General features: G+C 42.4%; 2 protein-coding genes and 1 long non-coding RNA gene across 5 annotated transcripts; 2 read left to right on the plus strand and 1 right to left on the minus strand.

Moving 5' to 3' along the window:
• The first annotated feature begins 28,106 nt into the window (after positions 1-28,106).
• Positions 28,107-65,986, plus strand: PIGG (phosphatidylinositol glycan anchor biosynthesis class G (EMM blood group)). Of its 2 annotated transcripts, XM_072112049.1 has the most exons (13): positions 28,107-28,359; positions 36,554-36,759; positions 37,919-38,128; positions 38,692-38,880; positions 39,077-39,218; positions 45,552-45,764; positions 51,742-51,959; positions 54,315-54,596; positions 57,362-57,810; positions 59,748-59,939; positions 64,012-64,321; positions 65,243-65,406; positions 65,693-65,986. In XM_072112049.1, the coding sequence occupies exons 1-13, from the start codon at positions 28,209-28,211 to the stop codon at positions 65,916-65,918; spliced, it is 2,952 nt and encodes a 983-aa protein (XP_071968150.1). In that variant the 5' UTR covers positions 28,107-28,208; the 3' UTR covers positions 65,919-65,986. The 2 variants fall into 2 exon arrangements, with proteins under 2 accessions (XP_071968150.1, XP_071968156.1); XM_072112055.1 differs by lacking the exons at positions 28,107-28,359; positions 36,554-36,759; positions 37,919-38,128 and adding an exon at positions 38,429-38,592.
• On the minus strand, positions 65,249-65,746 carry LOC140064831 (uncharacterized). The gene is made up of 3 exons (XR_011847819.1): positions 65,669-65,746; positions 65,530-65,571; positions 65,249-65,386 (listed from the first exon to the last, which is right to left on the minus strand). It is a non-coding gene; the product is annotated as an uncharacterized lncRNA (long non-coding RNA).
• A 13,628-nt stretch (positions 65,987-79,614) lies between the features above and the next one.
• On the plus strand, positions 79,615-98,595 carry PGPEP1 (pyroglutamyl-peptidase I). 2 transcript variants are annotated; one of them, XM_072112102.1, is made up of 5 exons: positions 79,615-79,687; positions 83,956-84,008; positions 86,938-87,054; positions 90,494-90,729; positions 97,971-98,595. In XM_072112102.1, the coding sequence occupies exons 4-5, from the start codon at positions 90,521-90,523 to the stop codon at positions 98,158-98,160; spliced, it is 399 nt and encodes a 132-aa protein (XP_071968203.1). In that variant the 5' UTR covers positions 79,615-79,687; positions 83,956-84,008; positions 86,938-87,054; positions 90,494-90,520; the 3' UTR covers positions 98,161-98,595. The 2 variants fall into 2 exon arrangements, with proteins under 2 accessions (XP_071968203.1, XP_071968193.1); XM_072112092.1 differs by lacking the exon at positions 79,615-79,687 and adding an exon at positions 80,078-80,297.
• Positions 98,596-142,020: the final 43,425 nt, after the last annotated feature.

Here is a 142,020-nt window from a genome sequence, read left to right on the forward strand (position 1 = left end):
TTCATGATACCTCTAGTGCTATGAGATGCTGACAATGTGCTTAGATTATCAGGGTACAGGTTTATCTACACTTTTATTTAGCTTCTGATCATGCACTAGTATGACTCATGGAAAAAGAGTGATAAGACAGAACAGAGATGATGAGATCCATGATATGTATATAAAACACATGACATTCTCAGCTCAGCAACATCTTATAATATACACTGTCAACTTTGCTGTGCCCCCCCCCCTCTTCTGCATAAAGACTTTATCTGCCTGTAGCTTGTAGATATTCTCTCCTCATGTTGCTTACCAGCAGGAAGTCTGTGTGTGTGTGAGCTTCTCCTGAAATGCAGAGAGGAGCTCAGTGCAGCGCCAGACAGGAGAACGAAATGTCCTGCCCATCTTAGACTCCTGATTAAGGGTTGGATCCTAGGGCAACCAAAATTGTGTACACCAGGACCGATAGAGACAGGTTGGAATATTATCTGTGAAATGCTGTATATTTTGTTAGAGAATGTGTTATTTTGTTAACCTGAGTATATTTAAGAACCTTGTCTTTGTGGGAACGTCCTTAATTAATTTTTTTCGGTCGGTTTAAATGGTAGTATAAATTTAGCCTTACTTAGTTGGGAAATGTAGTCACTAGCTTGTGCTGTATCGAAGGGCTTGTTCCCATCTGCGTTTGGACAGAGACATTTATAGAGAAGTATCAGCTGCAGTTTCCGATTTTTTCTTTTTATAACAGATTGTAATTTAACCCCTTAAGGACGCAGGATATTTTTGCTCTCCATCTTCAAAAATCCATAATGTTTTCATTTTTCCGTGTACAGAGCTGTGTGAGGGCTTATTTTGTGCGTAACAAATTTTACTTTCCCGTGATGGTATTTATTTTTCCCTGCCATGTATTGGGAAGCCGGAAAAAAATTCCAAATGTGGAAAAATAAAAAAAAAAACCTGCATGTGCGTCATTTCTTGTGGGCTCAGTTTTTATGACTTTCACTCTTCGCTCCAAATAACACCTCTACTTTATTCTTTGGTTCGGTACGATCGCAGTGATACCAAATGTATACAGGTTTTATTGCGTTTTAATACATTTTCAAAAATAAACCGCGGGTATTAGCGATGGGTCTTTGCTGCGATATGCAGCAACGCCCATCTCTGTATGATGAGGGTTCAGCCCATGAGCCCTCTTCACACACCCTTCACAGCTCCGTGACGGATATATCCGCCACGGAGCATAAAGGGGTTAAAGAACAGTTTTTTGTCTAGCTATCTGCTCAAATAATGGAAAGCGAAAGATGTAAAAATGGATACCATTGCAAGTCCATTCAAATCAAAAGGAAAAAAATTGATCCATTACTCACCAGTTTTTAAATGGAAACTGCAAAGCAGAAGGCAGTTGGAAACTGACCCTAATATGTTATATACAGTGGGGACAGAAAGTAGTCAGACCCATTTAAATTTTTCACTTTTTGTTTGATTCCAGCCAATTGGTAAGATCAAAAAATGACAGCGCGGCTGACACCATAGTTTGTGCGCCGGCAAGGCAGTGCACATGGTCTTGTCGCTGACCTGGAGCTGGCGCACATGCAGTAAGAAAAGGATCTGCCTGTGGCCATTGGAAAGGAGAGTACTCAGTTTATTTTTTTCTTATATACCAAAGTATAAGCTGAGTGGGGAATTTTCATCAGAAAATTTTAGCTCAAAATCGAGTATATACGGTAATTCTATATCATAATTTTTTACATTTTCCCCATAATTGACCAACAGAGGGAGCTCAACAAAAAAGAAAAACAGTGCAGGCATTTCACCTATAACAAGATTTCTGTAAGGGCTAGATATTTCAAACTCTTTTGATGTCACAACCGCCTTGTCCTATTCATCTGTGTGCACATGGGAAGGGGGGGGGGGATTGTTACTGTATACAAATTAGCAGCAGCCATCTCGGGATGAATCTTAAAGTAGTTTACCCATGAAAGAGGGTTCTTACATTCTAACCCCTAACCTTTACAATAAACATAATTTTTACCCCGTTACTTTACAATTTTACCCAGAGTGTGGGCAGGGACTCTCTAAGCAGACACATTATGATCCCTGTTTGCTGACAATGTGGTACATTGTCAGGGTCCAGGTTTACATACAATTTCATTTAGCTTCTGAATATTCACTAGTATCTGACACAGATAAAAAGAGAGATGAGATCCATAAGATGCATGTTACAACAAATGACACTTTCCAGCTCTGCTACATCTGAACTATAACAAACACTCTCAGCTCTGCTAACGCAGCTCTACTATACCCCCTTCCCCTGATATAAAGATCTTATCTTGCCTGTAGCTTGTAGATTTGGTCTCCTCATACTGCTGTTTGCTGGCAGGAAGTGTGTGCGAGCTCGCCTTGGAATGCAGGGGGAGAGGCGATGCAGACACTACAGAATTTATTCATGGGAAGAATCTGCCCTGCCCAACCATAATCAAAAGATTAATGCGCAGATCCGGAGGCAATCTAAATTGTGTACACCATTGCTGATAGACCGGTTGGAATTATATCTGTGAAATGCTTTATTTTTGTTATAGGGAACCTGTCATCAGAAATTGCCACCCAGCAGTATCAGTTAACCAGGGGTTGGGGTGCTTGAAGGCTCTATCTCTTGTCTTTCTTTAGTCATGGATAGACAGGATAGAGAGCAGGTGGCATAAACCAAAGTTGGTTATCATAAGGATTTGGCCACGTCCGGTCTGGCGCCTCATCTTTACTAAAAAGGTTTATTTATTATTATGTATTTATAACAAACCTTTGTCCAGGAGGCGTGCATAGACTCTTGGACTCCCCCTGTAATTGCCGCATCTCCGCAATAACTCGGGACGGGAGCCATCAGTATGGACCCACAGCGTACATGCCAGGAGTGTATGGTGAGAGAAAATAGCGGAGGAGATGTGTCCCATCAAGCAAAGTGTTTAGGGGATGATAGTTGACTTGAGAAGATTGAGGGATATATATGTATTTTTTTAAAGTGGTCCACCTTTGCAGACCTCCCTATCTGCACCCACACTCCCCTACTCAATGGTATTAGCCATATGCCATTGAATCCCTATGAATTTTGCGCTTTAATAGCCCATCTGAGGTTCCCTTCCAGGGACAGGAAACAACTTGGGAGAAGCTCATTTTTATATGCTATGGTTTCCTGTCCCTGGGGGAAAATCCTTCTCTCTGGTTGGTGACAGAGAAAAATTCCAAAAGACCAAATCATTTTTTTTTTTTTTAATTATGAAAAAAACAATCAAAATTATTTCATACTGGTATTAGTGAAAACGTATATAAACATAATGAAAACTCTTCAAATATGTTAAAGTTAAAACAAAGCCTTGAGAAAATGCCAAATGTTTTTTCGCCAATTTACAGCATTTTTTTTCCAGCTTCCCAGGACATTGCATAGTTTATTTAACCCCTTAACACTGAAGCCACTTTTCACCTTCCTGACACGGCCCATTTTTTAAAATCTGACATGTGTCTATTTAAGTGGTTATAACTTTGGAACGCTTTAACATATCCAGTTGATTTTGAGATTGTTTTTTCGTGACACATTGTACTTCATGCTGGTTGAGAAATTTAATCAATATATTTAGTATTTATTTATGAAATAAATGGAAATTTTCAAAAATTTTGAAAAAAACAATGTTTTCCAAATTCAAAATTTTCTACTTTTAGGAAAGTTGGTCATATCACTAAAATAACTTTATAACTAACATTTTCCATATGTCTGCTTTAACTTGGCATCATTTCTCAAACATCTTTTCCTTTATTTTGGATGTTAGGAGGCTTATAACTTTAGGTGCAATTTTTCAGATTTTCACGAAAATCATCAAAACCTACTTTTGGAGGGTCAATTTAGTTAGAAGTGACTTTATAAAGCCTACATGACAGAAAACCCCCACAAATGACACCATTTTAGAAACTACACCCCTCAAAATATTCAAAACAACCTTTGGGAATTTTGTTAACCCTTTGAGCGTTTCATGAGCGTGAAAGATAAATGAAAGTGAAATTAGAGAAATGTAATTTTATCTTACTATAGATTCATTGAACACTAAAATTTGCACCTTCACAATGGGTTAAAAAGGAAAATGAATTTTACAATGTTGAGGGCAATTCCTCTTGAGTATGCCAATACCCATTTTGTCACTGTACCCTGCTGTACGGGCACAGGGGGACACTTGGAATGGAAAGAGCGTTGTTTCGTTTTTGCAGGGCAAATATGCCTGAAAAAGTTTTCATGTGTCAGGATGCATTTGGAGAGCCATAGTGGTACCAAAACAGAGGAAAGCCCCAACATGAGACACCATTTTGGAAAGTACACCCCTTGGAGAGTTTAGCAACGTGTAATTTGTGTATTTTCCCCAACAGGTGTTTGATTCAATTAGGCCCCAAAAGGGAAAAAAGGTGAAAATTTTCTCAAAAAAGTCACTTTTACCCCAAATTTTTGTAAGCCACAAGGGATAAAAGATGAAACAACCCCATAAATGTGTAAAACTATTTCTCCTAAGCACAGAACTGCACCACTTTTGCATATAAAGTGTTCTATGGGTGCACAGTAGGGCTCAGAAGGGAAAGAGGGGCTTTGGCCTTTTAGAAGCCAGATTTGACAATCATCCTTTACATGTGTCAGGATGCATTTGGAGAGCCCTAGTGGTACCAAAACAGAGGGGAACCCCAACAAGTGTCACCATTTTGGAAAGTGCACCCTTTGGAGAATTCAGCAAGGTGTAATATGTGTATTTTCCCCTACAGGTGTTTGCTTCAATTAGGTCCCTAAAAGGAAAAAGATGGACATTTTCCCAAAAAAGTCACTTTTACGGCTAATTTTTGTATCCCATAAGGCATTAAAGATGAAACAACCCCAAAAAATGTGTACTAGCATTTCTCCCGAGTATAAAATTGCCCCACACATGCAAATAAAATGTTGTATGGGTACGCAGTGAAGCTCAGAAGGGAAAGAGGGGCGTTGGCCTTTTAGAAGCCAAATTTGACAGACATCCTTTACATGTGTCAGGATGCATTTAGAGAGCCGTAGTGGTACCAAAACAGAGCGGAACCCCAACAAGTGTCACCATTTTGGAAAGCACACCCCTTAGAGAATTTAGCAAGGTGTAATATGTGTATTTGTCCGTAAAGGTGTTTGATTTAATTAGGACTTAAATAGATAAAAGGTGAACATTTTCTTATAAAGGTCATTTTACTCCTAATTTTATATAGCCACAAGGGATAAAAAAAATGTAATAACCCCTCAAAATGTGTAAACCTATTTCTCTCGAGTGTAGAAGTACCCCACATGTGTATATAAAATGTTGTATGGGCGCACAGTAAAAGGAAAGGTTTGCCTTTTAGAAGCCAAATTTGGCAGAAATGTTTGACGTGCATTTGGAGAACACTAGTGGTATAAAACAGATAAGAATCCGAAAAGTGACCCTAATTTTTGAACCCACACCCCGTAGAGAATTTTGCAATGTGTAATATATGTATTTGCCCCTACAGGTGAATGATCCAATTAGGCCCGAATCATTAAAAAGGTGAAAATTTTCCTATAAATGTCACTTTACCCCTAATTTATGTAAGCCACAAGGGATAATATATTAAATAACCCCAAAAAAGGTGTAAAACTATTTCTCCCGAGTGTAGAAGTACCCCACATGTGCATATAAAATGCTTTATGGGCGCACAGTAGAGGAAAAGAGGGATGTTTGTCTTTTAGAGGCCAAATTTGTAAGAAATACTTCACGTGTCAGGATACATTTGGAGAGCCGTAGTGGTACCAAAACAGAGGAAAACCCGAAAAGTGACCCTAATTGTTGAATGTACACCCCTTGGGGAATATAGCAAGGTGTAGTGTAATACACGTGGTGAAATGAGCATTTTGAACATATAGGTGGTTTCCAAATATGATGTGCAATGGAGTCCAAGATGGAAATTTCAATTATTTCTGGAAAGTTCAGTGCCCATTATGTGGCACCCCTTATGAAATAATGGAGGGGTATAGGGAGCAACGGGACATAACAGTTGTTACAATTATTCATTTTACCGAAATTAATTCACAACATGTTCGGCGTGAATTGTGAATGTCTAGTGTATAAGGAGGTAGAATATACCAGTGGACCAACTAAACTTTTGTCACTCTGGAGTTGTCGCAGGTCTCTTAGTAGTATGTAGTGTCCATCCTAACTTCTCTTTTGGAACAGACTCTTTATTGAGTCCTACTTTTAGAAGCAGCAGAATTCACCGGGAAAATGCTGTCCTGGCAAAACACAGGAACATCTAAACCAGAGGTACTGGGGCCCCGTCCTTCTTGTCCCAATATTAGTTTCCTAATATCTTCCTCTTGAAAACGGAGAAATGATACGGCAGGACGTGCACATTGGAACAGCTCGTAAGAGTTGTACAGAATCATCTGAACAATGTACACGGCCAGCACTTTTGTACCATATCTTCGTTTTAGTAGGGAAATTATCACCAAGTGTTGCTCTTATTCACCTTAGCGATGCCCATTGTGACGAATATTGCTGCTTTTGGCTGGACCAAATTCGACCAGCAAATTGCGGCAAACATGGACAGAGGGGGGCAACAAAACCCCTCTGGACCACAAGGCAAAATTGGTGGCTGTCAGGAACAGCCACCACCCTGCCCCGATCACCGTGTCTACAGACATGGTGACTGGTATAACTGACGTCATAAGTAAATTCGCTGCTATCGGCTCGTCTGAATTGATGAGCCAGTAGCAGCGATAATAAACTGGGGGTGTGTGGGGGGGACGTAACCCTTCTGGTCCATGGGGCAGAATGGATGGCTGTGAGGAACAGCCGCCGTCTTACCCTGACCGGTGTTGGAAAGTCACTACCCGCCGCACCGTTCTATAACAACGCTCGTTGGGAATAGGCTATACAATCTTTATTTATTTTTTAAGCAATTTAGACAAATAAGGGCTTATTTTTGAGAGACGAGATGCACTGTAAAAAAACCCTTAATTTTAGTGGGTTTTTGGCTTATTGAAGAAATTTTATTAACTTTTTACGTGTGGAGGAAAATAAAATCATCAATTCTTGTTTTGGATTTTTAGCATTTTTTTTTGGGGGGGGGGTGTTCACTGTAGTATAACAATAATATATTATCTTTATTCTACGGATCACTACGATTACGGTGATACCTCATTTATATAGTTTTATTTTTATTTGTCCAATTTTATTGAAGGAAAACTAGAATAGAAAAAAATTGCATTTGTTTTAGTATTGCCATTTTTATAGCGGCATAATTATAGTATTTTTTGGTTTACGGAGCTGGTTGTAAGCTTATTTTTTGCGTGACAAGTTGCTCTTTTTATTGGTATCATTTTGGTGCTTGTAACTTTTTCGGATCACTTTTTAGAACATTTTTTGTAAAGCAATTTGATAAACAGTTTTAATTTTTGGCAAGTTTTTTTTTTTTTTACTATGTTCACCGAGCGGGTCCAATTATGATTAGGATTTATTGTACAGATTGTTACGGACGCGGCGATATCAAATAAGTGGGGTTTTTTCCTGATTTAGTGTTTTTTATACTTTATTACTTGTGTAAAGGGAAATGTGGTGTTTGGGGGGACTTTAACTTTCTTTTATTAATTATTTTTATTGTAAAAAACCTTTATTTATTTTTCCTTTTTTTACAGTTACTGACATCTAAGCTTGAACAAGTGATCTTCTGATCACTTGTTCAAGCTTTTTTACAGGTTACACAGTGCAATACAGATGTATTGCACTGTGTAATGTAAGACACTGAGCATGCTGCGCATGCCCAGTGTCTTACAGCCGGGTCCTGCCAGGAGGCACGGACCCAGCACCGGGAGGAGGATCGCGCAGCCCCGGGCACCGGCAGTCCCGGGGCTGCGATCGGAGGAGCGGACCCCCCCGGTAAGCGCCGCGGGGGGTCCGATTCAGCTTTAAGTAACTTTAAATGCCTCTAACACACCGCGGTCAGCACGACCGCGGCGTGTTAGGGGTTAACACCCGCGATTGGAGAAATCTCCGATCGCGGGTGTTAGAGGCGGGTGTCAGCTATAACATATAGCCGACACCCGCAGCTTCTGGCGCCGGCTCCGTTCAGGAGCTGGCGCCAGAAGCTTGACGTAATAGTACTGCATTTTGCGGGAACGCACCTCCCGCGTTGCAGTACTATTACGTCAAATGTCGGGAAGGGGTTAAAAGAAGCATTTCCACAAAGACAAGTTTCTTACATGTATTAAGGATAGCAAAATAACATTCTCTACTGTTATTAACAAAAATGCAGCATTTCAGATACAAGTCCAACCTGTCTATCAGTCCTGGTGTACACAATTTCAGGTGGCCCTAGTAGACACGACCCTGTAACTTCTGATTTAGGCTCAACCAACATCTTGAATTCCTGTGTGAAAGCCGTGCAGCCGAGTTTGTCTCTTGTTCGGTGCCTGTAGCCACGCCCCCTGCAGTCCTAGGACGGAGCTCACAGACACTCACCGATTCCCTTCCTGCCAGCTAACAGCACATGGTGAGGAAAGAGAAGCTGCTGTGAGGAACTACAAGCAGATAAGTGATCCGGGGGAAGGCAGGCACATATCTGGGAGAACAGAGATGTAGCAGAGCTGACAATGTAAAAGTCTGTCAGCCTCTGTGTAATAGGCATCTCATGCATCTCTCCTCTCTCTTTCTATGTGTCAGATACTAGTACAATATCAGAGGCCAGATGAAAGTGTACATAAACCTGGACCCTGATAATGTCCGCGTATTGTCAGCACACAGAAATAGATGGATCATAAAACCTCCCGTATAAATAAAAAGATTTTTATTTTGCCATCTTCTGGCGCTGATAACTTTTTTATACTTTGGTCTATGGAGCTGTGGGTGGTGTCAATTTTTGCAACTTTTGATGACGTTTTCAATGCTACCATTTTAAGGACTGTACAACCTTTTCATCACTTGTTACATTTTTCAAAATCCAATTTTCGACTTTTGGTGCTATTTTCTGTTACGGGGTTATAGATAGATCGATTGATAGATAGGGCAATTTTGGACGCCGCAATACCTAATGTGTTTATGATTTTTATTTGTAAGTAAATGTGCCCAAATCTGTCTGCTTAGAGAGTCCCCGTCCACACCCTGGGATTTGCACTGAGCAGCCCAGAGTGATAGAAGCTACAACAGCAATAAAACCAAGTAAAATTGTAAATTAAGGGGTTAAAATGTATTGTGTATTGAGATTTGAGAATTTTCTTTTGTGGGAAAACACCTTTAATGGTGCCCAAAAATGTAAAAGGGTTATGGTGGCAAAGGGTTAAACATGATCCATGCACACAGGTAAAACGTCTCTTTCCTTTCTTTTTAGGTTTCCAAGTTATTACACACACAAAAAAAGCAGGATTTTATTAAAACTATTTTAATATTGTATTTACAGTAAAATGGGCATCAACTCCAGCAGGTAGATACATAACATAACAGTACACAGTATATTGGATCAAAAAAATTGTCATGTAAACGTATCAGGGCATCAAGGAAATTTAACAACAATTAAAGGTTACTAATTGCTAGATTCAACTCTTAAACCCTGGTCATGCAGAATACATGAAAAAAGAGATGCTATGAGACAATTATAGCAGGTATACACATGTTCTGGAGTGAAGTTTTCCACTTCAAAAGCCTTCCAAAACCCATGCACTATACAAAAATACATATGATGTAGATTTATCAATCTTCCATTAGTGCCGAAACAGCTGTGCGGAATCTTCATAAGATCCGGTATATAGCCAGCCAGCCCATGACTCCATAACATAGCCTACCAGCCTCCTGCATGCCCAATACATAATAAACTCATTAACCACCTGACGCCCACTGCAAGTCCTCCTCTTGATTCCTGTTGGCCGGCAGCGACATGTCCTTGTGTGTCGGCTGTGTACACACCACATGTCAACCAGTTGCTGACATAGTGTGTGTGTGTACAGCAAATGCGCACAGGAATCAAGAAGAGGACCTGCGGGAGGTGTCAGAAAGATGTGTACAGAGTTTTTTTTATATACCCAAGTATAAGCTGAGTGGGTCTTTTTCAGCACAAAAATAGTGCAGAAAAACTCAGCTTATACTCAAGTTAATACGGTACTTTAATGTGAACAAATGTGCACCGAACCATTGTCTAGTAACATCAGATTGTATGATCAGGTGGTATTTTATGCTTAAATAAGATTTATTGATGGAAATTTTATAGGAATAGGAATGCACAACTGACAAGCATTGAGGTAAAAAAATGATTAAAATTTTTTTTTTTATGGGGAAATGAAATGGGGAAGAATGGATAGATGCAACCCCAGGAATATACTTATATATAGTCGAGTATAAAAGCATTCACAATTGAACATATCAAATAGGGCATCTAAAAGGATTTCAATAGCAAATACCTTTGCTGGAATGTACAGTATACCCTGGCTAATGTCTGTTCAAAAACACTAGTTCCTCCGTTATAATTTTATAAGCATTGTCAGCTTTTGATTGTAATACATGCTTAACTGTAACGTGGTACAAAAAACAATGCATCATTTACAAAAGGTAAATTACCATTGTATAATTTAAAATACCAGAATGTATAAAACAAAGCAGATGATCAGATTAGAAAAACTAAAGTTTGATATCCCCTGTACATAATTTTAGTACTAACAAATTTACTAATTCTACCCAATATATACACAATACAAACTCCAAATTTATCACAATGTCTCTCTGTATCGCTATGTGATACAGTTATCACATCTTTTAAGTTTTGATATTCATGGGGGCATATGTACCTTTCTATTGGACTGGCTTTTTCCTTCCTCTTTTGCAACTATTTGTAGTGCACTTTTGTGCTGAAGACAGCCTCCCTTCAAGGATTAGCATTGTCTAATTTTCTGCAAGTTTTCTCCAAGTTATCGCCTGATTCCAGATGTTAAGAGGTAAAAAAGGTTGCAAAGACCTTATTAAGATGTATTAAGATACATTTGCCCCAACATACCCATCTTTTTGCCCTCTAATCTACTACCTTTGTCAGGATAGGCAAATAAAAGAAAAAGGCTTAAACCGAATAAATTTGGAGTAATGCATGTACACTAGTATGTGGTGAAAGCCAAATGAGAGTTTGGTGTAATTTAGCTTTGTCGTATTTACCTTGTTTTATTTTTTTGGAAATGTGAACTTCATGTATATTGAAGCTCTATTGTTGCAGTTACAAAAGCTTAGAAAGAACAACAATTTGTGACATTGTGAGTTGAAGTGGGATGAACCTTATGGACCACCAGCAATTTTAAATTTTTCAGGTTTAAACAGCTTCTTCAAACTCAGCTTAGCTGGCCAACAATATCATGAAATGTCTAAAAGACAAAAATAAATAAATAAATAAAACAAATGATTAAGGCAAATATAAAAAATAAAACAAACAACCAACTGTTATATAAACGTGTTACTTACAAAAACATTTGTGAACAAATAAGAAATTGCTATAAAAAGAGTCTTCTCTTTGTCATCAAATCGCCAGCAGTGAATTACATGACCTGATAAAGGCAAAAAATTAATATATAATTAGAATGTGCCGACAGCAAGAAATTGTGATAAACTAATCAAAAAACATATCATCCCACATTGGCGCTCTGGATCTACCCACCAGGCGGTTTACTTTCTGCAGTCAAACTATGTATACCATTGAGGCAAGTGATGGGCTGAAGCACTGATGTGAGTATGGCCGCCTCTAAAAGCTTGGCAAATATTTATTTTTGATATGTTATTAATGTATTGAGAGGTAAAAATGCTATATATTTTAGGGTGATTGTTACCCCCTAATGAACAGCCTTAAAGGACACTACCACCAGGATCAAAGATTGTATGCAAATAAGCCTGAAGGGCACTCCATTAACACCTATGGAGACTGGAGCCCCTGAGGCTCATTTGCATACAATCCCTCATCCTGGTGGTAGGTACCCTTTAAGAACCAAGCATTTAAAAAAAAAAAAAGAAAAAACAGCTTTCATGAGTGGTTGATTTAACTTTTAATTTTTTTTTTAATTTTTAGAATTTACTTTTTTTTGTTGATCAATCAATTTAGACAGAGTAAGGAGTTTTTATTTGTACCATTTTTTAACTACTTGGACTTATTAGGGCACATTTACTTACCTGTCCACATCACGTTCCCCAATCCGGAATGTCCGACGAACATGGATTGTGCCTCGATTCACTACGAGCGTGCGCCGGATATCCTGCATGTGTCGCTCTGTGCTCAGGTCTGTCTAACCTTCTTCCTGGTGCATGTAAGTGCTTGGCTTGTGACACAATTTTAAAATTTAAATCCTGCGTTTTGTCCGAATCCGTCGGATCGTCCAATAGTCTGCCCCCCCGGTTTGTGTTGCATGAAAGCCGGCACAATTGTGCAAAAATCCAATCACGTGCGTCACAATGCCCCAAATCCCTGTTCCAGCGACACGATCCCCGAAAAGTAGGAAAACCCGAAGGAAATGCAGCTGCAGGACCCTTAGTAAATAAACACCATTGTCTTTTATTAATATATTTAAACCCTTAACGAATAGGACCTTTTTCATTTGAGTTTATATTTTTCAATCCCCACCTTCAAAACTCTATATCTTTATTTTTTCATGTAAAGAGCATTGTGATCGCTTGTTTTCAGCGTAACAATTTGTACTCCATAGTGACAGCATTTAATATTCCATGTCGTGTACTGGGAAGAAAACATTCCAAATGCAGTGAAATTGTTGAAAAATGCATTTGCACCATATTCTTGTTGGCAAGGGCATTTCTACTTTATTCTTTGGGTACATTTAGGTTCATATATAAGGCGCACTGGAGTATAAGGTGCAGGATCAAATGCAGTACCTAAAAATGACCAGCAGGGGGCTGACCTGTGCACAGTTCAAGCCAGCTACACTTCCCGGGAAACTTGTCTTCAGCGTGTCAGAGAGCTCCGATCTCAGAGGGATGGCTGCTGGGGGTTAATGCAGGGTGATGCAGCAGGGTTTAAGCGGTCTCCCTCTGCCCCTTCTCCTTCCCTCCTCAGGCAGGGTGTTATTCCTGTGGGGTTCCCTGTGGCTCCTTGTCTTTCCCCTGTTACAGGGCTGTCAGATATGGGGGATTGTTTACTGATGATGATTGCCTCGTGGTCGGCACTATGGCGGCTCCGGTCTCTCCGTGCTAGGGGAGGGCAGGATGGGCACAATGTTAGTTGTGGTGCCAGGACACTTCAGTAGCTAGGGACCCTGTGTACTGTGTGGGAAGGTGCAGGAAATTCCTGGGGATGGAGCTATTAAACACTTGTAAATGTACAGTACATCTTGTCTGTAGTACATTTCTGTATAAGTTCATATATAAGGCGCACTGGCCTATAAGGCGCACCTTTGATTTCTGAGAAAATTAAAGGACTTTTGGTGCGCCTATAGGCCGAAAAATATGGTAGGTTTTATAATGGTTTCATACATTTGCCAAAATTAAAACCTCCTGTACAAAAAAAAAAATTCTTCATTTTGCCATCAACTAAATACCTTTTTCATACTTCAGTGTATAGAGTTTTTGTGGTGTAATTTTTTTTGAGAGACAAGATGATGTTTTCAATGCTACCATTTTGAGGACTATACAGCCTTTTGATTACTTTAAAAAAAAATGTTTTAGATTTTGAAAAGTGGCTATTTTCCATTACGGGGTTAAACTCCAGGAATAACCATCATTATATTTTGTTAGATCGGACATTTTGGGATGGGGCGATACCCAACATGTTTATGATTTTTACTAATATATATATATATAAATATATATAATTTTTCAGACCTCCTAGGGTATGTTAACTGGCAGTATATGGGGATTTTCCTCCTCATTCATTACAATGTCTTCGGAAGACCCAAGGCTGTCATGGCAGCCGATTGATCTAATCCAAGATGGCAGCCTCTGGCAGCTTTGCTGAATGCATTTAAAGGGTTAACACCCACAATCGGTGCCCGCACTCCTCCTGTAGTCCTGACAGCCAAGTAGGTGTCACTTTAAAATGGCACTGAGCGTGGTGTGTCCTGGGCTGTATTGGACTGCAGGAGGAAGCCTTGAGTCCTATATGGTAAATTCCTTGCTGGGTGCCCACAGAAAGGGCTCCGAGTGCCACCTCTGGCAGCTGTGCCATAGGTTTGCCACCACTGCCCTATAGTCTAAAACTCCAAAACAAAATGGGAAAATCACAACACAAACAACACATATTAGGTATCTCCACATCTGTAACAACCTGTACAATAAAATAAAATAATTTCTCAACCCGTATGGTAAATACCTTATAGTAATGATTTTTACGCATACAACTAAACAAAAACCACCATAATAAGTGACAAAAAGATCACATTTGGTGGACAGAAATGCTAAATCAATGGATTTTTGTCTCCAAATGAGTTTTTATTCTGTAGAACATGTCAAACATAAAAAAGTTATATAAATGGGATATCATGGTAACTGTACTGACCCATAGAACATAAGTAACGTGTTATCTATGCTATTTGGTGTGTATAATATTAAAAAAGTAAAAATCTATTACAAAATAAGTTTTTTTATTTTGCACGTCCAAAAAAAAGGCTAATATAAAAGGTTAAACAATGAGGTATTGCACCTTCAAAGATAGTGTTACTGCAATCCTTGAGGGGTATAGTTGTTAAAAGGAGTCCACTCTTTGGAGGTTGCCCTACTATATTAGGGGCTCAGCAAATGGGACATGGCACTTGAAATCTATTGCACCAAAATCTGCACTCCCAAATTTATAGATGCCTTCCCTTCCGCACTGTGCACCACTACAGCAGTTTGTGACCTTGTGGGACATTACTGCAGACTAGAGAAACTGGGTAACAAACTATGGGGTGAGTTTATTTCTTTAACCCCTTAAAAATTAAGGAGCAAAAGCAAGGTTTTTTGGAAAAAGATTTTTACTGACACGAGCCATATAAATACTTTCTATAAAACATCTGTTGCGTTAAAACGCTCAATATAAACCTTGATAAATTCTCTGGGTGGTGTAGTTCCAAAATAGGATCATTTATAGGGGGTTCATTGTTCTGGTACCTCGGGAACTTTTCAAATGTGTAATAGCACCTGAAAACAATATCAAAATCTGCCCTACAAAAACTCAATGCCACCTTCCGTTCTGCTGCGCGCCCCTGAAGTAGTTTACATTCATGTCGGGTATTGCCATACTTGAAAGAATTGTGCGGATAATTTGCAGAACTGTTTCAGTAAAGTGCCCAAAATGAGGTGTCCTGCTTCACATCAGGTGTTCTGCATTAGTATTTGCTTTGTTTTTAGGGCGTTTTCATTTAACTTCTTACAAGACAATACTGGTCAAAATAAGAACACCAAAACTCATATTATGAATTTATGGAAAGTGCATGCATTTCTTTATGAATATGCCTTTATAATGAATGCAAGTCTATGGATTATTTCAGGGAGATGTATTAAATTGCCTGGCTTCTTGTACTAATCTTTGAGACTTGCTTTTAGTCTCAACTGAGGCAAAAAAAAAGTCTTAGAGACAAAAACTCTCAAAAAGTAGCATAAGAAACCAGAAAATGTGGTGATAAATACCAAACCCTCAATGAGCATCACCCCACAGTATACCTTGTTCTTTCTGTAAACATCCTCCAGAGTCATCACCTATAAAAAATAGCCCTTCATCAAAACTGATCTGATCATATTTTTCGAAATTTACTAAGAGATGTGATGTAACTGGAAAGTACAAGGTGCTCCCATTGGGTTTCCACTTCTCTGACTGGAAGATTCCTTTGTTGGGAAGCATGCGGACAAAGCAGGTAACTGAAGAGAGAATAAAGAAAGGTTGTAAGTATCCTTAACACAAAGCTGTATTAGTCATACATGTAAAAGAGGTTGTGTAGCCCTAACACACAGGAAATTCCCACTCACCTAATCAATGACTGAGGATCGTTACCAATGTGGCCAGAGATTGGTGGAGTGGCCATTGCCTTGCGTTGTCACAGATCAAGAAAGTGGAGACTAGCAGAAGCAGCACAGGGATCAGCAATGTGAATAGATCTCAATGCTATCCTGAGAGTTCAAAGGGGTTTTCTAGCGCCAAACCAGGCAGGCAGCTCGGTCTATAGCGCAGCAGCTGTCTCTGCTAACTGCATTTACAGCAGTGAGATGTGTCGCCAGAAAAAGACTCTGCACTACAACAGAGCTGTCAGCATTCAGGTCCACCTTTAGTGATCACCAGAGGTGCTAGGTCTTGCTCCCCACTAATAACCTCAATTAGGTGACACTGCCATGCGCACACTCATTTCCTGTTTTCCTTAATATTGCAGTCCAGCCCCATTCACAGGAATATGCAATATAATAATCAGCTGCAAACAGGCCACATAGACTTGTTTCACTGTTCTGCTATATGGAATCAGTGTTCACTTCATCGTTTCCCCCGCCAAGCTAAAATTGATCGCCTATTTTCATTTACTAAAACTGGAAAACCCCTTTTACAGTAACCTTGAAAAATAGTCTGGTATTGAACTGGTTAAGGAGAGGAAGATTCAGTACTTCTTCATGTCCTAACCAGTGAGTGCACATTACAACACACTAAACATTGTACAATTTTGCAATGTACTTACTTGAACAATACTTTCCCAAAGCAACAATTTTGTGGAACTAAACTCCAGCATTTGTGAAGTGTTTTAAAAGCATTGCAAGCTGGGAAAATTTTGTATCATTCTTTATTAGGCATAACAAAGAATAGAAATACATTACAGTAAAAGCTTTTGTGTAAGAGGGAGGACATGTAGGTCCAAACAATATATAGTAACATATAAAGCATTAAAGCAATGTCAAAGAGAGCATACATCCAAATGTCAATATATTTCTATAATAACCAACGCAACACACACATATATATATTTAATATACATATACACACACACACACATACACATACACACTCACCGGCCACTTTATTAGGTACACCATGCTAGTAACGGGTTGGACCCCCTTTTTGCCTTCAGACCTGCCTCCATTCTTCGTGGCATAGATTCAACAAGGTGCTGGAAGCATTCCTCAGAGATTTTGGTCCATATTGACATGATGGCATCACACAGTTGCCGCAGATTTGTCGGCTGCACATCCATGATGCGAATCTCCCGTTCCACCACATCCCAAAGATGCTCTATTGGATTGAGATCTGGTGACTGCGGAGGCCATTTGAGTACAGTGAACTCATTGTCATGTTCAAGAAACCAGTCTGAGATGATTCCAGCTTTATGACATGGCGCATTATCCTGCTGAAAGTAGCCATCAGATGTTGGGTACATTGTGGTCATAAAGGGATGGACATGGTCAGCAACAATACTCAGGTAGGCTGTGGCGTTGCAACGATGCTCAAATGGTACCAAAGGGCCCAAAGAGTGCCAAGAAAACATTCCCCACACCATGACACCACCACCAACAGCCTGAACCGTTGATACAAGGCAGGATGGATCCATGCTTTCATGTTGTTGACGCCAAATTCTGACCCTACCATCCGAATGTTGCAGCAGAAATCGAGACTCATCAGACCAGGCAACGTTTTTCCAATCTTCTACTGTCCAATTTCGATGAGCTTGTGCAAATTGTAGCCTCAGTTTCCTGTTCTTAGCTGAAAGGAGTGGCACCCGGTGTGGTCTTCTGCTGCTGTAGCCCATATGCCTCAAAGTTCGACGTACTGAGCGTTCAGAGATGCTCTTCTGCCTACCTTGGTTGTAACGGGTGGCGATTTGAGTCACTGTTGCCTTTCTATCAGCTCGAACCAGTCGGCCCATTCTCCTCTGACCTCTGGCATCAACAAGGCATTTCCACCCACAGAACTGCCGCTCACTGGATGTTTTTTCTTTTTCGGACCATTCTCTGTAAACCCTAGAGATGGTTGTGCGTGAAAATCCCAGTAGATCAGCAGTTTCTTAAATACTCAGACCAGCCCTTCTGGCACCAACAACCATGCCACGTTCAAAGGCACTCAAATCACCTTTCTTCCCCATACTGATGCTCGGTTTGAACTGCAGGAGATTGTCTTGACCATGTCTACATGCCTAAATGCACTGAGTTGCCGTCATGTGACTGGCTGATTAGAAATTAAGTGTTAACGAGCAGTTAGACAGGTGTACCTAATAAAGTGGCCGGTGAGTGTATATATATATATATATATTCACACACAGGCTACGTTAAGCCCTCACAGGTTTGAGTGTTATTAGTGGGGCGTAACATGGGAAAGAAAAGGAAAAAAAAAAAAAAAAAGGGAAGTTGGGAGGGGGGGTGGGATAAAGGGTTCAGTTGTCGGTCTACAAGAGCAGGCTGATTGTAGACGGGGCATATTAACAATATTAAATTCAGTTGACTGTCTAAACGTGAGCCACGGGCTCCATAAGGTTGTGTTGGCTTCCCGAGTGTTGTATGTGCGGTTGGGAAGATTTTAACAAAGCTGCTTACGCTTCCAGCAAGGAGGAAAAACTCTTTCAAGCCAGCCAAATGTATAGTAATATGTAAAAAACGCAAACTCCACGTGGGACTGCACCCCAAGTGTTTTCCTTTACTCCCCAATATAGTTTATTGTGTGGGAAAGTCATAAATAAAACTCATAGGGACAGATTTATCATTAGGCAGAATCTTACTACAGTTAGTGTCTATGAACTCTTTAGATGTCTTTTGCATTGGGGCTTAAATGAGGTGCTAAGGAAATTTACCATCAAAATCAAGTACGATGAACAAGGGACACTTACTCTTAGACCCATGGTTGTAGGCACTGTGACTGTGGTAATCTTCTTATATTGTTACCCATGGCCTTCTTCCTTCTAAAATAAACATTTTTCAATTATACAAAAAGGACTCTGGGGGAGGTGGGCATTAAAAGAGCCCCTCCATACTGCAGCTTCACTGACTTTTACAATGTCTGCCCCACTGATCCCTCCTGTAACAGCCTGTGAAGATTCAGCAAGGCGGGTCTCTGGCAATGCCCTCCCATATCACTTCTGGCTCATTTGCATAATTTAATTAATTATTAAGATTACAACAGTTACGGTGCCTGGATCTATGAGCAAGTGCTCTGGTTTATCATGCTTGATTTTGATAGTAGATTTCCTTTAATGACTGCAGAGAATATGCAACTTTTTCATTTACATAGGAAAACTGATATGCATCTACATTTGCAACTGCAATAATACATCCCTCCCCAGATTTTTTTCTACTGTTTGTTGCCAGCTAAAGCATCCTGCTCAATGGCTCATCTATACAGTAGGTAGCAGAGACTTGTCACAGCAGTACATTAAACAGGGTGGGCCATTTATATGGATACACCTCTATAAAATGGAAATGGTTGGTGATATCAACTTCCTGTTGCGGCACATTAGGATGTGGAAGTGGGAAAAGTTTTCAAGATGGGTGTTGACCATGACAGCCATTTTGGATCCAACTTAATTTTTAAAATGGCAACAGGATCATGTAACACATTAGATTTATTGGGCAGCACTTTGAACACATTTTATAAGTGGTCATAAAAATAACTCATGAAACAATAAAGTTACATTAAAAACATGTACACCATAGGTTTTCTTGTGAAATTCTCAATAAGTTTGATGTGCTACATGACCCTCTTCCCATTTTATTAACGTGTATCCATATAAATGGTCCACAATGTAGTTCACCTTTCCCCATTGTAGTCTGCAGTAAACGGTGCCATCTCACTGTTCCCAGTGTAGTCATTGCTCAGTGTTTCCCCAGAGGTTATCTTAACTGGAAGGAAGCATATAGGCTTCAGTTCCAGTATTCATAGTTTAGGAGATTGATGCTTTAGGAGCATCAAGAGCTGACACCATCTAGCAGCTGCTATTTGCAATATCGTAAATTTGACATGTTATAGGTGTACTGTATAAGGGCACATCCCAAAATGTCAAATCCACAGAATGATGCTGTTGATGTACAACTCAATGTACATATTTTTTCATATCTCATCCACTTTAGTGCAACTATATTGCACTGTGGATTTTCCATCACAAAATCTGCGGCATTTCCAACCTGTGTTCACATACCACTCTCATTGTTAAACATTAAAAACATAATCTAAAAATTTTGATAATATAATTTATGCCTTTAAGTGTAAGTGAAAAGGGACTTGCCTCTTGGCTTAGGTCCTTTAAGATCTTTGCAGCCATTGGAGTCATTTCCATTTGCGTTCTCATATCTTTTCCTTTTATGAGCTATCCCGTTAGACTGGAGTTCGTTACTCCATTCAGACATGCTTGGGTTGTATGTGCCAAAGCTGAATGAATTTTCATAATCCATCCCAATAAAGTTTAGATTACATAGGAATCCTAAAAAAAGGAAACATGAAGCAGTTTTTTATTGACAATCAGTACAGGTCACTAGAAGATTTATGTTGAGACTATGAACACAGTAATCCTGAACACAGTAATCCTGCATATTCCAACCTCCTATTAGGCCAAGTACAGGAACCTAAAGGACACACGATGTTCTGAGAACCTCTTATTTATTCTCCCTTTTGTATTCAGCATTCAGTGTTATCCTCCCACTCATGAAAATAAGATTTCAGAGTATTCTAAAGCATTAAAAAGAACAAATTTGGGACACTAAACTATCCAGAGGTCCTTATACGTTGGTGCTTTCGCATTCCAAATATCCCTATACGACTACTGTTCATCTAGGTCTATGTGATTTTGTGCAGGCGGTCCCCTACTTAAGGACACCCGACTTACAGACAACCCATAGTTACAGACAGACCCCTCTGACCTCTGGTGAAGCTTTCTGAATGCTTTACTATAGTCCCAGACTGCAATAACCAGCTGTAAGGCGTCTGTATTGAAGCTTTATTGATAATCCTTGGTCCCATTACAACAAAAAAATGTTTAAACTCCAGTTGTCACTGGGGCCAAAATTATAAAATATACAGTTTCGACTTACATCCAAATTCAACTTAAGAACAAGCCTCCGGACCCTATCTTGTACGTAACCTGGGGTACTTGTAATCACTTGTATTATTGCGTTTTTTAAATTCTTTGGGTAGGTGCGATCACGGGGAAACCAAATTTGTATTTGCTTTCATACATTTACAAAAATTAAAAACTCATGTAGAATTTTTTTTTTTTTTTTGCCATCTTCTGGCGCTAATAACCTTTTTTTTTTAACCTTTGGTGTACAAAGCTGTGGGTGGTATCTTTTTTTGCTACTTCTGATGAAGTTTTTATTGCTATAATTTATAGGACTTACGACCATTTTCGGATGCGGTGATACCCAATGAGTTTGTGATTTTTACTGTTTATTTACTGTTATTTTACTGTATATTTATATCAGTTCTAGGGAAAAGGGGGCGATTAGAATTTTTAGGTTTTTTTATTATAATTTTTTTTTTAACTTTTACTATTTTTCAGAACACCTAGGGTTCTTTAATCCTAGGTTGACCGATTGCTCCTACCATATACTGCCATGCCGTAGAATGACAGTATATGGTAGGATCAATCGGTCAACCTAGGATTAAAGAACCCTAGGTGTTCTGAAAAATAGTAAAAGTTAAAAAAAAAATTAAAAGTATATGGAGATTTTCCTCCTCATTCATTACAATGTGCAGAAAGCACATTGTAATAAAAAGGGTTAAAACAAGACAGGCTCAGTCATCCACTGCAGGTAACGAGGGTGCGCTATAGGACAGTTTACTAACTAAAAAATGGTTGTACATTTCCTCTAACATAGGGCATGCAACACACTTGCAACATCCCCAACCGGAGACTAGCCTTCTCTTGGGGCCTGGAGGCAGCCGGGGCCCAGAATACCCTAGTGGCTGGCGGTTGCGGCCTAGGGCACGCTGATATCACAGTGCTTGGTATGGGGACCGGAGGGCTGTCCTACAGCCTGGCAGGTCTCCAGCAAGTGGTGTGTGCAAGAAAATGTAGAAGGAGAGGCTGATGTACTGAATCTCCCTGGGGCAACCCCTTTAATGTCTGTAGTATGAGTAATGGATTGGGCGCCCTTGGTGTTACAGCAGTATCCAGGGAGCAGACGGAGGCAACGTTGTGCAAAATAACTTACGGTTCTTTATTCGAACAACTGCAGGCAACGAGCCAAACGATCTTGTTACAGATGCCGGATCGTTGGAGATTCCGAATTACTGGAGTGGTCATGGAGAGTGATCCTCAGGATTAGATTCACCGGCCTAGTAGTGGGTGCGGGCTGGGTGGTAGCTGTGTCCAGGTATGGAAGCTGTATATTTGTCCTGAGTGTTCTGTGTGTGGCACTGAAGGTGTGCGTCACACCATCTCTCTGTATGCTCTGATGGATGCTGTGCTCTCCAAGAGAGCTGGGTTTCAAGAGGACTTGCCCCTTCCTGTCCAGGGGTTTTGTTAAACCCTGGTCAGGTGGTGCTCACTCTCCAATCACACTCCAGTTCACATGAAGGAATACAATTGGGCAATAACTTTAGATAGCTTTCCCCTTGCCTGACAGTATCTACAGCTGCTAATTACCTTACAGTAACTGTATTACCCTAAAAGTGAGTTGATCAGATTCCTTTAGAGGGCCTTATTCGCAAGCACTCCCTTAACTTTACGTCAGCAGGGATGTTGCACACTTATGTCTGACTTTGCATAATAAATGAGTTCTGGCACCACTGCCCCCACCCCTCTAGGAAGGCTTGTGGAGTTTCCATAGCTTTCCACAAGTCGTTTCATCCGTCCATATTGGCCACTGAGATAGACACGGAAGGTCGCTACATATTTCTTAAAATTGACTTACTGGGAAATGTTTTCACACTTGCTAATGTTTATTTTCCTAAACAGGGCCAGGTTTCCTTTGGCTTGGGTGTTCTGAAAAAATTGGCTGTCTTTGCTGAAGGAGCCGCATTGATTCTAGGAGGCGATTTCAACGTCCCTCTTGAACCTGCACTGGACTCATCCACAGGTAGGTACTCACTCTCTCACCTGGCACTACGTAGGCTGAGACGCTCATTATTAAACCTTAAATTGGTAGATATGTGGAGGGTGCTTCACCCGGGAGTCAGAGATTATAGCCATCATTCTCAAGCACATAACAGCTACGGCCGCCTAGATTATCTCTTCGTGACACACCAACTGTTAGATCGGGGTCCTAAGAGTTCTATCGATTCCACCCTTTGGTCAGATCATGCCCCTGTGTACGGGTGGCTAGGCCACCTGGGCAAACGCACAAAGGAATTCTCCTGGAGATTAAATGACAACCTGCTAAATGATGCCCTATGTGAAGCTGAAGTCCGGAGTGTAATCACGGACTTTATTTCCACAAGTCAGGCTCAACATCTTACAATGCCAGTTAGATGGGAGATTTTAAAGGGATCTATCCGAGGGGTGTTTATGGCACATGGGGCGCGACTTAAAAAGGAAAATTCCGCAAAACTGAGCTCCTTATTCTCAGAACTGGGTTCTAAAGAAACCGCTAATAAATCTTCCCCAACTGATCTTTTGAAGGCGGAAATCTCAACTATTAGACACAAGATCCTCCAACTATTAGATCAAAAGAGCCTATGTTTTAGAGATAAGGTGAGAAAAGATTACTTCGAATATGGGGATAAATGCGGGAAATTGCTAGCTAAAACCCTACATCCTAGGACCCCTCAGGCACCAGTAATGTCCATATACTCACCTCAGGGCATATTAGTTAACTCACCGAATGAGATTCTTCAGGAATTTAGTAACTTCTACTCCGCTCTATATAATCTAGATGTTCCTGCTGCTGACCCTGTTCAATTCGTAGAGGAGATCTCAGGTTATCTGGAATCCCATTTCCCAAACTCTATTTCCTCAGAGGAAGCCTCTACAATTGATAACGACTTCACCTCAGAAGAAATTCTGCAGGTAATAAAGGAACTGAAAGTGGGCAAGAGCCCTGGGCCAGATGGCTTCACACCTAGATTTTAGTCTTCGGGGAAGCCCTAGCTACACCTCTGACGGATTTCTTCAACTCTATAGACATAGACAGTCCCTTTGACCCACAATCTCTTAGAGCCCACATCTCGGTTATCCCTAAACCGGGTAAGGACCCCCAACCAACTATAGGCCCATCTCCTTGATTAATATTGATCTCAAAATATACTCCAAGATTTTAGCTCTACGCATCTCCCCATTTATTCCAAACTTAATTCACCCTGAACAGGTGGGCTTTGTTCCGAGTCGTGAGGCAAGGGACAATACCCTAAAAACGCTCACCCTGATCTCGTGGGCTCGGCGCTCGGGGACCCCTTTGTGTCTGCTTACGGTGGACGCTGAAAAAGCTTTTGATAGGGTACATTGGGGGTTCCTGGGGGCCACTCTCACGAGGTTAGGTTTGGGAGCAAAGACGAGGAACAGAATTATGGCCCTCTATACAAATCCGTCGGCGTGTGTCAGGGTTAATGGGTCGGTATCCTCCCCCTTTCCCATTTGTAATGGCACGAGACAGGGGTGCCCATTGTCCCCACTTCTTTATATCCTGGTGATGGAATCTTTGGCTTGTGCACTTCGTGATAACCCATCCATTAGAGGTCTAGAGGTCAAAGGAAAACCTTATAAACTCTCACTGTTCGCTGATGACTTACTCATTTATGTCTCGGACCCGGTGGTAAGTTTACCTAATATTATGAGGGAGTTTAAGGCGTACAGTAGAGTAAGCAATTTTAAGGTTAATGTCCAAAAATCTGAGATCTTGAACATTAATATTCCGAATCATCTGGTCTCCTCCCTGTCCTCCTCCCTTCCCTTTAAATGGGCAAATGGGCATATTAAATATCTTGGAGTGCACATTCCATCAGATCCTAACCAAATCTACGCTTTGAACTACGCTCCCCTGCTTAGGAACATAGAAACCGATCTCAAATGGTGGAGTTCTCTCTCCCTTTCCTGGTTTGGTAGGATGAACACGCTTAAGATGGACTCCCTGCCTAAGATCCTATACATTTTTCAGACGGTTCCCTTAGATCTAAGTGCCGCTTTCCTAGATCTCCTCAGGAAACTAGCTACTAAATTTGTTTGGAAAAACTCCCCCCCCCACGGATAAAACATAGTATTTTAACAAGACATAAAGAATTGGGGGGGGGGGGGGCAGGTCTCCCAGATTTCTCACGCTACCATAGAGCGGTCATAAGTAAAGTGGTACTAGATTTGACAAGTCGAAACAGCGGGAAGCTATGGGTGGACCTGGAATGTTCCCTACTGAATAATGGTCATCTCCCAGATTTGTTCTGGCTCCCCCCTAGGAGTGATTGGGATTCCTACAATATTTCACCACTAATGTTGCACATCTTGAAAGTCTGGGGCAAATTCGCCATCAGGGTCAAACTTATTAATGTCCCCGGTCCTCTGTCCCCGGCCATGGGTCTTCCCGGAATGCCGGAAACCTTAAAAAGATGCCCTATGTTACTAAATGACAATGGTCGTCATAAGACTCTGGGAGAGATATTATCCACAACAGGGATACGCTCTCTAAATGACATTTTGGGAGATAGGAGACCTTATCCTGGGGTATGGCTACATTATCTTCAACTACGTAGTGCTATTCAAGCTCTGACTCCCGGGGAACCTTGACCTCCACTCTTACGGCATTTGAGTCCATCTGCAGATCGGCCAAACTGACGCCTCATGGAGTGTCTCTAGTCTATGGGATGTTGTCGGGATGCGGGGGGGAGGACTTACCATTGCCATATATGAGGGCATGGAAAACGGAGCTGGGTAAAACCTTCACCAAAGAACAATGGGAAAAGTCCCTCCTTCTAACCCATAAGATGTCGGTGTCCAACAAAATCCAGGAGACTAATTTTAAAATCCTTACCAGATGGTATAGAACCCCCACTCGCCTACACAGCATGTTTCCTTCAGTTTCTCCTATTTGTTGGCGATGTCACAAGGACAGGGGCACCATGCTTCACGTATGGTGGGACTGTGGAGTGGTGGCAGCAGTGTGGAACGCCATCTGGGATCTTTACAAGCAGCTATACGGCTCCATAGGGAGCATTTCTCCTGATATTGCTCTGTTATCAATGCTCCCAGGGCGGCTTAGAGACATCAAAAAAGGCCTCCTGCGACACTGTATAGTGGCATTGAGACTGGTAATCCCTAGATTGTGGAAATCCACTTCTCCACCTACCAGATTACTGTGGGTGGAAGAGATGGACAGGCTAAGGCCCCTTCCACACTCGCGTTGCATTTCACGTCAGAGTTTGATCAGGGTGCGATCAGTTTTTGGTCAGTGAAAAACGTGCATTTTGCATCAGAGTGCAATCAGTTTTCAGTCAGAGTTTGTTCAGTGTCTCAGTTTTTCACGCACGTTTTTGATGCAATTTCAATGCAATTTCAATGCGTTTTTCACGCGCAGAAAACGCGCGTGAAATGGACTCAGGACTGAGCTCTATCTTTTCTATGGCAATTGATGCGTGAAAAACGCATTGCACTTGCATTGCACTTGCAAGTGTCTCAGAGTGCAATGCGTTTTTGATGCATCTCCATAGACTTGTATGGTGTGTTTTTCACGCGCGTGACTTGCAAAAGTAGAGCATGTCGAGATTTAAACGCGCGTTAAAAAAAATGCGCGTGTGTGCGTGAAAAAAAATGCAAGTCTGAAAAGACCCATTGATTACAATGGGTCAGAGTGCAATGCAAGTTCTGCGCGTCAAAAGCACGCGCAGAAAACGCGCGTGAAAAACGCAAGTGTGAAAGGGGCCTGTGACGAATGGAGGAACTGAGGGCATTAGATAACAATCAATACGATGTTTTTCATAAAACCTGGTACAGATGGGACACGTTCAGGAACTCACCCGCTCTAATCTCTTGGATATAGATGCCGTAACTGTGGGCACCGCTGTTCCAGCAACATGGGGTACCCCCCAACCTTGATGTGTAGTGATTGATTTCTTGTCTCCCCCCTCCCCTTTTTCCTCCCCCCCCCCTTCTTTCCCTACCCCCCCTATTTTTCCACTTCTAGATGTTTAGTTAATGTTAGATACGTTCATATTGCTTGTTTGAGCTTGAGTCCTACTTGATTATGATTCTTTGTCATAGCTAAATATGGGGCTGCGACCCGAACATGTGCCTGACTTGTAGGCTTCTCGTTTGCTTGCAATAAAGTTTATTGAACCATAAATGAGCTCTGGATCGCCCCCTAATTTGTGTTGCATGATGCCGAGTGCAGTGTGCTCCACTAAGTATTGTGTGTGTTCGCTGGCACTTCTTAAATACCTGTGCAAAGTTTGCTCTGAAAAGAACGTGCAAACTCTGACAGAAAACGGGTGCACGGCCCTTCGTAAATGTGGGCCATTGTCTCCTGTTTTGATTCTCCGAGCTGCAGGTCTTGACACTCTTCAATGTGGAGCCAACCGCACATCAGAAATACGCACGTACTGCAGAATCCTGAGGCTCAGTGGTAGAATGTGTAGAGTTCACATATAATATTGGCTGTATTATTCTCTAACCCTGTGCAGGAAGCAGGGCTTGTGGAACAGGTCAACTTTGCTGCCATATATATACAGGACACCTGACTGCACCGTAGGACAGTAGCCCCACAGAGGGATCTTACAATCCTGTTACCTCTGCACTGGTAGATAGGTGGCCACCCCCAGGGAACCTGTACTGACTTTTATAGAGACCCCGGCTCTCCCTTTACAGGTTTAGGATTTAATAAAAAAATTCATTCTTTACCAAATCCACTAACATTACACCCAGAAACCTGGCGGAGTAGGTATTGCCTGCAGCAGGCAAGTATTTTATCTAAGGTAATTCTGGTGAATTCATCTTGAGACTGGAAGTCTCAGCCTCGTCTGCCAATGTGCCTACATCGTGATTATGCCGCATAGCATATGGTGCCGAGTTTCCCGCTTCTGCCCTCTCTCTTACTTACACAGCAGTTCGTACGCGGCGGCCGATCCCTCCTCAGCACAGCAGCCTTCCTTTTGTGTAACACAAAAACTATTAAACTTCCCCAACCTAAACACAAGGGAGCGGGCTCTCTTTTCATTGGCCTCAACCCAGCTGGAAAGTAGTCACATGACCTCTCTCACACACAGTCCTGTGCAGGGTGGCGTTACTATGCTAACCCTAAGCGCACGAAGTTTGTCCCATCTGTTACGCCGTACTCCGGAAGTGTTCCTAGAAACTGTCGCCGCTCCGTTGTCGCCAGCTGATTACTACCATCACTCACTGACAGCAGACCATGAAGGTCGGCGCTTCAGTCCTAGCTTGCTGCTGCCTTCTCATTCAGGTCCTTGGGCTTGCTCTTTTTCTGCGGGGCTTCTTCCCGCTCCCTGTGCGGTCCCAGGCTAGGAAAAGCAGTATCTCTGAAATCCCAGCAGAACCAACGGCAGGTAAGCACAACCTACACTAATGCTTTATTAATGTGGGACCTGATAGTCCTCCCGGCCCATAAATCTCTTCCTGATCTCTCCTCTGATCGCAGTGAACGTGCTGTCCCGGTAGCGGTGCTGAAATGATTTGTGGCAGATTACTGCATCATGAACTGGCTGCAGCAGTGTTATAAAGGGCCTATAAATAGACGGCCTCATTCTTCTGGTTCCTTCTGACATTATTATATGCAGGGTGTAAGGTGACAGGTGAGATCAGCATCCACAGCGCAAGGATCTATTTTATACAGATATGTTATCATACTAATTCCCCTAATATTGCATTGAGGGCAGTGAAGAATTACACTTTATATGATCACAATTGCAGTTTTTTAAAGTCCAAGTGCATCTAAAAAAGGTTACTATTCTCTTTAGCATCTATGACATATGCATAGATGACTAATATGAGAATGGGGTTCTCATTGGTGATTTAATGTGGAAGATGGCCGATCATATGTAGACTTCTACAACCAATCATTTCCGAGAATAGTCAAGCCAGCTTGTTATTCTCCTACATCAACAATCTTGTCAATCACTGTCAGCACAGTATTTTCCGAAATACCTGAATGTAAAAGTTATGGAAGAGAAGCATGGATGCACAGCCGCCTTGCTAAATATAGCAAGGTGTTGGTTCGATAACCCCCTATGCCCAAATCTATCATGAAAATCAAGCATGATAAACTTGCTCACCATAAATGTGATCATCTTAAAAACACGCAAACAAAACAAAAGACTGCCACTCAAGACTCCTACATATAACATATATGCATTGATAGGGATTTTTTATGCAGGGCCCCAACAGCCCTCTTGACTTTTGTAAGGTGAGTCCTAATTAACCCTTTCATGATTGAACATAAAGACCAAGACACACGTCAATCTCTTAGTCAAGATCTTCTCCCGTTTAATAATCAAAATGCATAATATATAACAGACAGAAGAGTCATCAAAGGGGCGTGAATAGTATACTCCAAAACTATTGGTCATCAGCACATTCTGGGAAAAAAGTTAATTAATTGTGCTCAGTTCTCAGAGACCTTGTACACAGATATTGTTTATACTTAATATATGCAATTTATGAAAAAAAGTGATAAAAATGTATCAACAAGGTGACAACGCACCCATATTTGTACAAAAGATACACCAGGAATGTGTACTCTATCCCCACATATAACATTTATAGATCAAACAACTGGAGAAGAAGGGGGAAATGAATGAAGACTAAAATACCATTGATAATAATGAAAAAAGTGCACACGTTTATTAGTTACATTGTGTTTGATAAAAACATATATATAAAAACAAAGAGAAAACTGGCTGCAGGAGACAGAAGTTCATATAAACCAGGGACTAGAGATACAGACAATGAATGCTACAAAGTATAGAGCATGCCAATAACAAAATTCAATAAATGCACTATAGCAGTATATATGCCCAAAAAATTAGCAGCAGTGAAGTACTATTAGCATACATCAACCAAAAAACAAAAAAGCTCTGTAGCGTGTGACTCCTAGTGTGTACACCGGTCTACAAATGAGGGCTCTCATAACCCATTAACCAAGCATTTAGAGACATATGACCGGAGTCAGCAATATAAATCAATTTTTCTTTATATCCAAATGTGAAAAGACATAAAACACCAGTACATCACCATATCTTCGGCAAACAGTTTCAATTGTCCATAAAATTGTAGCACGCTAGGAGATCATGGCTTTTCACTGAGCAACCGACGCCCGTATGGTCTAGTGTGACGTTTCGGAGGTGTGTCCTCCTTCCTCATACATGCGTGATACTAGGTAGGTGGAGATTTAAATGCTTTCTTAATACTCATAGTTACACATAACTTATTATATAGCAAAATCTACATTAAATACCACTAACCTAGAAACGAAATACAACAGACATACATACTTACAAAAATACATTAAAATTACATTGTTCGTTCAGACCCCGAGGCTGGACGGTGTCCAACGCTGTAATCCAGTAAACTTCACGCTGAAGTAACTTTTTCTTAAGAGCGGTCTCTTCTTTTATTTCCACACTCTCTAGCACTAGCCATCTAAGATCACTGACATTATGTCTATACTCACGAAAGTGTCTGGCAACACCAGTCTCATGTTTAACCCTTTCACTGACGCTTTTAAGCTCCTCCTCCGTTTTACTAAGGAACTGTCTAATAACAGATCTATGTTCATTAAGTCTAGTTTTGATGGATCTTGTTGTTTGCCCTACATATGCCAAGCCGCACGGGCATTTTAACATATACACGACTGACTGAGTATTACAGGTAAAAAATCCTTTAATCTGTATTGGTGTCCCTTTCCTAGGGTGGTTAAAAGTGTCTCCTTTAATAATACCTGTACAATTTTGACAAGATAGGCAAGCAAATGTACCCTTTTTATTTGTAGCTAAGAACGTTTGTCGTGTTTTTTTCTTTACTGCGATGTCAGATCTAATTAACTCATTGGCGATCGAGCGCCCTTTCTTATAAATGAATTTTGGACAGCTTTTGAATAGTGATCCAAACTTCGGATCGTGGGTAAGTATAGGCCAGTGTTTGGTTATGGTCTTTTTAACCAAATGGGCATGTTTATCGAATTGGGATATATACGATATCCTCTCTTGGTTATTCTTAGGTTTAAATGACCTGACTTGGTCTCTGGGTAGACGGGAAACTTCCATGCCAACTCTTTCTACTTCTTTTCTCGGATAGCCTCTCTGTACAAATTTTTTAACTAATTTTTCCATCTGAATCAGATATTCACTATCATTACTACAAATCCTGCGAGCTCTTATAAATTGCTCTTTCGGGATCCCTTTAAACGTCTGAGGGGCATGGTAGCTATCGTGTTTAAGCAGGTTATTTCGATCTGTTTCTTTAGTATATAGAGTAGTGATGAATTGGTCTTGAAATTTCCTCACTTCAACATCTAGGTAATGAATTACTTGCTTACCTTTCTCTGCAGAAAATTTAATAAGGGGATGACATTGGTTCAGATATGTGATAAATTCTTCTAGACTTTGTTCAGACCCCTTCCACAACAGGCAGACATCGTCCACATATCTGGTCCACAAACCAATAGATTCAGACCACTGGCTCTCATGTACAAATTCGTTCTCAAAAAAAGACATATAAATATTAGCATAACTCGGAGCCACAGGGGCCCCCATGGAGGATCCCTGTAGCTGCAAGTAAAATTCTTCTCCAAATCTGAAATAATTCTTCTTAAGAATAACCTCCAATAACATCATAATAAATTTAATGTCTCTGGGCGCTCGATCGCCAATGAGTTAATTAGATCTGACATCGCAGTAAAGAAAAAAACACGACAAACGTTCTTAGCTACAAATAAAAAGGGTACATTTGCTTGCCTATCTTGTCAAAATTGTACAGGTATTATTAAAGGAGACACTTTTAACCACCCTAGGAAAGGGACACCAATACAGATTAAAGGATTTTTTACCTGTAATACTCAGTCAGTCGTGTATATGTTAAAATGCCCGTGCGGCTTGGCATATGTAGGGCAAACAACAAGATCCATCAAAACTAGACTTAATGAACATAGATCTGTTATTAGACAGTTCCTTAGTAAAACGGAGGAGGAGCTTAAAAGCGTCAGTGAAAGGGTTAAACATGAGACTGGTGTTGCCAGACACTTTCGTGAGTATAGACATAATGTCAGTGATCTTAGATGGCTAGTGCTAGAGAGTGTGGAAATAAAAGAAGAGACCGCTCTTAAGAAAAAGTTACTTCAGCGTGAAGTTTACTGGATTACAGCGTTGGACACCGTCCAGCCTCGGGGTCTGAACGAACAATGTAATTTTAATGTATTTTTGTAAGTATGTATGTCTGTTGTATTTCGTTTCTAGGTTAGTGGTATTTAATGTAGATTTTGCTATATAATAAGTTATGTGTAACTATGAGTATTAAGAAAGCATTTAAATCTCCACCTACCTAGTATCACGCATGTATGAGGAAGGAGGACACACCTCCGAAACGTCACACTAGACCATACGGGCGTCGGTTGCTCAGTGAAAAGCCATGATCTCCTAGCGTGCTACAATTTTATGGACAATTGAAACTGTTTGCCGAAGATATGGTGATGTACTGGTGTTTTATGTCTTTTCACATTTGGATATAAAGAAAAATTGATTTATATTGCTGACTCCGGTCATATGTCTCTAAGTACTATTAGCATATGCATCATCAGGTGACTAAGCTAGTCATTATCCCTATGCATTAAACATCGCTGAAAAATACCAAGTCTGTACTCATAGTTACCTGGTCACTAGAAGTACCCCAACGCGCGTTTCAACCCGCCGGTCTTTCTCAAGGGGTGATGTTACACAAGACCAGCCCAGTATTTAAGTGCTGACTGACCAATAATGTTTCCATGATGGTGAGTATCACCTGTGGTTACGGCGCATGATTGTCGGCATGTGTCCGCGTCACCGGCCGGATCGGGAGCTGACGTCACAGAGGCGGATCATGTGACCGCGTCATGTGACTTCAGCAACACGCCTCCTGGCACGGAAGATACGGACCAGGGGCCGGCTGACATGCGCACTAGGTGAGTAACGAAGCCAGAATGCAAAGATGCAAGAAAAATCCTCGCTTTGGCACTGAACGCTTTTTGGATATGTAGCATCACTAAAATAAATACGTAGTTATATTGTCATTGATTGCTAAGACTTATGTTTTAGAAAAAATATATGTTTTAAAACAATTTGGGATTTTGTGCATGCTCGTAGAAGTGGATGGTATAAATTGTATCGGTGAGCATGTCATGAACCGAAAATAAGAGGCATAATTAATATGCAATATTGTGGTGTAAAAAAGTTTAGTGTGGACGAAGAATAACTGGGTGCTGCTTAAATGTATATCAAAATTATGGAGTGGTGTGAAGGAATGTTAGATTGTAGTTTGGGTGACTAGGTGTATGAGAGGTGATGAATGGTGTAGTGTGTGGGGTGATGTGTGCCAATGGGTGGTAAGCTGAAGAATAAGGGACAATGCTGATAGTGTCGGGCTGCCTGAACTTGGTGGCCTGAGAGAACATTGTGTGGTGGGTATGCAAGGTTAGTGCTGAGGTGAGAAAGGTGTGTGTGTGTGGCAGCAGAACAGGGTGTGTTGGAAATGCAGGGCCAAAAGGAATGGGATGATAGAAAGGCGTGTGAATGTGGATGGGGAAAGGGATGTGGAGTGGGTGCTGAGGTGGGTGAGTGAATGAAAGGCATAAATGCATGTGCATGCTGTGATGTGGGGACATAACCTAGGGGATGTGATGGATGAGTGCATGGGTATGAGGCAAGGAGCTGTGTAGCGAGGTGGTGTGCACGGGGCATTATGGGGACCAAGGGGAGGAGTGATGGTGGATGAAACCGTGAAGAGTGGAGTGTGGGTGTGAAAACACGACTAGGGAAACAGTGCAAAAGTCTCAACCACGGATCTTTGGGGCCGCTACACCCAAATGGGGCAGCAAACCATGTGGGCGCTGCATAGCTTGCCCTAACATGGAAACAACAACGGTCTTCTCCGATTTGAAAGGCGGACGTGAGTACAAGATCAGGTGTAAAATCACATGCGATACAAGAGGTGTGATACTAGTTTCCTCTGCCAGAAGGTGATAAGTGGGCTCCAGAATCCTAATATCATGCAGCATCAATGACAGACTGGCTTCTTATTAAATGTGAAAGGGTATTAGCTGACAGGCCAGCAAACAGGTTACATAAAATGAAGTTTGAATGATGACATTAACTTGACAATGGTCAGGGAACATGGCCGCTGTATCTAAGATGGCGGACAGTAGTCAAGATGGCGTCCGAAACCAGTGCGATCTCCTTAACATGCATAATATTTAGTTTCAATGTATTAATGGTTTTAGTCCCTATATACGCCAGGTGTTTCAAAATTCTAACTTTAAACCTACAAGTGGTAGCTCCTATAATATATGTTTTCGAATGCATTATATGTAATAAGAAATAATAGGAGCTACCACTTGAATTTTGGAACACCTTGTGTTTGGTCAGAGGCTTGAGGAAGAGCTGTTTAGCGTGAAACGGCCCGTCGCCTTGCCGCATGTCGGCGTCCTGTATCGTCTGTGTTTCTACTTAATAAATTTTGAAGAGTTCCTGGGTAAGTGCCGCTTCATCTCTTAACTGGGTTTGGGCAAAAGGCTTGGTTTATTATACAAAGAAAATGCATTTTACATTATACAGTATATTAAAATCGCTAATTGGTCAAAGTCTCATCCCACAGTTTCAGTATGACTTTTTGTGTGAGTTCTTTATTAAAGGAAATTTACCATTTGCTTTTATGCATTATGTACCAAACATACCTTGAGAATGCTCTAGCAACACTGATGCAGAAACATATCTTGTTTAATACCAGATTTTAGTGGTTTCGCTGAAAAAAACTATTTAAAAAATAATGTTAATGAGGCTCTGTCGCTCCTGTGGCTTCTCCTCTTAGGCCCCTTCCACACTTGCGTTGCAGATCACGTCAGAGTTTGATCAGGGTGCGATCAGGGTTTGGTCAGTGAAAAACGCGCATTTTGCATCAGAGTGCAATCAGTTTTCAGTCAGAGTTTGTTCAGTGTCTCAGTTTTTCACGCGCGTTTTCAATGCAATTTCAATTGTTTTTCACGCACGTTTTCTGCGTGTGAAAGGACTCAGGACTGAGCTCTATCTTTTCTATGGCTATTGCTGCGTGAAAAACGCATTGGGGCAGATTTATCAAGCAGTCTGAAAGTCAGAATATTTCTAGTTGCCCATGGAAACCAATCACAGCTCCCCTTTAAAATATTCATGAGCACTGGTAAAATGAAAGCTGAGCTGTGATTGGTTGCCATGGGCAACTGGAAATATTCTGACTTTCAGACTGATTGATAAATCTGCCCCATTGTACTTGCATTGCACTTGCAAGTGTCTCAGAGTGCAATGCGTTTTTGATGCGTCTCCGTAGACTTGTATGGTGCATTTTTTCGCGTGACTTGCAAAAGTAGAGCATGTCGAGATTTAAACGCGCGTTAAAAAAAAACGCGCGTGTGTGCGTGAAAAAAAATGCAAGTCTGAAAAGGCCCATTGATTACAATGGGTCAGAGTGCAATGCAAGTTCTGCGTGTCAAAAGCACGCGCAGAAAACGCGCGTGAAAAACGCAAGTGTGAAAGGGGCCTTACCCTTATTACGCAGTGCTTCATAGAATGCTGTATTCACTGTGTTGTGCCTGACAGGCAGAAAGTAATCATTCGCTGCACCATCCTTCAGCTGCTGTGTGTAAGTCATCCAGCTTAGGTTAATTAGTTTAAAAAGTTCGAGTTTTAGCAGCTCTTTTATGTACAGTACCCAGCTATCCTGAGGTCCTAAAGAGGCCATCTTGGATTTTTGTGTGACGCCGTGCTGTGGAGTTTCTGTGTCTCTCTTTCTGCTCTGACCCTGTAACCATGTATAGAGCTCACACTGATCACTTCCTGTCAGTACATTGTGAGCAGAGAGAGAGGCTACAAACTACAGGGAGATAAGTGATCCAGGGAAGAGGGAGGCAGGCACATATCTGTGAGATGTGGCAGTGCTGAGAGAGTAACAGTCTGTCAGCCTCTGTGTAATAGGCATCATGCATCTCATCATCTCTTATCTGTCTCCTCTCGTCAGACACCACATGAAATTGTAAATACACCTGTACCCTGATAACGTAACCACATTGTCATCCCACAAAACTAGATGGATCATAATGTGTCTGCTTAGTGATTCCCCACCCACACCCTGAGATTTAACACTGACCAGCCTAGAGAGTGATAGGAGCTAAAACAGCAATAACACTCAATTAAATTGAAAAGTAAGGGGTTAAAATGATCTTTGAGTAAACATCACTAGGGGGTGTGAGAATTTTCTTTTGTGTGAAAACCCCTTTAAGTCCTAACATACGGGCACATGTTGGTTCGGCGCAAGGTAAACCCTAATCGTGTGAACAGCCCGGGGCCCAAGGGACACTTAATACTCTGCTGCCTGGATCTATAAGTAAGTGACCCTGGTTTATCATGCTGGATTTTAATGGCAGATTTCCTTTAAAATCTGATCCAAAATCTGACGTGTATATTACAATATACTGGGAGGAGATTTAAAAATGTTGACAGTGGTTTTATTAATATTTTTTTTTATCAGGCAAAACATCAAACTGGACACAACTTCCCCATCCTCTGTTCAAGAAAGTTGTCATTGTCCTCATAGATGCATTGAGACAAGATTTTGTATTTGGTGTAAAAGGCAAGGAACACATGCGCTATGTAACACAACTTATAGAAAAGGGCTCCACTCTGAGCTATATAGCAATGGCCACAGCTCCGACTGTTACAATGCCTCGCATTAAGGTTAGTGTCTAACTCTTATTACAAGATTTCTGTTTTCAATTGTCCATTTATAGTACTTTTAAAACATGTATTATGATATTCATAACAGCAATAAGTTTTACCTGTCAAAGCCAATGCAACAACCTGTATGATCACACTGTAATGGCTTTGAAGAAGGTAAAAACAAGTGGGGATACAATTTGGCATAAGTGTGTATTATAGGCACAGTAACACAATTCTTGTCCAACAGAAGCAATGTTATCTTAGTTCTTTTACTGCCACAAATAAAGTGTGTGATAGTATTTGGTGTCACACAAGCAGGATATACCTCTGCAGGGCGTCATAGGAGCCAGGCTACCGTAATTCCTAGCTGTGGTGTGTTACAGTTGTCTGCAGTAGAAGGGGCTTTTCAACACCTTTTGACATCCACACTTGACAGCACCCAAGTTATTACATTGGACCCCTCAACTAGTAAGATATAGAGCATGGATTGGAGTGAAGGAATGTCAATCCTCTACATTTTCCTTTAGCTCGCCAAATTATTGACCCTAGAATTAATCTAAACAGTATGATTAGCAGCTTGAAAAAGATGCCATGTTCCACCAGTGGTATTTCAGTTCAGCTCATTGACTTCATTTTTGATCTATAATAACCAGCACAATCCATTACAGTTGTGGGGCTGTTTCTGCAGGAAAGCATTCATGTTTTCTTTTTTTCTTTTTTTTCTACATTCTTGCTCAATGACAAGCTCTTCCAAAATTTACAAAAATGAAATCAGCTGCCTTAGTGGCATATTCCCACTATCCACCCATATTCCTCTAGGCTGTTTTATAACCCATGTCTACTAACTGGCATAGAAAGACTACATCTAAAAAGCTTATTACCTTCACTAAAAGTGATTTCAGACATCTATGTATTTTTTACGGTAGACCATAAATGTACATACCCGTACTTCATTTACAATTCAGCACTGATGCTAAGAAAATAGTTGGAAATAGCTTTCATAATCAACTGTTAAGATATGTAATACGCCTTACAAAAATGTACTAGTTAGATGATGCTATTAATATGCACTTTCAAAAGCATGTATTCTCAAGAATGGCATCCAATCCTTTACTATGTGCTTTTGGTGTATGGTGTAACCTACAAATGAATGAATAAATACCTATTCTGTCTCCAGGCACTGATGACTGGCACTATACCTGGCTTTATTGACATAGTAGTGAATCTCAACTCGCCTGAACTCTTGGAAGACAACGTAATATGGCAGGCAAAGCAAGCTGGAAAAAGAATAGTGTTTTATGGTGACGACACATGGATAAAACTTTTTCCAAAGCATTTTGTGGAGTCTGATGGGACCACTTCCTTCTTTGTCTCTGACTTTACAGAGGTATGAAATAGTACTGCTAGAGCTACATATTTTTCATATAAGCAATTGTTTCAAAGCCTATATGTGATTTCTTAAATGCAATCTACCATGAATATCAAGCATGATAAACCAGGAGCACTTGCTAATATTATTATATTAGCATATTATTATTATACATCGCCTCCTTTGTTCTATAACCAACTTTTAAAATTATGCTAATTAGCCAAAAGGGGCTATAGCTGTGGCATCACATGCTGTTACAGCAGCACGTCTCAGTCTCACCCTTCCCCCTGAACTTCCTGTAATCTCACTAGCAGTGAGGACACAGTGGGAGGGGAGAAGTTCTCCTACAGAATGCAACTGCCTGTAAATCTGCAGCACGGAGGGGCTTTTCAGGCTCATTAGCATAATTATAAAAGCTAATTTTAGAAGGAAGGAGGCAATGGATAACAAATATAAGAATACCACAGTACCTGGATATATGAGTAAGTGTCCCTGGTTTATCATTCTTGATTTTGATGGTAGATTTTCTTTAATAATAAAATTGTATTACATATTATTTCTATTTATCATTTACTTTTCAGGTAGATGATAATGTTACTAGGCACTTAGATGATGTTTTAAAGAGAGATGACTGGGATGTGTTGGTACTTCACTATCTTGGATTAGATCACATAGGGCATTTAACTGGACCACACAGCCATTTGATTGGCCCAAAGCTTTACGAAATGGACTTTGTCTTGAAAAAAATTCACTCTGCTCTATCGTCAAAGGTAAGAAGCTTCACACGCTTTCATGTACATAACTATTTTGTAAGGGTGACAATTTAAATTGCTTCTGAGAGGCAGTCTCTATGCCTCCTGTAACTACATGATGTCTTTTTATCTGTGTGTTTTTGTTGTACTGAATGTGTATATGTAGCACATCAAAGCATCATTGTTGTTTTTATCGATTTCTCTTTTCATACAGGATGAAGATCCATCATTCCCAAGTTTGATTGTTGTTTGCGGTGATCATGGAATGTCAGAAGCCGGAAGTCATGGAGGATCTTCTGATGAGGAGGTGCAGACCCCGCTTGTTTTAATAAGTTCAGCATTTCAAAACAAAGCAGGTATAAAAGGGATGGGTTCAGTACTCCTTTTTAGTCATTATTTGTTGTTGCCAAAGAGAAAATCCCACCATTAGATGTTTACATATCAAATTAGAAGCCAGGTATGTTTTGTATAACCTCCATATATTGAGTACCGTATATACTCGAGTATAAGCCAACCCGAGTATAAGCCGAGGCCCCTAATTTTACCACAAAAAATTGGGAAAACCTATTGACTCGAGTATAAGCCGAGGGTGGGAAATGCATTGGTCACAGCCTCTCCAGTATGTAGCCAGCCCCTGCCACAGTGTATATAGCCAGCCAGCCAGCCCCTGCCCCAGTGTATATAGCCTGCCAGCCCCTGCCCCAGTGTATATAGCCTGCCAGCCCCTGCCCCAGTGTATATAGCCTGCCAGCCCCTGCCCCAGTGTATATAGCCTGCCAGCCCCTGCCCCAGTGTATATAGCTTGCCAGCCCCTGCCCCAGTGTATATAGCCTGCCAGCCCCTGCCCCAGTGTATATAGCCCCCCCCTTCCCCGTCGTGCAGCACAACAATACCGGATGGATCGCACAGAAGATCTACGGGTGCCGCCAGAAAGGCGAGTTTTGATTTATTTATTTTTTTGACTCGAGTATAAGCCGAGTTTGGGGTTTTCAGCACATTTTTTGTGCTGAAAAACTAGGCTTATACTCGAGTATATAAGGTGGATTAATCTTTATGCTTCCTCATGAAAACTGTGCTGTGTGAACAATGTCTCTTTCTGAGGCTATGTCTCTGAGCATGCAGGCTGAAGCAGTGAGCGCATAACCTGGACCTCACATCACCCTTGATTTCCTATCTAGTGTTACCTGTTTTACACTAGTCAGTTAGGAGATTTTCTCTGCTCTTCTTTATATATCCAAAAATATGCAACTTATATGTTACCACAACATAGTATTTAACCCCATAAGGACCAAGCCCAATTTTTTTTTTTTTTTAAATCTTACCTGTGTCACTATAAGCGGTTATAGTTAGAATATCAATACACGTCACTCCACCATGCAGAACAAAAATGTTAGTAGGTGCACAAGTAGGATACCAATCCTTGTTTCAATAAATAAACACAGCACTTAGTAGAAGTTCAATTGCAAATGTTCTTTATTAAAGCATCACTGGTTGGCAATCCACATCTATTTTTTAACGTTTCACTCTATTTTAGACCTTCTTCAGAGACAGGATTGCTGGTGGGTAGAGATGAAGAAAAGAAAGTCAGTCGAAAGTCAGCCCTATGCAGTCCATGTGCGGCAATACATAAGATGCGTACCTATCCCAGTTGGAACTTTCTTTTCTTCATCTCTACCCACCTGCAATCCTATCTCTGAAGAAGGTCTAACATAGAACGAAACGTTTGATTTCCAATCGGTAATACTCTAAAGGACATCTGTTATGAGGTTTCTGTAACTATTTCTCCACCATCTGTTGGAGCATCTCACAGGTGTGCCATCCCAGTCTTTATCAAGTCAATTCATACAGTAATAATTGCAAAATAATCTTTTTCATATTTTGATGAAAATCGCAAAACCTATATTTACAGGCACCTGCTTGGTTTTAAAGTGACTTTGAGAGGGTAAAACCCCATAAATTATACCAATGTAGAAACTACACCCATCAATGTATGAGAAACCATCTTTCAAGTTTAATACCCAATTTCAACTTAGTATGCTGATGCCCCATATGCGGTGGTAATCTGCTGTAGGGTAAAACCACAAGGCATAGAAGGGAAGGAGCGCCATTCACAGCAGATTTGCATTGTCATATTTTACAGGTTATAAAATGTTACGATTTTTTATAATGGGAGCTTATTTTTTTCCGGTATGAGAGCCACTTTTCTGGTACATCATTTAAATATCTATTTGGTGAGATTTTATCAATTCTTTCTGGGTGAGTAAAAGAAAATCATTAAATGGGGTTAAGGGTTTTTAGCTTTTATCTGTTGGCTGAACACCAAACCATAAAAATAATGTATTATCTTTATTTTATGGGTCATCATAATTATGGCGATACCCCATTTTTATATAGCTTTTTTTATGGTTGACTTGTCTTCACTGTACGGGTTCAGTAACAATTTCATTCTATTCTACTTGTTGTTATGGACATGGCGATACCCAATGTGGTGTTTTTTGTGGCGATTTTCACTTTTTCAAAAAACAAGGCACAGTAGAGGGGCAGGGCTTATATACACTTTGGGAGAGATTTATTAATCTTTACTGAGGAAGGAGCAAGCAGCTCTGAAACACGTATAGCAGAATTATACTTTGGTGCTTCGTGTGGAGACTTAACCCCTTCACGCTCCGTGGCGGATATATCCGCCACGGAGCGCAGTGACTTAGCGCTCAGTGGCGGATATATCCGCCACGGCGCTTATGCCGGCTCGGCTCTGGATCAGAGCCGAACCGGCATCGGGAAACACGGGGTGCCGGCTGTAACTAATAGCCGGCACCCCAGTGTAACACCCGCGATCGGAGTTGTCTCCGATCGTGGGTGCTTAACCCGTTAAATGCCGCGGTCACCGCGACCGCGGCATCTAACATGTCTCTGGGGTGTCTTTCCCCCACGATCGGCCCCCCCGAACCGTTTTCGGGGGGCGCCGATCGTTGCTATGGAAGTGCTGGGGTCCGATCTGGTCCCCAGCACTGCCTGCAGGCACTGCCAGTAAGATGGCGTCTGTGACGTCATCTTACTGGCATAGTGCCAGCCTATGCAAGTGCATAGGCTGACACTGATAATACCCTGCAATACATGATTATTGCAGAGTATTATCATGAACAAGCAATCAGATGATTGCTTGGTCATTTCCCATGGTGGAAAAAGTGAAAAAGTAAAAAAAAAAATGTTATTCAATAAAAAATAAAGTAATAAATCAATAAAAATGCCCATAAGCCCCATAACATATAAAGAGACATATAACCCCAAAAAAGTCTAAATCATAACAAAAACCCCACATATATAGTATCACCGCGTCTGTAACAACCCGTAGAATACAAGTAAATCATTATTGAACCCCCACGATAAACGCCGTAAAAAAAAACTGCTATAAACCTTCCAAAAATTATGATTTTTAGCTATTCAATCCCACAAAAAATGCTATAAAATGTGATCAAAAAACCATGTGTACTCCGACATGATACTGGTGCAAAGTACAACATGTCCCGCAAAAAATAAGCCATCAACCAGCTCCGTAGCCAAAAAAGTAACAATGTTATGCCACTTGGAAGACGGCAATACATAAATGATAGATTTTTCCCCACATTAGGGTTTTGTTTGACAAATTTAGTAAAACGTAAGAAAATATATTGAAGTCTGGTATCCCCGTAATCGTATCGACCCATAGAATAAAGATAACAGGATTATTAGTCTATACGGTGAACACCACAAAAAAAAAAAGAGTAAAAAATCCAGTACAGAATTGATGCTTTTCTACTCCTGCCCTCAAAAAAAGTTCCTAAATTTTCAACAATAGGTGATACCAACCCCAAAATGGTAACAATGGAAAAAGCATCTCATCGCGCAAAAAAAATGCCATCACATGGCCCCAATAACGAAAAAGCGAAAATTTTATAGCCTTCAAAAGGGGCCAATGTGGAAACTAAAATCCTGGCAGCTGCAGGGTGCTCCTTCCCTTCTGCGTCTCGCTGTGCACCCATAACACAAGTAATGTCCACGTGTGGGGGGTCTCTGCACTCAGGAGAAATTGCAGAACAAATTGTATGGTGGGTTTTCTCTTTTTATATTTTGGAAATGTGTAAATTTTAGGGCTAAATGAACGTATAAGGGAACATTTTGACCATTCTAAATTTCACCTCCATTTTGATTCAATTACTATGAAGATCTCAAGGGGTTAACAATCTTCGTAAAAGCGGTTTCTGATAGCTTGAGGGGTGCAGATTTGAAAATGGGTTGGTTATATAGGGGGTTTTGATGCTAAATATGTAAAATTTCATTCAAAACTGTATTTATCCCCAAAATAGTCAATTCTGAAAATCCGGAAAAGCGATATTCTTTTTGTAAGCCGCGTGACATCAAAATAAATTATCCAGACATTTCAGAAATTATGAAAATGTAAAGTAGACAAATGGGAAATGTTATTCAGCAACTTATTTAGGTGGTAAATCTATCTGCCTGAAAACGCAATGATTTTGAATTTCGAAAATGGCAAATTTCTAAAAAAATGTATCATATTTCCTTTTTTTTTTGTAAGTAAACGCAAAACTTATCTGCCAAAATTTACCACTAAAATGGAGTACAACATGTGGGGAAAAAACAATCTCGGAATCGCTTTGATAATTAACAGTGTTCAAAAGTTATAACCATATAAAGCGACGCAGGTCAGAATCCAAAAAATCGGGCTGAGCCTTAAGCTACAAAATGGCTGCGTCCTTAAAGGACACCTGTCATCAGGTCTGTGTCACTTGTCCTGTCACTACTACCTGTTGGAGCACCTCACAAGGATCCCATCCCAGCCTTTATCTAGTTATTTCATACATTATTCATTGTAAAATCATCTATTTTTTATCATGTAAATGAGGCTGGTCACATGGTCAGAGGCAGTGATGTCACTCCTGTTACCCCTCCCCTCTCCTCCCCCTGCTCATGTCTGTGTGTAATGTATAGTAAAGCATGGCTAGTGTGTGTATGTCATCTGCTGACATGCTGCTTCCTCCTAATATACAGGTGAGAGACACAGACATCTGCTACACATGAATCTGACATGTTCTGCTATAACATGGCTGCATGGAGCTGCTGTATCTCTCCTAAACACACACACATGCACACACAGGCTGCAGGGGGCGTGGCCACCAGCACCAGTGAGCACATCATTATACAGCCTCACATCATTATACAGGCTGTCAGTCAAGCACTGGGGGTGTGGCTGTGCCTCCCACTCATGAATAGAGTGGACAGCTTGAATATGCTAATGCTTCATTGGACATTTCACAGGTCATTTGCATACAGCTTTAGGACCTCATTGCTTAGGTTTACAGGCATGTAGAGGGACAATGAAGGGATAGAGGCAATGCTCTCTAATGGCAGTTTATGAAAATATATTTAGTTTAGGGGGGTTATTTTGCATGACGGGTTCTCTTTAAGGGGTTAAACAAAGGAAGATAAGTATTTGTACTCACAGAAGGGTACCTCGCCGCTGTATACTACCTCCCCATTGCTGGTCAGCTGACCAGGACGCCGATACCAGGTCACCTGAGACGTCGACATCAGCTGATTTGAAACACCGAGATCCACAGGTGTGAAAGGCACATACACAGCGAATGTCTGAAGAAACTTGGTGGCCGATTCCACTTGCCAAACACTCATTAATTCGTATTCCAACAGTCTGTGAGTAAATAAAAACTGTATTTTTTTCTAACCACACATACAGAGAGACTTCTATCTATCCAGACATTTTATTTATGGAAAACCTATTGACTCGCGTATTAGCCTATAGTGGGAAATGCAATGGTCACAGCCTATGCAGAGTACGACTAGACATGCTGCACCAGATTTATCACCCCGCAATAGACACTTATATGACTCTGGTGCATAATAGGACTGTCAAGCCTAACTCTGCACTGTCTAACCTTAAGGAAACATTTTATAAATCTGCCCCATTGTGCTGGCGTATGACCCCCACTGTGTTTCTTCTCTGGTCCTAATGTGACGCACTGCATTTGATGCTTTTGGATAACTTTGATCTAGCCCTCGGTACAATATTTGTGTGCTACTAAAGATGGTTATTTCTGATGACCTATGTTCATGTGCTCCTGTTTACTGTCCTGTATTAGTAAATGTTTTTATGAACACTTTCTTTATGTATTATACTTGAGCAGATGTTTAGGGTTCCAGCTGCCTGTCTGCAGGCTACATCAGTGATGTAGAGCTGTTGTTGTGGTGTCCATTTATATGAAAGATGGTGCTGGACACTTGACTGTTTTTTCAGCTGTCCCCAACTACATTCTGTTCAGGTTCTTTATGCATTCAGTTGTGGCCCAGAAGTGGATGAGCCAGGGACAAACCTGAAAAGTATGTTGTTAAATAAAGTTCTCTCCATCTTCTTGCTTCCTATAGATACATAAAACACTCTTATGGAGCATTTACATAGCCCAAGACAGACAGCTGGAGGCCTTGCCAAGACTTTCTAGAATAAATTGTTCAATTGTAGGTTTTTTTTTTTGCCAATTCTATTATGAAGTGGCCAACTACTTTGATGTATATCAAGTTTTTAGTATTGTATTTTGTTATTATAAACCTTATGCTTATAGTTTGTGTAGACTTTAATGGCAAGATAATGCTTATTGACTTGTGTATGTCTTCCATTTTAGGTACTTTTAAGGAACCTGAGATAATTCAGCAAACTGATTTGGCCCCCACTTTAGCACTGGGCCTCGGCCTTCCAATTTCCAGGAGCAGCTTAGGGATGCTTTTACCAGCAGTAGTAGAACATAAGACTTTTAGAGAACAGTTGCGTTTTTTCCATTTAAATGGATATCAACTCTGCAAACTCCTGAAAGAAAACCTGAGGGCTTATGAGAAAGGTAGAACTTCTTCACATAACCATATTTTGCTATATCACAGTCTTGGATGCCCATAAAACTATGTTATCTATTTCTTGTGATTCTATGCTATATTAAAAATATCCTTTATAATCTTTAGCCCCCTATTTATAGTGATCAATCCAATAATATTTGGATTTTGGATTTCTTTGGATTTCCTAGGAACGCTTCCTTGAAATGTATTAATGGAGTTGTCCGAGACTACCAATAAATTAGGGATGGGCTGAGGCAGGCTTTTTAAAAATATAAACGTGTACTCCCCTCTTCCGTCGCACCCGATGTCCCACGCCGCAGTCCGTCTGATCCGCAGCGGCGGAGCTGCCCCAGCCTGTCCTTTATTTATTGGTAGTCTCGGATAACCTCTTTTGACTTTGATGCACTGATCCTTTTACTATATGAAGAATTTGTGCAGTTTGCATCCACATTCAGTTATAAGTATAGGAAGCAGTTGGTAAACTGCTACTACTATTACTACTATTCTTCCTTTTAATCCATTAAAACACTCTTGAAGCTAAGTTTTCTTCCACAACCCACAAATATTATTCCATTATCATATCACTGGGAAATACCAGAACATTCTGATTGGTACTTGTTTGACCTATGCGATACCCACAGCTTGTATTGCATATAATGTTTGCGGAAAATACCATCCCTTCATGACATGGCACAATCTTACTTTCACATCTCCCTTTGAAATGTGCCTGCTGAGGCCATGCTCAGATATTTACACCACCTGGGCAGAAATATAGGAGAGAAATGGTTTCTACAATATGGTTTCTGGCAAAACGCAGAACGCTGAAAGAGTTCTAGTTGTTGGTGCGTAGTTTAGGTTAAACAAAAGACTTGGGTCTGAGGATATATTAGTCCCCAGATAGCGTATGGCAGTTCTGGCCCATTTAAATGGAAAAGCGGATTCCAAATGTACCTGCTCATGCTGCGGCAGAGTGATGTTAAGCATTTCGGACTTATGTGTGTTGACCTTGAAGTTGCTCAAAGACCCGTAAACTCGGAATTCCTTTAATAGAGAGGGTAGCGATGTTGTCGGGGATGTTACGTATAAAAGAAGGTCATCCGCAAAAAGGGATAGCTTACATTCCCGCTGTCCTACCTTCAGACCCGTGATGTCAGGGTTTGATCTTATGGCGTTTGCTAGTGGTTCCATCGCCAATAGATACAAGAAGGGGGAAAGGGGGCACCCCTGCCTTGTCCCATTGGCGATGAGGAAGGGGTCTGAGAGAGAGCTGTTGACTCGCACCCGCGCTGTGGGGTTGTGATAAAGTGCCATGATTCCTTGTAGCATCTTTGGACCTAGGCCTATCTTTCGAAGGACCACTTCTAAAAATAACCAGTGGACCCTATCGAACGCTTTCTCGGCGTCCACAGAAAGGAGGCAGAGGGGGGTGGATTTACGTTGGGCATTCGCTATTATGGAGATCGTTTTGGCCGTGTTATCCCGTGCCTCCCTCCCAGGCACAAACCCCACCTGATCCCTATGTATGAGATTCGGGATGAGATTTTGCAAGCGGAGTGCCAACATTTTGGCATATAGTTTAACATCTATATTCAATAATGATATAGGTCTATAATCTCCGCAGGAAGTTAAAGGTTTGCCAGGTTTGGGTAGTACGGTAATGGTAGCCTGTAGTGTCTGTGCCTGGAAGGGAGTTCCCCCCGCCACTGCATTAAAGGTTTTTAGGAGCATGGGAGTTAAATCTTCTCCAAAAAGCTTAAAAAAGCGTGGAGTGAGACCATCCGGCCCCGGGCTTTTCCCAGACTTAAGGTCCTTGAGGACTCGGTGGATTTCATGTTCTGTAAAGTCTTCTTCAAGTGCGTCTCTCGCCTCGGAGGGTATAGGAGGGGGGGCGTGTTGGTCAAGATATTCCACAATTCCCCTAGGAGCCGATCGTGGTAAGTCGCTTGTGTTATCTTTTATGTTATATAGGTGTTCATAAAATAATCGAAACTCTTCTGTGATGTCAGAGGGTGCGTGTACCTTTCCTTTGAGGGGTGAATCGATAGAGAGAATGTGGGTGCGTGCCAATCTGGGATGTAGAGCTCTGGCTAACCATGTTCCGCATTTATCCCCATACTCGTAGAAGCCTCTTCGCATGCGATCACGCGTACATTGGGTTTTTTGGTCTAAAATTGACAAGATCTGTTGGCGGATATTAGATAAATTGGCTTTGACCAAGTCGGAGGGGGAAGTTTTGTTAGTGTCCTCCAGTCTACCCAACTCCGTCAGAAGAGATTTAAGTTTGTGTGTGCGTTCTTTTTTTAGGCGCGAACCATGGTTCATCAGGATACCTTTTATATCAAATTTTAGGCCTTCCCACTTGAGAGTGGCGTTAGAGGAATCTACGGTATGCTGTAAGGGGAAGGACTGAATGGCCGCCTTAATATCTGATATGCATAGGGCATCATTTAATAAGTTGTCATTCAGCCGCCATGAATATTGTCTTGGGGGTAGGGCCACCAATGTGAGGGACCCCATGACTGGTGCATGATCGGACCATAGGAAGCCATCAATTGAGCAACGTGGTCCTAAATCCAGGAGGTGGTGGGAGATGAAAAGGTGGTCTAATCTATGGTAGCTATTGTGGGCTGCAGAGTGGAATGTGAAATCCTTCACCCCAGGGTGGAGGATTCTCCATAAATCCACTAGTTGCATGTCTCTGAGTGATCTCCTTAGTCTACGCAGCTGTACGGTTGAGACGGAAGACTTACCGGTCGTCGTGTCTTGGAGAGGATCAAAGGCAAGGTTGAAGTCTCCTCCTAGCACGATCTGAGAGCCATCTGCAAATTCTGCTAGTTCCCGGAGCGTTCGGATGCCAAAATCGACTTGACCCTGGTTGGGAAAGTACACGTTAGCAATTGTATAAATTCTATTTGCAAAGGAAATTTTTAAGAAAAGGAATCTGCCCTCTGGATCTGTTTTGGAATCAAGAAGGGTGTGTTGGAAGGTTTTATGTAAGGCTATGGAAACCCCCCCTGCTTTACGTGTTGGGTTTGTGCTATGATGCCAGACTGAATAATATGAGGTGGGGCATTTTGGTATGTTTAAAGCGCTAAAGTGTGTTTCCTGGAAAAGAACAATCATTACTTTTTTACGGTGCATTCGGTAAATGATCTGGCCTCTCTTGTTTGGGGCATTGAGGCCTCTAGTATTAAAAGTGCAAACAGAAAGGGAGGACATGATCTACAGCCTCTCTTGGTTCTTGGTTCTTTGGAAAGGAGAGAGGTATTGGTGACGGGCACCAATAGGAGGGCACGAGAGGGAGGAAGGGAAATGTCGGGAACACACAAAAGACTATAGACAGCACAGACAAAAACAAAACAAACAAAAAAAAAAAAAAAAAAAAGAAAAACTGTGGCAGGAAGAAATCTCCTGCCCTGTTGTTTCTAGTTGCTCTAGAAGGGAAGAGCTAATCGAGCCACTAGGGCTACAGTTCCCTCTCGGGGCGAAGGAAGCGAATGACCAAGGAAGCCCCCGTCAGGGCCCGCTCGTGGCAATGCGCCCTAGAGGGCGGTCGTGTATCCGCAGGACAAGGTGGTTGCATAGTCCACATGGAGAGAAAATGTAGAGGCAAAAGGGATTGCAGAGCCAAGTGACTTGTGAAAGTCTTCCAGGTGCCTCTTGATCAATTCTCCCGTGCATGGGAAGAAATCAGGTTGAGATTCAATGTTGAGTAGGCTTCGGACGTTTAGGTTCTCTTCTCGGTTTAGGCTCCACCATTTTCCACTCGGGTCTTGGTGGTTGGACGGATAAAGAGGGTGGTTTGGGCCAGTCTGGTAGGGAGATCATGGGTAGTTCCAAGATGCCCAGGAAATTCGGGAGGTCTGCCAATGAGCGAAAAATTGCGGTCTTCCCCCCGTTGCGGGCTATGAGTTGGAAGGGGTACCCCCAGCGGTATGTGATGTTTCTTTCTCGTAGCACATTAAGTAGCGGTTTGAGTGCTTTACGGAGCTGTAGCGTGCGCTTAGCCAGATCAGGTAGGATGGATAAGGGGGATCCCTTGAATGACAGTGGTTCTGCGTCTCTGGCCCCTTTCAGGATGGCTTCCTTATCCTTATAAAAATGGATACGACATATAATGTCGCGAGGTCTCGCGGGATCAGTAGATTTCGGACCTAAAGACCTATGGATGCGGTCAATCTCAATGGGACGGCTCCGCGGCCGTTTTAGCAAGGAGGAGAAGAAATCTTGTGCCCAAGCATCTAGGTGTGGCGGTTCAACGTCTTCGGTGAGGCCCCTAATTCGAAGATTATTGCGTCTGTGTCTGTTCTCGATGTCATCGATATGGGTTAAGATATCAGAGATCTGCGCAGATTGCGCCATAATGACTTGACGATGTTCCTCCAGGATAGATTGGGTATGGTCTTGTGCTTCCTCCATTACAAACACCCTAGCACCCACATGGTGAATTTCTTGTTTTATATCTTCCATGTCTCTCTTGTGAGACGCTTCCAACTTTAGGAGCAAATTTTCCAAATCTCCCTTTGTAGGGATAGAGCGAAGATGTGCTTGCCAGTCCCAATTTTGTTCATCACAAGCCTGGCTGATGGGGAGAGCAGCTTGAGAAGAAGAAGGAGACTGATGACCCCTGGTGGCAGTCCATGGTGATGCAGAAGGAGACTGTGTGGGGCTGAAGGTGAGGGATGGAGAGGAGTCTAGGTGAGGAGACATTGGGGGGTCAGCTCTGGGGGTTCCTGGGCATGCTGGCGTGGCCAGTACCTCATATGGGGAATCAGACCTACCCCCTGCAGCCTGTATCTTCAGGGTTGCCGTCGCCTGCGGGGCAGCCCTAGATGGTAGTGGGGGGAAGTCCTTCTCCAATGTGGAGGTGTGTGGAGCCGGTATCATGGCTGGTGTGGTCCCCTGTGTAGCAGCGGGGGCCTCACCTGAGATGTGTCCGGGAGCAGGCTGTAGCGAGGACACTGCCGGCAGCAGTGGAACGGCGCCTGCTGGAGGTTCTGCCTGCGCTTCTGGTGTCGGGCGCATGGCAGCCTCCTGTGAGGAGCGTGTCGCCGCCATTTTGGGATCGGAGTCTTCGGGCAGCGCGGGTAAGCCCAGAAACTGCTTCAGGGAGCTCTGCTGCGGCTCCCGAGCTCCCTGCTTCTTGGCACCGATTCTCCTAGGTCCCATGTGTGGATATCGGAGCGGTGATGGTGTCCTGCGGGGCTGAATGTGAGGAGCGGGTGACGGAGCTCAGCAGCAGCACGTCTTACTCGGCCATCAGCAAGCCACGCCCCCCCGAGTTCTAGTTGTTGGACCCCAGACAATCTAGTGTTGATGACCTATTCAGTGGCTCGATACATCTGTCTGGAACACCGCTTTAATAAAGTAATTACATGCACAATTCTAGGATTATTGTCAGATTCAATGTACTGGGTGCAGTTAACCCATATATTATCTTACTCATATACTATAACAGTGATGGCTAACCTATGGCACTGGTGCCAGAGGTGGCACTCGGAGCCCTTTCTGTGGGCACTCAGGCCATCACCAGAGATGACTCCAGGTATCTTCCTGCAGTCCCAGACAGCCCAGGACTTGCTGTGCACAGAGCTATATTAAAGTGACAGCTGTACCTGGGGCTATTTTCTGCTATATTGGTGCCTCAGGGTGCTTGTATCAATGAAAACTGTGACAGAGAAGGGAGTATACAAATTAAATTTCTGTGTTGGCACTTTGCGATAAATAAGCGGGTCTTTGTTGAAGTTTGGGCACTCGGTTTCTAAAAGGTTTGCCATCACTGTACTATAAACTTATTGTACAGAGCTTTACAAGCATTGTCATCAACCACTGTCCCCAGTATGTCTTTGGATTGTGGGAAGATGTTTTCATTAGTACTGGGTCTGAACGCTCACTGGGATACAGTGATTGCCATTTTGGTAAATTCATGTCTTTCTATGGACATTCTGGCAATTCCTTAAGTTTTTATTTTTAATTTCTTTTTAGATGATGGAGTAGAACAATTTAAGAAGGCAGAAAAGTTACATGCCAATTGGATTAAGCTATACCTTGAAGGAAATACTTCAGAAGTTCTCACTAACCTTGGCAGAAAGCTAATAAAGCAGTATTTGGAGGCACTGCAGAAGTTGAGCGCCTCATTAAGTAAACAAGTGGTAGAGTATGACATCTACTCAATGACTGTTGGAGCCATCATAACGTTGGAGGTAGAACTGAGAAATTGTATAATGTATTGCTCATAAACACATTGTCATATTCTACGATTGTGTATATCTGTAATAGTACAGGTTATGGTCATCACAAAGGTATAGCCAAAGGCAATGTTCAAATCCTGTAGGGAGATAACCTGAGGGGGTTGGCCATCCCATAAAAAGGAAAATGATATTTTACAACAATGATCTCCCTTCTATGTCCTCCGGCAACCCCCGTTCCCAAACCTTTTTCATTTCAGCTAAGGATTTTGCCTTGCCAACTACACCTCTTGCCTGGGACAACTCATTAAGTCCCATGGCTTGTAATACCACTCCTAAGGAGATGACACACAGATATCACCTCTTTTCTAGCCAGAATTCCAGAGTATCAGCCATATCCTCCTTGGTCTCTTTCTATTTTCTAAAAGTTACCATGGACAATACAGAACTAATAATCCTTTCTCCACCTAAGGCATCCCTCCCACCAGACCTAACCATGGCTCCACACTTTCCCCAGTTCCTAATTCCTCTGCTTCCTCTGAGTCATCTTTGACTTTACCTTATCCTTTAAGCCTCACATCCTGTGCCTTACTACAACTGGCCGCCTCCATCCTAAGAACATCTCTTGCATCCGACCCTTCCTCAATCCCGAGTCTACAAAATTACTAGTCCATGTCGTCATCATCTCCAGCTTGGACTACTGCAATATTTTTTTCTGTAGTCTCCCAGCTCATTCTCGAAGAGCCCTCCAATCCATCCTAAACTGCTGCCCGGCTGATCCATTCTCCTCTGCCTCTCCTCTCTGCTAGTCTCTCCACTGGTTTCCCATTGCACAGCAAATTCAATTTAAAATACTAACCATGACCTACAAAGCCATCCACACCATGTCCCCTCCATATATCTCTGACCTCATCAGGCAATACCGCCCCACCAGCAATCTCCACTCCTCACAGGATCTTCACTCTATTACCATCTGCTCTTCTCACAAAGACTGTCCTCCATTGTCCAATTCTTCAAACATAATCTGAAAACCCATCTGTTCAGGATTGCCTACAATACACAATAACTGCACTGCTCTGCTCTCGCACCCTGTGTCTCCATCTACCCTCCCATATAGATAGTGAGCCTTCACGGGCAGGGTCCTCCTTCCACTTGTCTCCTGATCACTGTAGTTTTGTATTTTTACTTGCATTTGTTTTTGTCTTAATGTAATATATGTGAACCCCTAATGATTGTACAGCAACATGGAATTAATGGTGCTCTATACATAAATAATTACAATTAAAATTTCTGTGTTGGTCACGTACAAGCACAGCTACATATACACACACCAATGCCCACTACATCCATTCATTCACACAGCTCTGCTTCACTTTAGACACACACAAAAACACTCAGCACTGCTGTACACACACACCAAATACTGCTGTACACGCGCAGGAATGCTCTCTGCACTGCTGTACACGCACACACACTTCTTTTTTAACCCTGTCCCAGCCTGCAACTTCTCTGCCCCATCCCTGCCAACATGTGGGCATTGCAGTGATGCAGGAAGCATCTGATCAGTCAGACTCCAGGTCCTTGCAGGTTACAGTCCAGATGGCTGGGAGATGGAGTTAATGGGTGAAATTCTGTGTTAGTGCTTCACCCAATCTCCAGGACTGCAATCAGGAGGGTCTGGTAGTCCTGGATCCTATTGACCTTCGGACCATAAGACACAGGCAATTTTGAGCAAAATTTTATCTTGCTAAAAACTGCATCTCATGTTTCGAACAAAATGGTACTTAAAATTTAAGAACATTGTTGTGTATACCTGTATCTTAATTTAAATTATACTAATAATTCTGGTACTTGGGCCTCCTGCACACAAACTTATTTTTCCTATGGCCACAAAACATGACTGTATTGGCCATTTTTGTGGCCCATGTTTCAACCTTCTCTCCACCGTTTGGCCGCAAAAATAGGCCATATGCAATCATGTTTGTTAGTTGACAGCAAGTCACATAGAGCAGTAATCGGGTACTACGCCATCTCCACGCCATGGGGTTGTAGATGGGTACGGACGGACACAGGTCCGACCTGGCGTAGCCTAAGCCTCTTGATGTATGCGGTGCGACTAGGGGTGGGCGTGGCCACAATCATATCTCCCCCTTAGTCCGTAATTCTTTGGCTTATGGCCATAAAGGTTCAATGGGTCAAACCACACAGGCAGAGTAGCTCCAACTAGTCATGGAAGGTACAGTATGATGAAGAGCACATTATGTGGCATCTCTGGGTAACCACCACCGTCCACAGACTTGTTATTTCAATCTCTGTGCTTTACTTTACGTTTATAAACTATTTAGAGTGACTTTTTTTTTGTTCTTGCAGATGTTTTTCCTTCTTCTAATCTGCGTTCCAAGTGCCCTGAGCAGCAAAGCTGAATTTGATTTGCCTCTAGCTTCACCGATCTTCTCACTCTTCTTTTATATGACATGTCTTGTGCTTGCTGCTGTTCATGTCATTGTGTGCACATCAACTGAAAACATGTGCTTTTTCTGTAGCATATCATGGATGATGGCAATGGCCATTATGGTACTCATTGCAGCACTTCTCTGTGTTCTTCTATCAGTTTTAGGAAAAATTATTTTGAAGCATAAATCATCTAATGAGGTGAGTAAAATCATCATATTACCTTGTACCCTATATATATGCTATGTTTTTTTTTTTTCTTTTTCATCTAAGATTGGTGGGCCAGTATTTGTTCTATGTATTGAATGTGAATATTGGTATATATACTCAGTCTCCAAAATGAGTGTCAGACTCCATACTTGAACCCTGCCTGACAAACAGAATGTCATCTATATACCTTAACTGTGAGATTTCGGGCCATGGCCTGGGGTAAATCCAGTGTCTCACATTCCCACAAGTTTGCATATAAGGGCCCCCATTGAGCTGTCCATATCCTATTCAATTCTACTATAACATTTAAAGGGGTTGGCCAAGGCTTTACCTCCTGTTTTCTGTAATGTGTGGAGGGGAAGAATATTCGGTAATTTACCAATATACACTTATTAATACTTCGGCTCCACTTCTTTTTAAAGTAAAACCGTCATCAGCTGCCATTCCTGTCCATAAAAATGGTCTAAGATGTGATCCTAACTGTCCTTCCCAGATTTTATGATAGTGTTCATGAATACAATATTGGGGTCCTGGAAGGTAAAATGGTCATGGAAAGTTATTGTATACATGATTTCCCCCTGCAGCCATTTTATGGACCGGGGTGGCAGCTGATGAGGCAATGACGTTTCTAAGCAAAGGGACTTCACATATCAAGAAAACAGAACAGAACCAAATAGATGTATTATTTATTTATTTAGTATATTTATGTTTATTGGTTAAGTACCTAATGTCTTGCCCCTTCACACAAAAATTCTCATTTACATATAAATTTCCCCTTTTAAAGTTAATGAGTTGCAAACAGTTTAAAGGGGCAGTGTTGCTATTGTGGGTTCTATAGAACATAGAACCATGCTTTTGATATTAAATATAAAAATCTCACCTTAGACCTCTGTGTGCTAGATTTGAATCTCTATCTCACAGAACCATAAGTGACACCCCCTTCAGTTTCTTAGCCTCACTTATCCCCATCAAAAATCGACTTTTTATATTATATATTAATATAATATATAATTTATAGCTAAATAGGCGAGTGTTAACATAAAAGAGGAAATGTTAAAAGGGTATTCCATACCCTACATGTGGGTGCTGTTATTTTAGTGGGGGTAAAAGCCTCTCCTTGCTAGATCCTCCAAAGTTCAATTAAATGGCATCCTTTATTGAGACATAATAAAACCACAAACATGAAAAGACAATAATGTATGGACTACAATGAAATTAAAATGCATGTGTCCACAATAATGGCTGCAAAAGGCGTAAAGGTAGGTAATACAATCAATACATAGTGATGAATCCCTTACAGATATTAGGCTGAGGAGTAACAATTATAGACTCAGAAATACCATACCAGGGAAATGGACCACACACTCCCTGTTATGGTATTTCTGAGTCTATAGTCCTGCGCTTTACTTGTGCTTCATATGTGGTGCATTTACCCTGTGATACCTGTTACTCCTCAGCCTAATATCTGTAAGGGATTCATCACTATGTATTGATTGTATTACCTACCTTTGCGCCTTTTGCAGCCATTATTGTGGACACATGTATTTTAATTTCATTGTAGTCCATACATTATTGTCTTTTCATGTTTGTGGTTTTATTATGTCTCAATAAAGGATGCCATTTAATGAACTTTGGAGGATTTATTTTTCCTTTTTTTTTTTCCCCAAGTATTTGTTGATACTCATTGCTGCTTTTGGCAGTATTTGGGCCTCTACCAATTAGCTTTATTTTTGGTGTATACTCCTTGCTAGAGACAAATGGATTGGAGTCACAGCGAGGTCAGATTAGATAGACGTTTTATAGATGGGTGAGATGTAGATATAGATGTAGTGAAAGAGCACTCAGGGCTAAATACAAAGGCCGACGGCACACGTGGTGTTTTGAACCTGTTTTTGGACCGTTTTGAAGCAGTCTGTTAAATAACGCATGCGTTTTTTGAAAATGCATCAGTTTTTGACCCGTTTTAATTAAGATAATTAGTAAAACCGGTCAAAAACGGATGCGTTTAAAAAAAAAAATGCATGCGTTTTTTAACGGACTACTTAAAAACGGCCCAAAAACAGGATCAAAGCGCCACTTGTGCCGCCGGCCAAAGCCTGCTTACCTTGTGAAGTTCCGTAACCACTTCAGTTCTGGCCAGTACTTCTCTACAGTGCCCTAAGGCTGCGGTGACACGTTGCAAAGCTCAAGAGGGGATTTGCCTAACTACATTGTTCTCAAAATTGTGCTTACAAAACAAGTGCATTAACGTAATGTTAATGCATGTGTTTGTTAACCCTTGTTTTGTAAACACAATGTTGACAGCAATGTAACTAGGCAAATCTCCTTAACAGCTGTTTAAAAACGCATGTGTTAAACCCAAACATAACGCAACGTGTGACCGCAGCCTAATAAGGCCAGCGGCACACGTGGCGTTTTGAACCCGTTTTTGGCCCGTCTTTAAACAGTTCGTTAAAAAATGCATGCATTTTTTGAAAATGCATCCTTTTTTGACCGGTTTTACCAATGATCTTAATTAAAATGGATCAAAAACTGATGCGTTTTCAAAAACATGCTCTGTCCTGAGAGCCAAAATAGACCGGGTCCTGAAGATATCAAAAATGATGGCAGCATAAAGCAGACATATGGTAAATGTAAACTAGTTAGTAGTTTGGTTGGTAAAATCAGAAATTTTCTAATTTTGAAAATGGCATTTTTGTCCACATTTTTGCCACTAGCTTGATACATTACAACCTTTTTATTATGTTGTTTTTTAGAAACAAAGCTCCAGCATGTCATCATGGTCCGAACTAGACCTTCTTCTGTTGGTGGGGACACTTGGCCATGTTTTAAGTATGGGAGCAAGTAGCTTTATTGAGGAGGAACATCAAACCTGGTATTTTCTTATCAACACTTTGTGCCTGGCATTATCTCAAGAAATGTGCAGGAAATATTTTCTTGTCAGAAAAAGAAATAAAATGAACACTTCAGACTTGGAGTATCTGGAACAGACAGATGTTTATATTAACGAAATATATGATGCCCACAAAAAGGAGTTAAAAGAAGAAAGACTCTCAATTTTAGAACGTTTTATCAAAGACAATGAAAAATGGATTGCGTTGGCAAGTCCTGGCATAATCCTCATTTGTTGTCGGTTATTACGACCCTTAAATCAGACTGGAGTCCAATGGATGCATCGATCAGACTTTGGACACTGGTTGACAAGGTAACCATACAATTTTTACTTTTTGCATGGATTATCTAGTGTAGGATGATTTCTCATTATTGTGTAGAGATCAGACTAGAGTTTTTTAATTTATACTTTTTGTGTGTAGTAGAACCAGAAATAACCACTCTGAAAGTCACAGTAAAAAAATGTTGTATACACTATACTATATACTACCTTCTATTAAGATTTTGTTTGGATCTTTCTCAGAAATAAAAGGGAAGTTTCCTGTTTAATATGACAGTGTTTCTGGGTGCAAGGGTTCGGGAAATCTAGGTGTTTGAAGTTTACCCCCCTCCACTTGTCAGCTGAATGTAGAAGGAGCTGCAGGAAAAGGGTGTAGCCACACATGGCGTTTTTGATCCGTTTTTAAGCATGCGTTTTTAGTCCATTTAAAAACGCATCCGTTTTTGACCATTTACCAATTGACTATTTGGCTGCTTACAACTTGTTCTATTACAACTTGTATCCATTAAGATAACTGGGAAACAAACAAAAACAGTAAAAAACGGATGGGTTTTTAAAATGCATGTGTTTTTAAACGGACTGAAGACGCATGCTTAAAAACAGACTAAAAACGCCACATGCGGCTTTACCCTTAGGGAACATTCACACTGCCATTGCCCGCCGTACTGTAGCATGGCGGGCACACGGGGCCAGGAAGAGGAGGAGGAGGAGGTGAGCACTGCTTTCCAACTTCCATTCCAACTCACACACTGATAACACACAGACCACAAACAGCAGACCACGTGTCCTGTTTGTCTTGTGCATGTAGGCTAAAGGAGTTTACTTTGCGTTTTTAAAATGTCACAGTAGAGAATGATACATAATATACGCATAAAAATGTGTTAAATCTACTATTGTCCCAGCACTAATGGTCCCCACTTAAAGGGGTTTTCCCACGAAGGACAGTTCGGCCCTAACCACGGCACAGAGCCTAACTTGCTGATCAGTGGGGGGTCTCTGTGCTGAGACCCCTGCAGATTGTTTGGCAATTTCCATCAGCTCCATAGAGATTAATGAAGCAGAATGGTATGACTATGTATAGTTACTAGTCTCTCTGTCCCTTCAATCAATTACAGAGACAGCAGCTACACAAACCAGCCACTAGAGTGCAGCAGAGTACTGTTTTTCAAAGCTGCTGGGTGGTGAAAAGAAAGTATCCTGAAGACTGCTGCATATACAGTATACAGTTATATACAGTTGCCCAAACCTTTCTTTTCATTAGTAGCAAATCCAGCATCTTTTGACAAACCGTGTACTGTGCTGCACTATAGTGGCTGTTTGGTGTAGCTGTGACCCGTGTAATTGAGTGCAGGTACAAAGACTATTACTATACAGTCCCTCTACTTGTCCTCTCCCTAATTTATAAAATGCTCCAGCTAGTTTACTCTGATCGCAACACATTGGGGGTATCATTCCTCTAAATTAACCAAGTTACTCATTTTAGAACACTTATTACTCTTTGTTATAAGTTTATCATTCGTTTTAATAGGAATCATAAATCAACATAGAGTTTTAAATAATTGGTCCTGTGAAACCATCCCTTCCCATGAAATATAAACTGCAAAACAGATGCCATTACATGGCCTGAAAACAAAAAATGTATAGCTTGCAAAATGTTCCCACTGAAAACCTAAAAACCACCACATCCTTTAGGGAAAATTGAGAAGAATATATATGGAATGTATAAGATGTGTAAGACTTCATCAGACTACACATATAGTTTAGCATTTTGAGGGAAAAGGTAACAAATCGGCGTTAACAATTGTTTTATAATGATTGGAAATGGAAGCATGAAGTATTATAGACCATCTGTATTAGGAAGGTACTTGTTTTGTGTGTTTTGTTATTTACTGGACCTTAATTAACATTGCTTAAAATGTTTCACTTGATATGTCTATCTGTTGTGATTCCACTTTTCTTTGTATTTCCAGCTCTGAACACAAGGCTGAACTGTCATTTTTGGTAGGAACCTGCTTAGTGATGATCTTTGTTTTAATTCAAGGAAAATGCTCTTTAGTTTCCAAAGTTGCATTGATGTTTGGACTGCTGGGTGTATACTGTTACAGAGCTGCCATAGGACATGTTTTGTATCCCTGGCAACAAGATACTAAAGATATCACAAAGTAAGTAGATCAGGGGCGGTCCATTAATTTTCCCATAGGGCCACATGAGAAATTGGGAAGGTCCATACTAATATACTTATCTCACTTCTACCCAATACCTATATACTCAACAGGAAAGGAAATGATCCTCCGTGTCTTCCGTATAAAACTTCAAGTTTATTTTAGCAATAAATAAGATTGGCATAAAATGTCAAGACTGACGCGTTTCGAGCCAAGACTCTTGGTCTAAATTACAAAAAAAAATAAATAAATCGTAATATAAAGAAAAAAGTTTCTAAAAACAACCAACAAATGAATGAATGTTACATAAGCCGAGTTTTTCAGCACAAAAAATGTGCTGAAAAACCCTAACTCTGCTTATACTTCACTCAAGAAAAACAAAACAAAAAGTGTATCCGCCTTCCGACGCGCCCAGCAGGCCCTCTTCCATAAATTGCAGGCCCGGCATCGGCTCAGTGTTCTGGTACGTTGAGGGCATCGTGACGTCAGCAGCACGCACACTTTGATCTATCGAGCGGCTGACGTCATGGTGCCTGCACGGGGGAGCGGACCAGCCGGGGGGGGGGGGCTCAGAAGGTAAGTACACTTTTTGTTTTTTTTCTACAGGCATTATATTGGGGCAGGGGCTGGCAGGCTATATGCTACAGGGAAAAATCCGTAGGTTTTTCCTCTGCCTCTACATCATTTGGACATATAACTGTCTAGGTAAATGTCAAGGTATAGCCAGTGAAAACAGTACCTTTGGTAAGGTGGGAATGAGGTTAATAAAAGCCCTCACGTTCTCAAGCAGATCCTTCCTTGTGATGCGATTGTTAGTCCGCTCGCGGGACGCAGCGAGCAGCTGTGTTGGTCTCTTTTCCTTCCGGCTCAGAAACCGAGTGACCGCTCTTTTTCGTTCCACCTCGATCCAGAAACGTGTATATAGAAAGAAATACAAAGCAATAGTGTAGCACAGCTTTGATTGAAGACAGTAATCTTTAATTTTTATACTCACAATGCTAGGAATTAAAAAGGCCTTAAGTAAAAAATCTTTAAATAAAAGAATTCTCATGCACATTCGGCGGTAGTTGCCCGACTCGAGTTTCGCCAATAGCGGCTTCTTCCAGGGCTACTAGCTAGTAGCCGCTGGAAGAAGCCGCTATTGGCGAAACTCGAGTCGGGCAACTACCGCCGAATGTGCATGAGAATTCTTTTATTTAAAGATTTTTTACTTAAGGCCTTTTTAATTCCTAGCATTGTGAGTATAAAAATTAAAGATTACTGTCTTCAATCAAAGCTGTGCTACACTATTGCTTTGTATTTCGTTCTATATACACGTTTCTGGATCGAGGTGGAACGAAAAAGAGCGGTCGCTCGGTTTCTGAGCCGGAAGGAAAAGAGACCAACACAGCTGCTCGCTGCGTCCCGCGAGCGGACTAACAATCGCATCACAAGGAAGGATCTGCTTGAGAACGTGAGGGCTTTTTTTAACCTCATTCCCACCTTACCAAAGGTACTGTTTTCACTGGCTATACCTTGACATTTACCTAGACAGTTATATGTCCAAATGATGTAGAGGCAGAGGAAAAACCTACGGATTTTTCTTTACTAGCAAGGAATATTGGACTGCCTTTCCTCTCTTTTCCTCTTTGCGCCATCATTCGCTGGACAATCATACTGAACCCCGGTTCCAATCACTGTTTAGACTTTATTACTATATGCTACAGGGGGCTGGCGGGCTATATAATACAATTTTACATGCCCTTTCTTGTCACCCCTTTCATGTTATAAAGAATTTACCGAAAGGTGAATTTATTTGAGCAAGAGAAATTGCTTGACTAATGAGGAATTCCAGTGTGAATGTACCTCAATTAGAGAGCATTTGTCACACCCTAGATAGCCTAATTGGGCTATACGAAGAGCAGAAAATAATGTATCCAAAATCAGTAGATCTACCTTAATTTTGAAAGAATTCAGTTACCTTCACCACTACATATAGTGAGGAATATAAACAAGTTACAATCAAACATGGTTACATTACAAGGAAAATTAAAAATGCGAGCACAGAATTTATCTTCTTTTTCTACAAGCTATATAACATTTCTAAGTACATAAACTGCAACACAAGTTATGTGCTATATTTAATTGATTGTACTTTGTCAATCCAACATGTTGCATGTACTACAACTCCCCTGAAAAAAACATATTTGCAGACATTTATCAGACATTTCCAACTCGTCTGCAGTTTCAAGACACTTTGCCTCAGTTCACACTGGTGACACAAGTGGCTTCATATTTAGAAAAGTTGAATGTGTCTTCAAACCTGTCAGAGGGGAAGATCAGACTCAAACTTTTAAATTGAGAAGTCTACTGGATTTTTGTTCTCAATACCACACAACCTAAAGCAGTGATGTCAAACCTTTTAGAGACCGAGCGCCCAAACTACAACAAAGACCTCCTTATTTATCGCAAAGTGCCAACACAGAAATGTAATTTGTGATTTATACTCCCTTCTCTGTCACAGATTTCATTGATATCAGCACCTGAGGACACCAATATAGCAGAAAATAGTCCCAGGTACAGCTGTCACTTTAATATATATAAAATAGCTCTGTGCACAGCAAGTCCTGGGCTGTCTGGGACTGTAGGAAGATGCCTGGAGTCCTCTCTGGTGATGGCCTGAGTGCCCACAGAAAGGGCTCTGAGTGCCACCTCTGGCACCAGTGCCATAGGTTAGCCATCACTGACCTAAAGGCATGAATAAACGCCAGATTATCACTATTGAATATGCATTTTGATAATTAGAACAATTATTGGAAAATACTGTATTTTTTGGACTATAAGGCGCATAGTCCAGTGCGCCTTATATATGAACCTTTATAGAAACTTTTTTTCTATATATTGTGATTTTATTTTTTTAAATTCAGACTAAGAGCCTTGGCTTGAAACGCGTCAGTCTTTAATGTATATGCTGATTGTATTTATTGCTAAAATAAACTGAAGACACGCTGTGCAGGAGGATAATTTCCTTTCCTGTTGAATGAAATGCGCTGCTCTGCTGAGGCTACTAAGCACGCCTCTCCCAATTGCCAAGCACCTGTAGCCGGTGCTACATATGTTCAATACCTATATACTGTATTCGGTATAAAACCTATCCATACATAAAAAAAACTGCAAATAAGCAATACAATGATTCAATAAAAATGCAGAGGACCTCATTGCATCATTATTTCATTATGGGAAAAGCAGCTAAAATTTTTCAACAATCTTGCATGCGCCGGAGATGGTTAGAGGACTAAACATCTTCGGGCCTTATGATTCCCAGGTCTGAAGTAAAAAGTGGATACTTTCTTGTCAGTATTAGGGCTCATGCACACTAACGTGTGCCCCTTCGGCCAGTCAATAATATTTGCTTACAGGTAGATGTAACATTTTATGCTATTTCACAGAAAAATGGTAAAAAACCAACAATAATAACCACAACTATCGCACGACAAAGGCTCAATGTATATGATTGCTTCCTTTTACCACCACATGGAGGTCATATTGGCCTCGATTTTTGCTGTAGTATTTTATATTCCAAACAGGAGGATGCAAATAAGTTTTAAAGGGTGGAAAAGGAAATACTTTTCCTCTTTCCCATGACAGAAAAATTATTTGGATATTTCTTAACCAGCATTCTCAGCTTGCTTAGCCTGTAAAGGCAATCTCCATAAGCAGAAAAATGTCCTTGCATTCTCATTCCAGTGATGCATGAGCAAATCTTTACTGGTCACCGAGTGATCACCTGCATTAGTCATGTCATTGCTGCAGCCAACTATACAAAGTCCAGCCGGGCTTGATGCAGGACCAGAGGTCTTTTAACAGATTTGCTATCAGATTACATTACTGATTTCTGTGCATCATGGGAAGGAGCTGCTTACCCCAAGCAAGTGGTGTGATAGTGTAGACTGTATGTGTGACCACCACTCCATTTATTGTAAAATTGTCTGCAGGCTTTATACCTTTCTCATGCATTCTAAATGTTCTCTTTGAAAACTAGAATACCAGAGAAAACTTTTAAAAATAAAAAAATTATTTTGATTATTTTCAGAGGAATTACAGAAGCCCGTTTCGTCTATATATTTGTACTTGGCATTCTTATAACTGGAATTAAGGACTTGTTGAAATCTCATATGATGTGCGCAGATTATAAAGCAAAGTCTATGGGATTATGGGAAGTATACAGTGGATTAGTCCTTCTTGCAGCACTTTTGTTTCGACCACATAACCTTGTGGTTTTAGTATTCTGTCTCCTCATCCAGATTATTTTAACAATGTTCATCTGGAAAATATTGAAGTATGATGCAGCGCAAATCACTTTTATGCACTATTGGTTTGGACAAGCATTTTTCTTTTTTCAGGTAAGTGACCCTTCAGACCTACCCAATTTATTCTGGTATTTTTTACAAAGAGACTGTTATGATAAAAAAAATATTTGCATATTATATTTCAAAAGAAGTAACTGAGAGGTAGAACCAGAGGTGCCTGGCCTGCTCACAAGCACAGCATGTACTTTGTACGCGAAGACTTTGTACAGAGGTTCTCTTTTCAGCATGAACTCCTTAAAAGAAAAAGTAAAAACACACACACGTGTGCATAAGGAGTGGGAATGGAAAAACAGGAGAAGGAAACAAGTTTGTCTAATAGAAAAAAAAAAGTTTACTGTTATTGCCTGCACCACTCGTTTATATGGGGTGAAGTGATGAGGGAGCAGAGGGGAGACAATGTAACAGCTTGTGAAGCTGCAGCACAAAGAGTATTTGGTAAAATTCCCAGGAGCCCTTCAGGACTTTAGAAGGAAGATGTATAACAAATATAAGAATATTACCCCATCATGATGCCTGGATCTAAGATTAAGTGTGCCTGGTTTATCAAGCTTTATTTTTGATGGTAGATTTCCTTTAAAGGACATCTACCACCAGGATGAATGACTGTATGCCTGAGGGGCTCCAGGCTCAATTAACACATGTGGAGCCTGGAGCACCTCAGGCTCATTTGCATACATTCCTTTATCCTGGTGTCAGATGCCCTTTTAAATAAAAAAAAACAAACAAACAAACATACAATAGTACCTATACTCCCATCTCCGCCTTTCCCCAGTAGTGCCACAGCTGCCTGCCGTAGTGTTCTGGAGACACTAGTGATGGGCTGTAGGGGTCCTGTACCATTGATTCGCTGTCATTGCTGCATGTAGCAAATGTGTGAACTGTTGCTAAATGTTCATAGGAATGGTACTGCTTTGTCTGTATAACATTAAAGACTTTCTTCTCTTTTTTTTCCAGGGAAACTCCAACACCATAAGTACAGTGGATATTTCAGCTGGTTTTGTTGGACTTGAGAACTATGTTGAGATCCCAGCCGTTTTACTTACTGCATTTGTGACTTATAGTGGGCCTTTACTTTGGTCTATGCACCTGTTGTGTTACCTGAATGGAGAAATCAACAAGTAATTATACAATTTATAAGACTCTAAATAATAGTAAGCTACATTTCTATGTAGACATGTATGGTAAATGGAGTATTTTTCCATAAACATATAGGCATTTCTCAGTTAAGATTTGAGACTTACTCTTTATAAACTGCTGACTCTGAACAGCATTTAGAGGAGGAGCTGTAAGAGAGAAGCAGTGATACAAACAAACATTAATAGTATAATTCCCTAATAAGTCATACAATGGTCAGAAATCATTTACTGTTTATGCACATACTAATTTACCAATCTTCTCTTTCAGGACATCTACAGCTGTGGCACATGGATGTTTCTCCTATGCCATAATTCGTTCTCTTCCAGTGACTGTTTACATTCTTCTGGTCACAGGTTTCCGTTACCATTTGTTCATTTGGAGTGTCTTTTCCCCTAAACTACTATATGAAGTGATACATCTAGTCATCTCAGCAGGCGTTTGTGTGACATTTACTGTCGTAGACAAAAACCAAGTAGCAAAGAGTGAACATTAATATTCAATACCCTTAAAGGGAACCTGTCATCAGGATTTCACATTTTCAACTAATGTAGGGTTCCCATAGCCTGTTTAATAGTAATTCCCAATTTGCTTTTATAATTGACATTAGTGGTTCCACCAACTTTTTAATAGTTGATAAAAGTATATCTGGTTCTCTGCTCCTAACACAGAGGTGAGCTGACAGATTTGTTTGCAGCACAGGATCAGCTTATGTTTGCATGAAGGGCAGTTGTAAGACCAGTGTGAAGATGACATGATCAGCAGGGGAGATTTATCAGAAGTGTCTGAGAGCAGAACCGTTCTAGTTGCCCATGGCAACCAATCTGAGCTCAGCTTTCATTTTCCAATAGCTGCTGCTACTAAAATTACAGCTGATAAATCTCCCCTGATTCCTCTGTGACTTGATGCAGTTTGCTGGCAGGGAGTCAGATATATTTTATCATTTTTTAAAAGTGAGTGGAACCACTAATGTTGAATATAAAAGCAGAAAGGCATAAAAAGGCTATAGGAAAATATAATTAGGTGAAAAAGTGACATCCTGATGACTGGTTCCCTTTAAAATGAACCTTTTCTGTGATGATTTTAATTTCTTTATATATTTTTAAAGGCTTCCACAGATCCCACCCGTGATCAACTACAATGTCCAGCAGGTGACTACTTGTATCTTAGTGATATATGATGCAAGGAATCCCTGCTTGCCAGTAGAAGCAGCATTATGTAATCATGAGAATAGTTTGGTGCTTCTTTTTCTTTTTATGAGCGGGAAGCGTGGACTCCTTGCATTATATATCACTATCTTGCAAGGTATCCCATCCATGGCATTGTGCTTGGTCCATGAAACGGGAGAGTCTGACCACGAGAGTGTGGGAGTGCCCTCAAGCAGTTTATCAAAATCCTTTACATAGACATACTTGATAAGTGTAGCAGTCACTAGAGATGGAGATTAGGAGCCTACAATGATATTATTTATTATGTAGTATAAAAGTAATACTGTATAGAAATGCAGCTTATTTGACTTTGTTGTGAAGATTCCTTTTTACTCTTTATATAAATGAGTAATTGGTTAGCCAAGTGGGCGTTACAGCATCGACTGGCACATTCAGATAGTGACTGACTCTCAGACTGTGCAGAAACAAATCCTAAACACCCATTTGGAAAACTACTCAGAAACCTTTATAAGGTACCCCAACAAGAGTGTTAGCAGAATTGATGAACCAGAAAGTTATGTCATAGGTAATCAAACTGCTTAAAGGAAACCTACCACTTCTGAAGGTAGGTATGAGATGCAAACACCGGGCACCAGCTCAGGGTGAGCTGGTGCCGGTGCCTAGTCTCGTTAGTGTTAAAACCGCGGTATCGCGGTTTTAACACTTTTTAAACTTTCTAGCAGAAACTGCTTCGGCGCTGCGCGCGACCGTGCGCGCGCAACGCCTGCGGCATTTCCAATGTAGGCGCGCGCACATTCGTGCGCACGCAGCGCCGAAGCAGTTTCTGCTAGAAAGTTTAAAAAGTGTTAAAACCGCGATACCGCGGTTTTAACACTAACGAGACTAAGCACCGGCACCAGCTCACCCTGAGCTGGTGCCCGGTGTTTGCATCTCATACCTACCTTCAGAAGTGGTAGGTTTCCTTTAAAACCACCACATCAGTTCTCTTTAAGGGTGGACTCTATTTGTATAGCAGATCTTCATGTAGCATGTAAAGCATGTCAGGTTAAACATCTTATCATGAAGTTTAGTTTCAGAACTGTGGCCCCCAGTGTCGCATTCAACTCTCTACAATCTAATGTTCATGGCCTAATGTTCTGTGTTTGGACCAGAAAAACATAAGAATGTTTACATTGGTATAAAATGATAATTGATGGAAACACACAACATAAAAAATATGTAAAATTCAATCACATGGTAAACTTCTGCCATGTTCAGCAGTGTTTTTGCAATGCACATGGTAGAAATCTGTTGGAGGACTGAAGAACAATTTACTGTTCACCTGCAGGTAAAACACACAACAATAATCAACTTGCTGTGTGTTTCAAACCCAAGATACCAGACATAGTTTTTTTTTTTTTTCTTTATTCCATCAACAATATCCATGCATTAGATGCTGGTGAATCGGTGGGGATTATGCTTTGCCTTCAGCTTCATCGATGCAGAAAAATAATGCTGCGTTCACAATAAGAAAACAATGTAAAATTTCTTTAAAAGAAATTAAAGATGACAAACTATAAAGTTTTTTGGGGCTAAGCAACTTGTAAATAGTTTTGGGGTGTATTATTTTTCTAAAAAAAATATGTATATGAGCTTTATAAATTTTACTTGTTTGTTACTGTACTTTTGTATGTATATAAGCAGTTAGCTTTTTCAGGTATACTGATCAATGATGAAGAGAAATGTATTTAGAATTGGATCCCCCTACCTCCTGTTGAATGATTGTATGGGACTCAAGTTGGCAAATTATGAGTGGAAACATTAAATAAAATTCAACAACAATTTTCACTTGTCTAGCTTGGTTTATTTTTTGACTGTTCCCACTGTTTATTTAGAAAATACGAGTACAGGTGGTCCCCTACTTAAAGGAAATCTACCACCAGGAGGAAGGATTGTAAACCAAGCACACAGACATACTGGTTTGTGCTCACTCTGACAGCATCTGCTTTCCAGGGTCTGCCTGTATGTGTTTTTATGTGAATTTTGATATTTCTAGTACCATATACACTGCCATAGGTTATTTATAGGGCTTGTCAGAGACTACAGTCAATGGCCTATCCTGAGCCCCACTCACACAATGGCCCAAATATATTAAAACTGTTGCACTGTGCATTAGTTTTGTTTGCACTTGCTTTGTTCAAGTTGCACAACATTATTTAATAGTGTTGCAGGCTCTTAATTAAACTTGTCAGTTTTCAGGATGTAATACAGTTGCACCTATTTTTTTTTTGTGCACTTTGCATCATGCCGCTGCAACATTTTTGGGGGGAGATTTATCACTGCTTTACGCCAGAAAACAGAAGCAGTGGAATTAAGGCAAATTCTTGTGCAGTGCATGAATTTGTGACTAAAATCACAAATATGCCACCTCCACACCACCTCCATGTTTAGGGGCGGGCAGTGCATTCTTTTGCAAAACCAGCAAAACTTTCATTCACTGGTCTTTACGCAACAATACACCAGGTCCAACCTGTTCGGCTTGCCAGCTGTGCATCAATGAATAGTGTCCAACAAATTAGACCATAAACAAAGTTGTCTTCTTTATACAAATGCTTCATTTACTTAAATTTTATCAAATATACAATATTTACAGTTCAGTTGCATTCATCTTCATACTTTTGTGACGAACGGTGCAATTGCAATAATCTTCATGGTCTTGTATAAAACAGTAATAATGGCTTGTTTGCATTATATCACAGGGTGTCACTATACAACATATTTCTTGCTCGCATATTCAGCGTAAGTGAATCAATATAGTATAGACACTCACTCAATCAATATTCAGACCTCGGGTAGAGACTGAGGAAGGGGGCGTTTCCCCTGAAACGTTACGTCATGTGGCTCATACTGCTGTCCATAGCGGTCTCGTGAGTATTACTGAGATTACTGCAATCGCACTGTTTTTCACAAAAGTACGAAGAGAAGTGCAACTGAACTGTAAATATTGTATACAGGCAGTCCCCGGGTTACTTACAAGATAGGGTCTGTAGGTTTGTTCTTAAGTTGAATTTGTATGTAAGTCAAAATTGTATATTTTATCATTGTAACCCCAGCCAGAATTGGACAATTGGATTTTAAAAATGTTGGGTTGTCATAAGAACCAGGATTAACAATAAAGCTTCATTGCAGACACCTACAGTAACTGTTATAGCTGTTTATTTTAGCCTATGGCTAAAGTACAGTAAATTACCAATTTCCAGTGGTTCGTTTGTAACTAGGGGTCGTCTCTAAGTCGGGTGTCCTTAAGTAGGGGACCGCCTGTATTTTATAAATTTGAAGTAAATTAAGCATTTTTATAAAGAAGACAACTTTGTTTATGGTCTAATTTGATAGACACTATTCATTGATGTGTTTATATGAGGTTATGGAGATCCTCTAGTCCTAGACCATTTGTCAACTTGTTTTCCTCCACGTTTCTTTGTCTGTTCTTATATTCTAATGCCAGATACATCAAGATGCCTAAGCCTCTTGATGTATCCGATGGGACGTTTGGGGGCGCGCTATCATATGTTAACGCCCCCAGATAAATTTCTCTTCCTATAGCCAAGCCACACTGATAGAGGCCGGAAGAGGGGAAGGAAAGGGAGAGGAAAAATACGCTCCTGCTGCAGTTCCTCCTATTCAGCAGAGCTCATAGATGTAAAGAAAGAAGCACATACCGTAATACCTGCACACAATACAAATATAGCAAGACTGCAAATTTTTTGATTAATATTGAAGGAGTATTCACCAGGCAGTTATGGCAACTGATTTAAAAGAGTGTCCAACCCCTTTAAATTGCTGTGTTTACACTTTGTGATAAATAAGTTGTTTTTTTAGCAGTTTGGGCACTCAGTCTCCAAAAGATTCGCCATCACTGCCCTAGTATAAAGCCCTTTTTCCTCATATCTTGTCTGATACACTTTAAGTATAACTAAAGTTTGAACAAAATTGCATGAATTAACACTACAGATGATAGAATTTGTAATATACTTAATGAAAGACACAGGTTTCTGTGTCTTTTATCCTTTTGTCTTTCTTCCAAAGCAGTTTGTGTAAATAAGCTTTCTGTCCTGTATCCAATGATAGTTTAGGGATAAGGGAGCCTGATAAACTATAAGAAGAGTCCCTGGATAGTGTAATCTCCTCATAGCTTGTCAGAGCTTGATCAGAAAGTGATATTTTCAGTATGTATGGAAAAAAATTGATCTTCAGCCTCCTTTCCATATATTTATGATGTGTACCAGACTTCAGAAAGAAGAACAGAAACACATAATAAAGAAGTTTACTATTATCACCTGCTTTATTCTTTTATCTAAAACTTAAAATGCTTCAATGGTTAAATTATGCTTTAAAGCGCAAATCAGTAGTCCTTTGGATGTACAAAAACTGCCTATTATCTTGTTACCTATATCCACCAGCTTCTTTGCTGTTCTCCTCAGTTTAGACTATTCTTGAAGTAGAGCATATGAATAAGAAGAAATGATAATTGCTTAACTTGGATTCTCTTGTTTGTTAAAAGCTGAAGTGGGCCGCATCACGGAAAGACCAGTTGATCACAGGTCACAAGGCAACAAAAATATAAGCAATTCCAGTGTCCTCTTTTTAGATAAAAATGTCTTTTTTATTAAAAAAAATCATTAAAAATAGCAGGGGTACATCTGGGGAAGAGAGAAGGGAGGCTAAGGAAAGGAGTAGCATCTTCTGCAAGAAGAGGACACTACGTAATTTCTTTCATTTTTATATAACTGAAGTAACTGTTTCCCCTGGCTGTGCTTACGATCCCTGTGAAACGTGCTATTACTTCACGGGTCGTGAAAGGGTATAGACAGAAAAAGAAGAAAATGTCCACAAAGTGTGTCTCACTTAAATATCAATCTCTCACTCCTCTGCACACACCAGTGGCCCCGCTCATCGGCCCCAGGCCTTCCTAGTGGAGGTCCCTGCAGCTGGGGCTGGTCCTGGCAGCACCACAGAGAATGGAAGAAGTACGACTCCAGATCCTCAGCCAGCTGTCAGGATGCAGAGGAGGGAGGCGTGCAACCCTGTGGCCCCAGATAAACACTATCCAGGACAATCTACAGCTGGAGGGATATGTAACTGTATTTGTGTGTGTGTAGATGTAATGTGTATGTATAGATATACCATGAGTATAAGTGTGAGCATAAGCAATATGGTGGGCATTTGTCAATGCTTCTATGCCAGTTTCTTGTGTGGAAGCACTGAAATTATCACAATTTCTTGTGAAAATTTACTGCAAAAATAGGGATTATTTGTTTGTGTGTCTACGCCACCTCTACACCATGTGGGCAGTGAGGGGCTCACCCTGGGTACTTTTTAAAAACTTGCAGACTTTTGTTTGAAAGTTTTTATACAAAACTACATCAGATCAGAACTAGCGTAGTTTTGCCTGACAGCGCAGCCACCTGACAGGTACATCAAGAGGCCTATGCCTCTATATGTATTAGCAGATAGACGTAAGGGGGAATTTATCATATGCTAGTGCTCGTGCGCCCCTGGCCACCCATGCCTGCCTGGTGCCATTGCCAGTGACCGTTAAAACCCTGTTAAAGATGACCTTAAGGGTCTGTGGGCACTCAAGGCTTTAACATACCTCGGCTCAGTTGTAAGGCGATCTCCAAATCATATAGGTTTCTGATACCAGCACTGGGATAAATGAGCAGTACACAGAAGACATAGGTCATAGTTTAGTTTTGGCATAGTTATTTTTTTTTATATAAAAGGAAAAGCCCAGGTACTCTCCTGGATAACATCCCCTTGGGGGCTCTACTGAGCTCTAAGTTTCGTGTCTCTAATGATGTGCCTTTCTTTTTTAAAATAGAGACCCCACCCAAACTGTAGTCAAACTAAGAAAGGAATCACTACGCAGGTTATGTAAAATGGATGCTGAGTCTAAAATGGCTGACAGTGTACAAAATGGTGTCTGAGCCCACTGTAAAATCCTTCACAGACTTGAACACTCATAGGCTATTGCGAGTGCAAGAATGCAAGTCATGAACACCCTACATCCGCCCGTTCCCCCTGTATGTGTGTATATGTTATATGTGTGTGCAGTGGATATATGTTGTATGCAGGGGCTGACCAGCAACTGTCAAATTTAGGACATAGGCAGGGGGAGACCTAATAAAGTGAGAGATAGGGGGGTGGAGAGCCCAATTAGGAATTTTGCCCCTTTGTAGAAGTAAATGCACCCTCTGCACCTGTAGCTGAACCTGGAAAAGGGTGATGGAATAATGTGGTACATATTTATAACATATTTTGGTAAAAGTCACTACTTATTAGAAAAACTTTAATCAGAAAGCTAGTTTTTCCACATTTGTGGTTAATTATTGGCAAATTGGCAATTGTTATGATATGTAAAGCTTTTCCAGAGATATTGTCATAGCAGAATGTCAAAAATTGACCCGGACATTCAGGCACCAATGACCATCAATAAGTACCTAGAAGAGATATAACAGGCAAGGTAGGACATCCATTATCAGAACATACAGGTAAAATGTCTCATCTGGGTAAGCTGGCAAATGTATCCCCAAGTATTTTACAGTTGATTAGTTTGCCATTGAAAAGGGAACCGCTCATTATTTTTAAGGGAAGTACATTCCATTAACGAGAGCCATGGATAGTGTAAAGATATGCAAAAGTCATGCTGGTTTCATGTACAGTTTCACTATATACACTCACCGGCCACTTTATTAGGTACACCATGCTAGTAACGGGTTGGACCCCCTTTTGCCTTCAGAACTGCCTCAATTCTTCGTGGCATAGATTCAACAAGGTGCTGGAAGCATTCCTCAGAGATTTTGGTCCTTATTGACATGATGGCATCACGCAGTTGCCGCAGATTTGTCGGCTGCACATCCATGATGTGAATCTCCTGTTCCACCACATCCCAAAGATGCTCTATTGGATTGAGATCTGGTGACTGTGGAGGCCATTTGAGTACAGTGAACTCATTGTCATGTTCAAGAAACCAGTCTGAGATGATTCCAGCTTTATGACATGGCGCACTATCCTGAACGTAGCCATCAGATGTTGGGTACATTGTGGTCATAAAGGGATGGACTTGGTCAGCAACAATACTCAGGTAGGCTGTGGCGTTGCAACGATGCTCAATTGGTACCAACGGGCCCAAAGAGTGCCAAGAAAATATTCCCCACACCATGACACCACCACCACCAGCCTGAACCGTTGATACAAGGCAGGATGGATCCATGCTTTCATGTTGTTGACGCCAAATTCTGACCCTACCATCCAAATGTTGCAGCAGAAATCGAGACTCATCAGACCAGGCAACGTTTTTCCAATCTTCTACTGTCCAATTTCGATGAGCTTGTGCAAATTGTAGCCTCAGTTTCCTGTTCTTAGCTGAAAGGAGGGGCACCCGGTGGGGTCTGCTGCTGTAGCCCATCTGCCTCAAAGTTCGACGTACTGTGCGTTCAGAGACGCTCTTCTGCCTACCTTGGTTGTAACGGGTGGCGATTTGAGTCACTGTTGCCTTTCTATCAGCTCGAACCAGTCTGCCCATTCTCCTCTGACCTCTGGCATCAACAAGGCATTTCCGCACACAGAACTGCCGCTCACTGGATGTTTTTTCTTTTTCGGACCATTCTCTGTAAACCCTAGAGATGGTTGTGCGTGAAAATCCCAGTAGATCAGCAGTTTCTGAAATACTCAGACCAGCCCTTCTGGCACCAACAACCATACCACGGTCAAAGGCACTCAAATCACCTTTCTTCCCCATACTGATGCTCGGTTTGAACTGCAGGAGATTGTCTTGACCATGTCTACATGCCTAAATGCACTGAGTTGCCGCCATGTGATTGGCTGATTAGAAATTAAGTGTTAACGAGCAGTTGGACAGGTGTACCTGATAAAGTGGCCGGTGAGTGTATATCCCCAGGATGTACAGAGAACCTTCTGGCACTACACACTGACACACAGGTCACTGGAAGAGAGGGAGGCACATCTGTAGCACACATTACAGTTTGCCATCCTACACTATATCAAAACTACTACAACAATTGATTTTTCAAATTAGCACGGGGTAATTGACATATATGTAAAGGAAATCATAATACATGGAGGCTGAGCCAGCAGGAGACCCGCAAAGGATTAGAACACCAACTTTTTCAGTATAAAGTAGGGAAAAGCAAGGAAATGTTCGAGGGAAGGAAAGAGAGGAGGGCTGAGGGAGGAGAGAGAAAAGGAAAGTCAATAATAAATAAAGGTTGGGGAGCAAAATCCCAGAATTAAGTTGCCAATGTTCCTCAAGTGGTCGGTGTGACATACCCTCAACTCTCAGGTCACGTAACATGGTGCACCTACACTGGGGAACCCTCACAATTTATTACATAAAACCCTGCCCACCTATCCAATATCGTGTATTTATGTATTAATTCTACTATTGTAACATCCCAGTACCCTCCCAAAATTGTTCTGCCACCACTTATACTTTGCTTACTAAGAAGGCAATAGGGGCCTATCTACTTAAAGGGGTATTTCCACAAAGACAAGTTTCTCAAATGTACTCAGGATAACATAATAACACATTCTCTAATTCACTGTTATTAACAAAAATACAGCATTTCACAGATATAAGTCCAACTTGTACACAATTTCAGTTGCCTCTAGACACGACCCTGTAACTTCTGACTTCTTGGTTTTCTGTCTGACGGCCCTGGAGCTGAGTCTCTCTCTCTCTGTTCTCTGCCTCTATAGCCCCTGCAGTCCAGGACAGAGCTCACACTGATACACAAGCACTGAGTTCCTGCCGGCAGCATCAGCATTAGAACTACAATCTACAGACATATAAGTTATTTATCTGGGAAGCCACAGTAGATCTAGTGTGTTGTGGAATAGCAGAGATGTAGGAGATCTGACTGACTTTGTGTGCAATAGGTATCTCATGGATCTCATCATCTCTGATCTGTCTCTTTGCTCTTTCTATGTGTCAGGTACTAGCATGGCCGGCGCTATGGGTAGGCAAAGGTGGCAATTGCCCAGGGCCCCCTGAAAGGGGAGAATCTCTTCTTTCAAATGAATCTTGAATCTTGTTTCTAGGTGCCATGGATCCAGAGATATTCAGGTTTAAAGTGAGAATATCAGGTGCCATTTTTATATATAAAAATCACTCCCAACGGCAGTTCAACAGTTATTATCTCCATTTTCCTAAAACTTAGAAACACAAATTTAGATTCATATAAAAGAGTAGACTCTCTTCTTTCATAGGAAAAAAAGAAGTGAGGTCCTATGTGTCACAGAGCCAGAGATACAGCCCCCTGAAATTAACCCCCACCAATCCAGATTCTCCAGTCCCTCCAGTCTACAGGGAGAATTTGCTGCACACAGGAGCTGCTGCACCTCACAGATAATGGAAATATTCACTTTATATGTTACTACATTTTGAGAAGGGATAATATCAACTAATATTCATGTTTTTAACCCTTCTCTATGCAGAACTATCTAAGAACACACTTTGGGCCACATGTATCAATCGTTTTTTTCTGTTGTTTTTGCGCCTTTCCATTCATTCATTTATTTTTGCGACTAAACGCCAAACTAGCTGCGCAGCAAAAATAACCAGCTTTCCCTCATTTATCCTAGCAATCCAGATGTTTTGCTGCGCCTAATGATATTCATCACTTGCGACTTTTCATTTAGGCGCATAAACGGGCGCAAAAACACTCCAGCCCGAAGGTGGCGTTAACTGAGAAGAAAGCACTGAGCCCATTTCTAGCAGCAAAGCTCATCCAGACACTGCAGACACTAGACAGATCATACAGACATGAGATACTCTGCAGACACTAGTACAGATAATACAGACACTACATACATTGCAGACAGGAGCTGCAGACTCTATTTACAGTTCATCACCTTCTATTTACAAAACATTCTGCAGAATCCTGAGCTCAAAGCAAGAGAGAAGAGAACGTTACAGAATGTTGCAGATAGTACTGTCAAGTGTCCCCCATTTAATTCTGCACAGTATCTGAGGGGGATACTGTGCAGAATTACAGAGGTGCAGCAGGAGACCAGCACTGGGGGATCCCCTCCAGGAGAAGCCCCTGCTGAGGAGGTCACTGGGTGCTGGGTGTCACACACCTGGATGCTGCTGTGAGTGTTATCTTCATGCTGGGATGTGGGACAAGCAGAGAGGAGCTGGTAGCAGGATCACATGTAAGTGCCTGAATCTAACATTGCGCCTAAACTGCGCCAAAATTGCGCCTAAACTGTGTTAAAGTAAAGTGATTAATAAGAGGCAGGAAATTAACTTATCACAGATGGTTGTAGCTTGTGATAATTCTGGAAAACAGTGCACCAGAATTTAGGCGCAACTACTACACTTAGGCGCACAAAAGTGATAAATGTGGCCCTTTCTCTCTTATTCCCTTTTATTTTGTGATAGTTATTTTTTGTTGGGAAAATTGACTGATACGATGAACATTCAATCCTCTTCGCCTAATGTGACGACCAGAACATGTCCATAAAGCTATATGTAACACCAAAAACACACACATGTCCTGGAATAAAGTTTTTATTTCCCATCATCCTCCATTATTTACACCTATGTTATGACGTTCTCACTCTCATTCTTATAAAGCGCAGAGGGTTCTGTTATTGTGCAGCTAATACAATGGCGCACATCTAAACGTGACTTTTATTATCTCATTAGAGAGGTTTATGGATATATAGTTATTTATTTGGGTTACCATTGTCTAAGGAACAGACAATGATACATCTGTGTGAATTTTCTGCAGTTCCCTTTGCTGCATATTTTGGTGAATATATTGGTGTGGGGTATGTATGCTCTCCTCACATCTTACTGTATTCTGGATTTGTACATATTTTAGAGGAAATTTTGAATGTTAATTGCCAAATACATCGCCTGGTTGTCTGCTTTCAAAATTATATAGGTTTTATGGCACATTTACTGTTTTATTCTGTTTTATTGATATATTTTGCAGGTTGTGACTGTCTAAAAATGTCTAGCTGAAAAGCAGATATCTAGTTATTACAGTTTTAGTGATATTATGTGGATTTATTTATGTGAACATATCTATATTGGACATTTGTGAACTCTACAAATGTCCATGTATTACATTTAGGAGATGTGAAGGTAAACATTTTCTGTTTGGATCTAATTTTTTGCCATCAAAGTCAAATTTTAAGTATTTTAATAAAATGTTTCAATTAGAATCAAAATTGCATGAACGTGCCTATGTCTATAAAGTCTTTGATGCAATTTTGAAAATGGGGCAAGTGTCTGCTTTCAGAAAATATCGGTCCCTCTCCCCAATGGGCCTCACAGTCTAATCAACCTACCAGTAATTTTTTGGAGTGTGGGAGGAAACCGGAGGACCCGGAGGAAACCCACGCAGACACAGAGAGAACATACAAAATATTTGCAGATGTTGACCAGCGCTGCAAGGCTGTAGTGCTACACGGAGCCACCATGCTGCCCATAAATCTCCCTATCATTTATTTATCTCCTATAAAATTCTCCCATATTACAGTTTGTTTTACCATACTAAAGGAGCCTCTTGCTGACTGTGACTGGTCATAAAATAGTTTTATTTTGGGGCCCCACTTTTAGTTTTGCCCAGGGCCCCACTTTGTCTAGAACCGGCCCTGGGTACTAGTGAATGTTCAGAAGCTAAATGAACCTGGACCCCGATAATATAACCACATCGTTACCACACAGAACTTGATGGATCAAAATTTGTCTGTTTAGAGAGTCCCCGCCCACAATTTAATAACCCAGAATACATAAACCAATTAAATATAGGATTCTCAAAAATGTATACTAGTAGCATTAACCCTTCAGAAACTTTAAGAAAATCTACCATCAACTCTGATAAACCAGGGACACTTAGTCATAGATGCAGGCACTGTGACTGTGATACAATGATAAAGGGGGAGATTTATTTATGTAAATGTATTTTTAGGAATATTTGTTAATATTTTTTGTGTATGTGTGTTTTTACTTTATATATTCCCCATGAGGTCATAAAAGACCCCTGATGCCCCGGTGGGTGCGGTTTGGTCTGCGTTTGCAAACGCAGCCAAAACAAACTGTGTGACACGTTCACACGTTCCGCTATCGTTGTGTTCATAACGCGACGCTAGCGCACAGTGGACGGGGCTCAGGCCGATCGCATATGCGTTTCCCGGGAAACGCATGCGATTAATAACCCGATTGCATGCGTTTCTCTGGAAACGCATATGCGATCGCCCCAAACTCCGCCCCCTGTGCGCTAGCATCGCGTTATGAACGCGGCGCTAGCGGAACGTGTGAACGCGCCCTAAGGGGTTAGATGCAAGGCACTGGGAGCATAGGGCACATGGAAAGGCCAATGCAATCAGGCCGAGCCCCGCCCTTTGGCGGTTGTAAACGCAATGCAAGGGCCATGTTTTGCTGTGTTCAGACGCTGCATTTGAAAAGGAATACAACAGCGGAGATTTGCATAATGACATTGCAATTTCATGAGGCAAATCTCCTCAACAGTTGTATTGCGCTTCAAACCATGTGAGCGAAGCCTCAATATGATACCAGAACCACAGTTCTAGTTGCTACAGCGCCCAAGTGGAAGGCATGTAAAGTCTGCACCTCCAGCCTCTGATCCCCGGGCGTGTTCACATGCTGCGCTTTGACTGCATTTAAAACGCATTACAACAACTGAGGAGAGGTGATCTGTCTAATTACAATACCATTTGTTAACACATTGTTAACACGTGTTTACAATGCATTTTGTAAATGCAAATGTTAACAGTAATGTAATTAGGCAAATCACCTCTCTGCACCATTGTAATGCATTTTAAAACGCAACCAAAGCACAACGTGTGAACGCGTTCACACATTCCGTTATCGTCGTGTTCATAATGCGACGCTGGTGCACAGGGGTGGGGCTCAGGGCAATGGCATATGTGTTTCCAGAGAAACGCATGCGATTGGATTGACCAAAGCCCCGCCCCCTGTGCACTAGCGGAACGTGTGAACGCACCGACGTTAACGACTCTTTTCTGCCAAAAGATGACAATTTCCACATTACTATAGCGGGTGAGATTGAACAGTAAAAAAGAGATGTTAGTAAAGGATGTTTAATATACCACTAGAGGGGGTTGTGTAAAATGAAGTTTCCTAACATGATAGTCTCAAATCATCTGCTTACTACTGTCCAGACCTGACTAGAGACACTCCTCTCATTTCAGGAGTTACTGGCCCAGTGTATAACAAAACGGTGACCTCCTATCTAGCAGTAACAAGCGCTAGAAACTTCCATAGCCTCCGCTAGTGAACATCTCACACACGCCGTGATAGATCAGCGCGTTAATTATTACTTCCCAAACTCTACAAGAATCAATGAACCTAATAGAAAATGGCCGACAGGTAAATAGAGACGCGAGTCTCCGCCTCCAGCAGCCCCTGATTGGTCAAGTAGTAGCACATGTCCAGATGCCCCTGAACCAGTCGTGTAGAGCAGTTGCAGGGAAGGCGGGCTCTCGGAGCTGTCACGTGACGCCGGCTTGTTGTCAGCTGTCAGCTGAGCAGAGTTCACGGAGGAGGCATTGGCAGCAGGTGGCAGGGTGGCGGTGTATGGCACTGAGCAGAGGGTCCACACAGCAACTGACGGCTATGGAGAAGCAGAGAAGATGTGTGGTGGTAACCGGTAAATAAGGGCTCAGTCTAACAATAGTCTTTGTGCTTCCTGTCCGAACTATGAAAAGATTAGAACTCCTCTGTGCACTCAGGATATGTACACTTGTCACATCTTAGACAATGACTTGTTCTGAAATTCTGCATTTTGAAAGTGAAAGAAGTAGTTGCATCCCTCTATCATCTGCATTTTTTAAACATCCGTTATAAAAATGTACGTTTTCACAGTAAACTTTAATGCTCAAGATTGTATCTTAGTAATCCCTCGCTTTTCATGGACAGGACTCTGATATCATCTCATTGTGTGTCCGTTTATTTTCACTGTCCCATTGACTTGTAATTGATAACAGGGCAGTGAAAACTGCTGTGACTAGTACATGCTTTAATGGAATGGCCGCACCACCCTTTAAAATAACAGGCATGTGCATTGATCTGTTAAAGTATTGTGTCCTGTCTGTTCAAAAAAAAACAAAGGCACACTGCGCACGTCCCCCCATAGAGGTCTATGGCACGTGGTCTTTCCATGTCGTGACCAAACAGTGCCGTTCGACTGGCTGCTCGGTTAATGTCAACTGGCTGCTACGTTCATGTCAACATTGCATTAACAAACGCATGGGTTTATTAATGCAATATTGACGGCAATGTATTTAGGCAAAGCTGTTGTGAGATGTTTGAAAAACCACGCATTACCGCAAACAAAACGCACCATGTGACCACACCCTAAGGTGCGTATTCAAGCGCACTGAAAACTCATGCGTTTTTGCAGGTTTACCATGCGTTTGACATGGCAGAGCCTGTACTCAGACCTTCTCCTTCCAGAAGCCCCTCAAACAAGTTGGATTTGCTTGATGGGAACTTTTTGCGTACCATACGGTCAAGCTGCTCCCACAACAACTCAATGGGGTTGAGATCTGGTGACTGGGCTGATCACTCCATTAGGCTACATTCACACTGCCGTTGGCCCGCCCGTACCGTAGCGGGCAACGGCAGTGCACGGGGAGAGGAGGAGGTGAGCGCAGCTCACCCCGCCCCTCTCCATAGGAAGTTATGGCGCATGGCGCCGTACTCAGGGGTGCACCTAGCCTTTCTACTGCCTGAGGCGAGCTATAAACCCCCCCCCCCCGACTCCATATATGTAATATATCAAGGAGTGTCAGGACCAGACCCAATCATATTGGTTTAATGTGAAAAGGAATGCAAAATACATAGAGCATCCCACCGTGTACTATAGAATAAACACAGCGAGCTACTACAAAGGACAAATACATACAACAATCTGCCATATAATATCAATACAGCGTGCCCCCACATACCGTATAATACCTACAGCGTGCCCCCACATACCGTATAATACCTACAGCGTGCCCCCACATACCGTATAATACCTACAGCGTGCCCCCACATACCGTATAATACATAGTGTTTACACATATATAAACAGCATATACAGCAAATATACAGACATACATAGAAGTTACCTTCACTCTTTTTTTCTTTTCTCGTCGGCCTTGTCCTCCGGTGTGGGGGGGATGCCGGGGAGGTGAGAATCGCAGCCGGGGGGAGGGGGGAACGGGGATGTCGGAGCCGGGGGGGGGGCAGAGTCGGGGGGGGGGGGGGAAACGGAGCAGGAGGGGAGGCGACGACCAGCGCGGACATTGGGCTGTGGCAGGGACTGGTACCTGTGCTGGGCGGGTCAGATGTGATAGGGGGGCCTCGGGGGGGGGGGGGGTGTCGTGATGAATGGATGGAAGTATCCGCCCGCTCGTTGGTATCTGTGCCGGGTGTTTGGATTTGATAGGCGGGGCGCTGGGGGAAGCGTCGGCCTGCGCGCTGGCACAGGTCCCGGCCGCCGGCGGGTTAATGTGATGGGCGGCGGTATTGTTGGGGAGGGGGGGCGGTAAGATGTGCCGGCTGGAACACTTGCCAGCGGGCGGGAGCCCGACGCCGCCCCTTAGTCTAGCAGGAGTTGCGCCGCCTGAGGCGAGAATCTCAACTCGCCTCATGGCAGGTGCGCCCCTGGCCATACTACGGACAAAGATAGGACATGTCCTATCTTTTTCCGGGGTACGGAGCGGTACGGTGCCGTCGTAGGGCGCCGTGCGCCCATTGCCGTCTGTGGGGGACGTATATCGGCCGTATATACGTCGGCCGTATATACGTCCCCCATACATCTTTGTGAATGTAGCCTTAGGGTGATGCTACACATGGCGTTTTGAACCAGTATTTGGTCCATTTTTTTTAAGAAGCCCATCAAAAACCGCATGCATTAAAAAGTGTTATGGACTAATGAATGTTGAAGTTTGAGGTGTTTGGATCATGCATGCGTTTTTTTTTTAACGGACTGCTTAAAAGCGGGTTCAAAATGCCATGTGTGGCATCCACCCTGACAGATGGTAAACCAGCTGCCTGCTTCTTCCCTAAATAGTTCTGACATAATTTGGAGGTGTGCTTTGCATCATTGTTATGTTAAAGGATGACACTTGCTCCAATCAAGCGCTGTACACAGGGTTTGGCATGGCGCTGTAAACTGGAGTGATAGCTTTTACATCAAAATTCCTTTGAGCTTGTACAAATCTCTCACTTTACTCGCACCAAAGCAACCCCAGACCATCACATTACCTCCCCTTTGCTTGACAGATGGCATCAGTCACTTTTCCAGCATCTTTTCAGCATCTTCTGTGTGATCCAAACACCTCAAACTTCAACATTCATTTGTCCATAACACTTTTTTTCCAATCTGCCTCTGTCCAATGTCTGTTTTCTCTTGGCTATATTAATCTCTTCCTTTTATTAGTCGGTCACCAATTTGGCTTTTTCTTTGCCACTTTGCCCTGAAGACCAGCATCCTGGAGTCGCCTCTTCACTGTAGAGGTTGACACTGGCATTTGGCAGGTACTATTTAATGAAGCTGCCAGTGAGGTGTCGGTTTCTCAAACTCAAGACTCTATTATACTTGTCTTGTTGCTTAGTTGTGCAGCGGGGCCTCCCACTTCTCATTCTACTCTGGTTAGAGCCGTTTGTGCTCTCCTCTGAAGGGTGTAGTACACACAGTTGTAAGAAAATCTTCAGTTTCCTGGCAATTGTCACATGGAATGACCTTCGTTTCTAAGAACAAGAATAGACTGTCACATTTTCATGTTCTTTTTTTTCTGGCCCTTGTGAGAGATTTATAGAACAAACAAATGTGATGCTCAAGATTCTCAACCAGCTCAAAGGAAGGTTAGTTTGATATCTTCTTTAATCAGCCAAACTGTTTTAAGCTGTGCCTTCTTACACAGTTGGCAAACACAATGTACCATTAAACCACTGGAAACCAGATGTTTGCAGTTATAAGTCATTTGCCACATTAACATATATATATATAATTTCACTGTACTTTAGCCCTAGGCTACAATGAACAGCTTATCAAAGGTGTCTGTAATTAAGCTTTAGTGCTAATCCTGGTTCTTATGACAACCCAACATTTTTAAAATCCAAAAGTCATAGAGACCCAAAATATTTTGCCTGGAGCTACAATTATAACGTATACAGTTCCAATTTACATACAAATTCAACTTAAGAGAAAACATCTCTCTTGAATACAGAAAAATATTGAATGTTCCACATGAAATAATGAATGACTCTACAGATCACCCTCATTTTTCTATTTTATGGATTATCTGTCTTTGCAGGGTTTGGTCCATTTGGGGAGCATGCTGTAAATGCAAGCTGGGTTGCTGTACAGGTAAGTGTAAATGTAATAAAGCATGACTTGGGGTGCTGTCAGGGCTGGAGCCTCTACAGTCTCTACAAAATGTACAGTATGCTGGACAAATTTCATGGACCAACCACAGTGCCAGAGACAGGACTCCTAGAGAATTATGATGAAGCAGCCCCAAACAGTCATCATGATTAGATTTCAGGGATACTGTTTTTTGGGGGGAAGAAGGGGCTCCTTGCTTGAAATCCAGTCAGTGCACAGTCTGTTTTTAATGGACTGAGCACAGTTGAGTGGGTCCAGCCTTATGATTGACCATCTCTAAAAAGCTTGACTCTTCACATAATATGCCATTTACCTCCTGACATATTCTGGAAAACTGCCTTAAGGACCTATACTCTGCATCCCCAAGTCTGAGATGAGTCTTGGCTGTCTTGCTTCCGTGGGACATCCATTTTTCTCAGGGTGCAGTCACACGTTGCGTCTGACACATGCATTTCAAAATGCATTCCACCAGCCAGAGAGAGATTTGCCTAATTTAACAGCTGTTGACATTTTAGTTTACAAAACGCAACTGCTAACATGATGTTAATGCATATGTTAACATTGCAATCGTGCATGTGTTTGTAAACGCAAGTGTTAACAGCTGTTTAATTAGGAAAATCTCTCTTCAGCTGTTGCAATGCGTTTTAAACGATGTGTGACTGCACCATCAGATCCTCAGGGAGCTGTCCCACGTTGTGCTTTGGCTGCTTTTGCAAACGCAGACCAAACCGCGCCCACTGGGGCGGGCCATGGCCCAATCACATCGGCGTTTCTATGGAAACGCCTGCGATCGGGAACGAGCCGCCGGTGTTTTGCGCTACTTTTAATGCAAAACATCGGCGGCTCGTTTCCGATCGCAGGCGTTTTCATAGAAACGCTGATGCAATGTACGCGTTTTTGTGTTTTGTATACTTTATTTGCATTTTATGTGTAACTGGGGAGATTATGGGACTTTTATTTATTTAATTACACTCACCGGCCACTTTATTAGGTACACCTGTCCAACTGCTCGTTAACACTTAATTTCTAATCAACCAATCACATGGCGGCAACTCAGTGCATTTAGGCATGTAGACATGGTCAAGACAATCTCCTGCAGTTCAAACCGAGCATCAGTATGGGGAAGAAAGGTGATTTGAGTGCCTTTCAACGTGGCATGGTTGTTGGTGCCAGAAGGGCTGGTCTGACTATTTCAGAAACTGCTGATCTACTGGGATTTTCACGCACAACCATCTCTAGGGTTTACAGAGAATGGTCCGAAAAAGAAAAAACATCCAGTGAGCAGCAGTTCTGTGGGCGGAAATGCCTTGTTGATGCCAGAGGTCAGAGGAGAATGGGCAGACTGGTTCGAGCTGATAGAAAGGCAACAGTGACTCAAGCGCCACCCGTTACAACCAAGGTAGGCAGAAGAGCATCTCTGAACGTACAGTACATCGGACTTTGAGGCAGATGGGCTACAGCAGCAGAAGACCACACCGGGTGCCACTCCTTTCAGCTAAGAACAGGAAACTGAGGCTACAATTTGCACAAGCTCATCGAAATTGGACAGTAGAAGATTGGAAAAAGGTTGCCTGGTCTGATGAGTCTCGATTTCTGCTGCAACATTCGGATGGTAGGGTCAGAATTTGGCGTCAACAACATGAAAGCATGGATCCATCCTGCCTTGTATCAACGGTTCAGGCTGGTGGTGGTGGTGTCATGGTGTGGGGAATACTTTCTTGGCACTCTTTGGGCCCCTTGGTACCAATTGAGCATCATTGCAACGCCACAGCCTACCTGAGTATTGTTGCTGACCATGTCAATCCCTTTATGACCACAATGTACCCAACATCTGATGGCTACTTTCAGCAGGATAATGCGCCATGTCATAAAGCTGGAATCATCTCAGACTGGTTTCTTGAACATGACAATGAGTTCACTGTACTCAAATGGCCTCCACAGTCACCAGATCTCAATCCAATAGAGCATCTTTGGGATGTGGTGGAACGGGAGATTCGCATCATGGATGTGCAGCCGACAAATCTGCGGCAACTGTGTGATGCCATCATGTCAATATGGACCAAAATCTCTGAGGAATGCTTCCAGCACCTTGTTGAATCTATGCCACGCAGAATTGAGGCAGTTCTGATGGCAAAAGGGGGTCCAACCCGTTACTAGCATGGTGTACCTAATAAAGTGGCCAGTGAGTGTATATTATAAAATGACTAAATCTTTTTTTTTTTTTACATTTTCTACTTCTTGACTTGAGCAAGCCCTTACGCTGCAATACACTTGTATTGCAGTGTATAGTGTAAGTAACCGAGCATGAGCAACCCAGGGCTGATGCAGGAGGGATCGGATCCCCCGGTAAGCACACACGGGGGGGGGGGGGGGGGGGGGGCGTTCGATCCACGGCGTGTACGGGTTTAAACACCCGGGATCGGATTTTCCGATCCCGGGTGTTAGTGCCGTGTCTGGGCTGTGATATCACAGCCCAGCACTATGCTGACCCAATGTCCCGAAATCTTCTTCTGACGCGCCGCCGTAGAAAGGCGTTGCGTCAGAAGAAGTACCCTTAATGACCGCCGTAAAAACGGTCATTAAGGTCATTAAGGGGTTAAACAGCTGTTAATATTTGTTTACAAACAAATCAAATTTGGCCAATCCTTTCACCTGCTAAATTAGGAAAACTACTGTTTTTTTTACAGTTGTTAAGGCTATGTTTAGACCTGCCTTTAGAGTGTGTTAGATTTTTCAGGCGCGGCAGCTACTGTCAGTTGCAATTGTAATGTTAATTCCCAATCTGCTTATATAAATTAGTATTAAATACACTATGATAACCTTTCATATGGTGAAAATGTGAAATCCTGATGACAGGTTGCCTTTAATGAATGTTCTGAAGAATTAACCCCTTTTTTTTTTTTTTTTTAAGGAATTGAAAAAGTTAGGTCTTGGCGACACAATTGACCTACATGTTTATGAAGTTCCAGTTGAATATCAAACTGTACAAAGGTTAATCCCTGATTTATGGATAAAGCACAGACCACAGGTAAACTTGTGAAATTATTCACCTAAGTGGATTATTCATTTATTTTTCTTGCACTAACTGAAGAGTAATAAATTAATGTTGTATTTTCCTTGATTACAACTAGTGTTGAAAATGTTTTCACTTAAACAACAAAAACCTGACCCAAGACCATCTGTTTTCAAAATCAGTTTTTTCAAGAAATCAATTCTTCAATCTCTTTTGAAATGGAAGTGGGGAACCTGTCACCACACTAACCCCCGCCCCATTCCCCACAAGACCACAAAGAGCACCTTCTTCTGTAATATGTCCATCCCCTGACGGTCCAACTGCAGCCTCCTCATTGTGATGTAATTCTCGGGCTATCTGGAGAGCTAGGAGCCAGGGCTGGGATATCAGATGCATGGAGGTGGGATAAGCCGACTGCATCGTACAAAAGAATAAAAGATGAGTTTTCATTTGTGCTGCAGCCTAGAAACATGCTAAAAAAACAGGGGATGCACATATTATTTGTGGGGGTAGCGCACTGACGCGTGCTCTATTAATTGCAAAGTATTCACTCTTTTTAACTCTTAAATTACAAGTCCCGAAAAGGCTTTAATGACCAGATATTTTTTTGCAAATTTGGGAACATAATGGTTTATGGGCCGTAACTTAAAGGACATCTATATTGCTACATGATCCTCAGGACTTCTTTTATTATAACTCTACACTCCACCATTGTAGCAATATAGAGTTATTATGCTAATCGGTCTGGGGTTCTCCGGTGATGTACCCAGCACTGAATAGCAGTTGCTTTGCTGTCTTAGAGCAGATGCCCTGCTGTCTTACACTCGGGATCGATTTGAGATGCAAACTGTTTCAGCCCTTAGATCCAATAATGCTACATAACATTTGAGGGAGGGCACACCCTCTCCTCTGCTAAATAAATTCTGTGATGTGATCGGAGGGTGCCATCTTCTCTACAGGGTAGCCGGGAGGTAAAGGAGGCGCAGCACAGTGTTTTGAGCTAAATTAATATTAAGTTTTTATTACTTGTGTGCAATAAAGTATCATTTTTGGCTCAGTAATTTGTGGGGAATTTTTTTTTTGAGATGAGGATAACAAAAAGACAATCTAAATTAATTTTATGCAGGACAATATAAATTTACAGTGGTATATAGATATTTAATTGTTTATTCCTTTTTTGATGTCATTACCGTATTCACTTGTTCCCAACCCCGGTCTGCGGCCCAAAACCAGGCCAAATTATGTAAAATAAATCTCAATGCTTCCGGCATGGCACATAGAAGTGCCTTTGCCTGCTCAGCTGGGGAGTCATGGGGAGAAGAGGAAGCTGGAGGGCAGTATAGAGTTACCTTGGATATTTAATTAATGTGGGGTGGCTGCTTGGCTCATACTTGAGTTTATATTATGTTGTGTTGTGTTATTCCCTCGCAGTGAAAAGGCTACAGCCAAGGGGATATTATAGGTGTGTCTGTGGTCTGCTATAGAAAATGCTCCATTTTGAACCACCACCCATATAATGTTCCATTTTCTGTGGCCCCCTTTTATACTGCCCCTTAAGGAACATTTTTCCTGTTGTCTGTCTTTATAAGAAGGGCACATTTATAATACCCATTTTTCGGGCAACACCATTTTTAAGGGAGTTACCTGACCCGGTTCCTTGGAAAAAAAAATCTTTTGTTAATCGTAGAAATTATTATTTATTATTATTATTTATTTTTTCTGTTCAAATTATTATTAATAATATCCTCCTTCCCTACTCCTTCTAAACCCAGGGCCACAAGTAGGAATTCATACTTTCAGAGACCCCCCCCCCCACCACCTACTCCCGCATGTCTCATTCTACCACACCATATTGCAAACATATGTTTGCGACTATCGTGGAACCTAGGTTTCAATGGCCTTGTGGCCTCCGCAAGGTGACGTTTCTTGCATAACTGTAATATAACAAGATACAAACTACAGGCAGTCCCCGGGTTACGTACAAGATAGGGTCTGGAGGTTTGTTCTTAAGTTGAATTTGTATGCAAGTCGAAACTGTATATTTTATAATTGTAGATCCTGACAAAAAAATTTTTGGCCCCAGTGACAATTGGAGTTTAAACATTTTTCGCTGTAATGGGACCAAGGATTATCAATAAAGCTTCATTACAGACACCTTACAGCTGATTATTGCAGTCTGGGACTATAGTAAAGCACTCAGAAAGCTTCACCAGAGGTCAAAGGGGTCTGTCTGTAACTATGGGTTGTCTGTAAGTCGAGTGTCCTTAAGTAGGGGACTGCCTGTATAGTGTAACTAAACATATTACATAGGCACAGTTTAGTATAGCAGTGTCCTATCTAAGGTTACAGGCATACCAGATTTTAGAATTTGATACTGAAACTTGGTGTAGAATATCAGTGATGCCAAAAAATATTTATTTTATTAGTATCTGCACACTGTTGTAGAATGGTTGCCAGATTTACCCCAATGATCTCACAGCCAGTTTGTGTATGGGATTGTCCTATATCAGACACACTACACTTGGCTACAGATTATGTGTGCTCCTAATACACAATATGGCCGGATTCTAATGAGGAAATTTGCGGGGCAAGCTTTAGTTTTTACAGTATAACATTTTCATTTAATTTCATTTATTGTACAGCTTCTCCTGATAATGTAAATATATAATTTGCAATTTTATTGTGGGTCTTGTACATTTATATTACTTACATTATTATAATAATAATAAAAAAAGGAGAATGTAGTGAAGATATCACATTATCCCAGTGCATTGAGTTTTTGTAACTCTATGGAAACTCTAGTAAAGGCAAAAACCTTCCACTGACGATAGGTAAATGTATAGCATAGTGGTTAAGCTTCCTGTAACACTATTGAGTGATATATAATTAAGAGACCTCACAAGAGTCAGAAAACTGTCCAAAAATGGTCTAAACCCATAATGAATGTGTTCTTCTGAATTGCAGGTGTATATTGCATCCACCTGACTCTGCCAGAATTCTGGTGCATCCCCCCCCCCTCTGTGTCAGGGGAAACCCACAGAGGTGCAAAACTGCAGAGGTCCATGTGCCCGTAGCACTATGTTTAGGCTCTGATAACTAGTTGCACCCCTGGTATCAGGGGCCATGTGATGTGGTCTGTTGACTTAGCTGTCACAGGAACAGCGAAGTTCACATTATTTTGGCTACTTTCTCCAGTGATTTCCTATATGTGTAACATGGTCACAGGCACTCTAGGCCCTGCTTGGAATGTGAACAAAATTAAAAACCACTTTAACTAGTAAAAATCCCTGTAACCCTCATAAATTGCTTACAATTTGAATTTGTTGGTGGATGATGCAGCTTTGAAGGTACAGGAACCCAGAGAGAGAGATAACATGAAATAGTTCTTCACTTATATATTATCTGGTGTAGTATTTCATTGTTTTTCTTATTCAATTACACTTTTTTTTAATAGCTCATAGTACATGTTGGAGTTTCTGGAATGGCTACAGCTATAACGTTGGAACAATGTGGTCACAACAAAGGTTATCTAGGTCTGGACAACTGCCAGTTCTGCCCTGATACACAGTGCTGTGTGGAAGGGGGCCCCGAATGCCTGCAGTCTACCATTGACATGGATGCCGTTTGCAAGAGAGCATCAGCTGCCGGACTGGATGAAGTTCAATTTATTGTGTCTACAGATGCCGGCAGGTGCATATAATTCATTTATTTTATTTAACCCCTTAAGGACGCAGCCTGTTTGCAGGTTAAGGCTCGCAACTTTTTTTTGAAATTTGACCAGTATCTCTTCCTGTGGTAATAACTTATCAAAGCAATTCTGAGATTGTGTTTTTTTTTCCCCACATGTTGTACTTCATTTTAGTGGTAAATTTTGGCTGATAAGTTTTGCATTTATTTACAAAAAAAAGAAAAAAATGATGAATTTTTAGAAAAATTTGCCATTTTCGAAATTCAAAATCACCGTGTTTTCAGACAGATATTTACCACCTAAATAACTTGCAGAATAACATTTCCCATTTGTCTACTTTACATTTTCATAATTTTTGAAATGTTTGGATAATTTATTTTGACGTCACGCGGCCTACAAATCGAATAGCGATTTTCCGTATTTTCGGAATTGACTATTTTGGGGATAAATACTGTTTGAAATCCAATTTTACATATTTAGCAACAAAACCCCCTATATAACCAACCCATTTTCAAATCTGCACCCCTCAAACTATCAGAAACAGCATTTACAAAGATTGTTAACCCCTTCAGATCTTCATAGTAATTGAATCAAAATGGCGGTGAAATTTAGAATGGTCAAATTTTGTCGGTTATACGTTCATTTAGCCCTAAAATTTACACATTTCCAAAAGATAAAAAGAGAAAACTCACCATAAAATTTGTTCTACAATTTCTCCTGAGTGCAGCAACCTCCCACATGTGGACATTACTTGTGTTATGGGGGCACAGCGAGGTGCAGAGGGGAAGGAGCACCCTGCAGCTGCCAGGATTTTAGTTTTCTGGTTGCCCCCTTTTGAAGGCTATAAAATTTTCGCTTTTCCGTTATTTGGGCCATGTGACGGCATTTTTTTGCGGGACGAGATGCTTTTTCCAGTGTTACCATTTTGGGGTTGGTATCACCTATTGTTGAAAATTTTGGAACTTTTTTTGAGGTCATGAGTAGAAAAGCATCAATTCTGTACTGGATTTTTTACTTTTTTTTTTTTCGTGTTCACCGTATAGCCTAATAATCATGTTATCTTTATTCTATGGGTCGATACGATTACGGGGATACCAGACATGAATATTTTTTCTTATGTTTTACTAAATTTGCCAAATAAAACCCTAATGTGGGGAAAAATCTATCATTTTTGCATCGCTGTCTTCCAAGTGGCATAACATTGTTACATTTTTGGCTACAGAGCTGGTTGATGGCTTGTTTTTTGCGGGACATGTTGTTCTTTGCAACAATATCATTCTGGAGTACATATGTTTTGTTGATCACTTTTTATTGCATTTTTAGTGGGATATAATAGGTAAAAATCATAATTTTTGGTGGGTTTTTGCCGTTTTTTTTTTTTTTACGGCGTTCATCATATGGGTTCAATAGTTATTTAGTTTTATTCTATGGATTGTTATTCTATGGACGCGGTGATACTATATATGTGGGGTTTGTGTTATGATTTAGACTTTTTTGAGCGTTATATTTCTCTTTATATGTTTTGGGGCTTATGGGCATTTTTAGTGATTTATAAAGTAATTTTTTATTGAAAAACATTATTTTGTACATTTTTTACATGATCCACCATGGGATATGAACAAGCAATCATCTGATTGCTTGTTCTTGATAATACTCTGCAATACTAATGTTTTGCAGGGTATTATCAGTGCCAGCCTATGCAGATGCATAGGCTGACACTTTGCCTTTAAGATGACGTCACAGACGCCATCTTAAAGGTAAACCCTCCAGGCTTCTCTGGGGTCCCGATCGGACCCCAGAGGAGCCAAAACAGCGATCGCCCCCCCGAAAACGGTGCGGGGGGGGGGGGGTTGGGCGATCGTGGGGTAAAGACCCCCAGAAGGCATGTTAAATGCCGCGGTCGCGTTGACCGCGGCATTTAACGGGTTGAACACCCGCGAACAGAGCCCACTCTGACCGCGGGTGTTAGCCGGGGATGTCAGCGGTAAATTACCGCTGACATCCCGCGGCTAACGATGCCGGTTCGGCTGCTATGCAGCGCTGAACCGGCATCGGCTCTGCGCAGTAGCTGTACTGCGCTGAGCGCTAATCGCGGGACTCAGCGCAGTACAGCTACGGCGCAGAGCGCTAAGGGGTTAATGTATGCTCTTCAATTAGTCTTTACACGAAGTATAAATGTTAAGCTTTATTTTCACTGTTGCATTATTAGGTCCCTTAAAATAACTGAAAAATAATGGAAGCAAGAAAGGATAATAATTAAAATAAATTGAAAGTCAAAGGAAATCTACCATTTGATTTCATGCATTATGAACCAAACATACCTTGAGAATGCTGTAGCTACATTAATGCAGAAACATATCTTGTTTAATCCCTGAGCTGAGTGGTTTTGCTGAAAAAACAAATATAAAATTATCATAATGAAGCTCTGTTGCTTCTGTGCCTGGCTCCAGGACGTCTCCCCTTACATGATGTAATCACTGTGTGGTGCCTGACAGGCAGAAGTAATTAATTGATGCACCATCCCCCCAGATGCTTTGTATGGGTGATCCAGCTCAGGTTGATTAGTTATGACTGGTCAGTTCAGAAAACTCCATGTAATATGTTTATCAACAGCAGGCTGAAGCAATCCAACTTTCCAAAGGTTCTGAATGTTACAATTGCTTTTTCAGCAAAACCACTCAGCTCAGTGATTAAACAAGATATGTACCTGCATCAGTGTAGCAACAGCATTCTCAAAGTATGTTAGGTTCGTAATGCATGAAACCAAATGGTAGATTTCTTTTAAGGGTCTGTACTTTTACATGTAATGGTAAACCTCATGATGGTATAGTTAGGGATGCACAGTGAGGACTCCAAACAGGGGAGAAGTCTGCTGTGTAATACAAGTGTTTTGTGTTTTTTTTTTTTTTTTTTTTTTTCATTTTTTCTTTCTGCTGTTAACTGTCACTTTCCATGTTGGCGCAGATCGCAGCAGGAAAACCTATTTGGAGATGCGATCAAACCTGACTAAAGCATCCAAACAGCAGGGGCTCATGAATGTCGCGATATTGTTGCAGATTGTTGACCTTATCTGTTATATCATGTCAAAGACAGATGAGCAATATATTCACGGTATACTGCATACAGTATATATACAGTACATACAATATATATAGTTGTACAGCAGTAAAGACAGTCCCCGACTTAAGAACACACGACTATACTTAAAGAGGACCTGTTACCAAAAATAAACACTCTAGGAGCTGCTTACTTTAGTAGTCCTACCCCAGTATTAGCTGTGTTTAAATCACTAGCTTTATCGGAACATACCGATAAAGCTAGCAAACGCTGCACTACATAGTCCTCGGTAAGCCGGACCAAACTTACAGCGGTCAAGGAGCTGTTTACTTTATCTTATACAGGTAGTCCCTGGGTTACGTACATTGTATAGGCAATCTGCCCCCCCCAGCGTTCAAACGCCATAGTAGCCTATTAAAAATAGAAGAAAGCCTTTAAAAAATATTAAACTGTAAAAAATGTGTCCCTTCTCTAAAGTGCATACTGTATTTTCCGGACTATAAAACACTCCAGATTTGGTCTTCTTGAAAAGAAACTATATCTTACACCAATTTAAAATATCACTGTTGCTCACACCACAGCACAGAGCACTGCTACATCCATATATTTACATACATAGGACTGCTACATCTATACATTTACACGCACAGGTCTGCTACATTGATTCATTCACAAACAGCTCATCTATAAACCCACTAACAGAAAGAGGAACACACTCACACTACTATGGACACATAGGAACACACTGGGCATTGCTATACACATAATATATTTATCACACGCACACGTACACACGTTTTCCCAGTTTTTAATGCTCAAGTATATAAAGTATGCTTTTGTGTGTGGCCCCAGAAAGGCACAACAGAGGATTATCCATTAGGCTGAGGCTATAACCTTAAAATGGACCGCATAGCAACAGCAGAGTACAATCTAATTGGAGGTTAGTGTGGTCTTTTTCCAAGGGGATGGTGAAGGGTGGGCCCCCAGAATAATTTTATCTGCTGGGACCAAGGATCCCCAGTCTGGCATTGCTCATCCCTCTGGTGCTAAAGAAGCCTACAATCCAGATAAAAACAAGCTGTGGCAAATTTATCACCACATCTGATGCGATAAGAAATCCAGCATAGTTCAACAACGTGTAGTCTGATTTTGCATCCCCTCTTTGTTTGCTTAAAGGGGTATTCCAGGAATAAGCATAATTCATATGCAAATGGTTACTCAAAATATAAGCTAATGTGTAATTAGTTGTTATTTAAAATTTTGCTCCCCTTAGCAGAAAAATGCTGATGACATAGACTGTAATGGAGAATTAAAATGCTTGGCCCTTTTAATCAGTCCGTTAATTTCCTCTGCGCGGTCCGTTGCAGAACAGAAGATGGCCGCTGGTCACATGTCCACATCACATGTCCTGCACCTGCCTGGGCAGGTCATGTGATCACCACTATTTTTGGCTGTAGTTGGTTGGTTGCAGTGCATCCAGTATGGCCAGTGTTTTGTTGATGGCAGTTAGACATCATTACTATGGTAACAAAGCAAGAAAACCTGTTACATCATCACTGGGAGCAGAGCATAAGAGGTAGGAGGAGGAGTTACTGAGAACTAAAGGATCATGGAACTTGTAGTTTCCAGTGGGGCCATCTTAGTGATAACTCCACCTACTTTAGAGAGGCCATAAATTTTGTAAATCATAAAATCCAACTATTTAAGCTCCATTTTGTGACTGATGACATTGAGTAATGTTGTATTCATTTATTTATATCATCATGGGTTTTTGTGTCAGACGTTCATATTCCCGGAATACCCCTTTAACTAATTCCTAGACGTCACCCCCCCCCTTCCCTAAAACTTTTAACACAATTAAGATTAGAAAACTAAATACATTTTGTATCCTTAATCATACTGTTTGAGAGAAAGTTTGATTTGGATAACACTGTGAAAGCTGTAAATGCAAAGCCAGCAAGGAAATGATGCAACTGCTGTTAATTCTACCACATTTTGATTTTTTTTTTTATTTTCCCCCAACTTTCCACTACATTTCACAGAATGCTAAAATAGGGCTCCTAGGAAGTACAATTTGTCTCCTAGATAACAAGCCCGCCAATAGGAATGGAGGAATTGAAATGCATAAGCAGAAAAGGATATGGTCCAAACAGGGTTAAAATTTGAGGTAAAATGGACAATAATACTTTCTGATATTTAAGTCAACCATTATCAGAAACTAACTTGGCTTAAATTAACCCCCCTTTTTTTCAGCGAAGCACATTCAGCATAATATAGTAAATCAGAGCAGTCTCCTCGTAGGTACAGCAACATTGTAAGAACCAAATGTTTTGCATTGTTTGAAGTGCATCTGTGACCGGACAATGCCCCCCAAATGCAGCATTTATAAACACAATTCAAACACTGCGTGTGAACACAGCCTGATCGTGGGAATACAGCCTCAGCCTTTTGCAACATGGTTTTATTCACATGCTCGGTATTGAGTGATTTTACATCTGTGTACCTCAACGGTGGCTGCTATTGGCCTGCTATTATGGCTTTAAAGGAAATCTAACAATTGTTTTCATATATTGTGAACCAAGCATACCTTGAGAATGCTGTAGCTATACTGATGCAGAAACATATCTTGTTTAATCCCTTATCTGAGTGGTTTTGCTAAAATAAAAACAAATACAAAACTCATGTCCTTGGGAAAGCTGGATTGCTTGCTGGCTGCCGTTCATAAAACAAATTACACAGAGCTTCCTGAACTGGCCAGACAGGACTTATCAACCTGAGCTGGATGACTCGTACACAGCAGCTGTGGGAAGGTGCAGCGAGTGATTACTTCTGCCTGTCAGGGGCAACACAGTGATTACATCATTCTCTGAAGCAGTGCATAATTAGGGTAAGAGGAGAAGCACCGAGCCAGCCACAGGAGCGACAAAGCCTCATTATCCTAATTTTATAATTGTTTGTTCAGCAAAACCACTGAACTCAGGGATTGAACAAGATATGTTTCTGCATCAGTGTAGCTACAGCATTCTCAAGGTATGTTTGGTTAATAATGCATGGAAACAAATGGTAGATTTCCTTTAACTTATTATGGAACGGTCTTCACTATGTCCTTGTGTATTTTCTCTGCCTAGCGGAATTTACCACCAGGAGAAATTTTGAGGACTAGGAGAATACTAGAGAAGTTCCATGTCTGAATGGTGCCTTATTTTCATCTGAAACGTTTTTTTAACGGATTGGTCTGTAGATATACCAAGGAATCCTATGTGTGGAATAAGAAACTCGCATGAATCTGAAATAAGGATGAAAGACTAAGAAGTTCCGTTCACACAATATAGTATACTTTTAACTCTTTGGTTGATACTTGGATCCATCCCCGTTGATGTAGCTCTATTTTACAGATAAGGTCCTGCATTCTTATAATAACTTTTTTTGAGTGTTACTATTTTATCATTAACTTTATAGAGGATATTTTTGCTTCTTCCGCCAACTCCTTTTAAATTCCATCTGGTCTGCTCCGTTGATTGTTGCATAGATTGGATTTTTTTCTCTCTAGAGCTCACTTTTACTGAGACCTCATTGGGACACATTTACTAAGGGCACCAGAAATCCTGAATCTGGAGCCCTCTGCACTATACACAGGCAAACTGCACATAGTAAATGTGCCCCATTGTCTTTCGGCACCCAATGTGCTAATTGGACTTGTGACTCACATGGGCAGAGCCTGCTCCATTTCAGGACCATCCTCCTAGCATTATTAGGAATTCTGATTATGAACCTAAAGGCACTGGTTGCCCAAGATCGCCGTGAACTATAAAACAAAAAAATGTCTCAGTGCTCAAAAGAGAAAGGAAAGCGACAAAAGAAGGGGTAAGACATACAGGAGATAAAGTGGCGACTTTTCCTATCTCCTTTGAGCACTAGACGATAATACTGTTATACGATAGTCTGAGCACCACCCGCCAGAAACTGACACAAGGTACAAAGGTTACAAGACCCATATTGCAAATACACTGCACCTTTCTCTTTACTCTGAACAAATTGTAAAAAAATGTTTGAACTGGTACTGAAAAAGGTTCTCTTTAGGTACTTTTCCACTGAATGGAGACACGTGACTCCCATGAAATACATAAAGCGTTTAAAATTATACATGGATACATTGCATTTTAATAGGTTCTCTTCTGTCTAACAGGTATCTTTGTGATTTCACATATTATACATCCCTGTATGAGAGCCATGGAAAATCGGTGTTCATCCATGTGCCTCCTTTAGGAAAGCCATACACACCAGCACAACTAGGAAGAGCCTTGCAGACCATCCTACAAGTGATCCTGGACATGGAGCATTCAGACAACCAGAATAACTGTGACCACAAACAATGATACCAAGCAAAATCCTTATGAAGCAAATGCAACAGCCACCATGACAACCTAACCTTGCCATGTGTTTTCACCGCAAAATATTGTTGTTTTTTTTGGTTTGTTTGTTTTCTTTCTGACAAGGATTGTTGTATCCCACCTGAAGGGATGTAAATTTGTGATTGTGCCATTTCCACTGCCCTTGATAAAATTGATTATTGTTGCCTTATCTTCATATACTGAGAACTGAAGGAGTGGAAAATACAATGAAACCTATCCACCTCTTTGTGAAGACCCCCCTCCCTAAATGACAGATTTTTTTTTCCTTTGTCAGTTTATTTTGTGAAAAATGTGGCAGTCTGCTAAAGGGGTTTCACTGTAATATGTCTCTTTTCTTTGTTTTAATTGCTTGTTTTTCTATTTTAATTTTTTTCAATAAATCAGAAGTTTTAACAGGAATGAAGGATTGTCTTAGAAGAGAATAGAAGGTTATTCAAAGAGTACTTCAAAAGGTTGCCATTGGGGTAACCTAAAATCTTCAGACATTCCCTAATGACTGGTAAGGTGCCAAGTGACTGGAGCAAGATGATGTGGTGCCAATATTCAAAAAGAGCTCTAGATCTCTGTGTAATTATAGGCCTTTAAGCTTAACTTCCATTATGGGGAAAATATTGGAAAGTTATTAAAGGACTACATACAGGAGTATGTGGCGTCATATAGAATAATATGTGAGAGCCGGCATGGGCTTACAAAGGATAGAAGTCGTCAAACTAATCTGATCTGCTTTATAAAGGGGTAGATGCCTGGACAGAGAGACTATGTAACCTTGAAGGTTTTGCGTTGTCCAGCTAATGCTGTCATGCTCTGAACTTTATGAGCCTGCAACGCTTTAATTAATTCTCTCCCCCCACCCCCCATTGAATGCACATTCCAATGTGAGTTCCGAGCATCATAAACATTCACAGAAGTCGTGTGTGAAATGGGGTCTTGGTAGTTGTAAGAAATTGTGAGTAAATCGCAGTGACTGGGGGCCATAGACCTATATGCGGGGCTTCTGTGGTTGTGTGAATGGGGCCTTGGTTAGAAGTTGTTTCTTATGTTTCAGAGCTGTGTGTCATTTTTAATCTTTATCAATTAACTTTACAGAGGATTTTTTTTTTTTTGCTGCATCCACCAATTCCTTGCATCTGGTCCACTGATTTTCTAGAGTAGATTGGATTTTTCTATCTACACCTCACTATTGTTGAGAAATTGTCTGTTTCAGCACCTAACATACTTATTAGGCTCTCTTCTTTCAGATGCGCAGAGCCTGCTCCATTTCAGGGCCGTTCCTTCTGGCTTTATTAGTCATTTTGCTAATTAACCGACAGGACTTTACCACTGGATGCTACTCATTTGCCACAGGTACTTTGACTTTGATAACAAAAATATGATTACCAATGGCCTCCTTCCTTTTCAAATCTATGTCCCTGGTCTATCATGCTTGACTTTGATGGTAGATTTTATTTAAAGTGGGTTTCAACTGTTACTTTACACTAGTTTCCAATTTATCTAAAGTGGAACAATGTCACATGTCCAAACTGCACACTCCAGATTGGTTAACGCATTTAGAGGGAGCAGCAGATAACGTGCTAAACTGAAGCGAGCAGACCTGATATGCGTGCATGCATGTGCAAATGGGGTTTTTAGCTCATTTAGGTGTGTGCAATTATGTATAACGGTAGTGCAGAATTATAAATCTGTGGCCTGTTATTCATTGCAGATTTCACTGTTTATCTGTAGCATTTTCTAATGTTATCTGCAACAAAAAACAACATACATTTATGCACTATTTGGTGATCAGTTTTATTATGGTCAGCATCCAATTTTTATATTATCTTTGATATAAGGTACATTTTTTTTATATTTTTAAGGCCACTTGCCCATCAAACTTGCATCATGCACTTGCTGCAATGTCCGGCCTGAACATTCAAACTGAACTGACATTCTTAGTTAATTTCCGGTTTCTGCGTGTTCGGCATCACAGCAAAAGCACAATGTGAGTTTGTATCAAATCTGCTTGTAGGCAAGCAGCCTAAAGAAAATCTGCCACTGGTTTCTATATATATATCTATCCTTACTGCTGGACACCTGCTACAGCATTAGATTCCACGCTGTAATAGGCGAGCGGAAGTAGTCGGGCAGGATCGCCAACCACTGACAGGCAGTGGCGCAGTACAACGGAAGCACCAGAGCAGATAAGTAATTTTTTGTTTTAACAGCACACCCCCCCTTCCCCTGGTTTAAATGGAACCTGTCACCACATTTTCACAAATACAGCTAGTGACAGGTTTCCATAGAGCCCTAATTGACACACTTCTTTTAGCTAAAAATTGTTTGCCTTTATAAATCAATATTATGCTGTAAATTTTAAACAATTTATTTGCAAATTATGGTGGAAAATAAGTATTTTGGTGAATAACAAAAGTTCATCTCAATACTTATATATCTTTTGTTGGAAATGCTGGCGGTCAAATATTTTTCTATAAGTTGGCTGAGCAACAGACTTTCAACTCCCTCTAAAGGTTTTCTATGCCAAAGCTGTGAGGCTAGTGCACAGGCACTGGGTGATGTAGGTGTGGGATTACTGAGGAGTTGAGGAGAAGCCGCTTGACTTGGCCATGGACAGCACGCTTTTTAATACCATTTTGATGAAAAAGGTGGTGACAGATTCCATTTAAGATTTATTTGTCTTTTGTAAGGTTAATTCTCATATAATCTAAAATGCTAGGTTAAGACTGAACTAGATCTATACCACAGAGGCATAAGCATGCTGTTTGGTGCATGCAGACAGCGGTATATTACAAATATATCCTTGCAACATACTGCAAAACTATAAGGCCGTATATACTTTTATAGGCATCACATTACTTGTCTGTGCAAATTTGAGGTTGTATAAGTCCTTAATGAACTGGTAGAGTTTGAGAGCCCTAGGCTGCTTTCAGGCCCTTTAATTCAGCTCCAGATCATAGCTATAGAATTTCTCAGAAAAGGTTGGGCTCTTCTCAGAAAACATCATTTGAAAAATGTTTCCGTGCTTTGTGTTGATGATGGAAAAGTGCATTCTTGGCATAAATTACATGTGACTCACACACAGTAATGCAGCTTAGTAGGAGACTAAATAGTCATATCTGTTCCTAGCAATGAGGTACAATTTGTGTACAGGTCCCCACTGATATCTTGTGTTTCAAATGGAATATCGCATGGCAACACAAGAACAGGAGCTGTAGAGCCAGTCCCAAAGCTGTAGTAAAACAACTTTTACATTAAATTGGACAACCTCATGTCATTGTGCATTGTATTTCAGTCTACTCTGGGGTCTGTATTTGTTATTGTACAAATGCAGAACTTGGTTTCTTGGGGGACATATGAGCTGTACAGTGGTTGTTAGTGCACCTTGTATGTAGCACTGTATGTTGGGCAGGTGAATTATTTTTAACTTCTGCTTCTTGGTGGAATTAGAGGGGTTGTCTGAGAGTTGAAAAAACACGCCTGCTTCCATACAAAAGCAGGGAATACATAGTATTAAAGTTCAGCTACATTGTTTTCTATAGCACAAACTGTGGCCAAGTCTGGCACCGTTTGTGGAAGAAAGCAGCAATGCCAAATGCCAGACAGAACCTTTAAATGGAGAAGAGTGTGGTTTTATTTACATGGGACTGAATGATGTACATGGAGCCAATAAGCCTATAACATGTCATGCTGATATAGGGTGAAATTTATCACCTATTGGCGCATGGTATGCCAGTAAATTGTGTAATACATCCAGTATGGCCAGTGATGGCAGTTATATAAACATCATCACTATGGTAATAGAGCAGGAAAATCTGTTAGATCATCACTTAGAGAAGAGAAGGAGTAGTTAGTTGTTACTGATGTTCAGAGTACAAAAAGTTGAAACGTTTCGGACTTAATTGAAAAGTGTCAACTTTTTTTATTCTGTGCATGTTACCCGGTTTTTATCTAATCATGGAATAAAAGTTTAAGGTTTTTTTACTGGACTCGCTGAAACCTCCTCCTTTTTGGATTTTCACATTGAAGCAACTCAGCGTTTTTTTTTTTTTTTTTTTCGTGCGATGTGCTCCATACTTTTATCCTATTGTACCTCTACAGATTCCCCCCCCCCCCACCACCACCAGAAAGAAACGCCAGACTACGGACACATGTAAAAATTAAAACTTTGTTGTCAATACAAGTTAAGCCCACCAAGAGATTAGAAGTCTTACCCAAGTGCCTGACATGCTATCTCCTCCTATATGCATGGCTGCTTCCTGTAGCAGTTGTATCTCATGTACACACAGGCTACAGGGGATGCGGCAGGGGTGTGACATCATTATACAGGCTGTTAGTCAAGCACTGGGGGGTGTGGTTGTGCCTCAAACTTATGAATAAGCTGGATTGCCGAATATGTCAATGACTCCTAGGACCCATCTCCTGTCATTATAGGCTTTAGGACCTGATAGTCTCTGTTTTACAGGCATGTAGAGGGGCAATGCTTTCTAATTGCAGTTCATGAAAATATATTTCGTTTTGGGGGTTAAATTGCGTGACAGGTTTTTCTTTAAGGTATTAGGAGAACAGGAGGTACAACAGCCTTTCCAAAACATGTAAATGTTTATTTTTTTGGCTCCTCTTTGACGACTAGAAGACATCTTAGACTATCCAGATACTATTGTTGCATAGGTTAGGTCACACTCTGCTGATACATGATACTGGTGACAGCGTTTTCCAAAAGAAAGATCTTGCAAATCAGCCTTTCAACATCCAGAAAAGAAAAAGAAATTGGGCCCCGTCCCACACTTTATTTTTCCATCTTATACTATTATACTACCATATCACATATAAGTGCTTCATAAATTCATTCTTCTATGTATGCATGTACAGCACCTCCAATTTATGGTACATACTGCACCCCCTATTTGATTAATCAAGGGTATGTTCATATAACAAAGCACAAAATGCATGAACACTTTATGTACTGTATGTAGCCCCCCTCACATGCTCCTCAGTAGATAGGTGGCCTCTGCACATTTCCACCACTAGATAGGTAGCCTAGCACACCCTGCCCCTCAGTAGATGGGTAGCCACCACACATGACCCCCAGTAGATAGGTAGTCCAGCAAAGCCTGCACCCCAATAGATAGGTAGTCACTCAAATGCTACCCAGTAGATAAGTAGCTCCTGCACAAGAGCCCCCAGTAGATAGGTAGCCCAGCACACTTTACCCACCCCAGTGGATAGGTGGCCCAGCACACTCCACCACCCCCAGAAGATAGGTAGCCTAGCATGCTCTGTCCCCAGAACATAAAAAAATAATTCATTACTCACCTTTCAACACTCCCATGCAGTTACAGTGATAACTGCATCTGTATATTCCTAATGTGCAGTGACAGTGATATGACATCCATATAGTCTGTGAGAGGTGTCATTTGGGAAAACTGCTATCTGTCCTACAGGCAGATGAAATGCATGTGGTAAAAGCCCTGGGTTTGTCTGCAGTTACCCAAGGGTTACTGCAGACATGTGAAAAGCAGGAATAGTCTGTTTTGTCTGTGTTGGCCTAGCTAACATGGACACATTGGTAATGTCCGTACTGGGCCTGCTTATTATGGAGTAGGGGTAGGCTGGTAGTGGGACTCCTACTCCACCCGGGCTTCGGTCCTGGGCTTTTGTATAGCCCACAGGTGTGGTTCCCAGGCCTCGTTAGAGCCTGATTTAGTCTGCAGACCAGAAGCAGTAGGAGAGGCCCTACCTGGAGAGCTGAAAGCGAGATTGCATTCTCACAGCAAAGGTAACTGAGGGCCTCCTGTCTTTCTGCTGGCCAAGGGCGGGTGCCAGGCAGCCTGGTACCTGGATAGCTAGGGTCCGTCAAATGTATTAGACAGCGCTTAGCCAGGCAGGAATTACTTTTGTAACGTTTTTGCATGTGCCTAAGCCAAGGCTGAATCTGTGTTCTGTTTTGCAAGTGTGAATAAAACACTTAAGTTGGACTTTAAACCGGCGTGTGTCCCTGCTTCCTGCACTGCTACCAGTCAACTACCAGAGCAATTCCCCACACATGGTGGAGGATGCGGGCAAAGTGCAGTGAAGTATACACTAGTGCATGTCCTTGAAGTTGACAGCACTGAAGTTGCAAGCCACAGCCATGGAGGAGTTAATCAAGCAGCTTTTCCAGTCCAACGTGCAGCAGCAAGAGACAAACAGGTAACAGCCCTGACCGCTGCTCAGCAAAGGACTGTCCCAGCAATGACGGTGAAGGACGCCAGGAAAGAGGTCTGCAAAGCTATGACCAAGATGACCACCGAGGATGATGTGGAGGCCTATCTGACAGGCTTTGAGAGGGTGGCCACCCGAGAGAGGTTGCCACAGCAGCACTGGGAAGAGGTGTTGGCCCCCTTCCTCGTCGCTGATCCCCAGCAGGCATACTACGACCTGAGCGAGGAGGATGCCTGGGACTACCCCAAGATAAAGGCAGAGATCTTGGCCCGACTCAGGGTGGATCAGCATCTACGCGCTCAAAGAGTGAATAGCTTGAGATACCAGGAGGCACTACCACCAAGGGGGCAGATGCACCAACTTGTTCACTTGGTCCGCAAGTGGCTTCAGCCGGAGACTTCAACCCCAGCCCAGATGGTCGAGAAGGTTGTTTTGGACAGTTTCCTAAGGGCCTTGCTGGGTGAGATCCAACAATGGGTGGGACACGGGGACCAGTCTGATGCCGAGGCGCTAGTGGGGTTGGTGGAGAGGTTTTGTGCCACTCGGGCCCTAACAAAGAAAGCCCCTTATACCCAGGCGGGCCCTAAGGCACGGAAGGTCATGTCACCGACAAATTCCCGGGGCAGAACAACCCCCAATGTCCGGGTAGTACCCCAGGGGAGGAGGAGGGGGGAGGCTCCCACCTGTTGGACCCGCCATGAGCCAGGTCATATTACGGCCCATTGCCCCAATTCCTCAGAGCCCATGGACTGCAGTTCCGCCAGAAGGGGTTCTCTCTATGCTGCACCTGTCTACACAGCTACTAGCCCCGACTCTGCTGATGAGCGCCACCTGTGCCGAGTGACTGTGGCAGGGCATCCAGCGTTGGCCCTGCTGGACTCAGGCAGTCGGGTGACCTTGATTAATGGATCCCTCATAGACCCCAAGACGGCCACAGGGCGCACAATTGGAGTCCTGTGCATCCATGGGGACGTAAAGGATTACCCCACCACAGTTATTAATTTCCAGACCTCTTGTGGAGAGACACTACATGAGGCCGCGGTTGTCAAGAACTTGCCCCATGATGTTATCTTGGGACGGGACTTGTTCTGGACTCTATGGCGGGGAAACCAAGAGTTGGGGGGTTGTTCTCCTGTGTTGTCTGGTCAGATCTCTGAACCCGAGCCTGATGACCCAGAATCTGGAGTTCCTGCCGTAGGGGTGACCGCCACAGAAGATGGAAGTGTAATGTTTCCCCTAGATGTCATGGCAGGCGAAACTGAGGAGGTCGTGACAGGACCGCAGTTGTTGGATTTGGAGGTTTCCCGTGACAACTTTGTTACTGCCCAACTCCAGGACCCCACTCTGGTCCGTGCCAGAGAAAATGTGGTAGAGATTAATGGTGTACCTCAGCACCCAGGTGCGGATAAGTTGTTCCCTCGTGTGGTGGTAAATCAGGAATTATTGTACCGCATTGATAAGGTTCACGGTGAAACCCGGGAGCAGTTAATGGTACCCCAGCCATATCGTCAGATGGTGTTGCACCATAAGCATAAGCATATGATGGGAGGGCACCTTGGTACCACAAAAACTCTGGAACGCATCTTGCAGCGTTTTTATTGGCCAGCAGTGTATGATAGGGTAAAAAGGTATTGTGAAACTTGCCCTGATTGTCAATTGCATGCTCCCATGGTACACTTTCGAAGTCCGTTGGTACCTCTGCCCATTATTGAGGTACCCTTTGAAAGGGTCGCCATGGATTTGGTCGGTCCTTTGGTTAAATCTGCTCGGGGGCATCAGCATATCCTGGTAGTCATGGACTATGCTACCCGATATCCTGAGGCCATCCCACTACGGCACACCTCGGCAAAACTAATTGCTAAAGAGTTGTTTGCCATGTTCTGCCGGGTGGGACTTCCCAAGGAGATCCTCACAGATCAGGGGACTCCTTTTATGTCAAAAGTCACCAAGGAGCTATGTAGGCTCTTTAACATTAAACAGTTACGCACCTCTGTGTACCATCCTCAGACGGATGGATTGGTAGAACGTTTTAACAAAACTTTAAAGAGTATGCTAAAAAAAGGTGGTGAACAGGGATGGGAAGGACTGGGATGTACTGTTGCCATATTTAATGTTCGCCATCCGTGAAGTCCCACAAGCCTCTACTGGGTTCTCGCCGTTTGAGTTAGTGTATGGCAGACATCACAGGGGTCTCCTGGACATAGCCATGGAGACATGGGAACAAAAGCCCACCCCCACAAAAGTGTAATAGACCATATCTCAGATATGCAGGACAGGGTGGTGGCCGTCATGCCCATTGTCAGGCACAAAGGAGGAGGCACAAAGGACTCAAAGCCGGGTTTATAACAGGTCAGCAAAAGTAAGGACCTTTAATCCCGGTGATCGTGTGTTGGTGCTAGTCCCCACTGTAGAAAGTAAGTTTCTCGCTAAATGGCAAGGACCGTATGAGGTTATAGAGAAAATAGGAGAGGTGAACTACAGAATACGTCAGCCTGGACGGAGAAAACCCGAGAAGACCTATCATGTAAATCTGTTAAAGGCCTGGATAGACAGAGAGAGTCTGCATACAGAGATGGTTCTGGCCAGTCCACCTCCTGCAATACCCTCACAGGCTGTCGGTAAGCCTGTGAGGGTTGCAGAAGTGCGAATAGCCGATACCCTTACCAAAGAGCAACAGCGAGAGGCTAGACAGTTTGTAGCACGAAATACAGATGTGTTCTCAGTTGCCAGGCTACACATCTGTAATTAAACATGATATTGTCAATGAGCCAGGGGTAAAGGTAAGATCAAGGCCGTACAGAGTCCCCGAGGCTCGTAGACAAGCCATATCTTGAGGAGGTTCAGAAGATGCTGAAGCTAGGGGTTATTGAGGAGTCCAAAAGTGAGTGGGCCAGTCCAATTGTTCTAATTCCCAAACCGGATGGGACGTTGCGATTTTGCAACGATTTTAGAAAATTGAATGAGGTGTCTAAGTTTGATGCCTATCCCATGCCCCGGGTGGACGAGCTTATTGAGAGACTAGGGGGAGCTCGGTACTTCACCACATTGGATTTAACTAAAGTATATTGGCAGGTACCCCTGACCGATAGGGCTAAAGAAAAGACAGCCTTTGTTACCCCTGAGGGCCTTTTTCACTATTTTGTGTTACCGTTTGGGCTTCATGGGGCCCCCGCTACCTTCCAACGGTTAATGGACATAGTGTTAAAGCCACATAGGAGATACGCCTCTGCCTACCTAGATGATATTATCATCTACAGCCAAGACTGGGAGAGTCACTTGGCCAAGGTACAGGCCGTAGTGAACTGGCTATGGGCAGCGGGCCTGACCGCAAACCCCAAGAAGTGTGCGCTAGGAATGGAGGAGACACACTATTTGCCACCGTGTCCGCTCCCCTGACAGACCTGCTGAAGGGTAAAAGGCCTGTCATGGTGCGGTGGAATGAACAAGCAGAATATGCTTTTCAGGCAGTGAAGTCTGCGTTGTGTGGATCTCCCATCCTCATTACGCCAAACTTCAAGAAAGAGTTTATTGTGCAGACGGATGCGTCAGATGTAGGATTGGGAGCTGTCCTCTCTCAGGAGGTGAATGGAGAAGAACACCCCATTACCTACCTGAGCAGGAAGCTCACGCCAGCTGAAAATAATTACAGTATCGTAGAGAAGGAATGTCTGGCCATAAAGTGGGCATTAGAGTCCCTACGGTACTACTTGCTGGGGCGTCAGTTCCGTCTAATAACTGACCACTCTCCTCTCACATGGGTGAGTCGATCTAAGGAGAAGAATGCCAGGGTCACTAGGTGGTTCTTGTCCCTCCAAAATTTCAGTTTCATGGTGGAGCACAGAACCGGGAAACTACAGGGCAATGCGGATACCTTGTCCCGAACGCATTGCTTAATGTCAGGAGTTCGCCCCGGTGGGTCTGAACTGAGGGGGAGGGTATGTGAGAAAGTGAGAGGTGTCATTTGGGAAAACCGCTATCTGTCCTACAGGCAGATGAAATGCATGTGGTAAAAGCCCTGGGTTTGTCTGCAGTAACCCAAGGGTTACTGCAGACATGTGATAAGCAGGAATAGTCTGTTTTGTCTGTGTTGGCCTAGCTAACATGGACACATTGGTAATGTCCGTACTGGGCCTGCTTATTATGGAGTAGAGGTAGGCTGGTATTGGGACTCCTACTCCAGCCGGGCTTCGGTCCTGGGCTTTTGTATAGCCCACAGGTATGGTTCCCAGGCCTCATTAGAGCCTGATTTAGTCTGCAGGCCAGAAGCAGTAGGAGAGGCCCTACCTGGAGAGCTGAAAGCGAGATTGCATTCTCACAGCAAAGGTAACTGAGGGCCTCCTGTCTTGCTGCTGGTCAAGAGCGGGTGCCAGGCAGCCTGGTACCTGGATAGCTAGGGTCCATCAAATGTATTAGACAGCGCCTAGCCAGGCAGGAATTACTTTTGTAACGTTTTTGCATGTGCCTAAGCCAAGGCTGAATTTGTGTTCTGTTTTGCAAGTGTGAATAAAACACTTAAGTTGGACTTTACACTGGCGTTTGTCCCTGCTTCCTGCACTGCTACCAGTCAACTACCAGAGCAATTCCCCACAAGTCATATACTCTTAGTGCAGAGTGAAGAACCGCGGGTGTTTTAAAATAAGAAAAACCATGCTACTGCTGGTGATAGAACTGGTGCTGCAGGCAGAGGACATGTTACATCTGTGTCTGCAACCTAAATTGTGTACACCAGGACAGATGGAGACAGGTTGGACTTATATCTGTGAAATGCTAAATTTTTTATTAATAAGTTTGAAGTAGAGACTGTGTTATTTTGTTTTCCTGAGTACATTTAAAGGAAGATTAAAAGGAGATTTAGAATGGCACGGGGTAAGCTGTAAGTACCGAGCACCAGCTCAGGGTGAGCTGGTGCCGGTACTTACTTTCGTTAGTGTTATAAACCGCGGTATCACGGTTTTAACATTTTTTAAACTCTAGACCAGAACAGGATTCGGCGCGCGCCTACATAGGAAACAGCGGAGATGTTGGGCGCGTAGCGCCGAAGCCCCTCCTGCTCTAAATTTTAAAAAATGTTAAAACCGCGATACCGCGGTTTATAACACTAACAAAAGTAAGTACCGGCACCAGCTCAACCTGAGCTGGTGCTCGGTACTTACAGCTTACCCCTGCCATTCTAAATGGTAGGTTTCCTTTAAGAAACTTGTCTTTGTGGGAATATTCCTTTAAAGGTAAATAAAAACTATATAAAATGGTTGTGATCATATTGGTCCAAAGAGTATAGAGGAATGTATCATTTGAACCAATGAAAGCCATAAAAAAGTAAAGCTCTTATACAAATGGGACTGAGTTTGCAGCTTTACAGTAAATTGCGTGGAATACTGATTGGTGCAACTATGGAAAAGTACCTTTTGTCCCACACTAAGCAAACCCTCATACTGCAAAAAAAATGTAATTGGTCTTATCTATGAGTTGATAAGAAAACTGTGAATTCCATGGTTTGAGACGTGACAGGTTTTACCGCTAAACCAAGTATGCAGAAGTATGGTAAGGAAGAATGGGTTTGAATTGCACAGAGGGCACCTTTCACTGTAAGGTGACTTCCAAAGGGTCATGATCAGAGATACTGTGTAAAAGGTTTGAGGCAACAGAAATCTCTCAGCCAGACCAAGGGTCGGGAGTGAACTGGTGAAACAGAATAAGACAGTGGGCCCTGAGACTAAAACACCTTCCCAGTTGCCCCTGATTAATTGCCCTACCTACCCTAAGCAGTGGACAGTTGATCCTTGTGCTAAAGTGCGAACATGAAGAAAAAGACAAAGCAGAGAAAGATGGGCAAATACCAGTTCTCTGACAACACAAAGGGCAGCAATGAGAGTAGGGAGATATTCTATCCATCACAGCGGATGAACTGTTAGTAAACCAGTAGTTCACAGGAGACATATGTGGTGAGAATCGATTAAGGCTAGGAAATGAGTAAACCTTGATGACATTGCCACCCATGTTAGAGCAATGCCACACATTATGCAGTTCAAGACCTCTGGCGTTATAACGGAGTGGGTGTGGCAACATTGAAAGCTTGTATATTCACCCTTACCCCTTAATATATCTCAGATATTGAAGTCACCTTGTGATTGATATACATCGTATACATGGTTCATACCACTATGACCACTACATAATGAATTCATAATAACCGCATACTGATACTCAACCCTTTAAAGTCCAGGCATGTTACATTTTCTGCGTTTGCATTTTTCACTCCCACCTTTAAAAATCCCACCTTTTACAGTGCTGTAAGAGGACTAGTAAAAATTGTACTTCTTAGTCACAGCATTTCATATTCAATGCTTGGAAGCTGTTACTGGGAAGCATTGCTGCAGTATTGCAGTATATAGAGAATTTTCTATGGATCTACTGTATAACACAGTTATAGATCCTGACAAATGACAGGTTTTAATTTATATACAGAGCCTCCCTAATAAACTTGACTTTTCTTGTTTTTTCTTGTCAGCCACGAATGTTGTGGAAAAGAGTCTACCAGGAGAGAGATACCATTATCGTCCATCTGACACCATTTACCTAGGCTGAAATTGCCCATTCCCTAATATGCACTGCTGGGCATGTTGCAAGATCACTTTACCTGTCACCATCTCACAAAGTATATCTATTACACACACACGATTTGTCTGGCCTCAGGGGGAATGGTTAGTAGATTGGAGAGTAGCCAAATTCGAGAGAGAAGTCAAGCTCGATAGTGATCGCATACTTTCAATAAAATTTGGGAAAGGCTTTTGTTATTCCAAACACAGTCCTATTTTTATACCCATTAGGCAGCTTTACAACTATTGGTTAATTTCATCAAGTTATGAGTTAATTGATTAATTAGGTCACAATGACATGAGATAACAGATTAGTTGCCCGTTTGCCACAGGGCCAATTCTACCATATTTGCCACCACCATCCTTCGTAGTCTACCTTTGTTCCCCTTCTATATTAGGCATACTGACAAATATTTTAAAAGTGCCCACACCCTGTTCAGAAAATGCTGAAAACTTTACTAACAATTGTTAACATTAGAGTCAATGGTACTTTATAGATCTAGCACGTTATATATGAGGAGCTTTTCAATCGGGAAGGAGACTTCATTACATATTACATGTTCTCCCATCCATGATATATCACTGCTGAATTTAGGGCCAGATGTATTCAGTTCCATGCAGCACACTCTGTCCCTAAAAATACCACAGTCACTAACAGTATAAAGACATTTGGATAACAACACCATACTCTTAAACAATATATACCCCTAACCACAAAACTGACCACACTTGATTATGCTCTATACAAATAACTTATATGTCTACTGGAATTATATGGTGTTTACAGCACCCCCTAATTAATTCATATAGACTTCCCTCCCCTAACATTTTGTTCACATGATGCAATTGCATTGTGTTATGAAATCCACTGTAAACACTTATGTGTCAGCTATTAATATAAGTAACTACAAGTCTTTTTCCTTCAAACATCAGTAATAATGAGTAATGATAAAATATAAATATATCAATAATGTGTTTGCAAAGTGTTTGAACAGAAAGCAAACACATCATATTACCTCAGCCTTGTTTATATATTGTATCCTATAACGAATGTATCGGCCCTCTTATTAGTAAGCTACATACAGCGCCCTAATAATTTTATATTTATAGTGTTACCCTGACCAATGAATATATATAGAACCCCCTAATAAATAAATAAATAAATACTGTATATATACTGTATCCCTTTATTTTTATACAGTCCCCTCTAATTTATTTAACCCCTTCAAGACGTTGGCCACTCTTTAACAGAAATTGCCTATGTGTCTTTAGTGTCTTAATAATTCCTAAATGCTCACCAATTCATTCACCATCCCTCATGCTTCCTTTTTTCTGTATGCAGACTCTCTGTGCACTCTGCATAGACATGTAAACAAGGAACCTACACTGATAAATCGGAGGGACCTGTAGCAGGAGATTATGACTAATCCTGCTACTCACCCCCCCCCCCCAACCTCCCGTGTGTGAGGTGGAATGAGAGGAAGAATACATACTGGAGTCTGCCATTACCGATGGACTAAAGGAGTGAAAAACGGGAAGTTGTGTAGACATTCAGAGTGCAGCATGGTGATAACAGGGAAAGGCTGAGGCTTTCAAAGGAGGCAAAGGCACAGGTGCAGAGAGCTGTATAATGGAAGAGATTTATTAAAAAGTGGCCAACTTCTTTAAGGCACAGCTCCATTTTTTTGTATTCTGACATGCATCGATTTATATGGTTATAACTTTGGACCACTTTTACTTATCAAAGCGATTTTGAGATTGTTTTAATTCATTTTAGTGGTAAATTTTGGCTGATAAGTTTTGAGTTAATTAATTAAAAAAAAAAATTAAAATGCTAAATGTTTGGAAACATCCGCCATTTTCTAAATTTGAAATTATCTTGTTTTCAGGCAGATAGTTTTACCACCTAAATTAGTTGTAAAATAACATTTCTCATATGGCTGCTTTACGTTTTCATAATTTTTGAAATGTCTGAATAATTTCTGTATTTTCAAGAAGATTTCAGAATTGACTTTTTTGTGGATCATTATTGTTTTTAATGAAATGTGAAATATATAATATTAGGAACACCTATATATTGACGCATTTTGAAATCTGCATCCCTCAAACTATCAGAAATAGCTTTTAAGAAGATTGTTAACATTATGAGATCTTCATTGTACCGGCAGATCACGTGGACGCGTCTCTGCCGGCTGTTACATCAAAGAGAAGAAAGAAGAGGAGCTTTTATGAAGATTGTTAACCCTGTGAGATCTAGTATGAAAGGAAAAATGGACGCTATTGTGGAGGAGATTAATAAATTTAAGGAAAGAGTTGGAGAAAGAGAGACAAGAATAGGGAATGTTGAGGATGAAATGTCTGACTATCACCAAAAGATTGAAAAACTTAAAAGCTCTGAAAAAAAGGTACAGGAAAAACTTCTTGATCTAGAGAACAGATAAAGAGGGAATAACCTGAGGCTGATGGGCTTTCCTGAGGGAGTAGAAAGTGCAAACATAATAAAGTTTATAACAGAGTGGTTGGAGACCACCTTTTCAGAAAAGGTTCAGACCAGGATGTTTCTGGTGGACAGAGCACATAGAGTCCCTTTTAAAATTCGTGCAATCGGGGGTCTGCCCAGGAATATCTTGGTCTGTCTCCTGTTGCCAAGAGACCGGGACAATATTTTGAGGAACATAAAAAATGTAGGTAATTTAGAATTTAACGGTGCACCTATTATGATCTTCCCAGATTACCCACAGGAGGTCCAATAAAAAGGATAAATTATGTGGATATTAAAAAAAGGTCAAGGGCAATGGGTGTGATATATTCCAAGCGAAGTTAAAAGTAATTCATGAGGATAAAGCCTTATTTTTTGAGAGCTCTTCTGAGGCTAATGAGTGGGCAGAGAGGGTCTTGAAGATCTAGAGGCAGGGCCCATGGGAGTGCCCTCTCGGCAGAGGTAAGGCTCTGAGGTGAGTGTAGGGTGGTATGTGGCTGGTGATTATGTATGCTAGAGGTAAAAAATGTGTGGGTATGATTCCAATATATACACAATGATTAAAATTGTTTCTTGGAATGTGCGAGGCCTAAACAACAAAATAAAAAACAAAGCAGTATTTGACATGTGCCTCTCATATCAACCTGATCTGATATGCCTACAGGAGACCAACTTATTTAAAGATTCTTGTGGTAGGACCCTAAAACCGTGGCTATCCCATCATTACCACTCTGTTTACTCGGCTTATGCACGTAGTGTTAGTTTAATGATTAACCCGTTCACGACCCGTGACATAATAGCACGTCATGGGTCGGCCTCGGGTGCATGGAGAGGGCTCACGCATATTGCAGCAAAGGCTTACCGGTAACACCCGCGATCGGTGCTAGCACCGATCGTGGGTGTTTTCACCTCGATCGCCGCCGGCAATGCTAAAGTACCCTAGGGAGTCTGAAAAGGACTAAAAATAAAAATAAAAAAAAGTTAAAAAAAAAAAATTATAATAAAAAACCCTAAAAACTCAAATCACCCCCCTTTCCCTAGAACTGATATAAATATGAATAAACAGTAAATATCATAAACACATTAGGTATCGCCGCGTCAAAATATGGTAACGTTTTTTCACTGCGTTTAATCCCGTAACGGAAAATCGCGCCCAAAGTCGAAAATGGCACTTTTTTTGTCATTTAAAAAAATTAAAAAATTCTATAAAAAGTGATCACAAGGTCAAACAGTCCTAAAATTGATAACATTGTAAACGTCATCAAAATCCGCAAAAAACAACACCACCCACAGCTCAGTACACCAAAGTATAAAAAAGTTATTAGCGCCAGAAGATGGCAAAATCCCCCAAAAAATTTTTGTACAGGAGGTTTTAATTTTTTTAAATGTATGAAAACATTATAAAACCTATACAAATTTGGTATCCCCATAATCGCACAGACCCAAAGAATAAAGTAGACATGTCATTTGGGGCGCACAGTGAAATCCGTAAGATCCAAGCCCACAAGAAGACGGCACAAATACTTTTTTTACCAATTTCACTGCATTTCCATATCCGCTATTTCTTCAGAGCACTTTGAGCATGAGGCGTTTGATCGCACCCCGATATCATACAAGAATTTTGGCGTTCTGTATACCCTGTGGACTATATACAATTGTGAGAGTCTATTTGCTTCTCCCAATGAGATTGCTGGTATGACCTCTAAGATATTACTCCATTGGTCATCCGTCACAGGGCCTACATCCCTCTCCCATTTGGCCCGGGCCGGGCTGTGAAAACCATATAGAAATTTACACAATAGCAGCTGATACAAAAGAGAGATGAGCCCTGAAGAATGCCCCTCATTAGCAATATTCAGAAGTAAGGGGTCTCCCTTGTATACCAGGGGCTCCATTTTGGTCTGGGCTTCAAAGGCATGTTTCAATTGTAGATACCTAAAAAAGTCATGGCTATGAGCTGGAATAGTTTCCTGTAGCTGCTGAAATGTCTTAATATGGGAGTCACCTACCAATTGTGCAATCGTAAGCAACCCCATGCCTTCCCAAAAAGATGCGCACTCCAACGATTGGAATTCAGCCAGTCCAGGATTGTCCCACAAAGGTGTGTACTCAGTATAACCATTCACTCCCCTAATCTGTTTAACCTTACCCCATACTTTATGGATCATAAGCAGGGTGTTTAGTTCCATTCTACCGGGTTTGAATTTCCCCGCTTCCAGTGCCTGTAGTAGATTCTTAACTCTTAGGTGATGCATAATTATCCGAGAATTCATGTCGGCTGTCTCAGTTACTCCCCATCCTTTAAGATGCTGTGTTTGTGCCGCTAAATAATATAACCAAGGATTAGGCAATGCTAATCCTCCCTCTATTTTAGGTCGCTGCAGCGTTTCCAGCCGTATTCTAGGATGGCCTTTATTCCAAATTAGTTCTCTGAACAAAACATTTATCTTATGGAACCTAGAAAGGGGCAACCATATCGGAGCATTATGTAGAAGATATAGTAGCTGAGGCATTAATACCATTTTGATAAGGTTCAGACGTTCAATGACAGATAACGGTAACTTGCACCATGCTTTAATCTTAATTTTAATCGACTCCAATCGTGGGGAAAGGTTAAGCTCCTCAAAATCTGATGGGCGTGTGGTCACTCTGACACCTAAATACTTAAATGAGTTCACGACAGGAATAGTGGATGCTCTCTGCTCCAAGTCCTCATTTATCGCATCCACCGCCATTATGGCTGATTTATGCCAATTTATCAAAAGGCCAGACATAGCTCCAAATTGATCTAAAAGACCCATGGCAGCCGTCAAAGAGGTCTCTGTATCCCCCAAAAACAATAATGCGTCGTCGGCATATAACGCGACCTTATTTTGTATTTGGCCATACCGAAAACCCTTAATCTCTGGTGAATTCCGTATCGCTGCTGCCAAAGGCTCAATAGCTATAGCAAAAAGCAACGGAGACAGTGGGCAACCCTGTCTCGTGCCACGGAACAGCGGAAATTGCTCAGATAATGCACCATTTGCCCTAATCCGAGCCCTTGGTGCCAAATACAACACTTTGACCCATGCTATAAATTTAGGCCCGACCCCCATAGCCACCATAGTATGCCACAGAAATACCCACTCTACACTATCAAACGCTTTAGCAGCGTCTAGCGTTAAAATAGCTCTTCTACCTACATTATCCGATGGGACCTGTAGGCTGAGAAAAAGTCTCCTAATATTGATAGAGGTGGATTTCTGAGGCATAAATCCAGTTTGGTCTTCGTTTATTATGGATGTAATAACTTTAATTAAACGATTGGCCATAGCCTTAGCAAGTAGCTTTACGTCTGATGTTAGCAACGAAATGGGTCTGTACGAATCTGGCATCAAAGGATCTTTGCCTTCTTTGGGCAGCACTACTATAATAGCTTCCTGCATAGATGGTGGAAGTGAACCTTTTACAAAAGCATCCTGAAATACTTCAAGCAGTTGAGGAAGAAGCGCCTCCCCATATTGCTTATACATTTCAGCCGGTAAGCCGTCTACCCCAGGGGCCTTATCATTTGCCATCCCTCTCACTGCATCTTCTAACTCCTCCAGGCCGAGGGGCTGCTCCAACATATCCCTGTCTTCTATAGATAACTTTGGGAGAGCCAGCCTATCAAGAAACTCTACTATATCCCCTTCCAATGACTGACTCTGCGACTGGTAGAGGGTGGAGTAGAAATCTACTAGCACCTTCATTATTCCTGCTGTATCACAATGTATTTGCCCATTAGTGTCTTTCATAGCTGATATATGAGATGTCCCCTGTTGTGCCTTAGTGATCACTGACAGCAGGTGTCCTACACTTTCCCCTTCTTCGAAGAAGCGCTGCTTGGCAAACATACGCTTCCTATTTGCTACTTCTATCAAATGGTTGTTTAAAGATGACTGCGCATTCCTTAATCTATTCTGAGTATCCGGGCTTGGATTCCCAATAAACTCTCTTTCTGCTATCTCCATCTCCTTATGTATTGCCTTATCTAGAGCTTGGGAGTGCGTTTTAGTGACACTAATATTCTTCATTAACATACCCCTTATGTGCCCTTTAAGCGCTTCCCACACATTGGACAGAGATTCTGAGCCCTCATTCTCTTCAATAAATCTGCTTATCTCAGTTTCTAGGCCACTAGTCACACTGGGAACAGATAACCAAAAGGGATTAAGGCGCCACAATCTATTCACAACCCTGGGGGCATCATATATGGATAGTGGGGCCAATACTGGGGAATGGTCAGACAAAGAGCGAGGAAGATATTGTACCTCACCCAATATGGTCATTGCCAACGAATTCCCCAGAACAAGATCTATGCGGGATAACAAGGCAAAGGTAGAAGAGCAGCAGGAATACTGTCTCTCTTGTGGATGCTGACGTCTCCATACGTCTTGGAGATGAACTTCCTGTAACAGGTGACCAAATGGGGTTCTTCCTTGCTCCGGCTGACCTTGAGCAATTCTACATCTATCTAGGTCATACTGAGGGATATTGTTGAAATCCCCAACGATCAAGCATGGTATCCCTGGGTATTTCGTAACATATTCCAGTATACGCTGGAGTACTACCCCGGAGTATGGGGGAGGGACATACACAGCCACGAGCACCACAGTACGCGAGCCTACTGTGCAGTATAGGCATATATATCTCCCTTCAGCATCCACCGTCTTATCCATACACTGAAAGGGCGCGTTTTTATGCACTAGAACACTAACCCCTCTTGCATATGATGAATATGTTGCATGACACTCAAACCCCATCCACACCTTATGTAACATGAGACAGCCGATCTGCAATCATGTGAGTTTCTTGAATGCAATAAATTCCTGGCTGCTGTCTTAATAGATACTGGAACACTCCCATTCTTTTTGTGGGGTCTGAAAGGCCCCTGACATTCCAGCTAACTACAGGAATATACGTAGCCATGTGACAACTCGGGTATCATAGACATGAACAATAGCGTTCTACCTTTCTCATATTGCCATATAAGTGTTTTAAACAAATTACAGCCCTGGCTATAAACTTTCAAACTAATACTCTTAAACCTTTCCCTACCCCCTTGTACCCTTCCCTTTACAGTGAAAAACCTCCCATTTATAATGGGCGAAGTCGTAATCCTATACCCGCCAAGTGCCTTTCTCTCACCCTTATAACATATACAATGCAATACAGTGCCCGCCATTTTGTAGTCCTTCCACCACTGACCAGCAGTGTACGGAAAGATTACAAAAGCTAACGTTCCCCACAGCCCAACATATCAAAACTTATATTATAACTCAGCTGTAAGTCCGTATCTCGGTACACTCCTACAACGCATTGCATCTGGACATTATTCTCAGTCCTGATCCTGAGCCTTCGCCTCCGAGGCCTTTATTTGGGTTTCATGTTGATCAAGCCACTCCAACGCAGCTCCCGGATCTTCAAAAAATTGCGTCTTCCCCAAGGCCACTACTCGCAGTTTAGCTGGAAATATCATAGAGTATATCACTTTCAGATCTCGAAGCCGTCTCTTTATATCGATGAACTTGGCCCTGTGTTTCTGAACTTCGATAGAATAGTCCGGGAATATTGATATTTTGGAACCATTAATAGTCAGATCAGAATGTTCTCGGGCGAGGCGTAGGATAGTATCCCTATCCTTGAAATGTAGGACCTTAGCTAGAATAGGCCTTGGCCCGCGACCTGGTTGTAGAGGTCTTGTGGAGACCCGATGTGCCCTTTCTATGGCATACAGTGGAGATAGTGCGTCAGCGCCAAATTTTTGTAGCAGCCAGTCCTCAATAAAGGCCGTTGCGTTTTGGCCTTCTACCTTCTCTGGAAAGCCCACCAAGCGTACATTGTTTCATCTGGCCCTATTTTCCAGGTCGTCCGTTTTAGACCAGAGGGCTATAATCTCTTGCTGAGCGCGTCTGGAGGCCTTTTTGCATTTCCCCATATCATCCTCCAAATCCGAGGTGCGCTGCTCCACTTCCATGGTTCTTTCAGATATTTTATGAACATCATGTCTGAGCACTGTAAGTTCTTCCCTCATACCTCCTACTTGCTGCACCAGGGAAGCCATGGTCGCGTTACCTTTTGCTACAGCACGCATCACATTACCAATAGTGGGTTCCCCAGCTGTGGCAGGAGATCTGTGCTTAGGCCTCTGCTGCTTAGATGATGAAGCAGACTCCTGGTCATCTGAGTCATCTCCGTCCGATGCTTGGGTGTCTAGCTCCGCGGGCATCAACCAGTCTGCCTCTGCCGACTTTGTTCTTTTTCCCCCAGCAGTCGAGCGAGCAAAGCGCTCCAGCTTGTCGGCTATTTCCCGCTGGCGTCTCGTGCTGGCTGGGGTAGTCCAAGGCGGCTAGGTAAGTTACCAGGTGGGTTATCTCTCGGTATGAGCGCCGATTACCGGGATTATTGGGCTGCGGGCGGATAATAGACAGGATCCTTGGCGGGAGCTCTGCTCTGCACGTCTCACAGCATACTTGGCTAGGCCACACCCCCCCCTTAGACGAAGGTTTAGATAGAGCAAGGGTTGGTGTTGTATGGAATGCGAAAGGAGTAACAGCATTTGGTCGACTGCTGGAATAAATAGGGTTACGGGATGTTTGGAGAATGAGGTGGCCTTCCAGACCAGGCTATACCTGTTATTCCAAAACATATGCAACATCCCTGCCAATGCAAGGCAGAGGAGTTGTTGCGAATAGGCCCCTAATATGTGTGTTCCCCTAATAGAGAGTCTGATCAGCTCCTCTGCAGGACACTACACATATAATTAGGTCATTATGCAGCGGTAGATTCTGCCTGGATAGGCAAGGGTTAAATGTTATTTGTTGTTTCCAATGATATGCCTCAATGCACTTAATTGTGAACTGGAGTGTGATTGGAGGAGGAGACAACCTGACCAGGGATTAACTAAACCCTTAGTGGAGGAGTTAGAGTTCCAGAAACTTCTGAAGAGAGCAGATCTCTTCAGACCCAGCTTCTGACTGACAAGCACCACCTCAGAGCTCGTGCTCTGACAACAGCCCCCTAGGCCTCAGCAGTTCTATAGAGTGTCAGTCCACCTTCAGGGTTAATATTGAACCATTCCAGGATACAAGCTGAAGCTTCCTACATTGGACACAGCTCCATCCCAGCCTGCCCCTGCATCCAAGCTGGTGAACAGACTCCTGTAGTTCCCTCTCCAAGAGCACTCCCAGTATCCTACCTCTGTAAGGAATCGTTGGGCATGTTATCTGCTGTCGCTGTTGGTTTAAATAAAAAACTGTAAGTTATTTTTGTACAACGTTGCCTCCGGCTGGTCCCTGCTACGGCTGTAACACCGAGGGTGCCCCATCCATCTACCAGGGACACACACTACAGACTCTAAGGGCTGCCCCAGGGAGAATCAGTACCACAGCCTCTCCCTCTATATCATTTCTTGCATACACTACCTGCTGGAGACCTACCAGGCTGTGGGACAGCCCTTCGGTCCCCATACCAAGCACCGTGACACTAGCTTGCCTAGGCCGCAATCGCCAGCCACTCCGGTATTCTGGGCCCCGGCTGCCTCCAGGCCCCAAGAAAAGGCTAGGCCCCGGTGGGGGATGTTGCACATATAACATCTTTTTTAGAATAGATCTAATTCTAGCAAATAGGAGTGGATGCTACATAATTGAAAAAATCTTTATGGGTGCAATATGATTATCGGACCATATCCCAATGAGCTTCACACTGCACTCTTGGGGGGACTCAGGAATTATGTTTTATAAAATTAATACGTTTATGTTTGATTTCATTAGAGAGGAGAACATGCTAAAAGAAGATATTAAACTATTTCTGGAAAAGTGTGGGGACTTGCAGGATGTAAGAGTTGAATGGGATGCATTCAGGACCTATCTTAGAGGGGGGCGGTGCAAGGAAGCATGGCACAATATAAGAGAAGAGGTAATGCACAATTGCAAGAGGTTAAAAAGAAAGTAGCTGAATTGGAAAAATCCTTCTTGCTCAATCCTACGGAGGAAAACAATAAACTATTGGTAGATGCCCAGGAATGTCTGAAATCTGTGTGTGTTGCTATCTGCCAAATTGCAGACCCAAAAAAATATAATGGGACAGTTCACCTCAATGAAAAAAACTTTAAAGGTTAATGAGGGTAATTCCCGCAGAAATACATAAGGATCAGTCTGGGTTCATGGCGGGGATATCGGTCCGTAATAGCATTTTGAATAGACGGTGGAATATCCAGTCCTCGTGTAAAGTGGAGGTCTGCAGGTTGTTGGTCTCACTCGATGAGGTCAAGGCTTTTGATCGGGTCGAGTGGGACTACGTCTGGGCGACACTCGCAAACATGGGATTTGGGACTCTCTTCATTAGCTGGGTGAAACTGTTGCACAATGGGGTAACCGCAAGGTTGAGCATCAATGGGAAAACCTCAGTGCAATGCAACTTTTCAGGGGGACTAGGCAAGGATGCCCTCTGTCCCCCTTATTATATGTAATTGCACTTGAGCCATTGGCTAGCTATTTGAGAGATAGTAGTTTGTTGAAGGGCTACTAGGGAGGCTAGAGGAGACTGACTGCAACTTTATGCAGATGACATGTTGTTATATCTAGACAACTCAGGGGATATGATCCAAGTAATAATTGATATGCTAGAACACCATGGCAGGTTGTCCGATATAAAAATCAACTGGAGTAAATCCTCTTTCCTCCCATTGGATTCATTACCAGAGGAGGTCCAGGCCCTTGGCCAGCTCCAAAGGGTGTCAGTGAGGAAATTTTTGGGTGTTTGTATCAGTGAAGATCCACAAGATTATATAGATTTGAATGTTACACCTTTACTACGAAAGTTGAGATTAAAAGTGGATATCTGGAAGAAACTTAATTTGTCCGTAGCCGCAAGAATAGTATTATGTAAAATGATTTTTTTGCCACAAATTCTTTTTCTTTTTCAAAATTGTCCAGTGATAATCGCCAAAGTTTGCTGTAAATTATAAGATGCCACAACAAGAGAGTTAATATGGGGAGGAAAAAGGGCACGGATAACTTTAAAGAAATTGTATTCACAATGGAAGAAGGAGGCTTAGGCCTCCCCGATTTTAGGAAATACTTTTTGGCAACACAATTGCAAAATATAAGGGATTGCAATATAGATAATATCTATCACACATTGGGGTAAAGATATAATCACTTGAAAGGGCTCGGGGTCTGGAGGTTGCTCGAGTCAAGGGTGATGGTTAGAGAGGAATTTAAAATTAATTTCACTCTATTTAAACTGATGCAATTGACGTGGGATAAGGTAAAAATAGAATTGGAGTGAATATAGGGAAGAGCAGCATCCCCTCCTAAAAACTCTTAGCTCCAAGTTGGAATCAAAGGGACTAATAGCAAAAATATATAAGGCCTTATGTGAAGAAAAGGCTCCCCCAGCATTATATTCCTAAGAAAAATGGAAGAGGGAAGTAGTAGATCTATCTATGGAGGAATGGTTAGACGCCCTAAAAAAGATTAAAGGGGTATTCCGGGAATGTGAACGTCTCACACAAAAACCCATGATGATATAAATAAATGAGTACAACATTACTCAATGTCATCAGTCACAAAACGGAGATTAAATAGTTTGATTTTATGATTTACAAAATTTATGGCCTCTCTAAAGTAGGTGGAGTTATCACTAAGATGGCCCCACTGGAAACTACAAGTTCCATGATCCTTTAGTTCTCGGTAACTCCTCCTCCCTCTCATGATATAACAGACTGTCTGGCTCTGTTACCAAAGTAATGATGTGTAACTGCCATCAACACAACACTGGTCATTACTGCATGCACTGCAACCAACCGACTACAGCCAAACATAGTGGTGATCACGTGACCTGCCCAGGCAGGTGCAGGACATGTGATGTGGACATCTGACCATCGGCCATCTTCTGTCCTGTGTCTGCTCCACAACGGACCGCGCAGAGGAAATTAACGGATTGATTAAAGGGCCAGTAGTATTTTAATTCCTCATTATAGTCTATGTCATCCCTAATTTCTGCTAAAGGGAGCAATATTTTAAATAACAACTAATTACACATTAGCTTATATTTTGAGTACCCATTTGTATATGAATTATGCTTATTCCTGGAATACCCCTTTAAACGAACAACAAGTAATTTCTCCTATGTTGTAACCCAAATTTTCTTGCTCCATAGAGTGTTTTATACCCTTAGAGCAGAGGTGGCGAACCTATGGTACGGGTGCCAGAGGTGGCACTCAGAGCCCTCTTTATGGGCACCCTTGCCATCACCCCAGGGTAGAGTTTGCCAGACAGGATTCAAGGCCTCTTACAGTCCCAGGCAGCTCAGGACCCTAAAAGGAAGCTACAATAATAATCCAAACTTCTTCTCCTTCTTTCTACTGTATTGGTGTCCTCAGGTGCCTATACAACAAATATTGGCAGTTTGGATGTAGAGATAATGAGAAGGAAAACCCTTAAAATCTACTGTGGTCGGTATTTGGGTTAGACTGAATGACTGGTACATTGTTTTCCTCTTTCATTGGGGATAATGGGATACTGGCAAAACGTTCATTCTGCACTCTTCAACTCCCTCAGCTGTGTCATTTGAAATGTCAAATAGGCTGACATGCTCCAGACGGATAACTGTTCTGGCTGCCTCTGGAAGATGGAATACAACTTCTCCTTGAGGTCCTAGAAGAATGGTGACCCTAAGGAGGATAGGTTTTCACTGGAGTTCCCATGTTCAATTGTTGTTATTGGGATAGTTCCCCTGGAATTCTCATGGGACATTTGTGGGAGCTCATAATTTCTCCTAATATGCCCCACTGTGTTCCACAGTTAGGTCATTTGAATTTATGTCTAGGGCATCGCTTGGGAATAGTTTCATATAACCTAGTTTAACCACTTTTGCTACTTGTATCAGTTCCTCAATATCACAGGTTCTACAATCAGGTCTTGCTGCCTGCACTTCTTGTCCAATTTGTGGTTTTAGGCCACCCATAAAGGCACTACCACCTTATCAATTTCTAAATCTGAATGTCTCAATTTGAGATTTTCCCAGACTTGAGCTACCATGTCACGTCCACCTTGTGTTATGTCCATCAGGGATCTGATTGTTTCTTCTATTCTATAATTAGACAATCCATTAATTTTTTTTAAAAGAATTTTTACTTCACCTTAGTTCTCCCTAGAAATGCTCACTGTTATCCTTCCTTTCTTTTTGTGGAGGTAAATGGAATCTCTATCCTTCTTCCTCTATCTTGTAAACAGATTAGTGAGAATTACATGTTCTTGAAGAATGTGGTGAATTGGCTGTCTTTTATTACTATATCTGTGACTCCCTCAAATCATTCCTTTCTTCAGTTTACACTATCTTTATGTGGTCTCTCCTTGGTCTCACCTACCCAGTGACCTAACTTGTCCCTTTTAGATTACACAATACTCACTTCTTATGTAATCCCAACCCTCTCTTCGTGCTTAATGGTGGTAAGTACTGTGAGTACGATGTCTATGGTAAACTATACTGTAGTCCGGTTTCTGCTACAAACCATCCGTCCTCGGGAATGAAGGGTACGCTGTCCCTTTCCGTCTGGCTAAATTCCCAAACCTTCATACAAAGCCAAACTGCAAATAAAGCTATACCACTTAGTGAAATTGTACCATAAACATGTAGGATTTCTACCTACTCTAGAGTCATAAACTTAATTAATAATAATTCCTTTATTTATATAGTGCACACAGATTACGCAGCACTGCATGGAGCTTGCCAAAACGGTCCAATTGTAAGACAGACGTACCTACAGAGAATCTATCCTGACTCATAAAATTACTTTTAAATATAACTTAACCGCTCCCAGGAAGTAATAAAGATCAGCAATGTAAACCATCAAGTTATAGAGTTGATATAATAATGTAACATAATATGAGTTTAAAAGCAGCACATAAATATACCTTCTTCAATGTACTCTTAGTATCACAAGGATATTCCACAGTTTTTTGCCAAAAATATTGGGCAGAAAGACGAAAGACTTATCTATAAGGTACCATAAATCCATCTGGAAGGCTTTTAGATAGAGGAGACACAGTGGAGTTGTGCACGTGACCTGCCCAGGCAGGTGCAGGACATGTGATGTGGACATGTGACCAGCGGCCATCTTCTGTCCTGTGTCTGCTCCATAACGGACCGCGCGGAGGAAATTAACGGACTGATTAAAGGACCAGTAGTATTTTAATTCCTCATTATAGTCTCATTATATTCCTCATTATATGTCATCACTATTTTCTGCTAAGGGGAGCAATATTTTAAATAACAACTAATTACACATTAGCTTATATTTTGAGTGCCCATTTGTATATGAATTATGCTTATTCCTGGAATACCCCTTTAAACGAACAACAAGTAATTTCTCCTATGTAGTATCCCAAATTTTCTTGCTCCATAGAGTGTTTTATACCCTTAGAGTATTAAATAAGTTCCAAAAAATGAAGAAAGAGGAGAAGTGTCCCAGATGTAATCTGGTGGACGCAGATCTAATCCATATGATCTTGAGATGTCCAAAATTGGCCCGATACTGGGAGGGAGTAATTGAATGCTTGCAACAATCATTTGATTGCACTATACCATATGATCTTAAGAACTGCATTTTGGGCATTAAAAATGGTGTGACGGGGACAGAAGAAACGATACTCTACTCAATGAAGGGTCTCCTGATTGCAAGGAAGGTCATATTGTATAACTGTAAAAATGCAAAAGCGCCCAAGATTCAGACATGGCAGAGAAAGATGATTATGGGGGAATGCTATGAGATGAAACAAGAGGGGATAGAGAAAGACTATGTAAAATATGGTTTGATAGTCCTAGAGCCTATGACAGTGATAATTGAATCCATGTACAAAATATACATAATCACCAGCTGCTGGGGGGGGGGGGGGCAGGGGTGGGTCATGCAAGAGGGAATATATTTTTATACTATTTTGTATCACGACAGGTGATGAATTGTTAATGAAGGTTAATGTATTCAGTGTAACTGTAAAAAAATGTATGTATCTGTCGTGTTCATTGTTATAGTAATTATGAATGTTATCTCTTTTTATGTCATACTTTGCTTAAATAAAGAAAATTAAATATTGAAAAAAAAAATTGTTTACAGCCTCCAATATAGCCCCCTGCCAGTTTAATAACTATCTGTCGCCCATATTTAGATCCTCCTCAGTTTGACTATATACCGCCTCCCATGAAGCCAGGGCCTATGCGGCCCTGGTTGCCCAACAGTTGCTAGGGTGGTCAAATATCCGGGGCACGGGCCCCAATGCATATGTATCACACTTTTAGCAATGCCCACCCTTGTACACAACCTATACACAACACATACTGAAACAGAATACACAAGAGAAATCCCTACCTGTTACATCCAGTGTCAGGAGGCCAAGTTGTCCTCTATCTTCTCTGTTAGGGCCAGCATCACCACATCTCCTCTTCAGCCACAAGTCCTCCCTGTGGAGTTCAACACACAGACATCTTATGTTCTTTATCGTCCCCATCATCTTGGTCCCCTAACAGTGTTATCCTTCTGCTACCCCTAACACTCTGCCTCCTTTACTGTAAGGCCCCTTTTGCAGGCCAGGACTGCTTGACTGGGGAGGTGGAAGGATGACAGCTCTTCACCCCTCCAATCTTCAGAAGAAGCAGCTGGGCCGTTCTTATGGAATAAGATATTTTTTCCAGCAATGCCACAGTGACACACGACTGCTTACCCTAATAGAGATATACAGAAAGTCCTCCTGAAAACACTGTTAACACAAAATTAATAAATGCTTCCTAATATAACATGTTAAAAAAGCGATTAAACCTATATAACCTATAAATCATATCTAAACATACATATATACATATACATATACATACAATCTGGTTTACACACAGTACATGGTCCCCATTGTGGGGACACTTTATAATAAAGCCCCATAATTTACATCATACCTCATCATTGTGCCACCAACCTAATAATGTTCCCTAATCGTAACCTAACAAGTAAGAATGCAATCTACACTTAATAACTGTGGCTCCCCACTAAGAATCCCCTCACCTAATACCTACCCTGCAATGTACCCACAGCCCCACTAAGAAGTCCCCTACAGCCACAGTAATGTCCCCCACAGCCCCCCAATGTTGTCACAAACCCCGATGTCCTCCACAGCCCCACTAAGAAGTCCCCTACAGCACCCTGAATGTCTTCACAGCCCCAACTAATGTTCCTACAGACCCCCAGTAATGTCCCTAACATAGCCCCCCAATGTCCTCATAGCCCCACTAAGACGTCCCCTACAGCCACAGTAATGTCCCCCACAGCCCCCCAATGTTGTCACAGACCCCAATGTTCCCCACAGCCTCACTAAGAAGTCCCCTACAGCACCCCGAATGTCTTCACAGCCCCCAACTAATGTTCCTACAGACCCCCAGTAATGTCCCTAATATAGCCCCCCAATGTCCTCATAGCCCCACTAAGAAGTCCTCCACAGACCTCAGTAATTTCTCCAACAGCCCCCCAATGTCTTCACAGACCCCAATAATGTTCCCACATAAAAAATACCCCCACCTAATACCTACACTGAGTTATGTCCACACAGCCCACAGTAATGTCCCTCACAGCCCCCAATAAGATGTTGCCAAGAGCCCCTTGTAATGTTCCCCAAAGCCCTGATTACAAAGTCCCCCCACAGTGCCCTGAAATGTCCCCCACAGCCCCCCAATATTGTCACAGCCCCAATGTCCCCCACAGCCCACTGAGAAGTCCCCTACAGCCCCAGTAATGTCCCCCACAGCCCCCCAATGTTGTCACAGACCCTGATGTCCCCCACAGCCCACCCAATGTCTTCACAGCCCCCAACTAATGTTCCCACAGACCCCCAGTAATGTCCCCAACACAGCCCCCTTAGAAATCCCCAACAGCCCCTAGTAATGTCTCCAACAGCCCCCCCAATGTCTTCACATCCCCCAATAATGTTCCCAAAGCACTCCCAATGTCTTCACAGCCCCCCTGTAATGTCCTCCACAGCACACCCCCAATGTACTTACTGCTCCCAGTAATGTGCCCAAAGCCCCCTGTAATATTCCCCACAGTCCCCAGTAATGTTGCCACAACCCCCTTTATGTCTCCACATTTCCCATAGCCATCAATAAAGACAAGTCCCCTCAATGTGCCCCCTCCCCCATGCATAATTTAAAAAAAAACCACACACTGATACTCACCTCTGTGTCTCCCACGGCTTCTCAACTTTCACTGAGGTGACGTCATCACCTGGCGTCTCCTGCTCCTGGCAGCTGTAGTGAGCTCCTTCACCACTACAGTGCTAATCAGTGCCGTCGGCTCCGTTCATCCGCTCTTCACTCCTCAGCGCTATCTACGTCCTGAGGACATAGATAGTGATGAGAGTGAGGAAAATTGCCCAGGACAATCGGGGCACGGGCCCCGGATCTTTTGACCTAGCGACGCCCTGGTTGCCCAAACAATGAAAGTAATAATAAGAGTAATAATAGCCAGGTTATATTAACATAGGAGAAAGAAGTTATTGATTGTGTCATTAAGAACCAGGTACGGTAAAGGCTGCTGGCTATTTCATTAAACATTGATAATAATCTTATATTTCTCAGTTTCTAGCATTTATATGACAGATCAAAGTTCCTTCAAATCCTACCATCATAACTTTTAGTCATGTTTCTACTTCATGTGTTAGCTGGAACGACTGTATGCCCAAACAATCTAACACTGTCTGCATGAAGATGGACGAAGAGCGGATCCAAGGTCTGCAATATGATACAAAACCCAAAAAAGGTACGGAGCTGTTGGACTCCCGTAGGTGGGTTCAGTGATTCAATAGATTTTTTCCTTTCATTATCCAGATGGCGAGCACCTTCTGAAATGCAAACACCCAGAGATACAACTTACAATTGATAGAATTGCAGCTGATCCTTGGATGCCTAACAGCCATTGTTTGCAAGGTGCCTCATTTGGGCACAAAACGGTAGATCAACGACATTCTAAAATAAAACGAGTTGTAAAGCGCCATTGTACAAGATGGGAGAGTTTTTGGCTCCCTGTGGTAACACAAATCAAGTATTTTGTCTTCCCCTTCACGTAATAGCAAACAAATATTGGCAGTTTGGATGTAGAGATAATGAGAAGGAAAACCCTTAAAATCTACTGTGGTCGGTATTTGGGTTAGACTGAATGACTGGTACATTGTTTTCCTCTTTCATTGGGGATAATGGGATACTGGCAAAACGTTCATTCTGCACTCTTCAACTCCCTCAGCTGTTTCATTTGAAATGTCAAATAGGCTGACATGCTCCAGACGGATAACTGTTCTGGCTGCCTCTGGAAGATGGAATACAACTTCTCCTTGAGGTCCTAGAAGAATGGGGACCCTAAGGTGGTAGGTTTTCACTGGAGTTCCCATGTTTAATTGTTGTTATTGGGATAGTTCCCCTGGAATTCTCATGGGACATTTGTGGGAGCTCATAATTTCTCCTAATATGCTCCACTGTGCTCCACAGTTAGGTCATTTGAATTTATGTCTAGGGCATCGCTTGGGAATAGTTTCATATAACCTAGTTTATCCACTTTTGCTACTTGTATCAGTTCCTCAATATCACAGGTTCTACAATCAGGTCTTGCTGTCTGCACTTCTTGTCCAATTTGTGGTTTTAGGCCACCCATAAAGGCACTACCACCTTATGAAATTCTAAATCTGTATGTCTCAATTGAGATTTTCCCAGAATTGAGCTACCATGTCACGTCCACCTTGTGTTATGTCCATCAGGGATCTGATTGTTTCTTCTATTCTATAATTAGACAATTCATTAATTTTTTTTAAAAGAATTTTTACTTCACCTTAGTTCTCCCTAGAAATGCTCACTGTTATCCTTCCTTTCTTTTTGTGGAGGTAAATGGAATCTCTATCCTTCTTCCTCTATCTTGTTATGTAATCCCAACCCTCTCTTCGTGCTTAATGGTGGTAAGTACTGTGAGTACGATGTCTATGGTAAACTATACTGTAGTCTGGTTTCTGCTACAAACCATCCGTCCTCGGGAATGAAGGGTACGCTGTCCCTTTCCGTTTGGCTAAATTCCCAAACCTTCATACAAAGCCAAACTGCAAATAAAGCTATACCACTTAGTGAAATTGTACCATAAACATGTAGGATTTCAACCTACTCTAGAGTCATAAACTTAATTAATAATAATTCCTTTATTTATATACTGCACACAGATTACGCAGCACTGCACGGAGCTTGCCAAAACGGTCCAATTGTAAGACAGACGTACCTACAGAGAATCTATCCTGACTCATAAAATTACTTTTAAATATAACTTAACCGCTCCCAGGAAGTAATAAAGATCAGCAATGTAAACCATCAAGTTATAGAGTTGATATAATAATAACATAATATGAGTTAAAAAGCAGCACATAAATATACCTTCTCCAATGCACTCTAAGTATCACAAGGATATTTCACAGTTTTTTGCCAAAAAATATTGGGCAGAAAGAAGAAAGACTTATCTATAAGGTACCATAAATCCATCTGGAAGGCTTTGAGATAGAGGAGACACAGTGGAGTTGTGTAAGAATAATTTTTTTTACCACCCCCGGTGATTTTTGATCTATATGTCTGCAGTCAAAGAGCTTGTTCTGTTGCTGGGACTGCAGTATTGAAGTCAATCTGGTAAATTCTGCCCCACGTTGGGAGCCAAATAGTAGGTCTGGCCACAAGGGGACTGGAGAGTATATTAGAAGGTAGCCAGATTCAAAGCAGCTTTGGTAAGCAACTATTGGTAAGTTTCATTAAGTTATGAGATAATTGATTAAAGGGGTTATACGGGTGTTAAAAATTACTTATGGCCGGGCTAGGGAGGGCTATTTAAAAATAATAAACTTACCTCTTCCGGCGCTGCTGATGTCCCGCGCCGTGGTCCGTTTCCTCTGTGCGCCGGTTTGATTACAAGGGCGCACAGGGAGCTTCTGGACGGCCGGAAGATCCCATCCGACACCATCTCCCAGCGCTTACAACGCTGAGAGATAGGGACGGATGGGAGGAGCCGGCCACATCGCGGACCGGAAGTTCCCTGTGCGTGGCTTCTGTGCCCCTGTAAACAAACAGGGCACAGATGAAACGGACCGTGGCGCGCGACAACGGCGGCGCCGGAGGAGGTAAGTACATGTTTATTATTTTTAAATAGCCCACCCCAGCCCTGCCATAAGTAATTTTTAACACCCAGATAACCCCTTTAATAATCAGCAGGTCACAATGACACAATGAGAAAACAGATTGGTTGCTAGTTTCCCAAGCAATAAACGCAATAATAAAAGTAATAATAGCCTGGGTTATATTGCCCTGGGTAAAATAAGTTATCGACAAAGAATTTGAATCACAAAAGTATAAACATGAGACACAGACCCAAAAACAATTACAATGGTACAACTGTACAAGTATAGAAACCATGGTTGTGTGAGCCAGGTATGGTCACTCAACCACACACTTCCTGGTTCTGGGAGGAGATTTTAATGTGGCCCTCAATCCAAGAGTGGATACCTCTTCTGGAGTGTCACAACATTCAGCTTTCGCATTGCATTATATAAGGCGGATCCTTGATATTGATATGTTGACTCCTGGCGTTTGCTTCATTCCACCAAGATTATACATAATATACATATTATGTTTGTAAAACATAAGGATTTGCAATTACTCCAGGACTCAACCATTGATACTATTTCATTCTCAGACCATGCCCTGGTGGATATAAGAATATATTGCCCCTGGCAGGGGAAATGGAAACTTAACATTTCACTGCTAGAAGACCCACAAATTTTAACTGAAGTAAAACAGGCAATAGTGGAACACTATGCCTCAAGCCAGGGTGACATCTCTGACCCTTATATCAGGTGGGAAGCTAATAAAAAAGTTACTAGAGGAATTTTTGTTAAACACGGGGCGAGACGGAAGAAGGAAAGGGATAAACGCCTGAATATGCTCCTTGAACACATAAAGGATCTCTAGGCGTGACATAAACGATTACTAGATAATGATCTTAAGATACAAGCAAGAGAGGAATTGAGATCCCTTTTGTTATATAAAGCTAAAAATATTTTTATAAAATGTCGTCACTTTTACCATGAACATGGGAATAAATGCAGTGGGGGATTAGCAAAAGCCTTATGTAACATCCCCCACCGGGGCCTAGCCCTTGAGGTGAGGCCTGGAGTCAGCCGGGGCCCGCGGTACCGGAGTGGCTGGCGGTTGCGGCCTAAGCACGCTATTGTCACGGTGCTTGGTACGGGGGAACCGGAGGGCTGTCCTACAGCCTGGCAGGTCTCCAGCAGGGTGGTGTTGGCAAGAAAAGATGAGGGAGCGGCTGCTATAGCGGATCTCCCTGGGGCAACCCCTTAATGTCCCGAGTGTGAGTCTCTGGGTGATGGACAGGGTGCCGGTGATGAAGGCAGCCGTATTAGCAGGGACCAGACGGAGACAGAAGTTGAAGAAAACAACTTACAGTTCTTTATTTGAACCGCAGGAACCGCAGCAAACGTGCCTTTAACAGGTAGATGGAGTGCCGAGATGTGAGTTGGAGGGAGCCTCAGGAGATAGTTCACCAGCCTGGATGTAGAGAGCAGGCTGGGAGGCAGCTGTGTCCTGGTAGGAAGCTTCAGCTTGTCCTGTAGGGCTTCAGGTATCACCTTTAAAGGTAAGATGATACCCCTTTTCCTCACTACACTAACTCTAGTCTAATGCTCCACTCTTCAGAGGCAGGGGCTAGGCTCTTCCTGCTCTGGTATGGGCTAGACAGAGATTACTCACTCACTCACTGATTCTCCTAGGATTCCACACTAGAATAATCATCTAATGTTCTCCAGAACATTCCTGGCCAGAGGTTTTATTACCTCCCTTTGGTCAGGTGGTGGCTGCTCCTCCAATCACATCTCAGCTTACAGAGCACAGGATGTCACACATATCATTGGATAACAGCATCTGGCATTATACAAAATACTTAACTCCTGCCTTGCCAGGCAGGATTCACCACTGCAATACCGCTATGTCCTATCAGGACCATGTAGTGTAAGGTGATTACGTGCAGGTGGGACGTATTCGCAAACCCTACCTCGCCATTGCATCGGCGAGGGTGTTGCATACCCCGGGGGCAATTGAAAGAGCCGCCCTCGGCTCGACTACCGATGGTTTGGGCACAGAGGGGGCTAAGGGCACTTCTAGGAAGTGCAGGCTATGTGAGGTGTAGGGACAAACCGCCCATGGTCCTGGAGACAGGCACCTGGGTTGGTGTCGGACTAAGACAAAACATGTAGCTGTATGACAGTTGGTCGCTGACGCCATTAAACCGAACTGTACAGTAGGAAAGGTGTGGTGTCATGTCCTGTAATCCACTCCTTGCACCAAGGCCTGTATATTTGTTTTATCAACGCTTCTTCCCTGGAGGCAATTATATAGTGTATATATGCATTACATTGGCATATGTGACACAATAAAACATTGTACTACATAGAGACGGTCCGACACAGCCACTCTACAACCTGAAAAGCCTATGAAAGGGTTAATGCAGACTACTGGCATATATGACAGTGTGCAAACAGGTTAATTCACATTGGCTTAGGAGCCCAATGGGTACACATCTTGAACGTTACAAACGTTACAGAGGTGGATAGGCTACTCAGAGTAGCACGGTAGTAAATGTCTCTTTTCCTGCAAAGGAAAGGCATAAAAAGTGCAAACAGAATGTCCGTACCTAAAAGGAAGGCATTAAGTGCAAAATAGTAGTCAATGGCCACTTTTCCCTTGTAGTATCTGGCAAAAGTCTCTCAGAAGGTCTCTAATGACAAAGTCCATCTTCTGGGTACAGCCCTTGATGTGGGGGAAAAGTGCAATGAAGAAGCAAAGGGTCTCCTCTTTTTTTTTGAGAGGGACAGAGTCCTTTGAAGAAATCTCTGCTGTGGCAGAGGAAGAGGTGCTATCATAGTACATGACAATAATCAGTTCAAGGTATGTCTCTTGACTGAGATAAATAGGGGTGAGAGTCTCAGGAAAGTCTCTGGCTCAATAGGGTTAGGACAGAAATATACAATATGTACAATGTACAGTACCTGAAGTGGGCTACAGCCCTTCAGGGGTTAGTCAGCATCTTCTTCGGTGGTAAGTACTTCGGTGTCAGAAAAACGTACCTGCCTCCTGCTTCTGCGTGTCACCAGCTGGTACTCCTGCAGGTACGCAGGAGCTTTACCTTTTGTCTCCCTTTGAGACCTTCGAAGTTCCGGCCTGGAGAAGATAACAACCTCCTCATCGTCCTCCTCTGAGTCAAGCGCTGGAGTCGGAGTCTCAGCTGCCTCTGATGCTTCAGGGGTTGCAGACACTGGAGCCGGATCATCCTCCACAGGCAGCAGTATTGGAGACTGCGGTGGGGATGATGGTCTCTCCGAGGTACCTCTTACTGGAGTGGAAACAAAACAGAATTGAGGCACAGTCACAAGTTCCAAGAAACTGGGGGTAGGTGAACACAAGGAGGTCTGTAAGTTGGGGGTCGAGGTGAGAGGTGTGGACATAGGGGCAAAAGGACGAAGACATCTCTTCAACCGGTTCCTATGTACCCGGAGTGGTGGACGGTCTCCTCTTGAAATCTCGTAGACTTCAGGGGAGAGACTGTCCCTAACTAGGTATGGCTCACGCTCCCAACGCCCATCTAGCTTACTGGTAGGATGGTTGTTGCGCAGCCACACTCGATCTCCTGGGGCAAAAGGCTCAGCACAGGCATTACGATCGAAGTCCCTTTTTTGTTTCTCCCGGGCCTCTTCCAACCGCAGATCCACAACTTCTCTGGCATCCGCCAGGCGCCTCTGGTGTTCGTGAACCCAGTCAGTCTGAGGGAGTAAAGACTGGGAATCAGGGGACTCCATGTCCCAGGTCATATCAGCAGGGAGATGGCCGTGTCTCCCGAACATCAGATAATACGGGGTGTATCCTGTGGAGCAATGAGTGGTATTGTTGTACAGGTACACTAATTCGGGCAACAGCTTTGGCCAGTCAGCCCTTTTTGCAGGGGTCAGAGTCCTCAGCATATTGATTAGAGTCTGGTTCATCTTTTCACAAAGCCCATTGCCTTGGGGATGATAGGCTGTGGTCCTCAGCTTCTTGCAGCCATATAGAGTGCACAGCTCCTGGAAGACTTGGGACTCAAATGCTGTTCCTTGGTCTGTAAGGATCTGGTCTGGACAGCCATAGGGGAGGATGAAGCTTTTCCACAGGGCCGCTGCGGTAGTCCTTGCAGACAGATCTCTGACAGGTACTGCAACCACAAATTTGGTATAGTGGTCGATGATCGTAAGAGCATAACTGTGACCGGATCTGCTGGGCTCCAACTTCACGTGGTCCAATGCCAGGATCTCCAAGGGCCGTTGGCTCACAATAGGACGTAGAGGGGCCCTTTGATTGTGTCGCTCTCCTCGAGCGATGGCGCAGGCTGGGCATTCCCGACACCAGGCTTCAATGTCGGACTTCATGTTGACCCAGAAGAATCGCCTTCGGAGGGTGGCTTCAGTCTTCTGAGCGCCAAAGTGCCCGGACTGGTCATGGTACATTTCCAGTACTATCTTGGCGTCCCTCCTGGGAATCACAATCTGGTATAGCCGGTCATAAGTGATAGGGTCCAGAGTTCTTCTCTTTAGCAGACCCTGGTGCATGCTCAGAGTCTTTCTCTGGCGCCACAATTGAGACAGTTCTCCATCAGCTCTTCTGCGCCGGATTCTTTCAGGCACTCGCCCACTAGAGAGATAGTCCATTACTTCTCCTATGGCACGGCTATCAGCCTGAAGACTCATCCAGAGGTCCTTTTCCGCAGGGGGCTCTGACTCTTCTTGAGGAGTAGCTGGCGCTGCCTCTGTCGGTAGGGAGTAAACTCTCTGGGCATCTTGACGCACAAACCGGGCATAGAATGCTGGCATCTCGACATCTTCCCACTGAGCATCCGTGGAGGGTCCCTCCCACTGGTCAGGGAGACGGGACAGAGCGTCGGCGTTGTCATTGGTCTTACCAGCCCGGTACTTGATGGTAAAGCTGAAATTGGCAAGTCTGGAGGCCCACCGTTGTTCCAGTGCTCCAAGACGTGCGGTGTTCAGATGCGCCAACGGATTATTGTCTGTGAAGACAGTGAAAGATGATGCAGCTAGGTAGTCCTTGAACTTTTCGGTCACAGCCCAGACTAACGCCAGAAACTCCAACTTGAAGGAACTGTAGTTCTGGTCGTTTTGCTCCGGTTCTCGGAGGGAACGGCTGGCGTAGGCTATGACCCTTTCAGTTCCGTTTTGGAGCTGGGATAATACCGCCCCTAGACCTTGCTTGCTGGCATCAGTGTATAGGGTGAAAGGCAGACTATAGTCTGGATATCCCAACACCGGGGGCTCAGTCAACCATTGCTTGAGCGTCTGGAAGGCAGCTTCTCGTTCGGCCGTCCACTCAATGGCCACTCGGGAACGTTGGCTCTCTTTTGGCAGGCCCCTTAGAAGCTCTTGCAGGGGAGCCGCCAGCTGGGCAAACTTCGGGATGAAACGCCTGTAATAACTGGCAAATCCCAGGAAGCTTTTGATGTCCCGTACGGTGGATGGGGTAGGCCAGTCGTAGACAGCTGCAATCTTCTCTGGATCTGGCTCAATTCCATGAGCGCTCACCACATGTCCCAGGTACTTGACGCTAGGTTGTAGCAGGTGGCACTTGGATGGCTTGACCTTCAACCCATGTTGGGTCAGGATTTGGAAGACTTCAGCCAGATGGTGGAGGTGGTCTTCATAAGTCTTGGAGTAGATGATAATGTCGTCCAAATATAGCAGGACGGTCTCGAAGTTGCGATGACCCAAACATCTCTCCATCAGCCGTTGAAATGTGCCTGGGGCGTTGCATAGCCCGAACGGCATGTTGTTGAACTCGAACAAGCCCATTGGGGTGGTGAAAGCCGTCTTCTCTCGGTCTTCTGGCGCCATGGCCACTTGCCAGTAGCCACTGGTCAGGTCCAGGGTAGAGAAGTAGGCAGCTGACCCTAGGGCTGCGAGGGATTCCTCGATTCGAGGCAGAGGATAGGCGTCCTTGTGGGTGATGTTGTTGATTTTCCTATAGTCAACACAGAATCGAAGGGTTCCATCCTTCTTCTTCACAAGGACCAGCGGGGCAGCCCATGGGCTGTGACTCTCCCGGATAACGTTGGCTGTCTTCATCTCTTGTACCAGCTTTTTCACCTCTTGGTAGCGGGCTGGAGGTATGGGCCGGTATCGTTCCTTGATAGGAGGATGAGAGCCAGTAGGGATGGTGTGTTGGATCAGAGTAGTCTGCCCAAAATCCAGTGGGTGTTTGCTGAAGGCCTGGTGGTGCTTCATAACGACATCCAGGACACCTTGTACTTGGTCTGCAGGAGTAAAATCGTCGTCTCCAATATTGAGCTCAAGCCACCAGGATTGCTCGGCAGGCTCACCTTCAGCACTTTGCTTCACTTCCAACTGTTGGGAGGCAGACAGAGCGGTTTCCACCAAGTCTTCAGGATGCACGCTGAAGAGAGTGGCCACGGCTTGGTACTTTCTCAGATCCACTGGGGAGTCTCCCACATTTAGTAGTCGAATGGGTACTTGTCCTCGGGACACAGTGACTAGGCTCCTGGCGGCTAGAATGGGCAGGTCTTCATCCGCTGGTAGAGGTTCTACTATCGCCTGGTAGTCTTGACCTTGGACGCCCATGCAGGCTCGACACCATACTAACGTCTCAGTCCCAGGTTGAAGGCGGACAGGTTGGGGATCCTTGATCCGGGCTCTGCAGATTTCTCCATTAGGGCCAGCAAACTTCTGTTGCGCCGCTAGAACCTGCATAGTCTCCTGAATTACCTTCCGGGAACCGTTGGGCACTGTTGGCAGGGAGTCGTGGAGAGCCTTCAGCACTTCAGGGTAGCAGTTGCGGAGGACATTGGTACCCAGTACCAGGGAGAAGTTACCGTTTTCGGGCACACGTGTCACCACTACGCCCTGTCTGGTTAACTCAGTGTCTCCAATGGTTAGCGTGGGCTCCCAGTAGCCGCGGATGGGTACGGGTTTTCCGTTCGTAGCAATAATGTTCAAGTAAGCCTTGGGAGGCTGGATTAAGGATGCTTTTCCTCGGCATTTCTCGAAGGCAGCACTCCGGAGGGTGGTCACTTGAGAGCCGGTATCAATTAAGGCCGGTAGGGTAACTCCATTGATGGTTACATGAACCATGGGGCGAGTCCCCACGAACCTGGGCATCCAGTTAGCATCTTGGGGACTTACAAGTTCTTCCCTTGGAGGTCGTCCCTTAGCTCCAAGGGTTTGTCGTTTAACTGACGACAATCATTCTCTTCATGCCCATATTTATGGCAGTAGCTGCACCGCTGGCGGGGTTTCTTCTGACTCCAGGTGCTTAACGACTTCGCTTCTTTTGGGCGCGGTTTAGTCGGAGATTCACGAGGAGTAGCTGACCGTACCGGGTTCTCTGGAGGTTTCCTCCTCATAGCAGAGACAGTTACTTCCAACTGGGTCAACCGATCAAGGATTTGATGCAGGGTGTCCGCCAGATTAGGGACCGGTCCTGTTATGCCAGTAACTTCCATAGGCGCAGGAGTAGGTGATGCTGACTGCGTGGGATGGCAAGCGAGAGCAGATTCTTCCATTTCTACGAATTCAGGCTCTTTCTGCGATCCAGTAGGTGGTCGGTCTCCTAAGATGTCAATGGCAATTTCCTTAAACTCAAGGAAAGAGGCCTGGGCATGTTGAGAAGAGATGATCTTTAGTTGACACCTTTGATTTCTATCAACAAGTCCATTGATAAATTGCTCCCTTAAGGTTTGGTCAGAGGTTTCAGCGTCTTTGGGCTCAAGGCAGGTGATGGCCTTCCATGTCTCCTGTAGGGAGAGGGCAAAGTCTCGGAGGGACTCTTGGGGCTTGTCTTTTCCCGAAGAATTTCTGCTTCAACTCGGAGACAGTACACTTGTCAAAGGTGTTGCGTAGCCTATCAAGAATCTGGACCACATTCTGACACTGTTCTCGGGGCCAAGACTTGACTTCCCGGAGAGCGGGTCCTTTCAACTGCCCGATGAGGATGCCAACTTTCTGTTCCTCTGTGAATGGGAGCAAGGCGAAGGTGGCTAACAACTTGTCCCTGAATTCAGGGAGAGTATGTGCTTCTCCCTCGTAGTAGGGTAACCAGGGGGCCCCCAGATAGTAGGGCATAGTCAGAGGCATCATGGTGGGAGTCCCAGGGGCACTAGCTGTAGCAGGGCTGAAGGGACTCTCTGGAGGACTTAACATGCTCCGGTACCCTGAGGAGGGACCAGGGGACGGGACTTGTGCCAGTCCCGTATCTTCGTCCTGGGCGGACATGACTGGCCTAGCTGAGGGAAGTCTGTAGGGTTACACAATGTCCGTTGCTATGGGCGATGGCTAGAATGGGACGTGGGCACTTTAAGACACAGTCACTATTCCCTGGGAGGTGAGCCAATAACCTAGCGTCGGAAACAATCTCTACCCCCCTTTAACTTCCCCAGCGGTACTCACTCAGGATCAGCCGCGGTGACAGGACAGCTCCGGTGCACGAAGGTCTCCGTTCCCGATGTCCGGCAGGCAGCAGGGCTCGGTGATGCTCAGCGGTGTTCTCCTCCAGTCGCAGGACACGTGCGCCGGATCTCCGGATGAGGCGCACACTGCTGGCAGGCTTCAGGCGCGGCCTGCGCCGAAATCCAAGATGGCCGATTAACCCTCTTCGTTGCCGGCCGCACACGCTCCAGCTCCTCCTCCACGGTGCTTCGCGCCACTCGCGCAGGGGGCGGGGCCTAATGACGCCTCTGGAGTTCCCGCCAGTGAAGATTTGGCGGGCTTGAAATACTTGCTGCGCCACACGCCTCTGAGGTAAATGCTTCAGGCGCAGCAGCGCCGGATGTAGCAGAGCTGACACAGTTCTTGCAGGAATTAACCTCTTGAGTGCTGGAGCGGCGCTCGACAGCACGTGGCAGCAGTATAAAGTTCAATGTAAAACACACAAATACTTGGGCCTAAACCCGGATGGCAGCAGGGTTAGGCAGCACAGTCTTTTTAATAATAAAGTACAGTCTTTAGTGCCAGGATAAGGCACAGAAGTAAATATCCTGTGATTCGTGACGCCACTTGTAACATCCCCCACCGGGGCCTAGCCCTTGAGGTGAGGCCTGGAGTCAGCCGGGGCCCGCGGTACCGGAGTGGCTGGCGGTTGCGGCCTAAGCACGCTATTGTCACGGTGCTTGGTACGGGGGAACCGGAGGGCTGTCCTACAGCCTGGCAGGTCTCCAGCAGGGTGGTGTTGGCAAGAAAAGATGAGGGAGCGGCTGCTATAGCGGATCTCCCTGGGGCAACCCCTTAATGTCCCGAGTGTGAGTCTCTGGGTGATGGACAGGGTGCCGGTGATGAAGGCAGCCGTATTAGCAGCGACCAGACGGAGACAGAAGTTGAAGAAAACAACTTACAGTTCTTTATTTGAACCGCAGGAACCGCAGCAAACGTGCCTTTAACAGGTAGATGGAGTGCCGAGATGTGAGTTGGAGGGAGCCTCAGGAGATAGTTCACCAGCCTGGATGTAGAGAGCAGGCTGGGAGGCAGCTGTGTCCTGGTAGGAAGCTTCAGCTTGTCCTGTAGGGCTTCAGGTATCACCTTTAAAGGTAAGATGATACCCCTTTTCCTCACTACACTAACTCTAGTCTAATGCTCCACTCTTCAGAGGCAGGGGCTAGGCTCTTCCTGCTCTGGTATGGGCTAGACAGAGATTACTCACTCACTCACTGATTCTCCTAGGATTCCACACTAGAATAATCATCTAATGTTCTCCAGAACATTCCTGGCCAGAGGTTTTATTACCTCCCTTTGGTCAGGTGGTGGCTGCTCCTCCAATCACATCTCAGCTTACAGAGCACAGGATGTCACACATATCATTGGATAACAGCATCTGGCATTATACAAAATACTTAACTCCTGCCTTGCCAGGCAGGATTCACCACTGCAATACCGCTATGTCCTATCGGGACCATGTAGTGTAAGGTGATTACGTGCAGGTGGGACGTATTCGCAAACCCTACCTCGCCATTGCATCGGCGAGGGTGTTGCACTTACGTAATCTGAGGTCTACTACATATGTTCCAGCTGATGCAGGAATATAGAAAGGGGGCAGGATTACCTTATCTGTCCAATACAGAGCTGGAAAATCTAGAGAGACCAATTATGAAAAAGGAATTAGAGTCTGCAATAGTCGATACCCCATCTGGTAAGGTGCCATGCCTGGATGGGTTCTTTATAATATACTATATACAGTTGTTTGAGAAAATTGAGGCTTCTAACTCACTGACAACTGGCCAGATGTTACCAACTGACTCTATCAGGGCATATACTATGGTCTTACCGAAATCAGGTAAGGACCCCACACAGCCCCACACATGGCAACCTATCACAGCTCCCCTTTAAAATATTCATGAGCACTGTTAAAATGAAAGCT

Source organism: Engystomops pustulosus, chromosome 1 (genome assembly GCF_040894005.1).
Source record: "Engystomops pustulosus chromosome 1, aEngPut4.maternal, whole genome shotgun sequence".
Lineage (NCBI taxonomy): Eukaryota > Metazoa > Chordata > Amphibia > Anura > Leptodactylidae > Engystomops > Engystomops pustulosus.

Excerpts from the sequence above, each read along its gene's own strand:
- PIGG (XM_072112049.1), top strand. The coding sequence starts at position 28,209 with ATGAAGGTCGGCGCTTCAGTCCTAGCTTGCTGCTGCCTTCTCATTCAG. Across the intron at positions 36,760-37,918 it reads TTACAATGCCTCGCATTAAG|GCACTGATGACTGGCACTAT; the intron begins GTTAGTGTCTAA and ends TTCTGTCTCCAG. Across the intron at positions 45,765-51,741 it reads CCTGAGGGCTTATGAGAAAG|ATGATGGAGTAGAACAATTT; the intron begins GTAGAACTTCTT and ends ATTTCTTTTTAG.
- PGPEP1 (XM_072112092.1), top strand. The coding sequence starts at position 80,084 with ATGCCCCTGAACCAGTCGTGTAGAGCAGTTGCAGGGAAGGCGGGCTCT. Across the intron at positions 80,298-83,955 it reads AAGATGTGTGGTGGTAACCG|GGTTTGGTCCATTTGGGGAG; the intron begins GTAAATAAGGGC and ends CTGTCTTTGCAG. Across the intron at positions 84,009-86,937 it reads CAAGCTGGGTTGCTGTACAG|GAATTGAAAAAGTTAGGTCT; the intron begins GTAAGTGTAAAT and ends TTTTTTTTTAAG.